The following is a 134731-nucleotide window of genomic DNA, read 5'->3' as shown; positions in this document are numbered from 1 at the left end:
CCGATCAACCCAAATATTATACCGGAATTTTTAATTAATACACAAACTTTTAACATTTCGTAAACACAAATATTTTACCACCTGATTCTTAAAGCTTGAAAATGGCCAAAGGCTGCTGGTAATGTGAACCACGTTGGTTCCTTGGCCCAACCACTGAGCATATAAATCGTTGGTCCTTCATTTTCTGGAGGAGAGAAACGTCAGTTGACGTGGAAACACAATGCTAGCTAGGGTAGCCATGATGATTTGAAAAAGAAAACGGAAACGATGATCCGTCCACCTCGCTCTCGGTCGGTCTAGTGCTCAGCTCAGCTCAGCTCAGCTGTTGATTGTTACTTGCCATCTCATGCATGCCTGCCCGGCCGGCCCCAAGCTAAGTATACTGCTTTTCTTCGGTTTAACGCCAAAATTATTGCATGCGCACAGATTAGCTAAGATTGCAATTGATCGACCTTTTATTTGCCTCAGCAAATGGCCAAATGGGTCGCCACCTACTGATAGATTAAGAAATGGCTTCAGCGAGAATGTTTCAAGCAAAACTGTCCTTGAGACCAGGATAAAATCTTAAGAGAAAAGATATTAATTAGACAAGAACAATCTGCACCAGGTCACTGCCAAAAAAAGCCCCTCAAATCAAGTTTTAAAACACTACGTGTGATTTAAAAAAAAAAGGAAATTGTATGAACTAGCAGGCTGAAACAAGAATAGTTGCGAAGTGAACTGGTTAGATGCTTTGTGATGTAATATTCTATCTAAGTTTAAGTCCCAAACTTAATGTGGATACCCGTATTTACGACTAATTATTATTTTTAGCAACATACAAATTGACAATAAGGTGTTCGTGATAACTTCATCAATCTCAATATACGTCCGCATAATCATACTTGTTTGGATAGGCGTATGTGCGCGTGTATATATAGGCTGTGTTTGCATGTAGGGGATGGGAACCTATTCCCTCCGCACGAAAAACGGAGCGGTCCATTAATGCATGATTAATTAAGTATTAGCTAATTTTTTTCAAAAATAGATTAATTTGAATTTTTTAAGCAACTTCCGAATAGAAACTTTTTGCAAAAAACACATCGTTTAGTAGTTTGAAAAATGTGCGCGTGGAAAACGAGGGAGATGTGTAGGGAAAATAGGGTTCCAAACACAGCCATAGGGTTGAATGTGTGTGCCTTGTGAGTGAATGCGTTTGCATTGTTTTAAAAAAAAAAGAACAGTCACTATGGCTATATATATATTCTTAAAACAAACCTCCGAAAACTACATTGAACTCCTACATTTTCGTTGATGCATTTTACAAGAAAAAAACAGCCCCAAAATGTACTAAACACGATTAATTAAGGAGAATAAACGAAAATCCTGACGCAACCACTGTGGACAAAATGTAGCCTTTATATGTGGATCGATGAAATAACGACTCAATAATGATAACAAATATTTGTACATCATCTTTCACAACACCTGCCATGTGTAACGGAAGTGTTATAGCGCTATCACATTGGTCCTAGCCGCCCAAACTTCCAGTCAATTTCTTTTCTTTCGATTTATGCCAGTGTTTGATCCTTTTTTACGACACTCCTGCGCTTCATATATGGCCTTCATCCACAAGCAGTCTTGCACAACTTTCAACAGCATCAGCCTAGCTAGATGACAAAGTTCCGAAAGACAATTTGTCAAGGTTTCTTAATTTATCTCTGTTTTTTTCAGCACTTTATAGTTACATATGTTGAGTTGTGATCCAAATTCATTTGCATATAATAAAGACCAGCTTCTGCCGGAGCGAAGCGGAGATTGTAGATGCCGGAGGCTGGGCTGGAGCGAAGAGGATCATTATTCTTTAGGGTTTCATCTTCATATATACCTCTTGTAAACCGCCGTTCGGCGTTATAACCTCAATATAGTGAAGATATTTTGCTGGCTGGCGCCCATAGTTTTCTCTCCTGCTTTGGGAGGGTTTTCCACGTTAAATCTCGTGTCTTATGTGACTGATCTATTATTGTTTATCGTTTATTTGCCTATTATTTCCTAACAACATATACTCCATTCCTTTTTACCAATATATATAGATCATCTGTCCTTTTAACAGCAGACAGAAAATTTACACATTGAATTGTTTTTCACCAAGATGTCTACCGGTTCAGATCTTATGTGTTACACACAAATATTAAAATTGCTTGCTAGCTGCTAGCGACGGGAATCATAATTATTTTAACTTGCTAATTAACATGTCCTTGTCGAAAGCCAATTATCTCTATGCCTTTCTTTTCCCAGTTGCGCGATAGCTTAGAACGAAATTAAACTTTCCTAACACTTTTAAGTGCATGCATTCGTTGTTGATTAGTTTACTTTGCACAAATGACCTAATTATATATATGCCTTGAGTGTCGACAAACATGGCTCGCTCACCAAACGTGTTACGTTGTGTTTGATATGACATAGACATATAGGTAGGAGTAAGCAACTTTTTATGTTTGGATTTGCAATTTTCTAATTAATTCAGCTGTTTAGGAACAGGCTAGTTCAACTAACGTCTCCAGTTGAGATAAAGGATACGCAAGGTTGTAATACCGGTTTCTGGAAAAAAAAATTGACACCGGTCTTTTGGGAAAAAAAATACCGGCCTCTCAGAAAACTGATTTACTACTCACTCTGGTTGTAATATTAATTATACGTTTTGAGCATGATTGGGTTGAACTTTTAAGATTTAAAAGTTAACTTTATATTAGAATACACTAGAAAGATAGCCCGCGCATTCGCGCAGGCATGTATTATAGATTGCGTTTGAAAAACTTATATAGACAGAATATCAACTAGTTGACACCTGTAATATCTCAAGAGTACTATTTCTCCGTAAATTTTCTTCACCGGCATTACTTAGATAATTTTTTCAAACTGTTTGTTAGCTTTTAAAATATATAATATTTAATACATATCCTATAAACAATTATTTATGATCTCTTCATTATGGAGTTAGATTTAGCTTGTTTGGAAACCGTGTATAACAAATTAAGTATGAATTGAAAGTAAAGTGTTTTGTCTTGTTTAATTAAATGTTTGACTTTTTTTTACAAATCCTAAAGAATTATTATTACAAATAAATATATTTTATTTGTCCCATCAAGTTAGTCATCCTTGTAGTTGGTTCGAATTGATGCGAGTTGTTACATACTTACATATACATTAACAAAGTCATCAGAAACATCACTTCTTTCCTTGTGATATGCATGATCCATAGTATCTTTTTTTGAAAGAAAATACCTTATCAACATGGGTCCAAAATTTAAAATTAATAGTAACAAATAGAGCTTTTAAACCAACTATATACTGCTACCATAGTTTTGGTTTATATATATCCAATAATATCCCCAAAAACTTATAATGCAATAGTGTAGGATACATGTAAGGTCAATAATATCTAAGCATTTAAAAGTTATTACGAAAAAGGAATATGCAATGGTTGGTCCAATTTTAGCGAACAGAAGAACCAATTTTTTTATGAACTTATTAGATTTTCTCCAAATAGTTCAATTTAGTCCATATTCACATTTTATATTTCCTATTTTATTTTAAATTTAGCTCCTAAACTTTGACTATCAAAATATAGTGAAAGTTTAGGAGCTGACTTATGCATACCAGGGCCAAAACTGTTATGGGCTGGGCTGGGGCTTGCCAAAAGTCTATGTCCGCCCCTGCATACCAGTGGGGTAAGAATTAGGAATAAGTCCACTTTGACTCCCTTAAAAGTGACCCGAATCTAATCCGTGACCCTCGACCGCAAAACCGGATAGAACGACTCCCTAAACTATTGAAACCGATGCAATTTGACTCCCTTGGCGGTTTTGGAGGGTGGTTTTGCTGATGTGGCGCTGACGTGGCGATGTTGACCTAGTTTTCGTCCCACGTGGTGCTTACGTGGTATTAGAATTAAAAAAAAATCTATAGGACCCACCTGTGATTCACACATAAAAAATATTGTGGGTCCCACTGACATGTGGGGCCTACATGTCATTCACTCTCTCCTTCTTCCCCCTCCCTCTCTCTCCCCCTTCTCTCTCTTTATCTCCCCCTTTCTCTTCACCTTCTCTCTCATAGCACAATCTGCGGGCAAGGGCGGCAACGGTAAGCGGGAGCCGGAGTGGCAGCGGCGGCGGCGGCGGCGATGGCCGACGCGGCAGCAGCGGGCAAGCGCCGGCTTCCCTATCGCCATCGACCTCGACCTCGCCGTATCCGCATGCGTGATGGCGACGGTCCCCGAGGATGCAGTCCACTAACCCAACCAACCCCCACAATGCTCCACAGGTCAACCCCGGCGGAGTCGAGCAGCAGTACAACATACACACCAATGTAGCAGCACAGGAGAAGGCGAACAAGCAAGATGATGTGCATAGTTGTATATCTCGATTACTTCCTGCTCATCAATAATCATGCCGAGAAGGTGATGATATGCCTCGCCTATGTCCCATGGCAGGCGTTGCTACATGCATACCTTCATGGGCGGCCAAAGGCAAGGATGGAGCTCGGCCTCCTCCTGGAGCCTGGCCCGGGGGCTTCGAACGCGGATCTCGCCGCGGCCGACATGTCCAAGGTGCTCCAGGTGAAGATCACGGCGGAGCAGGCGGAGATGGCCTCGCTGGTCGACAAGCCCTTCACCAACAAGCCCTTCGGCCTCTTCTCCGGCGAGTTCGCGCGGCGCCACGGGTTCCACCTCCTGGGCACGACGTCGACGTGGCTCCTGGACGCGGTCCTGCTCCTCTCACGGCATCTCCTCGCAGCCTTCCTTTCTTCCTCCTTAACAACGGCGGCAGTAGAGGCGGTCCAGGTACGACGACCCTCCCCGCCCATTCGCACGGACGGTGGCGCGGCCAAGGAGGAGGGGGACGCCAGGGGCGGGAGCCTCGCCGGCCCTCGAGCGCCCCCGCCGCCGGCGCTCCAGCTCCTGACCCTGCTGTGCGAAGGGGAGAGAAGAGAGAGAAGGGAGAGAGAGGGAGGATAAATTTGCTTTCAATGACAAATAGGTCCCGCACATATTTTTTAATTATAATGATACCAAAGTGCCACGTCAACGCCACGTGGACAGAAGACCGAGTCAATACTGCCACATAGGCGCCACGTCGGCGAAACCGTCCTCCAAAACCGCCGAGGGAGTCAAATTACACCGGTTTTAAGAGTTGAGGGGTCAAGATATCCGGTTTTATGGTTTTGGGTCACGGATTAGATTTCGATCACTTTTGAGGGTCATAGAGTGAACTTATTCCTAAGAATTATGGTCTGCACCAGTGGCAAGAACGATCCAGATGGTTAGCCCAAAACAAAGACCAAAAAAGAAAATCCAGTCGTGGCGAGAGTGGAGGCGGCGGCCATGGTTGAGAAAGAGACATACTCAGTGAGCTGGTTTTGCTGATGCGAAGCCCGTTTGGCCAGCGCGGTCTGGTCTCTCGGCTTTGTCCGATAGAGATAAATGAACCAGCGAAGCTCTACGTCCCTCAGACCTAAATTTAGCTAAGTCAGATAATCCTGTTCCGGGAAAAAGAAGGGAGAAAGAATAAAGAAAAAGAGAGGAGAAGAAAATGTGACTGACATGTGGGTTACACATACTGAGTCATCCAGTTAGACCAGTCAGTCAAAACACCGCATCAGCAAAACTGTCGAGGGAGTTAAATTGCACCGGTTTCAATAGTTAAACCGTTAAGGGAGTTGAATTAAACCGGTTTCAATACTTAGGGGATCAAGATATCCGGTTTTTATGTTCAAGAATATGAATTAGATTGGAGCTGTTGTTGAGAGACAAAGTGGACTTATTGCTAAAGAAATAGACATCATTGAGCTGGGCTAGGAAGGTTGCAGGTAGCATGGGCCTACGTATTCAACTAGCCCACACAAACACAAATGGGCCGAGTGTCTGCAGTTGCAGCGCCACAGCGGTCAGCCGGTCGCAACTTGAAACATCGATGCCTCGACGGTGGATGGTAGCCTGGGACTGTGGCTGGGCGCTCGGTGCCTCGTCACTAGAGAGTGCAGCAGTAGTCGCCACCACCAGGAGCGGATCTAACGTGGATGCGAGGATGCTAAGGAGAAATGAAGGTGGAAGAAGAGGAAGGAAAAAGAATAAGGGTCTGGAGTAGGAAGAAGAAGATGAACCCCTTTTGATCATTCTTAGGTCTGTCTAGGGCCATCTCCAAGAGTGTGGAGACTCTGGAACAAAATGCGAATTGTAGCTCTAAATTTCAAAAAAAAATAATCATATTTCCATATAAATAACATATACTTTCACTCGATTCAAATTACTTTCTAGGTCGAGCCTTCCAGGAATCAAGGAGTCAAGGATAGGAAGTCGAGATGAGCACAACGGACAGACTTATGGGGTTAGGCAACAACCACTAGGGCTAAGAGCAAGTACAATAGCAGGCTATAAGCCAGCTGCAAATATATTTTAAGGAGATAAATAAGGAGAGAGAAGATCAGCGGGCTACAGATTTGTAGCCAACTGTAGCACGGACTTCAAGACACACTGTGTATAATAAGTGGGACCAGATATTAATAGTGTAGTATGTAACAATTGTATGAATGAGCTATTAGGTTGGTTATAGATGAATTGGAGCTAATAGTTGACTATACTATTAAACTTGCTCTAATCGGCTCATGGAGTCGGGCGCATGACCCTCCGCCCTCGGTGACTGTGGATTGCCGCTTGCCACTGCAGGCTACAACCAATGTGGTGCTGCTTGGCCTCGCCACCTGTTCCCGTCGTCACCTAGCCCGGCGCGTTGGTTTGCAGTCGCAGCGACGCCGTACGGCACGAATTGGGATCGACGATGCTCGACGCAGTCACATAGATGCATGATTGAAATTAACTGAAAAAGGACACATTGAGTTGCGAGATTTTGGCCTTCACATTTCGGCCTTGTGTGCTGCGGAGCTTCCCTTCACGACTTAGCTCCTCTCTTGTCCAGCACAGAAGCGCCCTAGGTAGTGGACCACTCTGACTTGGGGGGCCCTGAGCAGCTGCTAAGGTCGATCACCCTCATCGACGGTCCTGGATCCATCCCTTCTTGCTGCCGCTACCGCCTCGGCTAACGCCAACGGTGGCAGGAGGCCGGCCAATGCGTGCATGAAGACGAGGAGCATCATTACCGGAGTAAATGGAGGATGCTTTGTTGCTTTATAGTTTCTTCCTCAAGAAGAAAATCGAGCTATATATATATATATGTATATATGTATATATATGTATATATATATATATATATGTATATATATATATGTATGTATATATATGTATATATATATATAGTAGCTTTATTATACACTCCTCCCTTAGAATAACTATTTTACACCCCCCTACTATCCTATCCGGCCCACCCCCATCCCGCTACTCCCTCCCCCACCCGCGCGCTACGCCCTCCCCCACCCACGCGCGCTACTCCCTCCCTCCCCCCCCCCCCCCGCGCTACTCCCTCTTCCCTCCTCCCTTCGGCCCCCTCTCTCTCTTCTCTAGCGCCGCCCCCCTCTCTCCCCGACCCCCTCTCTCTCCCTCTGATTTTTTCTCTCTCTCTTCTCTAGCGCCGCCCCCCTCTCTCTCTCCCTCTGATTTTTTTCATCGAGCCCTCTCCCTCTAATCTTTTTTTTTTCATCTCAGAGAGTTGAACTCATGATCTCATGATTTAAAGAAATGCTCTATTAACCAATTCACCCTATGACATCTTGTGATTAGAGTTTATTGTTTCAGTTTTATATATATTGATTCAAACTTCGTTTGAGAAAATCACTTATATTGTCGTGACACTTATAGTCTGTTATTACGTTCCAGTAGTAACATTATTGTAAAAGTGCAGTAACACGTCATGTTACTGCAGAAATATATAGGTTGTTACTGCATAAATATATAGGCTGTTACTGCAGTTTTGACGGTAACATCCTGTGGAAATTGTAGTAACACAGAATATTTATGTAGTAATGGTACTTCTACAGACTACCGAATATTGTTACTACGAGAAAGTAATTCTATTAGTACAATATGGTCGTCTTGTTACTATGTAATTTCTACGAGATGAGGACACCAAAGAGGTGGGAGTGGAGGGAAGTGAGCAACACAAAAGATACATAGTAGCAAACTAAACACAAGTAGATTATTTGAAATTCTAATCATTAAACAACCGTATCTCTCGCATCACATATTATATTTCTGAACCGTTTCCATTATAATTCTTTTTAAAAAGAGCGTTACAAAACTAGATCCGTCATCACTATATTTTGACAACATTACAATGTTGTTACTGCGAGAAAGTAACCCTGTTACTGCACGATGGTCATCTTGTTACTGCGCAATTCCTACTTGACGAGGACAACAAAGAGGTGGACGTGGGGGAAGTGAGTGGGCGGGTTTGACCGGCGGGAGGACGCTTTGACCGACCTTTGACCGGGGTGGGAGGGGGGTTTTGGGCCCTAGGGAGGGTGGGGGAGGTGGGGTTGGCCTAAGGGAGGGGGAGGGGCTGTAGAATAGTTATTTTAGAGGAGGGGTATAGAATAGATTCACTATGTATATATATATATACTTATATATATACTTATATATATACTTTTATATATATATATATATACATATATATATATATACATACATATATATATACATACATATATATATATATACATACATATATATATATATATACATATATATATATATACATACATATATATATATATACATATATATATATATATACATATATATATATATATATATATATATATATAACACATTAGTGTTTTAAATAGCGGACTAAGTTATTTAGTGGTTGGTTTTCTCAAATGGTTATAGCGGGCTAAATGGATCTATAGTGGCTAAATTATACATGAGAGCAAATAGCTAGACTCTTCTCAAACAGCCATAGTCGGAGATAGCAGCTACTATAGCCAGAGATTTAAAACCCTACATATGATCGAGCTATAGTGTTTCTATATACATATAAGTTGGAGTTGGTTGTTTGGCATTAATTACAAAAAATACATTACAATTTAGTATGAGCATATGTTTTATGCTGGGTTATGTGGATTATTAAAAAAAATATGGTTTTTGATAAAACTCCATCTATGCCAATCTTTTTAGGGAAACATACTAGCTTTAGTTTTGGGCCCAAGTACAAAGTTGTGATTAGGACAAAAAAAATATATTTTTACATGTCAGAATTCAGAGACAGTGGTTATGCAATTTTTATTAACTTTGGATAGAGATTTATAAATTTTTGAACAAGTTGATGGTTTTAAACAAGTTCATAATGTTTCTGGAACAAGTTGTGTCTCTACTTTTGAGTTGATGTGTTTCACAATTGTCTTCTCATCATCTTTTGTTATTTAGGTTTTCATTTGTCTATGTTTGAGCCAAGAACTTTGTACTAAGTGGTTGTAGCTTCTATTGAAATAAAGGTTGGATTATACATTATCAAAAAATACAACGGTGGACTTCATATTTGTTCTTGATGAAAGAGTTAAGGTGCAAAATTTTGAAACTGATCAACAAGAACAATTGCACACTAGTACAGATCCTCTCTTCTGTGACGGGTGAACACATGCCTGGACTACTTGGGCCGTCAGAACGAAGTCATCTCAATCGGGCCTAAAAACACACTGTTGTAGATGTACTCGTACAGACATAATCGAGGCCCAAGTACATATAGCCCGTCACCGATGACACTCATCTGTGATGGGCTCAGAGTTAGGCCCGATTGAGATGACCTCCACTATCTCACTCGGGCCCAAATACTGAGCCCGTCGCAAACGAGTGTCATCGGTGACGGGCTTCAAAAAAGGCTCGATTGAGATGGCCTTAATGCCCATCATCGATGATCTTATCGGTGTCGGGCTTCTATTTATGCCCGTTAGAGATTAGTGTGCGCCCGTTAGAGATAACATTTGTTTGGCCCAATTGAGATATATTTTGCACACTATATATACTCCAGTAGTCTGTTGTCTGTAGTTATCCCACTGTTCACTATTTTGGTGGGAGGTTGAAGAGGGTGAATTTTTGTAATTTTTTTCCAAACAAAAACAGGAAAATCATAAAAGTAAGTAAAAGGGTACTAATCATTTTCTATTAATTTAGTAGTACTTATGTTATGAGATGTTAACTAATATTTTGTTCATTTTTCAGCGATGGATCGAAGTTGGATGTACACGACTGGCTTGAGGCGTTAGTACAAGGAGTATAGAGATGGCGTATTAAGTTTTATGAAAGCCGCAGAGGAGGATAGGATAAGAAGAAACGACAAGTACATGTGTTGTCCATGTAGCGATTGCAGGAATGAGATTTTGTGGGAAGATGAAAAGGAAGTACACGCTCACTTGATACGCTGGGGATTCATGGAGAGTTACACATGTTGGGTGAAGCATGGAGAGCATGATCCGGGTATTGATGGTGCAGCTGCAGACGGAAGTGGTGCAGACAATCATGATGAAGGAGATGAAGAAGAGCATGACATGTTTGTCCCATCTCCATTGGGCGATGAAATGGTTGATGTGGATCCTGATCTGTTGCAAGACATGTCATGTGACATTGATGACCCAGCTATGAACGAGAGAGATTCCATGAAGTTCAGTAGGTTGGTCAGTGACTCGGAGACTCCTCTATACGCAGGATGCAAGCCAAAGCACACCAAATTGTCAGCAACATTAGACCTAATGAAGCTGAAGGCTAGTAGTGGATGGACAGACAAGAGTTTTACAGAACTTTTGGGAGTACTGAAGGACATGCTTCCTCAGGAGAACACATTGCCCGAGACGACATATGAAGCAAAACAAGTTCTGTGTCTCCTGGGGTTAGAGGTCCGAAGAATTCACGCATGTCCAAACGACTGCATATTGTACCACAAGCAATACGCAGACTTAGATGCTTGTCCTGTTTGCAAGGCTTCTCGATACAAGCGAAAGAAGAGCGTGAGGGAGGGAAAGAAGTCAAAGCAGGGTGGTCTGGCGAAGGTTGTATGGTATCTACCAATCATTGATTATTTCAAGAGAATATTTGCCAACCCTAATGAAGCAAAGTTAGTACGTTGGCATGCCACAGAGAAAAGGAATGACGGTTTGCTAAGACACCCTGCGGATTCGATTCAATGGAGGAATATCGATCAAAAGCACAAAGACTTTGCTGCCGACCCCAGAAACATGAGGATATGTTTGTGTACAGATGGCATGAATCCTTTCGGAGACATGAGTAGTTCTCACAGCACTTGGTCAGTTCTTATTGCGAACTATAACCTCCCGCCATGGTTGTGCTTCAAAATGAAATATATTATGTTGTGCTTGTTAATCCAAGGTCCGAGACAACCCGGCAATGATATCGATGTGTTCTTGGAGCCTGTTATCGATGACCTTGAGATTCTGTGGAAAGAGGGTGTGGAAACTTGGGATGCATATGGTCAGGAGAACTTCACGCTACGAATTCTATTGTTCTGCACCATTAATGATTATCCCGCGCTGGGTAATCTTTCTGGACAAACCGTGAAAGGAAAGAAGGCATGCTCTGACTGTATGGAACATACACGCGGTAGGTGGCTGAAGAAATCAAGAAAGATGGTTTACATGGGTCATAGGAGATGGCTCCCCCTACGGCACACCTTTAGAAGAAAGAAGAAAATTTTCAATGGTAAGAAAGAACTTGGGTATGCCCCTGCTGATTTGTCCGGAGATCAAGTACACAACATGGTGAAGGACATTACTAATGAGTTTGGGAAGAAAAGAAAACATAGCAAGGAGGACAAGAAGAGGATGTGGAAGAAAAAATCCATATTTTGGCGGCTACCTTACTGGAAAGATCTTGAGGTCTGTCATTGCATTGATCTGATGCACGTAGAGAAGAATGTGTGCGATAGCTTGCTGGGGCTATTGCTGAATATGCCTGGCAAGACAAATGACGGGTTGAATGCGCGTCTTGATCTACAGGAGATGAACATTCGCAGTGAACTTCAGCCTATTACGGATGAGAAGACAGGAAGAGTGTACCTCCCACTAGCTTTCCAGACATTGTCGAATGATGAAAAGATCGCAATGCTATCATGTCTGGCAGATATTAAAATTCCTTCGGGCTATTGCGCGAGAATAAGTAAGTACGTTAAATTGGAGGATCTAAAGCTGGTTGGAATGAAGTCTCATGATTGCCACGTGCTAATCACACAGATCTTGCCAGTTGCTATTAGAGACATTCTACCACCACAAGTCCGTCACATGATCCAACGGCTTTGTGCCTTCTTCAATGCAATCGGTCAGAAGATTATAGATCCAGAAGACATAGATGGGTTGCAGGCCGATATTGTCAGTACCCTATGTCACATGGAGATGTAATTTTCCACTGGCTTTCTTCGATATCATGGTTCATCTCACTGTTCACCTAGTGAAGCAAACAAAAATATGTGGGCCAGCTTTTATGAGAGAAATGTGGCCGTTCGAGAGGTATATGGGAATTTTGAAGTCCTACGTTCGGAACAGAGCAAAACCAGAGGGGAGCATCATCGAAGGTTACACGACCGAGGAAGCCATTGAGTTCTGTATCGATTACATGGCCGAGACTGATCCTATCAGAGTTCCTGCGTCTCGCCCCGAAGGAAGGTTGGCAGGTGTTAGCACAACTGCCAGAAAAAGAATTGTTCCCAATCAAGCTTCCTACGCGCAGGCTCATTTCGCAGTGCTGCAACATATGGTTGAAGTAACCCCATACTTTGAGGAGCATTTAGCGAAGGTCCGACGGGACAATATTGGTCGATCAGATATTTGGATCAACAGAGAACATGGTGCTCGCTTCAACGAATGGTTTAAGGATCGTGTAGCACGGTCGACCGATGGCCCAAGTGAGATATTATAAAGGTTGGCAAGGGGTCCATCTTGGGATGTTGACACATGGCAAGGGTACGATATCAATAGATACACATTTTACACCATCACACAAGATGAGAAAAGCACAGTGCAAAACAGTGGAGTCCGTATAAATGCATATTAGGATCAGGCTGGATCGAGCACATATGGGAGCTGAACTATCTGAACTTCAAAGTCCCTTTATTTCATTGCAGTTGGGTGAATATCCGCACTAGTGTCAAAGTCGACAAGGAAGGATTCACATTAGTGGACCTGGCCAAGGTTGGATACGCAGACGAACCATTCGTACTAGCGAAGCAGGTCGAACAAAATTTCTACATAAAAGACCCCGCTAACAAGAAGATGCACGTCGTTAGGGATGGCAAGCGAAGAATTGTGGGTGTGGACAACGTCGTCGATGAAGAAGAATACAACAAGTGGCTTGCGTTCGTTCAGACCATTCGGAAGGCATATCACTGTAAATGAAGTCTTTGTAGTAATGTAATTTCCAAATTAGTATCAGTAATGATGTATTTAATTTGTATTGGAGTCTTAATGAATGAATTGCATATGTTTCATGCCATTCCAGTTAATTACAAATTAAAACTCTTTGAAGAAATGGATTTGTTAATTATGTGGTTTTAAAAAATTGTTAGGAATTTTAAACTATATGTGAGAAAGCCAATTGTCAATTATATGATTTTAAAAAATTAAAAGGAATTTTAAACTATATGTGAGAAAGCCAATTGTCAATTATATGATTTTAAACATTTAAAAGGAATTTTAAACTATATGTGAGAAAGCCAATTGTCAATTATATGATTTTAAAAAATTAATAGGAATTTTAAACTTTATAAATAAGACATTTGTTAAATATATGTGATTATAAATGATTATTATAACTGAAATATCATTTTAAAACTATTATAAAAAGTCATGTGTGACGGGCTTTAGTACTAGGCCCGATAGAGATTATTACATCTCTATCGGGCTTAGTACTAAAGCCCATCACGGATGAGGGTCATCCGCATCGGGCTTATTACTCCGCCCGATAGAGATGAGGATTGACTAGGGTTTACTCAGTCAATCCTCATCCACGGGTCCTTATCCATTCTCTCCGCTGCCGTTGCCTCTCACTCTCTCAGATCCACCGCCGACGCCGCCTCTCACTCTCCCACATCCACCGCCGCCACCTTCTCCTTGACGCCGCTCCCGACGACTCCCTCCAAGATCCAGCCTCCCCGAGCCCGGCGGCCGTCCACCTCGTCCTAGCCACCGTCACCCTCCTTCAAGCCGTCGCCTCCACACCTCCCGGTTCAAGATCCGGCTGCTCCCTGCCTCCCCCTCCAACGCCGGTTGTCGTCGACCTCCTACACGCCGTCACCTCCCGACCGCCACCGCCTCCCTCAACACCTCCCGGTTCAAGATCTGGGTGCTGCCTGCCTCCCCTTCCTCGACGCCGCCGCCTTATCCTCGCCGCCGCCGCCACCTCCTCCCTCCAAGATCCAGCCTCCCCGAGCCCGGCGCCGCCCAAGACCGGCGTCCCCGAGCCCGCGTCGACCTCCTCACCGAGCCCACCACCGTCCGAGGTAGGTACTCCTCACCGATGATGATGCATAATGTGATGATTTGTTGTGTAGATGTTATATGTGATGATTTGATGATTCAATGATAATGTTTGGATTCGATAATGTGATAGTGCGATTATTTGTTGATTCAATGTTTAGATGGTAATGTCTATATATGATGACTTGTGCATTTTTATATGTGTTAGCTAGTGATGATGAATTTATATGGCTATGATGACTTGTGCATTTCAATATGTGTTAGCTAGTGATGAATTTTTATATGGCTGTGATGACTTGTGCATTTTTATATGTGTTAGCTAGTGATGAATTTTTATATGGCTCTGATGGATGAATTATATGATTTTTGGGGGAGAATGGTATGTTGGGATTAATGTTTAGATATGGGCTGCGATGGATGAATTATTGTGGGCTATGATGGATGAATGGCCAGTGATGATTGCTCAAGAACATACCATTTTTGGGATGAATTGATGTGGGCTGTGACTTGTTTTTTTATGGCTGTTTTTTTTTCCATAAGGACAGACCCTCTACACTTGTTCTTATATGGTTGTTTACAAAATTTTTGGGATTTTTTGGGTCCAATGGGATGGATGAATTGATGTGGGCTGTGATGGTTGAATTATTTTGGGGGAAATGTGAGTTTTGGTATGTGCCTTGTGTTTTTTATGGCTGTTTCTTTTTTGCATAAGGACAGACCCTCTACACTTGTTCTTATATGGTTGTCTACTTGTGTTTTTTATGGCTGTTTCTTTTTTGCATAAGGACAGACCCTCTACACTTGTTCTTATATGGTTGTGTACTTGTGTTTTTTATGGCTGTTTTTATATGGTTGTTTCTTTTTTGCATAAGGACAGACCCTCTACACTTGTTCTTATATGGTTGTTTGCAAAGAATGTGGGATATTTTGGGTCCAATGGGATGGTAAGAACGGGCCCTCTACACTTGTTCTTTATTTCTTTTGGGGGTGAGGGCAGTTGCAAATGATGGTAATTGATGCATAATTTCTGAGCAAAACTGAGGCCAAACTTATTATATGTCATGACTTGTGTTTTTTTAGGTACAAAAATAATATATATGTGACTTGTGTACTATGGGCTGTTTTGGGTGATTTTGAGGGAAATGGGATGGATATGCATAGGGCTGTTATTAAATGAAGTTAGTGAAATTATGGCATTTAGGAGAATACGAAGTATTCCGATTGCCAAATATGGTTTGGTCGGGTTACTGTCTACACGGTACCGACCAAGACAAATTGGTAAACAGAACATTTCGTTCAAATAAGACATGTCTAGAAATCTGTTATCGTTACCAATATCCTAGATTGCTTTCAAGGTCATTTCTTTAGGGAACCCCATTCCCATAAATTCAGTATCCAAAGCTGGTTGCTGTATCTATGGGAATAAGGGTTCCCTTACGAAATGATCTTGGACGTAATCTAGGAGTTTGCTGACGATAATGTTAGGGATCTTGGATGCAATCTAAGGATAGGAAGGGTTTTGGTTGCCTGTGTGTTCTATCTACGTCCGCCTCATCAGCAGATATGTAGCATCCATGTTCCTCAAGGCCGGAGCAGACGGGATCTCGACCTCCACATCCATATCCCACTGGAACTTGCTACCGTTGCCACTATCTTATGGTAGTGACATTGATAGGAAGTTCGAGTGGGATACTGATGTCGAGGTCGAGTTCCCGGCTACTCCGGCCTTGTTGAGCATGGATGCTCGTGTTCCGTCGACGAGGCGAACGCAGGTAGGAGATAGAGGTATATCAAACCATCAGAGAATGTGTGTAGATGCAATTTTCTGTTTAAAAAGTACTTTCTTCCTGTACAACAATCACATAGGACATGTCATAGCAAGGCGAACCAATGTCGACGACCACTACTGGGACTACTTCGAGCCGGAATCCTAGGACCCAGAATAAGATTCCTAAGTAAGTCTACACCATAACAGAGGTGGACGATGTTGGATATCCGACGGCTTCGATGAAAGCTGTCAAAAAGTTCCCTACGATATGCGGAGTCCTAGGGAGGCGGAACTTCACTATTCTGAAGGACCACATCGATCTGGTCCCTCAAGAAGTAAAAGAAGAGGCCTGGAGGCAGTTCAAGGAAAGCTTCCAATACCCTACAGGTAGGACTCAAGCGGCAGGCTATCCGCAAGATGGGGAATTGTTGGAAAAATTTCAAGACAACGCTGGTCACGGAGTACGTCCTCAACCCCGCCTAGCCAAAACCATTTGGGAAATACCCATTCATCACTCGAACCGTGTGGGATGAATTCCATGCCGCCAAATCAACGAAAGTGTCTCAGGCAAAAAGCCAGGCTTACCAGGATCTGCAGGCAAGGAACCTTCACCCGCACCGGCATGGCACCGGAGGCTACGCGGGGAAACAGGAAGAATGGGACAAGGAGGATAAAGTTGCAGCAAAATCTAACACCCCGCAAGTGCTTGCTGATATCCCGATCCAGCGGGCAAGGAACTGTGCAAGGGCAAGGGTGAAGAAGAATAGTGATGGAACTCTTTTGTTCCCAAATCCCGAAGATCAAGCGGTGTACCAGAAAATCGTAAGTTGAACACATAGAATAAGTTTCATTATGTTGTATCGTATTCTTCGTCTAACACGTCCTAACTGTACCCTAGGTCGAACTGAATACTGAGAAACAGGCCTCCCAAGAGGTCTGCTCACAAAGATGCGAGGATGACATCCTCACGAAAGCGTTGGGAAACGAAGAACACCATGGACGAACAAGGGGCATTGGCTCCAATGTTCCATGGAAGTTTAGGTTTCCCCAATACGTGTGGCAGTACAAGAAGCACAAGCTTTCAAACGCACAGAAAATTGCACGCCTTAAGGACCAACTTCGGGTGGAGCACAATCCCATGCAGAGGCGTAGCAGCTGCACATCAACTGAGGCTCCGGCAGAACAGCCTGAAGGCCCCGCCGCGGTGGACCATATAATGGTAAAAACAACTTAATAACGCAAATATTGTATGAGCACCACAATACATTGCAACATATTCTAAGGACACTAATGAATCTATCGCAGGAACCCACATCGTGTACCCTAGTCATTAGGGTGACACCAGGATTTGCAATTCCTGCTGCAAAGGGTCAAGCGTTCAAGCCTACCTCGGAGACCCGAGTGCATGGGGCGCAGCTGATAGCCGGCAATGCCAAAGTTCAGGTGGACTTAGTGAAGCCCGATTGGGTTGGCTACACTATCCCGCACCCTCCTAATGACGAAATTCTGAACCTTGGGGCTGCACGTGGGACCTTTATTCAATGGCCCAAGCACAGTATTGAGATCAATATAACTCCAAGGCCAGCGCCAACTTCTCGTCCGCCGCTGTCGCATCCCCATCCAACTGTTGTATCTCTCCCTCCTGCCGTTGAAGAAAGAGATGAAGATCTCCAATTACAGTATGATACAAATTTTGGGGTTGATGGTACGGAGGTCGACAGCAGGCCGCACCTCCCCCCTACTACCAAAAGGAGCAAGAGGGCGAAATCTTCTCCACCCAAGCTTGACACACGCAGAAAAGCTGCTGGAACGGGGAGAGGAAAAGGAAAGGTGCCATTAGCCCCAAAGAAGCTTGATCTTGGCAAGGCGCCAGTAGCTGCTCAAAAGCCTCCGACCGAATTCACATTGGGCATGCCATTGGTCGGAGACGATGCCTTATTCAAGATGGACCCTGTATGCAAGGAGTTGCACGGTACTACATGGGGAAGTCCAACGCAAGGAGGAAGAATAGAGACCTCCATGTTGGGCTAGCATGATAGTCAGCCGTTCCTCGGGCCTACTGCCTTCATCACCGTAAACTTCAAAGATCTATGGGACCTCTACAGGGTGCGAGCGATCGATACCAACCTCCTTGAGTGCTACTCCTTGTAAGTATTTCTGGCTACGCGATATGGTAGTAACTGTCCATAAATTACGCTTACCCTGACTCTTGTCTTTCTTGTAGGTTAACCTAGAAGCATGTCCATCGTAAAGCACCCCATGTTGCCTTACTCGATCCAGCTGTCATCAATGAGACAACGCTGAAAAACGATCGAGCCAACATGGTGGACTATATCAAGGACTGCTTATTTGCCCGTCAAAGACAAGGACTTCATTATGTATGCCTACAATCAACAGTAAGCGTGTACCCCCTACTTATACTCAAATGCGCGACGCGTACAGCTGTAGTATGTAACTAGCAATTTATTAATTTCGTAGGCGTCATTGGATTCTTTTGGTAATAACGCCGAAGTGGAGTTTGGTACACTACCTTAACTCCAATATCAATCCAAAAATATACGATTGGTCAGCCATCGAATCTACCTTGAACGAGGCATGGGACCAATACGTGGCAAGAGGCGGGAGGCATAAGGATGGGCATCCCAAACTCGGTCACAAGAAAGACTTCCCAATACGTTAACAAGTTGGCAACCAGCGCAGGTTCCATGTCTGCCATAACATGAGGAGCTTCGTAGACAAGGTGACATTGCTCGACCCTGAGGTGTGTTCTTCAATTGTTTATACACACATAGGACGACAATTTACAAGTATGTAGACTAACTTGGCGCCGAACATGCAGGAAAAAATTTCAACTATTCCGGAAACCAACTTCGATATCATTAGAGAGGAGATAACACAATTCATACTAGATGATCTCTTGTCACCGAAAGGGATGTTTAAAGTGAAGTCCTAGGTAGCTCGTCTCGGAATGGCAGAACATTTGCAATGCATATGCGACAAACATTTGATTTTTGTAAATATTCTTTGTAATACAATTAAATTCTTTAGAGTAAAGTCCTAGGTAGCTCGTCTCTGTATATACTTGTATTTCTAATTACATATAAAATTGTTCCAATTTATAACTTAGTTTTACAAGTTTTGATGCATGTTGGCGGTTTGGAGAAAAAATGGTTGTGAATGACATATACTTCCTCCGTTTCACAATGTAAGACTTTCTAGCATTGCCACATTCATTTAGATGTTAATGAATCTAGACATATGTATGTGTCTAGATTCATTAACATCTATATGTATGTGACCAATGCTAGAAAGCCTTACATTGTGAAACGGAGGGAGTATATGTGATGTGAATGCATGTGTTGTGATGGAATATAAATGTGAATGAGTTGTGATTTGGCTGTGAATGCATGTGTTGTGATGGAATGTAAATGTTGTGATGCTGAGAATATAAATGCTATGAATTGGCTATGAATGCTGTGATGCTAGCAATGGGGTTGCTGGGAATGGGACTATATATATATATGTGCTTCTGTCAATTTTTGCAGCGAGCATGGCTAGCAAAGGCCTGAGGCTAGCCAAATTATAAAATTTTATTTTTTTTGTTCCAAACTCATCCCTGACGGGCATTTTAGTAATGCCCGAAAGAGATATGTCATCCTGTTAACGACCAAATTTGGCGAGTTTTGGACCTGCACTGGAGTTAAACAGATCTCCCAGGCCTCGTGTTTTCTGTCAACACATCCGTGACGGGCTTTTAGAGTAAACCCGATAGAGATAAGTCATCCGAACCGGGACTCGTTTGACTCAACACGTGGGGTTAAACCAATCGGTGATGGGCTCTATCTAAATGCCCGATTGAGATGACTACTCATCCGTGACGGGCTTAGTGGTGTGCCCGATTGAGATTAGTCATCCATGACGGGCTCCTAACTACGCTGGTTTGACTGGTCATACTCATCTGTGACGGGCTTTGTTTTCGGCCCGATTAAGATAACATCCATCCGTGACGGGCTTTTGCTCGATTGAGATTTTTTTTCTCATATCAGTGACCTTTGCCTAGTGACGGAGGCCTTACCCGATAGTGATGAGGCTTTCAGCCCATCACAGATATGCAATCCCGTTCTAGTTGCATGCATTCCATTGGAGATGTGTGGAACTTTAATTTTGCATTTATATAGGTGTAAACACGAAAATACGGTGACAAAAAAAACACATTTTAGCAATTCGATCATTTTGTACATCTTTACATATCATCAAAAAGTCAGAAATGCTAGAAAACAAATGATGTGTTGTACTCAAAAGGATGTATCTCATTGTGTTGTATTCATACATTGTCCCTCCCTGTTGATGGCATGTACTATTTTTGTGCATTTTTTCCCATAAGAATTTTTTATGGTTACTTCCTTACAATCAGACAATTTTTTTAACCATTATGATATGATGATGCTTACATAAAAAAAAAAGAGAGAAATCATACTTCATAATTCATTGTGCATGTCAACTTGCATATATATATAAGACTTACCAGCAATGTGGAGCATTGAGCCCTGAGCAACTTCAACATAAAAAAATTGGACAATTACGGTTTTATGTTTCTACATCTTTTTACTTAGCTCCATATTTAATTTCTTTTACAACGTATACTTTGTGAATCTCTACTCTCTAACAATATGAAAACATGGACATAGCTAAGGGGGTGTCTTGGTAAAAAAAGATGTTACAGCTGAAATAAACACGATAGATATAATTCTTTCTAATTGATATCAAGAAAAACAGGCTGGGGACATACTATCACTGTTATCGTTGGCTGAGATCATCAGGATTGTTGTAAATACTGAGTCCCTAGAGCTGAGAGACACAGTGGCGGATCCAGGATTTCAACACGTGGGGAGCAACTTACCGAGTAATAATATAAATGATATTGCCCATATAGTTATTTTCAGATAGAGGTAGTATATAATATTTACAGTTTTGTACTTCCCTCCCTAAATTATAGTAATTTCACATTAATATACACATGTTTTTGAGAATTTAACAATATAGTAGACTCGTGTTCAGCCGCGCATATCATTTGGCAACATAAAGTTTTATCATGGTGAACTAGGTAAAGCAAGGATAACTTAGTAGTAATCGAAATGTTTTGATGCGACTGTTGAATGCACATCCATAGGGACTAGACAGCTAGCACAAACTCCACGGTACCAATGGCCTAAATCTCAGAGGACTAACCTTAATGCTTATTTAATCCTATGATTAGTTAGACGTAATTAGGAACATATGTACCGCAGACTAGTAATTAACTTACTTATACTCCACACCAAGTGTTCATTGGTTCCCTTGTAGTATATTTGAAGATCAAGGATCTTTTTAGCCTTTTTAATTTACTTAATCATAGTTCAGAGATTAGGTCAGTTATGGAGAAACCAGAGATCTAGTGTGACTGAAGAAATAATTAAAACCGTATGGTGTGCTCAGGCAGAATGCATGGAACGTTGCACGTACGTACGATCGACGTGCGCTTATTTTAATTTAACTCACGAAGACAACTAACCCATGAGCAAAAACATGGGCTTAGTCTCACTATTATGTTCTTCATCACCTCACCTAATAAAAATGCTCGATGCCTGAGAGAAAGGAAGACCAGCACTCCAACAGCCACGTGGATATATACATTTCATAAAACTCATTGGTAATTTGGTACACATGCACCGTCATGCAGCTCTGGAGTGCACAAGCAGCATAGAGCAAGACCAGTGCAAACCAACAGCAAAACATACACAAACAACTCCATGGGTATTAATCTGCCCATTGAACCCAGCAGTCTGTGGAAGGTGACCTAACACTTGCGACAAATTTCCAAGGGAGAGGAAAAAAAATGATTTCTTGGACGGCTTGCTTATGTATACTTTTAATTTGGAATGTATGGAAGGAGCGCAATATGAGAACTTTTTTAATAATATGTATCGAACTGTTAGACATATGTGCAGATATAAAGTACATAATAGAGAGAGTGCTTTGAGAGCATAGCCTTTCATAGGTTGGGGCCTAGGGCCAAGTCCCACCTAAGATGACATGAGTTAAACTTATATAGTTTAGCATTTGAAGATTTATGTTCATAGATTTACTATGAGAAATGCTTTCATAATACATATAAAATTCGCATGTTTTAAAACTATATAAATATTAAGAAATTGATGGTTAAAGTTAGAAAATTTTGATGTAAAACTTAAAACAAAGGAAGTAAAACTAGTCCCTACTCGATCTATGCATAACTTGAAGTAAAAAAAAATCACGATAATTTATGTCTTTGCTTATTGCATGATTTGGTTATATATGTTCTCCAATACATATATATCTTCAATCCTACTTCCTCCGTTTCATATTATAAGACTTTCTAGCATTGCCCACATTCATATATATATATATATATATATGTGTGTGTGTGTGTGTGTGTTTAAATTCATTAACATCTATATGAATATGAGCAATGCTAGAAAGTCTTATAATAGGAAACGAAGCGAGTGTCTTATAATTTCTTAGATCAATTTTAGTCATCAACAAGTCTATAATTTTGATGATCAAGTTTACCGGTGAAAATTAGAAAACCCCATATGCCAATCTGTTTGTGGTATGATAGAGAATTAACATAGACGATATCAGTTCATCCCAATGACTGATTGACTGCATACAAGTTTTATGTCAAAACATCCAACTGGAGCTTCAAAATAGGATATATCAAAAACTGCATCAGGCCCAGCTTCCTCATCTTTTATGCATTACCAACATCAAAATGCAGCCAACATAAGTCAGCATTAGGTCTACACATGGCTGCATTTTGAGACATTGGCGTGTGTCATGGCTGCGTAGGTGGTGGACACAACAGCTCTGATGTGGATTGTCAATTTGTAGGATTGGCAATATAATTTATGGGATGCGCTAGATTAAGGAGAGATTGTGATATAGATTTATGCTGGTTCAGTCCCTCAAGAAGAGGTAATACTCTAGTCCAGTTAGAGTAGATTGGAACTGCATCGGGGTTCACAGATCAGTAATAGAATGGCTGATGGCGCGTAAGTGTGGAAAAGCGCGTAACCCTTAGGGTTCCTGCAAACGCCCCTTATATAGTACTAGGCCATCCGGTGGTATACATGTTGCGGTATCCCTTATAATCCAAATACCTACCATCTATTTACATGGGATTGAATAGACTTTCTTAGGTCTTATCCATTTCTATACAACTGAAGTGCCACATGGGTCTAGGGCACTCGGCCCACCCTATGCAATATAGCCCAAAGGCCTCCTGTGGGACATCCGGGTATCATATCCCCACATGAATAAAGGTCGGTTGATATAGTAACGTACTGGCAAAATTATTCTGAACTCTTCGAGATATCTTCTCATTATTTACATGATATCTAAATGGTTATGAATTTTTTTTAACAAAATAGATTAATATGTAATAAATTACTCTATAAATATGCAAGGTTAAATTTAATTTCTACAGGTTGCAATGAAAAAAATAAATTTTAAATATGAATATACACTAACTAGTCATTGTTTAATTTATTTTTTCTGCAATTTGTAAAAGTTAAATTTTAACTTCTCTGTGAGTAAAGTGTTGTATCACATATTAATTAATCTATCTAGTTTAATTTTTCATAATCATTTAGATGACATACAAATAAACAAAGGGCTATTGCGAATGTAAGGTAGAGTGGAAGCAGCTTGCAAGGGTGTGCGCTGGATGGCTTGATCGAGTGGCCTAGCCAAGCCTAAATTTTCTTGAGAAAATAGCGTTGCCTCCGTAGACAGTCAACACTCAATAGAAAATCCGTAATTTTCATATGAATATTTAGGGGGATGAGTCTATGGGTCGGGCGCCTGATCAGTTTGGAGAAAAATCGAGCGCTGACGTCAGCATGACGTTAGCGCCCGATTTACGTGCAAAACTACTTTAAACTAATTTTTCTCTTAAATTACTTATAAAAAATCATAATCCGATTGCACCATTAAATTCGTTGCAATTAAATCTTCAAAACAAGACCACACATGGATATATTCCGATGAAAAAAAATTAGCTTATTATTGAATTATTTTTAAATATTGCACGATATTCCACTAGATATATCGGAATTGTTTCACTAAGTAGATCGAAAATGTTTCACTCGTTTAAATCGGGTGTTGTTTCACCTTATATAAAAAACAATGTTTCAGTAAATAGCGAAAGAATGTTTCAGTTCACTGCAACATTTCATCCATACATAGTGAAACATTATAAGTACACTAGGTAAAACATTTTTCGGTGGAACAAAAAATAAAATGAATTCCCTTAATAGGGGGTTTCCAAAATATGTGGGTTTTTTGTTGCAATGGAATATTTCAGTTCACTGCAACATTAGATCTATATATAGTGAAACATTGTGAGTACACTAGGTGAAATATTTTTCGGTAGAACAAAAAAATAAAGAACCGCTATATGGCTGTCAACAGAAAAAAGATGGCTAAATCATTCGTTTTCTAGGCCGTTGATATTTCTTTGAGATTAGTGCAATGCTGGATCAGGCTTAGCTAGTTTTCGTTTGGGTTTCTTGGTTGGATTGGACTTTTGCTTGGGCTTACGTGGGACCCACTTACACTGTTCATTTTGAAAGCCAACCCTGCTTTGGTTTTCTCATTGCTTCGAGAGAGTGAGGGAGAGAAGAGAGAGATACAGAAAGGAGAGAGGAAGCTTACCTTTTCTCCTCGCCAAGGTGGAGGCAACGAGGTGGGGATTTTGGCTGTCGACGCCGTCTCGCCGGCGAAATGCCGTTGTCCTTGCTCCGGTGACTGTTCCTACTTTGATGCCTACGTGCTCCTGGTGCTCTTGTTGATTTTTGTTTGGTTGTATTTTCTCCTCCTTTTTAGAGTTTTGATTTGTATTGTGTTTGCTCTGTAGGTATTTTCTGGATCATTGATTTCGATTTGGTGTTTGTAGCGGAGATCTGATGGTGGTATCTATGGTGAGTTGTTTTGTGTTATTTGTATTCGATTAGGTGGAGCTAATGTTGATCATTCGTGGATTTATGTTTTTTTTTTGTGGGGATTTGATTTGTGAGCATCGAGTTCGATATGGTCTCAGTTTATTGTTCGATTTTGACTCGGTGAACATTTGTGATTTGTCCTACATTCGAGATAGATAATTGTTCAGACCGAGATAGATAAACATTTGTGATTTGTGTATTGTGTTTGATTCGTATGAACTGTTCATCAGAACCTTACATTCATCATATATAGCTTTTTTGGTTTACGTGTTGTTGAAATATTTTAGGGTTTGGATGTAGATCTGAATGTATTTGTACCTGCTATAATGTTTTTGTCCGTGGCCGAGGCAGCACTATATTGTAAGAATCTGTTGATATGATGGAATTTTTTGTTTGCTTGGTGTGTGTGGTAAAGAAGGTTTCATCCCCCCTACAGGTCTCAGTGCTTGTATCTAGCCTGCCTCTGTTCTCCTGCTTGTGCAAACAAATACTCTGCCTATGTGTCACTCTCCATCCATCTACCATTTCTCTCTCTGGTTGAAAAGCAGCAGACTTGCAGGCAATGCCACTCTATTCTTCTGCCTTTTTGCATCATTAATATGCTAGCAGTGCCTTTTTTTTATCCATAATCGAGTGTTATTCCTTCAGCTTTCTGATTTAGTGTAATGATACATTAGTTTATCTGATCATCCATCTATGGTCTATTTTAGATTAGTGGTGGTGAGTGCGGATGTATACATCGATCATCCCCGGAGATGGCGATGCATGTATAGATGTACATGGATGCAAATGGCTGGTTCTTGGTAAAATACATGTCTACTACTGTAGCATCTGTCTCAATTTGACAAAGAGTATAATTAATTACTACTATACTACCAATACTACCTAGCTACTATAGATGTCATGATTGATTATTCACTTGCTTATTTATTTTAATTTTCTCCTGATCATCAACTTGTTATTTTTGTTTTGATCGATTGATTCATGGAACTCAACATCAGATGTTCATTAGAGCTAAGCTTGCGTATGTATGGTAGGATTGAATTAAGGAGAGAATTGACAGTCACCTGAGTCCATACATGCATAGGCACATGTGAGTGTGAGTGCTCATCTTTTTTTTATCAGCTTAATTCTTCTTGCATTGTTGAAACACACAAAAAAAATCAATCAGTGGGGGTGGGGGTGGCGGTGGGGGTGGGTTTGATGATTCACTCAGTGGCTGTGGCTGAATTGGAGGTGTCATTGTTGTGGTTTGAGCTCAAGATTTAGGAAGGTCTTACAGTGTTGTAGCCTATATTTTTTGTGCAAATGTCGATGAATCACCCTCTTTTTGGTTTGTATGAAACATAGCATTTGATTTAGCTCTCATGTTGTGCCTATGTGCATTTGCAACTGTTGATGTTGATTAAATTGCCAAGGTTTTGCTTGTTTGATGTGTGTATTGGCCCTTAGCTTTTGCATGATATTCTGGCAATCCCTTAGTATTCACTATGAATGTCAGGTGTTCTGAAACTTGAATTATCACTGCAGTATTCTATTTGTCAGACTTGAAGTTGTCTAATTGTAAAATTCAACTTATTTTTCTGCATTCTTGAATCTGAATTTAAGTTTTGCCTTCAGTTACATGATTTTAACATTGTAACTACAATATTTTTCTATGTAAATATAGTACAAATGAACTGTAATTTTTTTGTGTGTACTTGGATGAAAGTAGGAATTAACTGTGCTAACTTTGTGCTATTTGGTCATATGTTAAGACTCCTTTTTTTACCTGTTCTATATAATTTTTAACTCCTTTGAACAATGAATCATTCACTTTTAACTTTGAAGTTATTATTTTGCATTTGATTTAATTTATATATAATGAAGCATAATAAAATACATGGTAATTTCTTGATTGTTTTCAATTCCTATCCTTTTTTGGCTGCATCTCTATGGAACCCAAAATTGAAATTGTAGAACATTAGTGCAAAAATCATAACTAAATCAGAATATTTTTGTACACTTAAAATAATTTGAAGATCCAAATTTCTGTTTATGCAGGTAGATTTTAAATTGAAAATTATGATCTAGATTAAGATAAATCTATACATAATAACCTTTTTTTTAACTTTTTACCTAAATTTGATTGTTTCAGAATGAAAAGCTTTTGAACATTGTAGTTGAAGAATATCTTACCTCTTGATGTCTTTCCTGATTGGAATTGCTTTTCATCACCCATGTTTAGAACATTTGATGTTTTCAAATTCTTCTCTTTTAATCCTAAACATAAAAGCATTTCAATTAAATATGTACAGATTTTGCACTAGTAATCATGATCATAATTAAAATCTTGGATTCATTTACATGATTTTAATATTGAAATTACAGTATTTTTTCTATGTAAATATAGTAGAAATGCACTATAATTTGTGTGTGTGTGCGCTAGGAAGGGATTAGGAACTAATTGTGCCAACTTTGTGCTATTTGGTGACAAGTTAACAATATTTGTGGACTATTCTATATGATTAGTTTGAATTTTGTAACTTTAGGAATTTGTATGCTTTCAAATTTGAAAATTGTATAGTATTAGTGCAAGAATCAAAAAATATTATTCCAACAATGAATATTTAGTTTATTTATGTTCACACAAATCATCTAGTTTATTTTTGTAGATAAACTGGAGTACATTTGTGCTATTAATCTCACACGTCAAATTTGCATATTTGCTCCAACAAACTGACATGGCACAAACTTTGAATTGAAGTTATTTATTTTTCTTGTTGATGTAACTATTCCATAGGATTAGTTTCAAATATTATTTTCTACTTGCATTATTCTACTTGTTGTGTGGATTCCTGACTATGAAAAGCATTGCCTAGGTATATAATTGCATATCTCTTCAGTTTTATGAATTTGATTTAAAATTGAAGTGTACTAGATTGGTGGACTATTTTAAGAATAATCTTCCAGATGGCTGAGGACACATTTTATAATAGAAATCTTGATTTAAAATAGACATATGGCATCCTTTACATGAGCTTTATATTGAAGTTACAGTGTTTTTTCAATGTAATTCCTATACAATTTCACTGTAATTTGATTCAAAAGTTATAAAATATTTTTTCCAAATAACTGAGATGCATATAGTTTTGAATACAAATGAATTCCAACATATCTAAATACATAAAATTTGTCACATTCAGCTATTTTGAAACAGAAGGGTAGAGTTGAAATTGAATAATTACATACCTTTGGATTTTTTTTCCAGAATGGAATTGCTTTTCTTCCACCATCCTTAGAATATTTGACATTCCTGAATCTAAATGCATTTACAAATTGAAAAATACAAGTAAGCATGGAAGGTGTGCAAATCATCCTTCTCGTGCTCAGAATTAACATTGTATAATTCTTAAATGAACAGAGTACACTCTTTTCATATTATATACTTGCAGAAAACAAATGTTTCAAACTCTACACAATAAATTTGACATATGTACTTTGCAAAGAAAAGCAAATTGAAAATTGTGCAAATATCTGGAAGAATTGTGTACCTGATGATTTTTTGATACCATCACAACTAATTTCATCTTGTTCACCATGCAAAACTTCTATGACATTGAATTCTGAAGATGGTTAGTGCATTAATCAAAGAATAATAATCCAACATTGAACACTTACTCAAAATTAAAAATTAAAACATACAGGGACAATGTTCAATCAGAATTTATTGTACTAATCGTTTTTAATTGAATATTCTGATTGAAATAATCTGAAAACAAATGTTTCAAACTCTATAAAATAAATTTGACATATGTACTTTGCAAAGAAATGTAAAGTGCAAACTCTTTATGTCAATTTTTTAGAATTCAAAAGTTAAATTCATGGTTTAACTTTAGTTACATAGTTTTACTATTGAAATTACAGTTTTTCTTCTATGTAAATGTAACACAAATGTACTGTAAGGGCCTCTTCAGATTAGAGTATTTTCAAAGGATTTTTGGAGCAATACTGTTCACTGGGATTTTTTTTCCTTTCCTATCATTCAGAAGGCATAAACAGGTCATAGGAAAATCTAAGGAAAGATTCCTTTGCTGCTGATTACAAAGAAAAAACACAGGAAAAAGAACATCCACTCCGACCTCATTTTTGTTTTCCTTCGCGTAAGACCGAGGTAATCAAGCAGTAAACAAGAACTTTTACGAATACAAGCAAAGCAACTGAGCAAGAACTCTGAAGGATAGGAATAAGAAGCTATTCAATTAGAAAACAACAAGGGGAAGAAGCAACTCGAGGTTGCCAGCTACTCGAGCTTGTGATGGCCATGGCGGCAGCTCGTTCCTGCCTCTAGAAGATTGGGGAAAAGGATGATGCGGTGAAGAGGATAAGGCTTTCCTGTCTAGAGAGTACTCGAGAATAGTGACTAGATAGAAAATAGTATTCTATTGCTTAATTAGATTATAATCTACGTGGTTACTCTTGATCGTAAAATTCCTGTGTTGTATATATTCCTGTATTCCGAATGCTTTCTATCATCAAATTCCTTAGTTTTTCAATCCTCCGTTTTCCATATGAAATCCTATGCTATTCCTATTCCTGCATTTTTCCTATCCTGTGTTCCGAATAAGCCCTAAATTTACTTTTCATGTACTGGAATGTGTTTGTGTAGTAAACTTCAATGAAAATATTCAATTAAAAACAAATAGTTAAAATCAAAATTGAATAATCATGTACCTTTCAATTTTTTCCAGATTGAAATTCCTTATCTTCAACCATCGGTAGAATGTTTAATATTCCTGTGTACAAAACATTATCAAATCATTCCTACTTTGAAAAAAGACTGTTGTTGATTCCAATTCAAATGTATTTGTTTATTAAAGACATTGTTGTTTGTGTCTTCTTTACAAACAGTTATTTTCTCATGAAAGGCATTTGTTCTTTATTTTTTCTTTTTGTGAATAGTTTGTTCTACTGTCCTCAATTTGTGTTTTTTATGTAATCGTACTGCTGAATTGCTTTATGATCGAAAAGATAGGTATAGAGTCAATTACTGCAAAGTTATATTGGAAATACAGAAAAAATTTTATGTAATTTGATTATAAAGTTATAAATAGAAGTCACAGAGAGAATTATCTAATCATTTCTACAACTATTGAATTGATAATCAATTTTGTGTACCTAATTGCTTGTAATGCTACTGTTCAAGATTAAGACTTAATTTTTGGTTTAAGTGTTCTTGTTCATAACTTTTTGATTAATCTGATTTGTAACAACTTATATACACAAATTATACTAGAAATGTAATCAGTTGTTGATATCACTGTTGTTACAAATAGAATTTGATTAATTTATTTTGATTGCATTTTTACTGAGTAATGTTGAGATCGCCGCAATCTGAATTTGTTTTCATTTTAACTGAATAATGTTGATCTCGCTGTGGTTATACGAATTATACTACATGTTCAGCAACTATACTGCCTTTGAGTTTGATCAGATGTTTTATTTCTTAACTTTGTGTTTGATTTTTGAAATGTTAACTGAACTGCAGCTGTAGCTGTAATCTCAATACTGAATGTGATTTGTTAAATAAGTAATCTGGACAATCTCAATACTGAATGTGATTTGTTAAATAAGTAATCTGGACTCTCTGACTCAACATATCTGATTTTGTAGTGACTACATGGATCTAAATTGCAAGATTCAGAAGAAGAAAACGATGAAGAAGAAGAATCAGAAGATCAAATCAGAAGAAAACGATTGCTACATGGATCTGAGTTTGCTTGTGTGACTTTGCTGTTTCCAGAATTGATATCTGATCACGTGCTTTTGTTAGCCATCTTCTTGGCAAACAAGTTTTCTGATGGGTCACGTGAAGAAATCACCAAATTGGGCTTTTCACTTTAAAATCATTTCGGTTTGGGCTTTGGTTTGGATTTGGGCCACGATAAATAGGCCCTGAAAAATTCTCCATACTTTATTTTGCTGTTTGTATGGCCCATTTTTTTTATATTTTTTTGCTAAAAAAAATGTGAGCTGTTAGATTGAAATCGTATGGTGACAAAATTTGACAGATTCTAGATGCTATTTTCTGTCGACAGGCTATAGACGGTCCCAAAAATAAAATGAATTGGGGGTTTCTAAAATATATGGGTTTTTTTGCAATGGAATATTTTAGTTTACTGCAACATTAAATCTACACATAGTGAAACATTATGAGTAACACTAGGTGAAACATTTTTAGTGGAAAAAAAAATAAACTAAATTCTTTTAATAGAGGGGTTTCAAAATATATGTGTGATTTGTTGCAATGACAGATAGAAGTAGAGACACGGTGGGACAGGGCCTGCATGCAGCGTGGGGGAGGGGCGGCGCGGTGCGGTCCCCGCGCTGGTCGTGCGGGTTAGAGCATTCGCGATATTTAGGGTCCTAGCACTGCGGATTTTCTATTTTGCCGACTTAAACAAACCACAACGGGGAAGACCAGTACTCTCATTGCCGTGGTCCACGCGTCGCACGACTGAGTACCGTGCCGTGACTTCCTTCTCCTATCGACCAGGGACGGACGCAGCAAGTTATAAACAGTAAGGCTCAACTATCTAATTCTATTCATTTTGGTCAGATCTCATCTGAAATTTAGTGTTTTTTCTTTGAATTTGTTTATGCCACGTGAGCTGCCTCACACGTGTCACACGGCGCCGACGGCAGCGAGCGAGAAAACAAGCTCGCGGACAGCCGCAACATAAAAAGGCAAAAAAAAAAAAACAAAATCTGTTACTACGCCGAAACCCTCTAATCACCAGTTCACAATCCCCCCATAAAAGGCGGCCCGCCTCATATTTCGGCACGCCCCCAAATACACCCGTCCAATGGCCGCCGCCGCCGTCCACGAGCCGCTTCTCGCGGCGGCGCCGCCAACGCCCGGCAAGGCCGCCGACGGCGACGGTCCGGAGGAGGGGCGCCGGCTCGCCTCCGCGGAGGCGAAGCGGCTGCTGCGGCTGGCCGGGCCGATCGTGGCCAGCTGCATCCTGCAGTGCGTGGTGAACATGGTGTCCGTCATGTTCGTCGGCCACCTCGGTGAGCTCCCCCTCGCCGGCGCCTCCCTCGCCACCTCCCTCGCCAACGTCACCGGCTACAGCCTCCTCGTACGCCCGCACGCACGCACGCCCGCTAGAAATTTGAATCGTGGATAGATTGTTTGGGATTCTCCATCGAATTGATCTTTCAAATTCTCCTCTCGCAGACGGGCATGGCGACGGCGATGGACACGCTGTGCGGGCAGGCGTACGGGGCGAGGCAGTACCACCTGCTGGGCGTGTACAAGCAGCGCGCCATGGTGGTGCTCGCGGCGGCGTGCGTCCCCATCGCGCTGGTCTGGGCGTCCGCGGGGCGGATCCTGCTGCTCCTCGGCCAGGACGCGGGCATCGCCGCCGAGGCCGGCGCGTACGCGCGGTGGATGCTCCCGTCGCTCGCCGCCTACGTGCCGCTCCAGTGCCACATCCGGTTCCTGCAGACGCAGACCGTCGTGCTCCCCGTCACGGCGAGCTCCGCCGCCACCGCGCTCCTCCACCCGCTCGTGTGCTGGCTGCTCGTGTTCAGGGCCGGCATGGGGAGCAAGGGAGCCGCGCTCGCCAACGCCATCTCCTACGCCGTCAACCTCACCATACTCGCCGTCTACGTCAGGGCGTCCAACACCTGCAAGGGCAGGTGGAGCGGCTTCTCCGGCGAGGCCTTCAAGGAGCTCCGCCAGTTCGCCGCGCTCGCCATGCCCTCCGCCATGATGATCTGGTGAGAGATGGGACCATCGATGTAGAGTTGACTCTCAAAATACATATCTTATTTCAAATATTCAGTTTGTGATCGAAAAGAGTGATCATATCTGCAGCTTAGAACATATCTTATTTCAAAAATTCAGTTTCTCATCGACAAAGGTGTAGGAGTAATTTTTTAAGCTATGCTTCAACCAAACCGTTTAATTTTCTAGACAATTTTCTTTTGCAGCTTGGAGTGGTGGTCATTTGAAATCCTTGTGCTGCTCTCTGGACTTCTGCCTAATCCTCAGCTTGAGACATCAGTGCTGTCAATATGGTAACCACACAGTTCTACTTTTAGTGGTTCAGATTTTGTTTTAAAGGCACATTTTGTTCTTAACTCCAGCTAACAGTTTTCAATATTCAGCTTGAACACTGGGGCTCTGCTGTACATGGTACCATTGGGTCTATGCTCTTCTATAAGGTGCAAGTTGTCAACATGAAACTCCACAGTTTATAGTGTTCATGTAATAATTTCCTTGTCGATTTCATGTTTTTTTCTTCTCTGTCTTCCTGCAGCACGCGTGTTTCGAACGAAATTGGAGCCGGGCAGCCTCAAGCAGCGAAGCGAGCAACGCGAGTGGTGATGTATATGGCTTTGTCCGAAGGATTGGTGATAAGCTTTACCATGTTCTTGCTTCGCAATGTCTGGGGGTACATGTACAGCAACGAGCAGGAAGTTGTGACATACATTGCTAGGATGCTGCCGATTCTCGGCATATCTTTCTTCATAGATGGGCTTCACAGTTCTCTGTCAGGTAGAATTAAAATGCATTGCACATGACAAAAATCTGAATCACAACTTCACAACCACCTAATAAGCAAGTTATCCTGTACATCATTTTTAAGAGTTAAAATGAGTTGTTCTTGCACTTTGCAGGCGTGCTCACGGGTTGTGGCAAGCAGAAAATTGGTGCAGCCGTGAACCTCGGGGCATTCTACCTTGTAGGCATTCCGGTGGCTGTTCTGCTTTCATTCTACCTCCATCTGAATGGAATGGTACTTACCTCTGCTGAATTTTTCCCCCATGTAAAAAATGACCTGTAGAACAACATGGATGCATCTGAATTCTTAAACTGATGTGCTTTCAACAGGGCCTGTGGCTTGGCATCGTCTGCGGCAGCATCATCAAACTACTGGTGCTTATAATTGTCTCGTGTTGCATAGACTGGGAAAAGGAGGTAAATATAGCACACTAAACGAATTCTTTCAGGATAATGATTAGGACCTTCTGCTGTTAAATCTGGACAACAATATGATGTCTTTTTTGATGTATCCAATTTCAGGCGATCTTGGCAAAGGACAGGGTCTTCAGCTCATCTCTTCCAGTAGCATGAAAATGTAGTGTGCCACATCTCACATGCAGTGCACCAGGCAATTAATAGGATGCAAAATTGGTCTATAGCACATCAGCATCAATCATCATTCTAAAAAGCATACGAATTGATCATCGTTCGGAAAAGCATACGAATTGATCTGCAAGAGGAGAATAGGAGCCGTCTTGTAACTTCTATTGGGATTTCGAAGAAGTCGAAGGAAAAACGTAGTTGAGGACTGCATCAATCACAATATGATCGAGGCCATGTCAGCAATTTTGGACTTCGCGTGTTGTGTATGACTATTGTTTTTGCCAACAGTGTACAACTGAGCTCTAGTTAGGATAGGTATAGGTACAGTGAGAGTATGTACCTAGTATGAATTTTGATGATTTTTGATGTCTCTGTCAGTGACATTGTAATGAGCAGCGCACAACATCTCGGAATGAACAAATGAAAACTTTGACCCTTTTTGTCTCTGAAATATTGGGCAGTGACAAGAAAGCACAATCCTCACCTGTTTTGATCAAAGGAGTTTACATGGTAAATCATAAATGACTTCAGATCAATCCATTAATCATTATTGGTATTATTATTATGTGCATTATAGTAGACTGTCTAGCAAAAGCCACATTATAAAATTGATGATGATACTCCCTTTGGGCTGATAATATTTATCTTTTGGACAGAACACGGTCTCAAACAACAACTTTGACCACTATTTTTCATTATAATATAAATAGAAATATCAATAAATATATGATTTTACTGGAATACTTTTTAAAACCAACCTATGCATATGTTCTCCATAATTTTAAGATAGATATTTTAGAAATTATTCATAGTCAAAGATTTTAAAATTTAACATCAACCTTATCCAAAACGATAAGTATTATCAACATGAAGAGAATAATGAGTTTCCAACACAAAGAATTATCATCACTGAATCCATAAAAGCATCACTTATGTTGCCATCCACGTGGATTGGGCAATATACTAGCTCAAAACATGCTTTCCAATGAAAATGCAACCACAAAATTTATAATTATGATCTATCAATTAATACCACAAAATCAAATCGACCCCATGTTTCATCCATAGAAAATCGAAATCGAAGTCTTATTAAAAATCCATTCACATTATTCACAATCGCCTATACCATCCATAAATCTATGCAATGGCGGACCTCAAGATGCTCCAAGTATGGTACTCCAGAATATTGACTTCTTCTTCCACATGCTCTTATCTTTAGTGCTACTAGCTTTCTTCTCTTTGCAAAATCGTTGGTGATTCCCCTCACTAAGGCCCTGTTTCTTTTAACTTGGGATTATTATAATCCAGATTATTGGGAGTAAGCTGAAAGAAACAGACAACTTATTGAAGTAGCTTATTATAATCTGGAGTCCAGCTTATTACAATCTGATAAGCTCATTTAGGTGAGCTTTTTCCAGATTATTGGGTGAAAAATTACCCACCATGCCACCCCACTCCCTCTTTAGACTTGCAAACCCAATAATCTAGGCTCTAATAATCAGGAAAGAAACAACTAACCGTTTATTCTACTATAGATTATAATAATCTAGCTTATAGTAATCTGACTCAATAATCTAGATTATAATAATCCCAAGCTGAAAAAAACAGGGCCTAAGTCATGCACTTGTAGCCCTGTTTGATCCTGCGGGGGACTAGCTACCTCTTTGTGTCCACTGAAATTCTTCCACATATTTCTGTAAGGGTGATACCTTAGGAGAAATCTCATGTGCCCCATGTAGACCATCTTGCATGAATGCTTCAACATTGACTTTTTGTTTCATCCATACACTCCGACACAAGCCCTCCATCCTATGACAGTTTACCCGGAAAGGATACCAAGGGTCGTATAATCGTTTATGGTGCAAAACAACAACACTTGGAGGCTGAAGCACTCCCACCTAGATGCATCCCAAGTTCGTGTGCCATAGCCTTTCTAAGTCATTGATTATTGGTTCTATGAACATATCGATATCATTACCAGGTTATGTCAGTCTTTGAACGAGCATTGCAGGCATAATGTACTTCCTCTTGAAGCACAACCAAGGAGGAAGATTGTAGTTCACAAGAACTGGCTATATACTATGACGACTGCTCAAATCACTGAATATATTAATGTCGTATGTACACATGGCGAGATGCATGTTCCTCGGGTCCTTTGCAAATTTGGGGTAAATTCTATCAATTGTTCTCCATTGTATTGAATATACTAGGTGCCTAAGCTTACCGTCGACCTTCCGTTCTTTAGCATGCCATCGCACTAACTTAGCTTGCTTCAGATTTGCAAACATTATGTTCATGCGCTCGGCAATTGGAAGATACCACACCACCTTTGCGGAGCCACCCCTATTTGACTTACGACCTTCACCTTCACTTAAGTCTCACTTATATCTAGAAGCCTCACAAATAGGGCAAGCATCCAAGTCGGCATACTGTTTGTAATACAATATGCAGTTGTTCCGACAAGCATGAAGTCTTCTGACCTCCAGACCCAATGGGCATAGGACTTGCTTTGCTTCATATGTCATCTACAGGATTTTGTTCCCCTCTGGCAATAAGTCCTTCAACAACTCAAGAAGTTATGTAGAACTTTTGTTGACCAACCATTACTTGTCTTAAGCTTCATGAGTTTCAAGACAGCGGATAACTTGGTGTGCTTTGGCTTACACCCAACATACAAAGACATCTCAGAATCTACCACCGATTTACTAAACTTTTCAAAATCTCTCTCGTTGTGATATGGGTCTTCAACATCACGCAACATATTAGACAGTTTCAGGGTCTAAATATATGGTATCTCCGCCTAATGGAGACGGGACAAACATGACATCTCTAGCTGTTGCATTGTTCACTATATCCGGCACTTCATCAGTTGCAACATCATGTGTCTCTTGGTCTCCATGCTTCCTCCAACATTTGTAGTGATCCATGAATCCTCTACTGATCAGGTGAGAATGTACCCATGAACTCTCTTCGAACATTTTCTCATTTTTACAATCTACATATGGACACAACATATATTTGCTCATCGTATTTTTCCTATCATTATCCGCAAAATTTACGAATTCAGTGACCCCCTCCCTAGGTTGAACGGTGAATATCGTACATCCAACTTCGGTCCATATGCAACTAATAAGATAACAATTGTAAGACACGATATGTAATATACGTAATTAAATAATAATTATCACAGTTTTTTTACCTTCGATTTCAACAAAAATTCGCCCCCTTGCTCTCCTACCCGAAAAATGAACAGTATACTGGGTTGGGATGGAAAGTGGTTGGTAGGTTGGGGGTATAAATAGGCCGCAACTCACCTCAAACGAGTTAGGGCTAGAGCCCGTTTGAGATGAGTGAAGGCCATCTCTGACGGGCTATATCTTTATGGCCCATCACAGGTACGTGTTTACCTTTGACGGGCTGGAACTAGCATCCGATAGAGGTATCACTTTAACGGGTGTCAGATTCAGCCCGTCATAGGTGACCACCTATGACAAGCCGTGACCGGATGCCTCATCTGTTACGGGCTGCCAATGGACCCATCAAAGGTGAGGCCATCCGTGACGAGCTCTTCAGCCCATCACTGGTGGGCCATAAGAGATAAGCGGTTCTGACGTAGTGGGTACATCAGAGCTAGTTGACTCTGGGGCCATGAGAATCTTTCATTATTCACACATACCTAGTGAATTCTTCGGATGTTAATACCGGTCACCAGAATATCATTTTTGAGGGATAAGGCAAGAGCTTTGCCGTTCACTATAGCAAGTAGTTTGAATGCACTTCGATGCTGGAACTATCTAAAGCAACTTCATTGTACATATGTAACTCCATAAATTATTTATTATATCAATATATACACACTCTCCTACATATTTACATAAAAAAATTATTGTCTAATTGTAATTGTCCGATGGTCAAAGTCAGGTGAAAGGATCATATGTAACACTTTAAACCACATCACCATCAACTCATTGTCACCGAGATATATAGTGGACCCCATCCGTGCATGCTTTATATATAGAGTAATTTTACGGTCCTTGAGGAGGTATCATTAGGTACCAAATTTTACACTATTTTTTTTACCTCATATAGTACCTAAGTACCAAGAGGTACCAATTTTACAATAGAAAAAGTGGTACCTCATAGTACCTCCTCAAGGACCATAAAATTGCTCTCATATATAATACTCTTTTTTCAACCAAAAGTTGGAATATTTCATTTTCTTGTTTTCTAAATGAGATTATCATATTTATAGTTTCCATACCTCCGAGACTTAAATAAGGAGATTGTATTTTTTATTTTGCAGCGAAGATTGCATGGGTTCAGTTTCGTGGTCTTCGTTACCTGCGGGATGGGTTAAGAAAAGTAATACGCTTGAGACCTTTTCGATGGTGATAGTATCATCAATCCATGTATTTGTCAGCAACACTCATATGTCTTCAATTATTACCGTGTATATAAGAGGACGTCAGGCATGACGATGGTCAAGGAAACAGACAACAGGTAGAGTTTTGGATAAACACGGTGCAGCAAGTTTAAGACAGTTTGGACTTCACTTTGTGTGAGTGAGGGATTCCTACACTTTGTGCAACACCGATGATTTTACAGTTGAGTTTTAACTGTGCCGAATAACTAGTGAGAATAGTTTTTTACTGGTGGTCATGGAAGGTTATTTTTATTTGCAGGGAAATGTTTGCAAGAAGAGGTATTCGACTATTATTTGTGCTTATGGATCATCACAGCTGCAGAAATAGTCAAGACAGATGTGTCCAAATGCTCATGTTAATTTCCCAACTCCCAAGAAGTATGACCTGTAAACAGCGCGTCTTTTGATGTGTGCATTGACTTGAGCACACAACAAGTTAAATCGATGCTACGTAATTGCACTTTAAAAAATGTTTTTTGTATGTATGCTGCTATGCTTGGTAGAATGTTTTGTGGAATTTGCATTTTGTAGAATCCTGTGGCATCCATGGAGGTGTGAGAAGCTCAGGTGGCCTTGCTCGGCACTTGTAGAGCGTCGTCCCAGACAGTATTCTTTTATATTGACCAATTAATATCGGTGTGTGTTTTAGTTATGCAGAGATCAGAAATATTCTCACCTTGATGTAATAGGCTAAGTTAAATAAAGATTCCATTATCTTAAAGAAAATGTTGACCAATTAATAGTGCATGCTAGTGTTCTGAAAAGGTCAACTTTATAAGATCATTTGACCATCAATTACTTAAACTACAAATATATTTAGTGTGTGTAAGTTACATCAACATATTCATATTTCAAATGGCTTTCATACAATGTTTGTTCTGCAGAAATTGATTGTTTGCTCAATACTTTTTCAAAATAACATTCACGCTATATTTTTCAGAGGGAGTTGTACAAAATCTGAACTGGAAAATGCACAGCTACATTGCAGATCTGTAATAGGTACAGAAGTAGTTTCATGCCTTCTGATACACCGTCTTATCATGGAAGTACTGTACATGATCCGGCACGCAATGTTTCAAAAGTCACTTTGCGTCCACTGTTTTTGTTTCAAATTTTCAAACAAATCTGACCACTTCTCAATCAGTCAGTGTAATACGATCAGAAGAGATGAAGCACCAGGTTGATAAATCTGACAAACAAGGACTTATCACAACCTTTGTGCTCTGATAATATTTTACACTCATGGCTCCTATGAAGGTTTCAGCATGATTCGAAATTTCATAGAATGTCCTATGGATTTTCAATATTTCTTCAGAAAAAGTTAGCGAAGGTTCCAAAATGCTTCGTCATTGTTTGCAAATTTCTGCAGAGTTAGTCCATGCAATGAAAATTTTCGTGTACACAGACATTGCAACCAAACGTTAGTACTCCATCCATCCCAAAATGTTTGACGCCGTTGACTTTTTTAAAAAGTTTGACCATTCATCTTATTTAAAAAATTTAAGTAATTATTAATTCTTTTCCTATCATTTGATTTATTGTTAAATATACTTTTATGTATACATATAGTTTTACATATTTCACAAAAGTTTTTGAATAAGACGAACGGTCAAACACGTTTCAAAAAGTCAACGGCATTAAACATTTAGAGAATGAGGGGGTATATCTTGGAGGCTAGTAGAGACCTACTAGTACCTTTGAACAGACGACTAAGATAAGATCAGAGTGATTATAGCTCACACACCGTTTTATGTAGAACTGGTAGAACCGTTTAATTTCCTATAATATGCTTCTTAGATTTTCAATTAATCGATGCATATAAGATATATCCTTAGTTTACAGAGTACAATCTGAACAAGAAAAAAAATATTAAATAGGTGTTATCACAAGAACAAAAATTCATGTTACAAATGTTAATAAACTGGGTGCTTAAAGATGAAAGGCGAGCTTCATAACATTTGGTTCTGTGTTGCTTTCACAATAACAATTGCACCATATCATGAAATTCTGATGCATTGTTTTTCTTCATGCTACAGGAAGAGATGAACTGAACACCAATTCTTTCGCCCTGGTTGACTGAAATGAAATTGCAAACATGAGCATATGACACATTTTACAATGAAAGGAAAATTGGTAGCTACCCTGATATAAAATGGTAGGCATCCTCAGATAACTTCCTTCTCCCAGTTTATACTCATTGTGATCCAAAAGAGCAAGATAAGCTTGCTGAGGCTCCCGCAAACGATGCCAAGCCAAAGGCCCTAATGAAAGCACAAAATTTTCAGTCTTTCAGAGATACATCCATGTTGTTTATACTGAAACATGTGCGAAGTGCTAGATGTGAATCTGCAGCTATTTTTTAAAAAACGAAAGGGAATATTCAGACAAATAGCAGTACCATTCCATTCAGATGTAGCACAAATGCAAGAAAGACGGCCATAGGAATGCCTGCCAAGTAAAATGCGCCAAGATTTACCCGTGCGCCGATCTTCTGCTTGCCACATCCAGTGAGCACTCCTGAAAAATATTCAGACAATGATCTTCTGATCATTCTGTTCCTGACTTATGCATCAGGTAACTTCATTTACATGCTTATAATGTGGCAGTGTCACTGACATCATCCATGCAGGAGGTTTTTACCTGAAAGAGCGCTGTGCATCCCATCAATGAAGAATGATATGGCTAGAACAGGTATCATACGAGCAATGTAGGTGACAACTTCAGCCTCATCACTGTACATGTGACCCCAGGAATTGCGCAACAGAATCATCGTAAACGCAACCACCGAGCCTTCGGTCATGGCCATACATATGACCACTCGAGTTGCCAGCTTCGCTGCCTGGGGATTGCCGGCACCTAGTTCGTTCCAAACACGCGTGCTAGGCAGTAGAAAAGAAAGAAATCAGCCAGACTCTAAGCAGAAAAAAGGATCAAAATAGCAGAGTATCATATCTGAACATTTTATTGCAGAATCTCAAGACCTTATAGCTGTGCTGAGACCAATTGGAACCATGACCAGCAGAGCACCAGTGTTGAGACTGCAGAATCCAGCAAACAATTTAGTAAACATACTTCGTTTCATTCATGTTAATTTATTAAATTTGTATCAGAGACATAATCTTGTGATTGATTACCATATCGACAACACTGAGGTTTCAAGTTTAGGATTGGGCAGAAGACCAGAGAGCATCACAAGAAATTCAAATGACCACCACTCCAAACTGCGTAATCAAGAAATTAATCCAACATTAGTCAAGCTATAAATATAATTTTAGACAATGTAAGCAGTTTTCGATCTCTGCAAATTTTACCATCCTTGAAAATGTGTCGTACCACATTTTCTAGTGTAAAATTTAGTACATCTAGATACTAAGCATCTTGAGGTACCAAAATTTCTAGCGTAAAATCATGGTACCTCCCGTTGCTTTCTCAAGGACTACAAAATTTCTAATGAAGTACATGATGTTGTCCTTACCAGACCATCATTGCCGCGGGGATGGCGAGCTCCGCATACTGGCGGAGCTCCCTGAAGGCCTCCATGGAGAAGCCAGTCCATGTCTTCTCGCAGGAGCGCGACAGCCTGACATAGAGAGACATTATGGTGAGGTTGACGCCATAGGAGACGGCGTTCGCCAGCGCGGCGCCCCTGCTGCCCATGCCGGCCTTGCGCACCAGCGCCCAGCACACGGCCACGTGGCTCGCCGCCGTGACGCCGCAGCTCGCCATCACCGGCAGCACGGCGCTCTGCGCCTGCAGGAACCGGATGTGGCACACCAGCGGCACGAACGGGACGAGCGACGGGATCAGCCACCGCGCGTACGCGCCGGCCTCGGCGGCGATGGCCGGGTCCTGGCCGAACAGGAGGAGGATCTCGCCGGCGCTGGCCCAGACGAGCGCGATGGGCACGGCGGCCACGGCGAGCACCAGCATGGCGCGCTGCTTGTAGACGCCGAGGAGGTGGTGCTGGCGCGCGCCGTACGCCTGCCCGCACAGCGTGTCCAGCGCGCTCGCCATGCCGAACTGACGATCGAAATCGACCAACCAAGAAAGCATTCACAAATCCGACCAATAAATCGACAGGGATCAAGCAGTTCTTTGCGTGCGCGCAAGGTGTTCGACCGATGCTTACGAGCAGGCTGAAGCCGGTGACGTTGGCGAGGGAGGTGGCGAGGGAGGCGCCGGCGAGGGGGAGCTCGCCGAGGTGGCCGACGAACATGACGGACACCATCTGCACCACGTTCCGCAGCACGCCGCTCGCCACCAGCGGCCCCGCCAGCCGGAGCAGCCGCTTCAGCTCCGCCGCGGCCGCGCTCTCGCCCTTCTTCTCGCCAGCGCCAACAAGCAGCGGCTCCTCCACGCTCGCCGCCGGCTTCTCCATGGCCAATCTTTCTTGGCGAGCGTGAGCAGACGACACGACTGACGAGTGACCACCGAATTGTGGGAGGCAGCCGCCATTGGAATGCGTGGAGATTACATACAAGTAGCCGTTGATTGATTGGCTTTTTCTGTGTTGTGTCCGCAGGTGAGGTCACACGGCTTGGCTGCCAAATCTTAGTAGTAATTGTTTTTTTTTTTTTGCGAAGTAACTCTTGGCATCCATAGCTAAGAGTCTTTTGTTTTATTTTGGATGGTGTAGTACTTACGGAGTGACGTGCTAGAATTTATTGATTTTGGAAAGTATTTTTAGGTTGAACTTATTTATAGAAAGTTGAAGGTCTGCCCCATCATCTTATGTGTCTTATGGTAGAGGTCCGAGATTAAAATCATTTCCATTATAGAAAAAAGTAGTAATTTTAATTAGTTGTCGTTTGTCAGACTATCAGAGATCTGAATCCAGCTACTACTAGTTCACTAAGCTTTGATACTTTTCCTATCTGTGACCAACATACCGGATTGAGGGAAATTAATTTATTGGCTGTCAGTAGAGAGTAGAAACTAGAGAATACTTATCCTAGTATTTTTTTTAAAAATTGCACAGTACAATACAAACACTCACAACGCACGCGCACTCACCCCTATGAACACACGCACGTAAACCCTACCTCTATGAGTATCTTCGAAGACTGGGCCGGCAAATCCTGGAGAGATTGACGAAGTCACCACAGGCGCCTCGCTGTCCATGGGTACGCCGCCTACCACTGAAAGCACAACGTTGTTAAATCCTAAAAAATTCGCTCCCATGGGGAGTCGAACCCAGGACCTCAAGTGCTACTGAGGCAGTGAGGCTGTTGTAACCACTGGGCTACAGGCCCTTTCGCCCTAGTATTTATTTATGTAGATATGATGCTAATATTTTTTTTGGACATTTATAGTGATATTCTTTAGATATATTGAATATAGAAATTTAGAAATTGTACTTAACCACAAATTTGGGCTTTTGGAGGGTATGAGTAGTTAATACCAGTGTATTTTGGATTATTGGAATTTCGTTGAAATTTCGGAGTAAATTTGACTTGCTTCAAACATGTGAACTTTTCCATTCTCTACGGGATTTGAACTGATTATACTAGTTCATTTTCCATTACAATCAAGTAAATTTGTCAGACTATAATGGAGTTCGATATGCAAGTTCTCGAGAATGGAGAGAGTAAGAAGTAGAACACATACAAACTGCTTCTATTATGCCTGCTCGACAAACTGATGCAGCAACGGGGGTTCCTGATCGTTCGATGAGAGGAGGATAAACTTTGATTTGGGGAAGGATACGACGTTGGCGGTCCGACTACAACTGCCACAGGGGTGCTGCGCCTTAGCAACCGGTACACCGACTCCACGTTGTTGCTGTTCTTGCCGTGCCAAGAACAACCTTGAACCTGCAAGCAATCGAAGAACAAGCAAGAACAAGTTGACAAGGAAACAGCTCACGGCACTTGTCAAATGATGAAACTTAAACAAACCAAAATGGGGTTCTGAATACAAGTATCCGGGTGGTCTAGCCGACACACGCGAGTACAAGGAAGTAGCTGCAGCTAAACTTACATCAAAACAAAACCCAAAGTGCAAAATGGTGGCCGCTAGGAGTTTATATAGGTGGAGGAATGACCAGGAGAGGAGGTGGGAGCAAACCCTAGGTTTTGTGGACCCCTAATGGGCTGTAATGATACAAGGCCCAAGCCCAAGTTTCTGATGTAAAGAACTATTTTCGTCATTCTGAGCAGCCTGGGTCAAACTTGATGGTGAGGCCACACATAGCTGAAAGTAGACGACGAGATCTTTCCAACAAGTACTCATTTGCCCCGTTTGCCCTCCGGAGTGAAGAGCATTGACTTCATCAAATCAGCGCTGCTAGTGCTGCTTGCGATTTGGTTCCTCTCCCATATTCCTAACAACAAGTAGATCACAACAACCATTTAGTAGCACCCAATTCTGAGAAGAACTTGTATGATTAGCTAGGAATGACTTTACCTGATAATTAAGTTCACGAGCTCGAGCTCTAGTCATTGGTCCTTGCTGTGCAATAGGCGTGGTTGTATCGTTGGAAGGGATGTCCTCATCATCCTCCCCTTCTTGCATTTGAGTCGTCCTCGACTCTAACTCATCTTCTTCTCCCAAATATGGCTTTAAATCTGCAATGTTAAACGTGGGGCTAACCCCAAAATCGGCAGGTAGCTCAAGCTTGTATGTATTGTCATTAATCTTTTGTAGCACTTTGAAAGGACCATCAGCTCTAGGTAGCAACTTAGATTTTCTCAAATTAGGGAACCTATCCTTTCTCAAATGCAACCAAACCAAATCACCAGGTTCAAAAGCAACATGTTTCTTTCCTTTGCTCCCAGCAAGTTTATACTTTATATTCATGCGCTCTATGTTCTCCTTAGTGGTCTCATGCAGTTTTAACATCAATTCAGCGTGATATTTTGCATCAAAGTTCACTCTCTCTGAAGTTGGGAGGGGCAAAAGATCAATTGGAGCACGGGGTAGAAGGCCATAAACAATCTCAAAATGGCACTTCTTAGTAGTAGAATGTTGTGAACGATTATAAGCAAACTCAACATGAGGCAAACATTCTTCCCACATTTTAATATTCTTTTTCAAAACAGCCCTAAGCATTGTAGATAATGTTCTATTCACCACCTCAGTTTGTCCATCAGTTTGGGGATGACATGTAGTAGAAAATAAAAGTTTAGTCCCCAACTTAGCCCACAAGGTTCTCCAAAAATGACTAAGGAATTTTGTATCGCGATCAGAAACTATGGTGTTTGGCACTCCATGCAAGCGAACAATCTCACGAAAGAACAAATCAGCAACATGTGTAGCATCATCACTCTTATGACAAGGTATGAAATGCGCCATCTTAGAAAATCTATCTACAACAACAAAGATACTGTCCCTCCCCTTCTTTGTTCTAGGCAGCCCTAAAACAAAGTCCATAGAAATATCCTCCCAAGGCACACTAGGAACAGGCAAAGGCATATACAAACCATGAGGGTTAAGGCGTAACTTAGCTTTTTGGCATGTTGTGCAGCGAGCAACGAACCTCTCCACGTCTCTCCTCATCTTAGGCCAAAAGAAATGATCAGCAAGGATATCCTCCGTCTTCTTCACACCAAAGTGTCCCATCAACCCTCCACCATGCGCTTCCTGCAATAATAGCATACGCACGGAGCTAGCTGGAATGCATAACTTATTAGCTCTAAACACAAACCCATTGGTGAGAACGAATTTGTTCCAAGTCCTTCCCTCCTTGCAATTCAACAACACATCTTTAAAATCATCATCGTGCGCATATTGCTCTTTTATTGTTTCTAAGCCAAAAATTTTGAAGTCAAGTTGGGATAGCATTGCGTAACGTCTAGACAAAGCATCAGCAATGACATTTTCTTTTCCCTTCTTATGTTTGATGACATATGGAAAAGATTCAATAAATTCAACCCATTTAGCATGCCTACGGTTAAGTTTTGCTTGACTTCGAATGTGTTTCAAAGATTCATGATCAGAGTGTATAACAAATTCTTTGGGCCATAAATAATGCTGCCATGTTTCCAATGTTCGCACTAGAGCAAACAATTCCTTATCATAAGTAGAATAATTCAAACTAGGCCCACTCAATTTCTCGCTGAAATATGCTACAGGTTTGCCTTCTTGTAACAACACACCACCCAATCCAATCCCACTAGCATCACATTCAAGCTCAAAAGTTTTGTTGAAATCAGGAAGTTGGAGTAAAGGAGCGTGTGTTAACTTATCTTTCAAAGTGTCGAATGCATTCCTTTGTGCTGCAGCCCAAGTGAATGTGACATTTCTCTTGGTAAGCTCATGTAATGGGGCTGCAATGGTGCTAAAATCCTTCACAAAGCGGCGGTAGAACCCAGCAAGTCCTAGAAAGCTTCTCACTTGGGTGATCGTTGTTGGAACCGGCCAGCTATGTATGGCTTCAACCTTGGCTTGATCTACTTCAATTCCCTGCGGAGTCACAACATAGCCAAGAAAAGAGACTCGATCTGTGCAAAATGTGCACTTCTCAAGGTTACCAAATAAACGTTCATCTCGTAGAGCATCAAAAACAGCACGCAAATGACCATGATGATCCTCTATTGATCTGCTATATATGAGAATGTCATCAAAATATACCACCACAAATCTGCCAATGAAAGCACGTAAAACTTCATTCATTAATCTTATGAAAGTACTGGGTGCATTAGTGAGACCAAAGGGCATGACTAACCACTCATATAGGCCGAATTTAGTTTTAAAAGCTGTTTTCCATTCATCTCCTAACTTCATGCGAATCTGGTGGTAACCACTACGCAAATCAATTTTAGAGAACACAAGTGAACCACTCAATTCATCAAGCATATCATCTAGCCTAGGGATAGGATGACGATATCTGATTGTGATGTTGTTAATTGCTCTACAATCCACACACATGCGCCATGAGCCATCTTTCTTAGGAACTAAAAGCACGGGGACAGAACAAGGACTAAGAGACTCACGTACATACCCCTTGTCGAGTAACTCTTGCACTTGACGCTGAATCTCCTTTGTTTCCTCTGGGTTGGTCCTATATGGCGCACGGTTTGGCAGAGAGGCCCCAGGAATGAGGTCAATTTGGTGCTCAATCCCTCGAATTGGTGGCAGCCCCGGTGGAACCTCCTTTGGGAAAATATCAGCATACTCCTGCAAAAGATTAGTGACCGGAGGAGGCAAAGAAATAGGAGTATCCTCAATTGGAAATAAGGTTTCTTTGCAAACCAAAGCATAGCAAACAACAGTGTCAGTGTCAACTTCATCCAAATCTGATTTTGTTGCAATGAAACAAGATCCCTTCAGCTTAATCTCATTTTTATTATTTTGAACAGAGTTGGTGGGTTTCTTATGCTTCTCAAGTTCATTAGCCGCAATAAGATGCTCACTCCTAGTATGCTCCTGATTTTTTTGTTTGCTAGCTCTAGCAAGTTCATCCTTTAAAATAACTTCAGGAGACATAGGATGTAACACAAGTTTTTTTCCATTATGCACAAAGGAGTATTGATTGGATTTGCCAAAGTGTAAAGAATCTTTATCAAACTGCCATGGCCTACCTAAGAAAATAGAACATGCTTGCATAGGCACAACATCACAGTTGATTGAATCATGATAAGAACCAATGGCAAAATGTACTCTTACCAATCGTGTTACCTTTACCTTGCCGCTGCTATTAAGCCATTGAATATAGTAGGGCTGCGGATGTGGCTGTGTGCTCAATGCAAGTTTCTCCACCATTTCAGCACTAGCCAAATTATTGCAGCTTCCTCTATCTATGATCACGCGGCAAGAGCATTCCTTGATCACACACTTGGTTTGAAACAAGGTGTGGCGCTGATTCTGTTCAGCCCTTTCCATTTGTGCGCTTAGCACTCGCTGCACCACGAGGCTCTCATAGTGCTCTGCAGCTTCAGCCCCAATGTGTTCCTCATCTTGGTGGGGCGCGTCACCTTTCCCTGCATTGTTAGTTGCAAGCAAAGCATAGGTTTCTTCATCTAAATCACTAGCGGAGGAGTACCCACCATCAGCTCTCACGATCATTACACGAGTGCTTGGGCAGTCCTTGCGCACGTGACCATAGCCCTTGCAGCGTAGGCACTGAATATCTCTTGTCCTTCCTGATGAAGCTACTGATGATGAGCTCTTGGAAGGTGTAGCAGCAACCCCTCTTGTTGGTTCACTCGGGCATGGTGTAGAGTTTGTTGTAGAGGGGCGCAGCTTGTTGTTTGAGGACGATGGTGCTGCTGCTCGAGTTGACGGTGCAGCAACGTTGGAAGATGTCCAAGAGCTAGCACGACCTGCAGAAATGTTAGTCCTAAAGCTAGCTCTTCGTCCCTGTACTTCCCTTTCAGCTTTACAAGCAAGATGAAATAAACGATTAATTGAATTATATTCTTTGTAGGCTAGAATGTCCTGAATTTCTCGGTTCAGCCCACCCATGAATCTAGCCATACCAGCATCATCATTTTCTACCAATCCACAACGAAGCATTCCTGTTTGCAAAGCTTGATAATACTCCTCTACAGATTTGTTTCCCTGTCTAAGTTGTTGCAATTTGTGCAGCAAATCACGTGCATGATATGAAGGAACAAATCTAGCTCGCATGACTCTTTTCATTGCATCCCAGGTTTGGGGAGTGTTATTTGGATTGGAACGAACAAATTCACTCCACCAAATGGATGCAAAATCAGTGAACTCACTAGTAGCAGCCCTAACACGTTTATTCTCAGGAAAATCATGGCAAGCAAATTTCTGATCAATGGCTAACTCCCAAGTAAGATATGCATCAGGGTCATATTTTTCATCAAAGCAAGGAATGGTAAACTTGATCTTGCCTAAAGAATCATCATTATCACGTACCTCCTGCCGTGGTGGAGCGCCCATGCCATGGCGCTGCCGGCGCTGTTGTCTTTGTGGACGACCAAGTACCTCCTCATCATGCTCAGTGTTAGCAGCGTACTCCAGTTCTTCCCTTGCTGCGATGCTGCTATTAGCATCATGGCCATTGTGGTTGCGCCTAGCCGATCCATCATGACCATCTTGGCCCATTCTCTCCAACGTATTCAAGATACCTGCAAGAGAAGTATTCACAGCCACAAGGGACCTCTCCAATGAGGAAAGCTTGGAGTTGGTGTCAATTTGAGCAGCCTCCAATTGACCAAGGCGATCATTGGCGACCCTAACATCCTCATCAAGGCCTTTAGCATGCTCCCTCACTTGGCGCTCAAAATGTTGTATGATGCCCCTCGTACGTGGTGAATGTTGAGGGTGCTCCCCCGATCCTCCTGTCATGGTTAATGGGAAGAAACAATTCACAAGAAATATGTCCTATCAACTATTGGAGCTAGGTGTTGTCCATCTCCACTTCTACCAAACTTGTGCAAACGAGTTCTTACATGTTCTTACTTTGTTATGTAAAAGGCGTTGGCAAACAGCAAGAACAGCAACAACGGTTAGTAGTACCGGAGCCGACAACAAGCACGATCCTGTGATATAGTAAATAAAAATTTGTGGAGCTATAGGTGGCTGCAAGTAATATCAAGGTACAGCTAGAACCACATTAATCAAAGCAAGTTGAATAATCATTCAACGATGGTATTGTGCTGGTCCTAGGCAAAACCCTTTAGAGACGCGAGCCTAGTCACAAGCGTAGCCACTCAAAATAGCACGAAAATAACACAAACAAAACAGCAACAACAACAACTTCCTCTCTTCCCTTCCTTTTTTTTCCTTCTCTTCACTTCTGATTTTTTTTCTTTCTTTTTTTTTGTTTTCTTTCTTTTTTTTTGTACAGCAAGCTCAAAGCTTCAGCCAACAAGTCAAAACAAGCCTTAGCAAAATAACCTTTTCTCAAACATTTTCGAAATTTCACAAGCTTCAGCCAACAAATCGAAACAAGAAGTAATGATGGGTTGGTTGGCTAGTTACATGATTCAGCCAACAAGTCAAAAGTGAGAGCACTTAAATGCTTTCTTGGGAAGGGCTGATTCACTTCAAAAAGTTGCAAAAGGGTTGGCTATTGGTGGAGGCAGCAATAAATGCATTTGGGGGTGGCTGATGTGGTGATGAGGGTGCTGCTGGTTGTGGTGGACGAAATTTGGTGGGGTTGGAGGTGGATTTCGTGGTGAATATGGTGGTGATGGTGGCAGCGGGATGAAGATAAATGAAGTGATGGTGGAAGTGTTTGCGGTGACGAAATCGCGAGCAGAACTCGAAACTCTAAAGGACTAAACTACTAGAACCAGCAACTCAACCAATCGATGCAATCGAAAACTCAGCAAGCAAAGACTAAGTAGAACAGCAAAGGCTCAACATGTTTTGGTGATTTCGGGTCTGACCTATTTTAGTGGTTTTTCTTTTGGGCTGTAGGTAAAAACAAAGAAGTGATAAAATCTCTCACCGAGCAACTTGAGCTCTGATACCACTTGATGCAGCAACGGGGGTTCCCGATCTTTCGATGAGAGGAGGATAAACTTCGATTTGGGGAAGGATACGACGTTGGCGGTCCGACTACAACTACCACAGGGGTGCTGCGCCTTAGCAACCGGTACACCGACTCCACGTTGTTGCTGTTCTTGCCGTGCCAAGAACAACCTTGAACCTGCAAGCAATCGAAGAACAAGCAAGAACAAGTTGACAAGGAAACAGCTCACGGCACTTGTCAAATGATGAAACTTAAACAAACCAAAATGGGGTTCTGAATACAAGTATCCGGGTGGTCTAGCCGACACACGCGAGTACAAGGAAGTAGCTGCAGCTAAACTTACATCAAAACAAAACCCAAAGTGCAAAATGGTGGCTGCTAGGAGTTTATATAGGTGGAGGAATGACCAGGAGAGGAGGTGGGAGCAAACCCTAGGTTCTGTGGACCCCTAATGGGCTGTAATGATACAAGGCCCAAGCCCAAGTTTCTGTTGTAAAGAACTATTTTCGTCATTCTGAGCAGCCTGGGTCAAACTTGATGGTGAGGCCACACATAGCTGAAAGTAGACGACGAGATCTTTCCAACAAGTACTCATTTGCCCCGTTTGCCCTCCGGAGTGAAGAGCATTGACTTCATCAAATCAGCGCTGCTAGTGCTGCTTGCAATTTGGTTCCTCTCCCATATTCCTAACAACAAGTAGATCACAACAACCATTTAGTAGCACCAATTCTGAGAAGAACTTGTATGATTAGCTAGGAATGACTTTACCTGATAATTAAGTTCATGAGCTCGAGCTCTAGTCATTGGTCCTTGCTGTGCAATAGGCGTGGTTGTATCGTTGGAAGGGATGTCCTCGTCACAAACTGATCCACCGTTTCACTTAAAAAAAAACAAACTGACCCACTGCGATTTTGGCTTGGATCCCTGTTTCTCGGACAAGATTGCTGACAGGTTAGGTATTGACAATTCTACACGTGCTTTTCACAGTCTCATTGTTTTTTCTATATGGAATCACTGTCAAATTGTAAATTTTAAATTTTAAAGTTGGTTTTAGGATAATTTTAAAGTATTTTATTTTTTAATATTGGCTTTTAAGTCACTTGATAACACATGTATAAAAGTTTTATCTATATGTTGCTTTTTTATCACTAATAATTAAGCTGTGGAGCTGTTAGAGTAAGGTTGCCTTCGTTTGTGGCCTTTCTATGATTCATAGTATTATGATGTGTTATTTTATACTCTTTCTGTATTTTAAATTTTAATGTATGACGCCATTGACTTTTTAACCAACGTTTGACCATTCGTTTTATTAAAAAAATTATATAATTATTATTTATTTTATTGTGACTTGATTTATCATCAAATGTTCCTTAAGCATGACATAAATATTTTTATATTTGCATAACATTTTTGAATAATACGAATGGTCAAATAAAAAGTCAACGACGTATACACTAAAATACGGAGGGAGTAGTAGGTTTGTTTATTCTAGAATAAAGATAATAGATGATGAGCACCCGGCAGTGAATGCCCGGATTTTTCCTCTCTTTCACGGTACCAACAACTGAATAAACCAACCAGATTATTTTCGGAATTGCTACATCTCTGTCAACAGATTATTGACTGCTCAATCTGTCGTTTTTTGGTCCATTCGTTTTGTTCTGTGATTCGTGCATAGTCTGGGTTTGCTCTGTGTGCTGGATTGGGTTATCTAGATTGGATTGGGCTTAGTGGGTCCTGCCTTTACTGTTCAATTTTGAAATCCGCGCCTGCTTTCTGATTCCTTTTGACACGGGGAGAGAGTGAGGCGAAATTTCTTTCTTTTTCCTCTTTTCTCTCGTCGTCTCCGTCGAGGCTATTAGCCTGGCGAATCTTCTCGTTGCTGGCTTCTCGCCGGCGTCTCGCCGGCTTGTCTCTTGTGGTTTGCTTGTTCCTCTTTTCATTAGCATTTGTGCTTGCATTCTGCTACGTTTTGCTCTTTTCCCCTACTTTATTTGTGGATTTGCTCTCTTCTTCACTGTTCGCCGCTAAGTTTTCATCAATGTTTGCGTATCACCGCCGTGCCGTGCTTGCGTGCCTCAGTGCCAAGTAAGGTGGTGATTGCATCGATTTGTTCAACTAATTTGTGTTTTTATTTTTTTTTATTATAGGGTTTTCTCTGTGTTTTGCAGCAATCTAGATCTCCTTCTACGAGTTAAATATGATGAGTCGTCTTATTTTGTTGATTTATATGGATCCATTTTTTTTGCTCTTTTCCTTAACTTTTTATGTGGATTTGTTCTCTTCTTCATTGTTCGCTGTCGAGAATTCATCAACGGTTGCGTATCACCGCTGTTGTGATTTTGAGTTTTAATCTCTATTTTTGCGAGGAGACGGCGGATCTGTTCGTCAACCTTTTTTCTTCAGTGATTTGCTTCTTCCCTGATTCGGCCGTGTGTGTGGTTGAAGCTTTTGAGTTTTTGTTGCTTTTGCCCCTATTTTCATTGTTTTTTGTTGTGATTTTGAGTTTTAATCTCAATTTTGTTTGGGTTGTAGGTTATTTCTTTGGCTGAAGCGTCGATTTGGAGCTGGCATCTCAGGTGAGTTATTTGAGTGTTTGTTTTTTCTTATTTGTATGCGAATCGGTGGATCTCCTATTTGGTGAATCCTGTAGTTTATGGGTACAATTGCTGTGGATTTGTAAAATGTGTTTGAAATGAATCGATCTGATGCAAACTTGTAAGGTGGCTCATCGTCTGGCAAGAGAAGCTAGGCCAATTGTTGTATAATCGTCTGATTTGAAGCGTGCTGCTGAGACTGCAGAAATCATAGAGAAAGCCTGTGATGTATCAAATGTGAGTTCTAGCCTACTTTTGTCCTGCCTGTTCCTCTATGAGTAACACCAATAATTTGTTTCAGTTAGTGTTGACTGAATCACTAAGAGAAAGGCACATGGGATATCTGCAAGGTTTGACGTGGGATGACACTGTGAATAAAAGCCCAGGCGTTTTCAAAGGCTTTGCTAATTTTGAAGTTAAAAATGGTTTGTACTTTGATGGCAGAAACCAAGAATTGCCGGTAAGTTCCAAACCGTATTTTTTCTTTGGAACAATTATAACCCAGAAATGTAACTTTGTCTAGGTCTGTTAAATAAAAAATGGAATAAGTGTATAACATTTTGTAGCTGTAGTACTATATAACTTTGAAAAGTTTATCACTGTTTCAGATGATGTTTAGGGTGGTGGAGAAAGTCTTAATCAGTTAAGTAAGCGCTGCATCTCCTACCTGAACAAAGTTGCTCAGAATCATATCGGCAAGTATCAAACTATCATAAAAAAAAATGAACTTTTACTCCATTTCATTTGTGTATACCATTTTGCACCTAATCCTGACTAGAATTAAGAACTCTGAACCTTGAAGATGTTTTGTTGATGCGGGTGATTGTTGTCGGCTATGGTGCAGCCATATTGAAACTAAAATATTTTGCTACACTGACAGGGGAGCTTTGTTATATCTGCAGGTTTGATTTTTGTGACCATAATATTTGATTTTGTATCATTTACATGAAATTGAATCTAAAATTACAGGTTTTTATAACTGTAAATTTGATATAAAAATACTGTAATTTTATAAAGATGGCTCATACATGTACTTTGTCTATGTTTCTTGACTATCTTGAAAATTCCCATCTTTAATACCTTCAAATGGAATATTCCAGAAATCACTTTTGATATATATATATATATATATATATATATATATGTGTGTGTGTGTGTGTGTGTGTGTGTGTGTGTGTGTGTGTGTGTGTGTGTGTGTGTGTGTGCTCAATTCACTTGTTTTCAAAATAATTAAGCAGAAAATATGTAATCTGCAAACCTGTGCAATTTTTTCCAGACTGTCGATTGTCCTCTTCCACCATTTTTGTAATATTTTGATAAGTTCCCTTTGTTTGATGAGATTCCTGCAAATAATTGTAGATAATGAACAACATATGAAATCATTCAAACTCGAACTCAACTATGAGATTGTATAATTTTTCAGTTATTAATTATCTATGATATTGTAAGATTTTTTCAGTTAAAATCTTACTTTTTTAACGTTTTACTGTATCTGTAAGTTTCAGATTCAGATTTAGTTTATTTTGTATGTTCCTCATTCAGATGGAGTTTGGTTTGGTCAGCTATGAAAATAATGTATCTTGATTGGTGTGCCAAATTCTGAAACTTAATCCTGTCAATTTGAAAATTGCAAGTATAGTATCTGATGATTTGATTTAGTCAGTAATCTTATGCTGCAAAGATTGAAACTAAAACAATTTAGTATGCAAGATTCATAGTATACTAATTTTTGATAAGTTATCTTGCATATTAGCCTGAAACAACACTGAAACAAAAAATCGAGCAAGACGCTTTCATTGTTGATTTCTGCACTGGTATTTTCATATGTTAATTTTCCGTCTACCAATTTGACTGAATGTTTCATTTTGTTTCCATTTGATAGCAGAGTCGAAGTACTTTGTACATCAACATCCAAATCAAAAAACCAAAAGAAGATTCTAAAAGTTTGAGGTGTGGTCCGAATTCTGGATTTTAGACGCAATTTGAAGATCAAGAAACAAATGAACATGCCACTGGATTCAGATTCAGAAGAAGATTCAAAACAAGATTCAAAAAGTGGTAAATGTAACTTCAGATTTATTAAGTGCTTGAATTTTGACTTCAACTCTTTCCCCCTATGCATTGTTCGTGATCCGCTTTTGCTCCTGAATTTGATCTTTTGACTTTTCTTGTACCTGCAACTTTACTTGCAAAGTATATGAAATCTGATATGCTTCATCTGAAATCTGATTTCCATGAACTTTGTGCAGTTGGTACATAAGTAATATAAATTCTCTGATATATAGATATACTTTGTGCAGTTTCTAGATACATGCCTAAATCTGATATACTCTGATTTTTTTGACATATTTGCTGTTGACTTTGGATGTAATATAAATTCTCTGAAATCCAAATTTTGATATAAGTTCGGTTCTGAATACAGTACATATGCAGTACATATTTGCATGAGTTCTAATATGACCAGAAAATATGCAATGCAAAAGTCATATGTCATTATGTTGTGCAACCTAAGAATACACATAACAATTGAATTCTAAGATAATATGATATGTGATGTTTATATAAAGTCTTTAGTCTACAAGATGTCAGTTACATCTTTATATTATTAAAATTACAATGTTTGTTTTATGTAATTCCTGTACAAAATAACTGTAATTTAAGAAAAAAATTAGAATGCTGCTGAATATTCTCAATTTATGAAGCATTGTGCATGATGTGAATGGTTTATGACAACTAGGAGCAATTTTTAATTTAGTTTTATATTATAATTTTTAGTTTTGAAGTTTGATTTGATTATCTAAATACTCTAACATCTGTTTATTTGCAGCTATATGTTTGTTTTGCCTAATAGAGGTATTGCATCTAATTTTCTTATTCTGAACTAATACATATGAGTACATAAATTCCTACCATTAATTTGTTTTGTAAAGTTCTGTGATGTTTCTGTAAAGTTTTAAGTCAAGAATTTTTTTTGTTATGAATTTAACTGGTGATTAATTTTGACAGATGAAGATTTATGTATAAAATGTAGACCCATAACTCAAGAAGATATTTTTTTGGAGTGATGAAGCTTTGTGAAGTTTTTTGATGGAGATTCATATGAAAATCCGAAGCTAAACACTCAAATATTTCGATCTGTGAACAGTCTGAAGTCAATCTACTTAATATATCACCAATTGAACATTTCTGATTTCTGATTTGAGGTGTGTCCTAAATTCTAAATTTTCTGACATTTTTGTTGCTGTGCAGTAATATGTCTGTATTCCGAATTACTGATTGACTTGTGGGCTTAATTCTAAATTTGTTGTTAATTAATTAGCTCTGCAATAATGTGTTTGACTCCTCTATTTCTGATTGACTTGTGGTCTGTTCTCTGAATTTCTACATTTCTACAGTAATGTGTCTGCAACTCTACATTTTGGTTATCTAATTTGAGTTGTGGTGTGCTGCATTAGAAGGGTCCTCAGAGTGACTTTAACTTGTTGTTTAATTTTTACAGTTCAATCTCATTCGACAGAAATGTAGATCAATATCAGAAGATTTGAGTTAAGTTTTGTGATTTATTCTGATGAAGATTCATATCAAGAAGGTTCAAAGAATTTTTTTTCTCCCTCTAAATCCTTTCTGAGCCGTTGTTCTTTGATTTGGGCCTTTAAATTGACTACAAAGTTAATTTGGGCTTTCATTTGATGTAAATTTTGTATTCGGGCTCAATCTAGGCTATTTGATTGGGTCGGGTTGTGTTGAGCCCTTTGAAAATGGGCTTCCAAACCTATTTGTGTTTGTTCATTTATGTATTTTTAATTTTTATTTGTCAAATAATATTAGCTGTTGGATATAGATCTGTTGGTTAAAAAAATTGACAAGATCGGAGGTCCAAAAATCTGTCGACAGTGCACTAGACAGTCCCGATTATTTTTCCAACTTAAACAAATGAGCAGATCAAAGCAGTAAGAACAATATTAACCGGCAGTATGTATATGAGCGTCGCAGTGAATTGATTTTGTCTCTCAAAACAAACAGCAATAACAGATAGTAGTTTTAAAGCACTGATACATATCAACGATCTGCAACTCCACCCGTGTGGCAATACACACGATTAGAGAAGATGGAACCAAACCTGACTCCAAGCAACACTCCCTGGAGAAGTATCCTGGACGTGTGCTCCCTCCACACCTCACGGCGGCAGCGGCAAATCAACAAGATGGGATCGCCATCCTCCAGTTCGACAGGAATAAACCCTAGACGACTTCACCAAAAGCAAAAACTAACTCTCATTACAGGCAGGGGCCAGGGGCGGATGTACTGTTGGGGCTGGAGCCCCAGCTCCACCCGACAGCACCCCCCCCCCCCCCCCTCCCCTCCCTCGCAAGCTGGGCCTGGCCCATTGGGTTGGCGACCGAGAAAGCAAGCCGTCACAGCGCCACGCAGAAGGAGGCGCGATACAGAAGGAGTCGAGGCGTCACTGCGTCAGGCGACAGCGCCGGCGGCAGCAACGATCGCGCCACCGCGGAGGTCCTGCAGGACGGATCACGGGACGACGAGTCGACGAGTTGCTTGCAGTTGCAGCCTACAACGATCTCATCATCTGCTGCCCGGCTGGCCAGCACAACGCCACAACCAGCCACAACCAGTACAGGTAAATCAATCTATTTGCTCTCTACTCTAACACTAGTCTCTTCAGTTTCAGTTTATTTTATCATCACTGCAGTAAATTTCAGTAAATCAATTATTTATTTTAAGCACACATAGGACAGTTAATTTGCAAGGATGGAGAATCAAACATTGCATAATTTTTACCCACGAAGGAATCTAACAAATGAGAACAACATGCCGAGGCATGTTTTAGATCCTAGTGAAATTGTTGCCGATCCAGCGTGTCGCAAACAAATTGAAGATTATCCTAAGGAGATTATAGATCAAGTGAGGAGGGCATATATGTTGAAGGGTCCAACTCAGCCATCAGGACAACATGCTGAGGCATGTTTTAGTATGTTTTCATTGCATTGTGGGTTGTACATAGGATATTAGAAGCACCCCCTCTATTTTCATCCTAGATTCGCCACTGAAGCGGTGTCGGCAAAACCTATAGCAAAACTGTTTATCCATATGTTATAACATTATGATCTAAACATAATTAACATACTATGACACCAATATACACGTTATGACACCAACGAATCGATTTTCTGGATCCGCCACTGATTACAGGCCACGTTGGGCTTTTATATTGCACGCAGGCAATACAGGATCAGAGTCCTACTCGAGCAGGCCCAAACAAACAAATAAAAAGTAATCTAATTATGTGATTAATGGTAACGATGCCGCTAATAGCACTTACCTTAATTAACCTATAAAAGTACTGCTCGCAGCTAGGCCTTCTCCTTTCTTTCGTTGTTGCACGGTACAAAAGAAAGATCCAACCTGAACAATACTCCTAGATGAGCTATTATGCAAACATGTAGAAGCATCGATAGAGATAGATGGAACTTTGATGGTCTCATCAGAACGCAATCTAAATAGTCTGAATCAGATAACTTGGATGTTCTCTACGATCCGATCTCCAACAACTTGGAAGCCGCACGCTTAAGCACGGCTTAATTAGACAAAAACACAAGAATCTTCACACTGCTTTCCATAACAGCTAACTTCCCACAGTTAAAATACACTGGTGGAGAAACATCTTTCGTCGGTCGGCCTAATTTCACAATAGTCCCTGTTACAACAAAAACCGGGACTAAAGATGATCTTTAGTTCCGGTTAAAAAGGGTAACGGGCATATTTGATCTTTAGACCTGGTTGGTAACACCAACCGTCTTTAGTCCCGGTTCAAATGCTGTCAGGGCTTGTCAGGCTCCCCCGGGATCTTTACCAACCGGGACTAAAGATCCCGGCGATCTTTAGCACCGGTTCATAACACCAACCGGGACTAAAGTCCCACCCCTATATATATATATGTCTTCTTCCTCCTCCAGCCCGAGCAAGCTTCAAAATTTCTTAAAAAAAGAGGGGAGGTCATGCCAAAATTTCTAGTGAATTTATTTTGGTGATTATATACAAATTGGAGGTGCCTAAAAGGTTAGCAACTTAATCCTCCAATGTTTTTTTTCATATTACATTCGGAGCTATGTTTTGCACACTTTTTTGTCTCCAAAATTTTGTTGTAAGTTGATGAGAGAGAAAATTTGTGTGGGGAAGAAAGAATATATAGAAATTTAATTTATTTGCTAAAGAAGGTTTTATAAAATAGTTGAGAAGGAAAATATAGTGAAAGTTAATCTTGAATAATAGAAAACAAACTAAAATGAAAATTAAAAGAAGTACAACACATTAATATTAGTTTAAAACTTTAGAAATAGTAAATAAGAATTATTTGGTGTAATATTTCATAATTTTTGTATGAATAATGATATATCATTATTGTATGACTGTTGAAAGAGTTTGTAATTATTTTATAATTATTGTATGACTGTCATTATTGTACGAATAATTATTTGTATACGATTTTTTTTCATGTCATGTAGATGGATCGGCAATGGATGTACGCTGACGGGCGGTCCAAAGAGTTTATTGACGGCGTGCATTATTTTTTTAGAGTGGCCGAAGCTAACAGGCAAAAGGGTTTTATTTGTTGTCTATGCAATAAGTGTAAGAATCAGAAGGAGTATTCTACATCCAGGACTATTCATTTCCACTTGTTTGAGTCGGGGTTCATGCCAAGCTATAATTGTTGGACATCCCATGGAGAGCAAGGTGTTGAAATGGAAGAAGATGAAGTGGAAGACGACAATATTCCGGACTTTGCTCAATACGCTGGATTTGAAGGAAATCAAACAGGCGAGGAGGAAAGGGATGCTGATGGTAACGACGGTGCGGATGATCTTGGTTAGATGTTGCAGGATGCCAAGGAGGACTGCGAAAGTGAAAAGGGGGCCCATAAATTGGACAAGATGTTAGAGGACCACAGAACGTCGTTGTACCCAGGTTGCGAGCAGGGGCACAAAAAGTTGGATACCACTCTGGAGTTTTTGCAATGGAAGGCAAAAAATGGTGTTAGTGACAAGGCATTTGGCGATTTATTGAAACTCGTCAAGAACATTCTTCTAGAGGGAAACAAATTGCCCGAGACAATGTACGAGGCTAAGAAGATAGTCTGCACCTCTAGGACTGGAAGTTCAGAAGATTCACGCATGTCCGAATGATTGTATCCTATATCGCGGTGAGGAGTACGAGAACCTAGAAGCATGCCCTGTTTGCAAAGCACTACGATACAAGATTAGACGAGATGATCCAGGAGAAGTTGACGGGCAACTAACAAAGAAGAGAATTCCTGCTAAGGTGATGTGGTATTTCCCTATAATACCACGGCTAAGGCGTTTGTTCAGGAACAAGGGGAATGCTAGAATGATGCGATGGCACGCTGAAGAGCGTCAACAGGACGGGATGCTGAGACACCCCGCCGATGGTTCGCAGTGGCAAAACATCGACAGAAAATTTAAAGACTTTGGAAAGGACGAACGAAACATACGGTTTGGTTTAAGTACGGATGGCATGAATCCTTTTGGAGAGATGAGCAGCGGCCATAGCACTTGGCCCGTTACGATGTGTATCTACAACCTCCCCCCTTGGCTATGCATGAAGAGGAAGTACATAATGATGCCGATTATTTTTCAAGGCCCCAAGCAACCTGGTAATGACATCGATGTGTACCTAAGACCACTGGTCGAAGATCTTAAACTATTGTGGAAGAAGGAAGGTGTCCCCGTGTGGGACGAGGACAAACAGGAGGAGTTTAACCTACGAGCGCTGTTGTTCGTAACCATCAACGATTGGCCTGCACTTAGCAACCTATCCGGGCAGTCCAACAAGGGGTACAAGGCTTGCACTCACTGTATGGATGAAACAAAAAGTACATATCTTAAGCATTGTAGGAAGGTTGTGTACATGGGTCATCGTCGATTCCTTGCAGCAAACCACCCGGTACGGAAGAAAGGCAAGCACTTTGAACAAAAGGCGGACCACCGTACGAAGCCTAAACATCGCAGCGGGAAAATAGTGTTTGCTATGGTTAAAGATCTTAAAGTAGTGTTTGGAAACGGGCCTGGCAGCCAGCCTATAGAGAGCGAAGATGGTCACGCGGCGATGTGGAAAAAGAACTCTATATTTTGGGAGTTACCCTATTGGGAATTCTTGGACGTCTGCCACGCAATCGACGTGATGCACCTCACTAAGAACCTTTGCGTAAACCTTCTTGGCTTCCTAGGTGTATATGGAAAGTCGAAAGATACACTGGAAGCATGTAATGGTCTGAAGCATATGGAACAACGCGGCGATCTTCACCCGGAACCAAAGGAGAAAGGAAGCCATTACTTGAGTCCAGCCAGCTACACTCTTATTAAGGCAGAGAAGGAAAGTATGTTTGAATGCTTGGAGAGCATCAAGGTACCGTCTGGATACTCCACGAATATAAAGCGAATAATAAGCACGAAGGAGAAAAAATTCACAAACCTAAAGTCTCATGACTGTCACGTGTTGATGACACAGCTGCTACCAGTTGTAATAAGGGGTATCCTCCCAGACAATGTCCGGGCAACAATAACAAAGCTATGTGCTTTCATGAACGCAATTTCGCAGAAGGTCATTGATCCGGATAGATTAGCAGCCCTGCAGAATGATGTGGTGCAATGTCTTGTCAGCTTTGAGTTGATATTTCCACCTTCATTTTTCAATATAATGACGCATCTGCTTTGTCACCTTGTCAAAGAGATCGGTGTTCTCGGTCCTGTGTACCTACACAACATGTTTCCTTTCGAGAGGTACATGGGCGTTCTGAAAAAGTATGTTCGTAACCGTGCTCGTCCAGAGGCAAGCATCGCCAAGGGGTATGGAACAGAGGAGGTCATTGAATTCTGCGTAGAATTTATCGAAGACCTTCGCCCAATCGGGGTACTTGAATCACGCCATGAAGGGAGACTACGGGGAAAGGGGACTCTCGGAACGAAAGCAATAATGACGGTAGACAACAATTTATTCCGTAAAGCCCATTTCATGGTTCTGCAACAATCTTCATTGGTGGCTCTCTACATCGAGGAGCACTTGGCTCTAGTTCACGCCAGAAACATCGGTAAGTCCGATGCATGGATTACACGGCATCACATCAATACTTTCTCCGCGTGGCTGCGACAACATCTCATGGGTAACGAGACGATTAACTAAAAACTAGCCTTCCTGGTGAGAGGACCATCTGGCTCGATCACGACATTCCAGGGATATGAAATCAATGGGTACACATTCTACACGAGGGCCCAAGACATGAAGAGCACGAACCAGAATAGTGCCATGGGACACGATGGTACAACTGGCATGTATTACGGTGCCATCGAGGACATATGGGAACTTCACTATGGACCTCTCAAGGTCCCTCTGTTCCGGTGCCAATGGGTTAGATTAACTGGTGGAGGCGTAACGATTGATGACAATGGGATGACAACGGTTGACCTTAACAAGGTTTGATACTCGGATAAACCTTTTGTCATTGCCAATGATGTAACGCAAGTTTTTTACGTCAAGGACATGTCTAGCAAAGGAAAAAAGGGCAAAGGGCCTGACGAGCCGAAGCGCCACGTGGTTCTCCCAGGAAAAAGAAAAATCGTCGGAGTAGAGGACAAGACTGACGAGGATTATAATCAGTTTGATGGGCAACCCCCTTTCACGGTGATGATTGACCCTAGCATCCTCCTATCAAATGAAGACACCCCTTACTCACGTAGCGATCACAAGGAAGGAACAATAGTGAGGAGAAAGTACGTGCTGTCAACCGTCACCGCCGATGTATTGCCGTAATTGTTGTGTACACGATGTAAACTATTTTGGATGTATTGAATATCCATACAAATCAATTGTTGTATGGCATATGTTAATTATGTATGATTATTAGAATTTTTATCAAATTGATATAATCCATATGCTAGTTATATATAATTATTAGAATTTTTAAAAGTTTTAAATCATGCACATGGTATTTACATATGTTAATTAGAATTTTTAACAATTTAATATCATGATATGCTAATTATATATGATTATTAGAATTTTTATAAATTTTAAATCATGCATGCTATTTACATATGTTAATTAGAATTTTTAACAATTTAATATCATGCATATGCTAAATATATATGATTATTAGAATTTTTAACAATTTTAAATCATTCATGTGCTTATTATATATTATCCACTTATTCTACGACATACAACAATAATTTTTCGAAGGTTTTGTCATTAATTGTTCGACTTTAAATAATTGTAATGTATTATTTACTATTTTAGAAACACATATGTAATGAAATTCAAAATTCAGTGCTATTATCTTTAGTCCCGGTTCTTAACCCTAACCGGGTTTAAAAAGAATTTGGAAATAGCAGGAAAAGATCTTTACTCCCGGTTGGTGAGAACATCCGGGAGTAAAGATATCTTTATCCCGGTTCGTAACAACAACCGGGAGTAAAGAAAAGATCTTTAGTCCATGTTGTTGTTACGAACCGGGAGTAAAGATATCTTTACTCCCGGATGTTCTCACCAACTGGGACTAAAGATCTGGGGGTATATATATTCCTGGTGCGCCCTCGTTGTCACGTCCTGATAAATTCATCCCGAAATAAAAATCATTCTCTAAAAGGAATAATAGAATTAATTAAAATTTGAAAAGAAATTGGCAAACATTAAAATGCGTACAAGAAAAATTCGAATGTGGCCCGAAGAATTTTCGTTAAATTCTCCTTGGTCTAAAAGGAGCCCTCAAATTTTATTTGAATTTTCAGAACACCGGAAATAATTACTAAGCAACAACAACAACTATCAAAGTTTACTAAAAAGAAAAACTAAAAATAATCCCCCTCCTCCCTTCCTCCCTTCCTCCCTCTTTTTCTCTCCCTTTCCTTCTCTCCCTCCTTCTCTTGGCCCGAGCCGCTCCCCTCCCGCGTTGCACGCGCGCTGACCGCGCGCCCGCGTGGGGCCCACGCGCCGGTCGTCGTCTCCTTCCTCCAGCCGCCCGGCCTCCTCACTCTCTCCCGTGAACCCTAGCTCGTTCCCTCCTCCAAATCCACCTCATTCAAACCGGAGATTCCAAAATTAAATAGGGGGAAGTAATACCCATTTATTCCTCTCTCTTTCCCCCATATTTCCCCCTTGATTCGTGCTTTTAATCACCCGGAACGCCCGCGCCAATCCCGGCCGCTTTCCATGGCCACCGGCCGACTTTTCCGCCGCCGTTCCCACCTCTCCCGTGCCCGGCTCCCTCCCCCATCCTATAAAATGGAACCCCCTCGGTCCGTTCTCCAGTTTTAGCCCCCTCCCGCGCTCTCCCGTGGCCGCCCCGCCTCTCCCCGCCTTCTCCTTCTCTTTCTCCGGCGCCGGCCAACCTCCAGCCGCACCTCCCACCACGACCGTGCGCCGTCGCCACCCTCGGCCTCGCAGGTGCATCCTCTTCCCCGGCATCGCCTCCGTTTCGCGGGGAAACCACCGGAGACGCGTCCTCGCCAATGACCAGTGGTGTCGCCACCACTCCACCGCCTCCAGCCGCCTGTGCCGCCTCACCGGTGCAGCGGCTGTCATCGTCGCCATCCTACCACAATGTCGCCGCGTCGTCCTCTACCCCGACCGCTGCCCGTCTTTGCCCGGAGGCCACCGCGCCGGTCGTCCTCGCCAACGTCTCCTCCGGTCGGCCGTTCCTCTCCGTCGGCTCGTCGTCCCGTGGCGCCGCCTCCATCGTCGACAACGCAGTGGCGCGTTCCACGCCGTCCTCGTCTCCGTGCAGCTGCTGCCGGCTGCCCTCGTCGTCTTCTCGTCGTTCCCGCTCGTCGTCGGCCCTCCCTTCGTCAAGCCGTGCTCATTCGTCGCCCGCGTTTCGTCAAGAGTGCGTCGCAGCCCCGTCGTTGTCTTCGTCCTCGGCTCCGCGTCGTCAAGCGTTGCGTCGGCCGCGTCTCGCCTTCATCCAAGGATCGCCGCCAAAGTGTCGTCCGTTCATCTCCGTCGTTTCCGTCCGTCTCTACCGAGCCATTCGTCGTCGTCGTTCCCACGCCTCATCACGTGGTGGTAAGGGTCCGTCCTCCCGCTGCCCCGTCCTCGTCTTTTCGGTGTTGCCCCTTGCCCGTTGTGCGGTTATCGACCCCGGTACCCGTGTACCAGTGTCGGTAGTCGTTCGTGTGTGCGTGTGGTGACCGTGTTAGTGTGCCCGCTCGGTAGCCGCATGGTTTCCACGTGTGCAGCCCGCGTGGTGTCTAGTGGAGTCCATTTGTCGGCCACTCGCCTCGGTTGACACACGGGGTCTGCTTCCGTCGACCCATGGACCGTCTCTGTGTACTCGGTCTACCGTGGTTCCTTAGGTTGACATGTGGGGTCCGCATGTCAACAGCGCAGCCTTCCTGTCTTTTTTAGGCTAGCGCTTACACATTTTTTATAGTTGCAAAACCTAATTATAATAATCCACAAATCTCCATATAACAGCATTAAGCTTCAGATGACCATGCCTTGGTCATACGAACTCCGAATCGACCAGTTCAAGTCTTTTTATGTATAACCTAAAGAACCCTGCGCTTTCTTTTTATGTATTGTTATTGCTTCTTTATAGGCTTGTAGCTTTGCTTGTGTTCTCCGCGTAGCTTCTGTCGTTCCGGCGGTTAGCGAGGTTCGCGGTCATCGCCGAAGGTTCGGAAGGCTGTTCTCTCTGAGCACGGCAAGTCGCATTATCCTTGAGCATATTGAATCCCAGTTTATAAAATTATTTTGATTTAAATTAATGAATTATCGCTTTATTTAAATTCCCGCGTTATCATTGTTTTATTTAGCCATGCCTATTTACCTTTGTTATGACCTTATTATTATTGCTATTGTTATTTATCACCTTGTTCACCCTAGGAAAATAAAACCCCAACTAGTGGGTAATCTATTCATGGTTCCACTAGTATGAATTTATGTAGATGCTTCGCTGATTAATTAGGCAACACTAGGTGGTTTCATAACTTTAGACTTTGGGAGTTCTCATATCATTTTGACATTGTGAAATGGTTGACTTGTGATGGAATTGACACACACCTCCCCCCTCTATTCAAAACTTCCAAAATGGTTTTAGGCTAGGCTCGAGGTGCATGGTTTTGCTAGGAGCACCTCGGCTATCATAAGGACCGGTCTTCGGGCCTCTGTTGCAAAGCACTACTATACTAACCACATGTCTAATGGGTAAGGCTTAACTCGGTGCTCAGTCTAGTCCTGAACAAAAGGACACGGATAGAGGTGGATGAAGTCGTTGCGATGATGGATATCTCTGAGGCAAATGAAGGCTACACGAGCTGCGGCTCGGTAATCGAGATGTCTAGGCAAATGAAGGCTACATGGGTTGGTGCCCGTTAGTCGAGATGCCATGGCACTGGACTAGTACGCGGGTGGTCTCACCCCAATGTGTGTGGCGCACCCGGTCTAGATCCTGTTGCTAGGGGCTCAATCCTGGCCTACTTGTCCGGGATACCGGCCGTAGGCAGGGTTGGGTCGGTACTTTTGTTCACGGCTAGGATGGGTGAAGGGTTATGTCACATGTTTACGACGGGTTCCAAGGCCATGGAATGCGAAGTAAAGATGTGTCTTGTGGGTAAAGATGTACACCTCTGATCAGAGTAAATCTATTCGAATAGCCTCGCGCTCGGTTATGGGCAAGCTTAGCAATGTACCCAAGTTAGTGGTTTAATTCTTAAAACTTGCTTAACAACTAAAATGTGGAATGGTTGGCCTGGGTTGGCTTGGGACGAGCTGGGACCCAGGTCGGGTTGCCAGTTCGGTCCGAATCATCGTAGGCCTTGGGTTAAGGTAGGTTCGTGAGGGTCCACGGCCTTGATTAATAATATTGTGTAGCTCTAGGATCGTGTTTATAAAATAGCTTTGGGCAACTAAGTGTCTTTTAAATGCTCTTTACTGCAAAACCTAACCCCTATATTATTACCCCTTGTACTCCTTTGCATTAATCATGCATCTCCCGATGAGACTTGCTGAGTACTGTGGTTGTAATCATTCTTGCTCTATCTTGCCGCCGTCGTCTCTCGTCGTCGCTTGGCGGTCCTCGCCGCCTCTGCCGCAGACACCGCCGCCACATCTCTTGGGTGAGAGCCGCCGCTGCCTCTCTCTCTCTCTCTCATTCTCGATCTCTCTCTCTCTATAAACCGCCTAGCTCGTTGGTGACGCCATTGCCACGCCGCGGTCAACCGCCACCGCCGACGACCGACTTCGACGCGGCCGTCACCGCCGACGACGCCGTCGCCACTGCCATGCCGCTGCCCCCGCCTCGAGCTCGCCACGCCGCCGGGCCGCTACGCCATGCCGCCGCGACTCCACGCCGCCGCCGCGCCCCCACGCCGCCGGACCCCCACGCCATCGCCGTGGCATGCCGCCGCCGCGCCCGCACGCCGCCGGGCCGGCCCACGGCTCCCCGACGCCGCCGCCGCGCCGCCACACCACTGCCGCGCGTGCCCAACATTGCTGAACATGAACGAACGTGATTGAAACGTGACCGAACGCGAACGAACGTGAACGAACGCGAACGAACGTGAACGATACGTGGACGACCGTGAACGAACGCTTAACGAACGTGAACGAACGCAAACGAACGCGAACGAAACGTTAACGAACGTGAACGAAATGCAAACGAACGTGAACGAAACGTTAACGAACTGGAACGAGCGTGAACGAACGTGAACGAAATGCTTACGATCGTGAATGCACTTGTACTAAAAGTGTGAGAACGAACGCGTTTAGACTAATACATTTTCCTGGTAATACATATATGATTATATATATGTAACTTGGCCCATTTAGACTAATACATTTTCCTGGTAATGTTGCAGAGAAGACGACGTCGTCGTTCCTCAAGCCGAAGTGGTAGCTAGCCATCGAAGGAATTCGCGCAGGCAAGTGATGTAAAGAAGTGATTATTAGAGATTTAATATAAGATTGTTAGACTTAGCATATATGATTATTACAATTTTAATATAAGATTTGTAGCGATTTAATATAAGTATGTTAGACTTAGCATATTTGATTATTACATTTTCAATATAAGATTAGTAGCAATTTAATATAAGATTGTTAGAATTAGCATATATATATATGATTATTACAATTTTAATATAAGAATAGTAGCGATTTAATATGAGATTAGTAGAGATTTAATATAAGATTAGTAGCGATTTAATATAAGATTGTTATACTTAGCATATATATATGATTATTACAATTTTAATATGAGATTAGTAGCAATTTAATATAAGATTATTAGACTTAGCATATATGATTATTACAATTTTAATATAAGATTGTTAGAGATTTATATAAGATTGTTAGACTTAGCATATATATATGATTATTACAATTTTAATATAAGATTAGTAGCGATTTAATATGAGATTAGTAGAGATTTAATATAAAATTAGTAGCGATTTAATATAAGATTGTTATACTTAGCATATATATATATGATTATTACAATTTTAATATGAGATTAGTACCGATTTAGTATAAGATTGTTAGACTTAGCATATATGATTATTACAATTTTAATATAAGATTATTAGAGATTTAATATAAGATTAGTAGAGTTTTAATATTACGGTTAGCAAATATGACCTATAGATCTAACAAATATTTTTTGTATGCACAGATGGCTGATAGCGATGAGGAACATATACTGTACGATATAATCGCAGAGGGAAGCAGCCAGTACTAGAACGAAGAAGAGGGGAACGAGGATCCAAACCAGTACTTGAACGAGGAGGGGAACGTGGAGAGGGATGCGGAGGGGAACGAGGAGGGGAACGATGAGGAGGCCAGTGGAAGTCATCCCTCCGCTGGACAGAAGAGGGCACGCGGACAACGAGGTGCTGCGAAGAAGATAGAGGGTCGGCACATCATAACTGAGGTGGACGAAGATGGCTGACCTAGTGGCCCAGCAGAAGCAGCCAAGAATTTTGTACGCCACAGCGGTTGGGTTGTGAGGGACAACGTGCCTGTCAGCACGGTGTACTGGCACAGAACAAGGGCACGCGGGGATAATGACAGCTTTGTCCCGGACTCAGAGAAAGAGATGCTGTGGACCACAATGCTCGAGACGTTCACGCTACCCACAGGTACGGAGAACATAGTGAAACAGTAGACTCTAAAGAAAAATGGCAGAACAGTTCCAGAGATTCAAGGGAGATCTCTACAAGAAATACATCCTGAAGAGACTAACACCAAACTTCGACGTATTCCCAAAGCTAAGGGATCATTGGGACGAGTTCGTTGCTTACAAGACAGGGCAACAAGGGCAAGCGATGATGGCCAGAAACAAAGAAAATGCCGCCAAGAAGAAGTACCATCACCACTTGGGGTCAGGCGGATATAGCGTCGCAATGCCGAAGTGGGAGGAGATGGAGGCAAGTTTGATTGAGAGGGGTAACGAACCGGCCACCGCTAAATGGCCGGATCGATCGAAGTTCTGGTACTATGCTCACGGTGGAACGCTTAACCCAGTTGATGGCTCCCTTGTCTTCAGCGATCAGATACGCGAGGCTGCCAGTCGACTAACGGACGCAGTGGAAGCCTCTTCTCAGGGCACATTCCGACCCGACAGAGAGAAGGACGAGCTGTTACTCGCCCTACAGACTCCCGAGCATCCAGGACGAACACGAGGGAAAGGCGTGATTCCCTGGAAGATTGGATTTAAGGAGGACATCCACACGTACAGGAGTCGGATGAGGAGCAAGAAAGATACCGAGGTGAAGATTGCAGATCTTGAGTACAGGGTATTGAGCTACGAGCTCAGCATGCAAGAGGAAGGTGGATGAACGTATGGCCGCACATCTGTCCCAGGATCCCCAACCGTACATTCCTCCTGCAATGGTCAGCCCATCAGGCAATCGTAGTAGCTGCGCCTCAACGGGGCAAGTAGGATCACAGAGCATAGACGCCATGCAAACCCAGGATGAAACCACCTGCCCCATTGATGAGATCACGCAGCGGACACCATGTGAGCTGCATATTCCCTTCAAGAACTTATCAATCAAGGTATGCTCGTAGTTTGATGATTTTTGACTTGTACATTCCGCAAGTTGCTGCTTAGGTTGATTACTAATAGATAACCTCTCATCACGTAAAGGTGGCGTCGGGAATGGCCATCCCAACAGACCCTTCTGGGACTTACCACTGCAGGCCGATTCCAGCAGGATACTCGAGGGTCGAAGTTGAGCTGGTGGAAGCCGCGTACGAGGACCTCGAGTTGGACTACCCAGGAGGAGACGTTGAGACGTATCTACGAGACACAAGCCACGCCATTATACTATGGCACAAGCGGTACATCATCCTCCCTGGGTGACAAGCGGCGTCTCGTGCACCATCTCCTCCGGCTCCGCCATCTCCTCCTGCACCATCTCCTCCAGTTCCTCCGCCACGTCCTCCTGCACCATCTCCTCCGGCTCCTCCGCCACCTCCTCTTGCACCATCTCCTCCGGCTCCTCCAGCTCCTCCGCCTCCTCCGCCTCCACCGTGTCCGCCTGCACCTCCCAAGACAAGGTCTCGCCAAGCTCCACCGCCTGCCCAAGAGGTCGAGCCGTTGGTGACCGGCGAAGATTTTGGCATAACAGAATTCATTTCAGACACCGGTCTAACTGTGGATCAGCTGATTCGAGGCGCACCTATCCCAAAGGCGGAAGTGGCATACAAGTTTGAACTCGGTAAACCGCTTGTCACGACTGAGCAGCTGCAGTCCCTACCGACACAGATATACAAATTCCATGAACGGTACATGGAAATGAGCGCCAAGGGTAGAGAGATGTTCGGAGCGAGGATCAGAAACCCTGACTTCTTGCAAGGAGAAGATGTTCTCTGGATCCATTTCAAGGATCTCTTCGATCTGTACCATCTGGACGCTCTCGACGTCTCTCTTCTGAGCGCATGGATTTTGTGAGTATCTTTGAGTTCAATTTGTTTCGTTCAATAATTAGCTCCTGGCATATATGTAAGCAATAATAATTTCCTTTCAACGTTGTAGAATGGAGATTCAAAGGGCCCGACGGCGGAGGGTCTACGATACTGGGTTCATCGATCCTTGGAAAATCAACACCGAAATGATCGACAAGTACAAGAAAGACACAGAGGACAATCTCGTCCATCTCCTAACGCAGCAGCATTTCAAGACGTACATACTACTGCCGTACAACATAGAGTGAGTTTTTATTGTCGTTCAAACAAATTTCGTTCCCATACATATAGCATGTATATTTTCATATATATCTCATCTCACGCATATTCCAGATTCCACCGGGTCCTGTTATTCTTCAACTTGGACGCATGCAGAGCCACTATGTACGACTCAATGAATAAAGAGGAGACGATTTTTGACAAGGTCTTCCAACTGATAGACATGTAATATAATGTCATCTATTCCAAAGTCGCGGGGAATCTATTGCTATTATGTTGATCTCGGGTAATAATTAATTAATCATAGCTTACAACTGCATATGTAGGGCTTGGGATCGGTTCCGTCAATTGGTCTGCGGGACTTAGAAAGAAAAACTTGGACGGAGGTTTCATTTTCCAGTGAGTACATGCATGATCCAAAATTATATTGAATTGAATCTCTAATTACAGTTAATATAAAGAGTATATTAAATCTCTCATCGTTTCTCATGTAGTGTGCAAAGCAGGACCAGGGAACTAACTTATGCGGCTACTGAGTATGCCCACTGCCTATCAAACCAAATATGCACAACACGAGAGCTCGATGTACGTATACATAAACCATTCAAAATTTCATTGCGTATCGATTTGTTAAGTTGTTTATTAATTTCATATATTGATATGTCATTATTTTTCGAATGATAGCGTATTCACATGAGGGATAATCTCCCACACAAGGATTTTATCACGGCTGTTCAAGAACAACTGATGGGATTCATCAACGAAGAAGTCCTTAATCCTGATGGTGAATTCTACTACGATGGATTGACAATTCATAACGCCGGTCCTTCCTCTTCTGACATAACGCCGGCGTCGAAGTCGTAGCTATAGCTACCGAGCAAATGAATTGTACTATATATGCATGTATATATATATTTATATATGTACACATTTACTTTAGTGTTAATATATATTTTGGTAACATATATGCACATAAAATGTTAAGTGCTTTAAATTATACATATGTGTGTAATATATGATTTATACATATACACATATGCATACACACACACACATATATATATATATATAAATATATATATATATATATATATATATATATATATATATATATATATATATATATATATATATATATATATATATATATATATAAAATCAACCATGCAGCAAACAGGGCCATGCAAATAAAAAAATGGTGCACCGATCTTTAGTCCCGGTTGGTAACACAAACCGGGACTAAAGATGGTTTGGCCGGCCACGTGGCTGACCGATCTTTAGTCCCGGTTGGTAATACGAACCGGGACTAAAGATCAATCTTTAGTCCCGGTTATTTTTATCTTTAGTCCCGGATTCGTAGTCCCGGTTGGACAACCGGGACTAAAGGGGGTTACCAACCGGGACTACAAACGGTTTCTCCTCCAGTGATACAATTACTTCATTGTCTTCTACATCATCTCACAGAGTTTCGGACTATAATCCATTACGAAAAGGGATTGTCTATAGATCATTTGACAGAAAACCCCCTTACAAATCTTGCAAATTTTGGAGCATCCGATTGCTTTAAGATTCGTGCAGGCAACCAAACCCTAAAAATCCTCTCTCCTCTCTCCATTCCCGATTCTTCACGCCGCCGCTCCTTAGTGCTTCCCCCCACCTCCGCCACCGCCGCCGTCACCCCAGCGTGCTGCCGCCCGGCCTCGCCGGCTGGCCGAAAGGTGTCAACAGTGCCGGCGAGGCCACCCCGGCCGGCCCCCTCCCCCTCCCCTTCCCCCTCCTTCTCCTCTCCTTTGCCTCAAGCCGGCAGCGGCGAGCTGTCCGTCGTCTTCCCCGTCGCCGGCGGCGGGGTGCCACCACCGGCCGCCTCCTCCTACCACTCTTTCCGCTTTGCTCCCGCCGCCTGCTCCTGACCCTGCGGCTTCGGCGGCGCCGCCGCCGCCTCGCCGCCCGCCCGATGCGCCGCCCACCGCCGGGCTGCCGCCTCCCACGGCCATTCCTCTAAAGCCGGCGAACTCCCCCGCCTTCCTCCTCCCCATTCCCCTTCCCAGCCCCACCCCACCCCAGAACCCTAATTCGTCGGCCCTCTACCGGAGTTTGGGTTCGCCGGTGCCGGAGAAGAAGAGGTGGTTGCCGGAGTTGGAGAAGAAGAGCACGAATCGTGAACCACATCCAGTGATCCAAAATTTGCAAGATTTGAGGTTGGATTTTCTGTTGATAGAGCTTTAGCAATTCCGTTACAAAAAAAAAAAACCTTGTCACAGATGCTCGATTTGACTATATTTGTGCCATTGGACATTTGGACTTGATTTATGTGTCGGTAATATAGTAACTTGGATTTCATCTGAAGGACTTGCCGTAACTAATTTGATTTGTATTGGAAGATATTATTCGTTTTAACTTTCTTAAAGAGATGCTGATAAAACTCAGACGAAGTGGTGTTCTCAATTAGAGTTACGCTCCGGTATTCTCTACTTACACAGTAGAAATCATGAAAAAGGATATCGTGAGAACGAGCAAAGTATTTGACAACTTCAGCCTCATTGCTGTACATATATCCCCACAAATTGCGTAGCAAAATCATCGTGCAGGTGATGATAAACCCTTCAGACAAGGCCATACAAATGACAACTCTTGTTCCCAGCGTTGCAGCTTAAGGCTTCCCTGCTCCAAGTTCGTTCGACACACGCGTGCTACCAATGAAAATTTAAAAAGGAAATCAATCAGACTATGTACAGAAAAATTTGGAACATATGTAAATGGATATTCAGAATTGATTGAGTGAAACATGGAACATATATTTAAATGAATATTCAGAACTGAGTGAGAATTTCATACCTTATGGCTGTGCAGAGACCAAATGGCACCATGAACATCAGAGAACCGGTGTTGAGACTACATAATTAACAAGTGAGAAAGTAGAAAAGAGGAAGATGTATTTCGATAATTAGTTCCTTTATGGTATATGCAATTAATAATCTTAGGGTTCATCGCATACCATATTGACAACGCTGAGGTTTCAAGCTTAGGATTGGGAAGAAGCCTAGAGAGCAGCACAACTAATTCAAATGACCACCACTCCATGCTGCACACACAAAAAAAAGACTTGTTCATAAATCAAGTAACCAAAGATTGCATTGTGAAAACTCAACTTATATTATTTTCTATTCTTTTTTTTAGAAGGGAATACACACTTACACACACCACAGTCATACACACGCTAGAAATGAGATTGGAGGCACTGGGCCTCAGTGCATGGGAAACGTGCAGTCCCACTAAACGCGCACACGTGTGTGTACCCTATTACATAGCCGGGTCCAACCGAAGTTAGACCCGGGGAAAGAGGGGAAAAATTCCCCCGGGCGAGCACGAGTGTCGAACCTGGTGTTCGAAGTTCGAACGCTCGCGGGCAGCGTGCCCACCGGCGACGCTTGCCACCCGAGCAAGCGCTCGGTCTCTATATCATTTTCTATTCAAGCCCATTGCCATCGACATATATGGGTTTGGAACTTAGTTCACATTCCCGGCCCACACATGTGAATGGATCGAGATTGAGGCCCATCGAAACAACACCTGGAATAATCCAAACCACTCCAAACCATCATGGCCGATGGTATGGCAAGCTCGGTGAATCGCCGGAGCTCCCTGAACGCATCCATGGAGAACCCCGTCCATGTCTCCCTGCAGCTGGGAGCCTGACATAGAGAGCAAGCATAGCGAGGTTGATGCAGACATGCAGTACAAGATGGCAATGCTCAGCGCCCGCGGCGCCCCTGCTCCCCATCCCGGCCTTGAACACCAGTGCCCAGCACACGGCGACGTGGCAGATCGCCGTGGCGGCGGAGCTGGCCATCACTGGCACGACGACGCTCTGCACCTGCAGGAACCGGATGTGGTAGGGGACGTACGAGCGATAGGATGGTCCAGCGCGCGTTGGCGCTGGCCTCGGCGGCGATGTCCGCGTCCTGGTCGACGCGCTGGCGGATCTCGCCGTCGTTGGCCCAGACGCGCTGGCGCATCCTTTCCACCAGCGCGTCCAGCTTGCATTCTTCCTCAGAACGAAAGAGTTTTCTCCACTGCAAAAGATTAGAAATAATTTGAAAAGGAATAGTTAGTGGAGAATAGACCAGTTTCTCTCTAAACACCATGTTATTTCTTGTAATCCAGAGATTCCAACAAACAGCAGCTAACAGACTAAAAATGATTCTAAGTTGAGTATGGTCTGAAACCCCATTGCAAAGAGAAAAGAAATCATCAAAGTTTCTAGGAATGGTATTCCAATTGAGGACATCTCGGCAAAAACACTAAACAAATCTAGCCATATCACAGTTAAAAAGAATGTGATTAGTTGTTTCCAAAACATCACAGAGCTGGCAGAACTCTGATCCATCCCAACCTCTCTTTTTCAGTTGCTCAGCAGCCTGAATTCTATCTTTGAGAGCTATCCAGAGGAAATGTTTAATCTTCATAGGGCAAGGGCATCTCCAAATCTCAGTGTTTACCTCTCTAATACCTCTAAAAGTCAGGGCTCTATTGAGGGATTTGGTGGTGTAGGTTTTATTAGCTGACAGGCCCCAACCTAAACAATCTCTGGAATCAGAAGTTTCAATATTTCCTATGACTTCTTTCATAGGTCCTTTCAATCTCTGAAATCTCCTCAGGACAAAAGGACCTCCTACAAGACAAGCAATCCAGACCCCCCTCTTTGACCTGAGACACTAAAATCTCCTGTTGATTGCAAACAGCAAAAATTGCAGGAAACAGGATCCTCAGAGGGTATTGCCCCACCAGACATCTCTCCAGAAGCTGATGTGTGAGCCGTCTCCCACTTGCCACACAGACCCCAGGCTCAGCCATCTTCTAATATTTAGCAAACCTTTCCAGAATTGGGAAGCATATCTCTCTTTACATTGGAAGAACCCCCCATCATGCAGGTATTTCCTTCTCAATAACTCTATACAGAGGCTATCATCTTCAAATTCAATTTTCATGATCCACTTGGCCAAGAGGGCAATGTTCATTCTCCTAGTCTCAGTGAAACCCAGGCCACCATAATCTTAGGGGAAAGCCAGATCCTCCCACTTTACCATATGGTATTTCCCCTTCAGTTTGTTTCCAGCCCAATAATATCTCCCTCTAATGCTATCAAATTTTTGGTGGACTCCCTCAGGAAGTTGGTAGAAACCCATGGCATAGGAAGGGATTGAAGAGAGACAGGCATTAATTTGAACAGCTCTTCCAGCATGGGACAGATTATTCCCCCAAGAATTCAATCTCTTCTCAAGTTTTTGGCCCAGGAAATCAAAACCAAGGTTTAGGATTTTGTCAGGGCCAATAGGTAAACCAAGGTACTTTATTGGGAACTGACCCACCGGACAATTAAACATCATGGCAACTCTGTTAGTATCATTGTCAGACAGACCCAAGGTAAAAATCTCACTCTTGTGGTAATTAACCTTTAGGCTAGCCATCTCTTCAAAGCAGTAGAGAATGAATTTTGTAGCCACTATTTGCTTATCATCATTAGCAACAAAGAGAACAGTATCATCGGTATATTGGAGGTGGGTGATACCCCTAGGAAAAATATCAGAAACTAAGCCACTGAGGACCCCTTCCCTTTTGGCACTATCCAACATTGCAGCTAGGGCATCACTAACCAAGTTAAAGAGAAGCGGGGAGAGGGGGTCACCTTGTCTAAGTCCCTCTAAAGGTCCTAAAGAAATCAGTCCTCTCTCCATTAATGTTAATACACATTCTACCACCCATGACACAGGTTTTAATCCAGTTAACCCACTTGCTAGGGAAGCCTTTTCTAACCATCACCTCTATCAAGAAGTCCCAACTCACCTTGTCGTATGCTTTTTCGAAATCAATTTTCAAAATAATTCCTTCCAGATTCTTTCTTTTCATCTCATGGAGCACCTCATGTATAATCACACAGCCTTCCAGGTATAAAAGCAGTATGGGTTGGGAAAATGACATCTCCAGCTATCTCAGTAAGTCTATTACAAACACACTTACTGATGAATTTAAACAGTCATTCAGAACACATATGGGCCTGAATTGTGGAGTGTGGACACCGAGAAGGCAATGCCGCCCGGCGCCGAACGCCTGCCCGCACAGCGCGTGTCCAGCGCGTTCGGCGCGTGTCCAGCGCGCTCGCCATACGCCGAACTGATGATCAAAATCGACCAAGAAAATTGCAGAGATTAGACACTTCTTGTACGCGAGCAAGGTGTTCGACCAATACTTACGAGAAGGCGGAAGCCGGTGAAGTTGGTGAGCGACGAGGCGAGGAGGCGGGCCGGCCGACGAACATGACGGGGGCACCATCTGGATGATGTTCTACAGCATGCAGCTCGCCACCAGCGGCGCCGCCAGGCTCACCAGTCTCTTGGCCTCCGCTGCCGCGGTGCTCTCGCGTTGCTTGTGATTGGCGAGCGCGCCGAGCAGCGGCGCCTCCGCCTCGGCGGCTGGCTTAGTGGCTTGTCCATGCGTATCAGCCTATCTGTATCAGGCTATATATCAACTAAGTTTCCTAGAGGCTAGACATGGGAACTGATCCCTCTAATACGTAAAACGGAGTGACTCAACGTATAACTAATTAAATATTAGCTATTTTTTTAAAAAAAAATATATTAATATAATTTTTTAAGCAACTTTCGTGTACAAAATTTTTATAAAATACACCGTTTAGCGGTCTAAAAAAGAGTGGGTGTGGAAAATGAGAGACGTGGGTTGGGAAAAGAAGGAAACAAACACAGCCTAAGTATTCCGCTAAGGGCTTGTTCAGTTGGAAAAAAATTTGCTCATACATGTTACATCGGATATACGGACACACATTTCAAGTATTGAACGTAGTCTAATAACAAAACAAATTATAAATTCCACCATGAAACTGCGAAACGAATTTTTTAAGCCTAATTAATCCGTCATTAGCAAATGTTTACTGTAGCACCATATTATCAAATTATGACGTAATTAGGCTTAAAAGATTTCTCACAATTTCCTGACGAACTATATAATTTGTTTTTTTTGTCTACATTTAATAATTCATGCATGTGTCAAAACATTCAATGTGACACTGTGAAAATTTTGTTTCGGAACTAAATAGGCCCTAATTCTCAAGTCTAAAGATTGTGATGAAACAGTGAAGTTGAGAAGATGACAGGACGTCCGGAAGTCTGTTTATAGGGTTCAGCTGCAGTGAAATGTTTTGGAAAGTTCCACGCAAGCAGGCAGCCGGTCGCGAGTTCTAAAGATATTTTATTCTCTTTAAAAAAAATCAATTTACTGTTTTGCACGTGGTGGAACTTGCTTGCCAAGTATAGAATTATAGGCCAACTATAATATCTGATGTGATGTGATGGTAATGTTTTTCTTAGAGAGATATGGTTGATTTTATTGAAAATTTCAGGATTTTTCATAAATACTCCGTTATGCCAGCAGACGAGCATAGCCACGAACCTAGCCAATTTTGGCTCGCGCAAAAGTAAATGAAAAGAAGGATCAGCCACCCATCTTCGTTCCATTTTTGAGAAATCATCAAAGCGGCATCACCAAACAAATCGGTGACTCGGACTATAATTAAATACGGCAACACACTGATCAATAAGATATACACAAACTACCTTCCTTTTTATTCTTTTTAACCCAAACAAGTCTTCTTAGATCATCATTGAGGACGAAATAGCCAGCGATGATAGACCGACAAACATGAAGAGCAAAATAAACTAAACGAATCAAACTTCGTGGAAAAATATGTTGTAAACCATATTTGTCAGTTAGATCCACTACTACAGGAACTGTCCTTGCAGTCGGCCAAAACCTGTTTTGTAAATGGCTGAGCAACTAGCCTATCTTTAGATATCTGTAGAAATAGTTGGTAATTTTTTGTGACAAGTTGACAACCACGATCGCAGCACTTAACGCCTTGCGGTAATCCTAGAGTCGCCAACCACCTTAATCTAGCAAAAACTAGACCAAGATGGGTTTTGATAACTAAACCGGCTAGCGGAGCCGATTTTTAGATAACTACCCGTCTCGTGGGCAAAATTGAAGATTTTCAGGACAAACCTACAAAGAGATGTCGCACTCTCGCAGCGCCGGCGAACGATTTACAGCGCAAATCGACAAAGATGGATGAACTAAAGCAAAAACTAAAAGCAATATGAAAAACGATTCGATTGATTGATTGTAGATTGATCTGTTATAATTGAACCGGCCATGTCCCTTATATAGGGGTTGGTCTTGCCCTCTATAGGCTCTCCTCCCCGTCCATCTCGGGATAGAATCCAAAGGAAACCTGAAACATGCCTTTTCAAGCAAGAAAACTTCGAGACCCGGCGAAACACACACTCGGACTCGGACCTGCCGGTCAGACCATCCACATGCCGCTGGTCTGACCGGCCCTCAACCGGCGGTCTGACCGGCCAACACACGGCGGTCAGACTGGCCTACTCGGAGGAAACCGGCAGATTTCTAAAATTTGGCAATTTTTCCTATCTTACTCCTAGGTGCCAAATTTGGGTGTAAACAAGATTATCACAGGCGTACTAACGGGATATCAAAGCCGCTTGTATTTGAAAACGAATGGAGAGTGATGAACCCTGAGTTCCTCTCGACACTCAAGGCTGTTGTTGGCCTGATCTTTCGGTGAGTTGTGATAACTACGATTTGGGAGAAACGTTGACGATCCGACTACAACCGTACGAGACGTTGTGTTGCGCCTTAGCGATCGATACACCTCTCCGTGGGTTGTTGATCTTGCCGGTGCAGATCAACCTTATTCCTGCAAGCAAATCAAAGAAACAAGCAAGAACAAGATAAAAACAATCTGAATTGCAAATAGGAATGAATACACACGATAAGTTGGGGTTTCGAATACAAGCAGACGGACGGTCTAGCCGACACACGCGCTGCAAGCGAAGTAGCAATGGCTAAACTTTCATCTAAACAAAACCCAAGAAACTCTAAAGGGGTACCTAACTATTTAAGGAGGTGGGAGGACGACCTAAGGGAACCCTAGGGTCATGCTCCACCTGGTTGGGGCGCACCCCACTTGGGCCGGGGTCCCAGACGAAGTTACAAGCCCATAGGCCCATTATAGGTGACGCAGCACCTTCTTTTTGTGATTTCGGCCGACTAGGATGGAATTTGGCGATGAAGCTGGATCCATTGGAAAGATGACTCCGAGAGCTTTTGTCGAAACATGATTTCGGCAATAATAAAAGGGGGTAGCGCACGAGACCTAAAAGTGGATGGATGCGGAGACAAAGGATTTAGACAGGTTCAGGCCCTCTCAATGAGAGGTAATACCCTACTCCTGTTTGGGGATTTGAATCCGCCGAGTGTAGTATAGATCTGACGATCTAGTTGTCTCATGCCCCCTAGAGGGCCTCCTGCCCACCTTATATAGGGTGGGGGGCAGGATTACAAGATAGAAACCTTAACCAATACGGTATCGGTTTCCTAAATCTACTTTACAATATTATCAAACCAGGACTTTAGGCTGTTCCGTAATATATAAGGAAACGTAATACCCGAGTCATGATCTATTACATATTCCATAGATATAAGTTATCCCCTATGACTAGTCGGATAACCATGCCGTATGGGTATGGGGTACCCATAATATCCACAGTAGCCCCTGAGACCTTCGCAGTCGAAAAAGATAATCTTCTCTCGAACCAGATTACTCCAAAGCCGAGTGCTTCAATCATCTTTATCATGGTCTTCCGAGTACTTTTACCAAATCTGAAGACTGTGGAGGGCTGGAAAATAAAGTCAGGTGCACCGACTAGATGCACCTAATAGGTGTAGCCCCCGACAATGTGGTTAATTGAACAAACCAAGCATATAGTCAAGGAATAAATAATCCAACCAACCGAGTGGTTTTGATAATCGTAATCAACCAAGTGACTTGATATCAATATATAGCATATGCGGTGTGAATCCTCCAAATAACATGATCCGAGTGATATACCAACTGCTTTGTAAAATATGATGAGTGATATAGCAAAATAGCTATAAAGAAGCTTGTATATTGTGAATAAAGAAATTTCCAAAGTATTGGGCATACGCCATGCGCACACTGCTTTAACAGATGTGCTTAAGTCCCTAGAAGACACATGGTTTCACCACACCTGGAAATATATGGCATATGTGGTGTAAAATCCGAGTAAATAAACTCATAAAGGATTTACCAATCGCCTAGAAAATGACCACAATATATAATCAGCCTAAGCCATAATATTGGTCAATAAAAATGCACACTTACGTGGCGAAAAGCAATGATATTGTATCCAATCAATTGCTTAAAAACCCAAACAGCACCTTGACTTATATATAAAAAAGTCAGCGGGACAGCTATATAAAGCTTTACTGTTTGACACCTTTTAAGATGCATTGTACCAACTCCTAAAAAGTTAAGTAACTGCGGTATAAAAGGATTTTAAGGTATTGGGCACTTGATCACGCGCACTTTGGCCTAAGCAAAAAGTGCCTAAGTCCCTAAAAGAACGTGACAGGCCACACCTGAAAATATGGGCTGCAGACATATTAGGCCTAGGCCAAAACATATGCCTTCGACACCCTTTAAAGGATGACGCACATAACATGCTCCCGAGTAATAAATCTTCCGGGTAATATAGACCAAGTGTAGCTCATATGAATAGCTTCTGATCTGAATGATTATCCCTTATGGGATACTCCAAAATAAATATAATAATTGAATCCCGACTGGCGCAAGTATTCGGTTGATAGCCTTTACGGGGAATAATAATTGTCCAGTCTTTGAGCATAGAAAATAGACCCATGATCATGAATTCATGTTGCATGTATCCGGAGCAAGTCCAAATTGAAGATATAATACTTGTATTTGAGCTAGTAAGCCCCTGAGCACGTAGTCACAATTGTTCATTGATGGTAGCTGACGCAGTTGGCATAGAGACAAGACAACCAATATAGAGAGAATATTGCCCACCAGAGGTGGCAAAAATATTGGTGGTAGTGAAGATAGTGATACCAATCAAAAGTACTGAAGTCGCATAGCCATGGAGGCGAAGAAACCAGTCGGCGGCAGTCAGGTCAGCCAGCAATGAATATGAAGGCGCTCAGCGATAAAGTTGTGTAGTTGACGACGACAAACGCAACCGACATGATGAAGATGACGATGTCGGTGATCCAGCCAATAGCAATGTAGCAACCAATGATAATGACAAAGACGCTCATCAGCATTTGCATAGTAGGTCAACCGTTGAAGTAGAATGTTTGCTCCGAAGCAAAGATGAAGATAATGACTCCTGGAGTTGACTCGTGGGTTGATGAATTGATTTCTTCAGCTTGACATAAAATTTGTCAAATTTTGAGCCTTGTATTTGTGTAGCCCCCGACTCTTTGATTAGTTGGGAAACAACTGAACATAGAGTCGAAAACTGTAGCCTCTTGTCGTCGAATAGTTATTGCTTGATTGAAGATATGTGTTGAAGATGTCCAAGTAGAAATCATGAATATTGGAGAGCCTCTTGTTGTAGTAAAATAACATGGCATCGCATGCCGAGATGTCGAGGCTCACAAATACGTCGTGGTTGGTGAAGTAGCAAAACTTGCGAAGTAGCAGCAATAGAGTTTGCCAGTGCCGAAGATAATAAAGATGAAGTCGCTCAGTCGGCGGCGGCATAATCAGTCGGCGACGGAAGATGATGATGTCCATCAGTAGTGGTAGCTGTATAAACCAGATGTAGAGGCGAGGGCACTAGTCAGCAGCAGACGAGACGACCGGCGATGAAGATGGTAAGGCCAATCAACACTGGCAGAATCATGCAGCCATGGAAGTGAAGAAACCAGTCGGCAGCCATGGCAAACGTAGGCAGCTTGTGTTGAAGATACTGATGCCTATTAGTAGTGACTGCGATGTAGCCAGCCGTGAAGAAGATAGCATCAGTCGGCGTTATAACAGGCCAGCCGTGCAGGCGGTGACACCAGTCAGCGGCGGATGCGGCGGCCGGTCGGTGAAGACGTAGACGCCCAACAACGGCAGCATAATAGGCCAGCCGTGCAGGCGGAAACACCAGTCGGCGGCGGTCGAGGCGGCCGGTCGGTGAAGACGTAGACGCCCAACAATGGCAGCATAATAGGCCAGCCGTGCAGGCGGAAACACCAGTCGGCGGCGGTCGAGGCGGCCGGTCGGTGAAGACGTAGACGCCCAACAACGGCGGCATAAAGGCCAGCCGTTCAGGCGGAAACACCAGTCGGCGGCGGTCGAGGCGGCCGGTCGGTGAAGACGTAGATGCCCAACAACGGCGGCATAAAGGCCAGCCGTTCAGGCGGAAACACCAGTCGGCGGCGGCGAAGGCAAGCCGGTCGGTGAAGACGTAGACGCCCAACAACGGCGGCATAAAAGCCAGCCGTGCAGGCGGAAACACCAGTCGGCGGCGGCGAAGGCATGCCGGTCGGTGAAGACGTAGACGCCCAACAACGGCGGCATAATAGGCCAGCCGTGCAGGCGGAAACACCAGTCGGCGGCGGACGAGGCGGCCGGTCGGTGAAGACGTAGACGCCCAACAACGGCGGCATAATAGGCCAGCCGTGCAGGCGGAAACACCAGTCGGCGGCGGCGAAGGCAAGCCGGTCGGTGAAGACGTAGACGCCCAACAACGGCGGCATAATAGGCCAGCCGTGCAGGCGGAAACACCAGTTGGCGGCGGCGAAGGCAAGCCGGTCGGTGAAGACGTGGACGCCCAACAACAGCGGCATAAAGGCCAGCCGTGCAGGCGGAAACACCAGTCGGCGGCGGCGAAGGCAAGCCGGTCGGTGAAGACGTAGACGCCCAACAACGGCGGCATAAAGGCCAGCCGTGCAGGCGGAAACACCAGTCGGCGGTGGCGAAGGCAAGCCGGTCGGTGAAGACGTAGATGCCCAACAACGGCGGCATAATAGGCCAGCCGTGCAGGCGGAAACACCAGTCGGCGGCGGTCGAGGCGAGCCGGTGGTGATGTTCTGACTGATCCATTCCTAGAGCGTAAGAGATAAGCTTAAAGCCATGAATCCCTTTTTTGCATATCTGGATCTGGATCCTGCAGAACAAACATATAGGATGAGTAGTATCTGATATAAATATAATACTCGAGAAAAAATCAAGTATTTTAAAATATTTATAAATATGTATTTCTCCTCTTGTCAAGTTTGATTTCCCCGAGCAGATGACTTATTACGTTTAAACGCTCTGCCCGACTAGTCATAGCCACCAAGCACTGGGAGTCGGCCTAAGCACTTCCCAAACATGCATATGAGTGACATGAGTTCGTCATTAATGGAACAAAGTTTCACGGATCGGAGTTTACTACTCGGGTACTTTTGCAATTATTAAGAGCAGAAAATAAATTATCTTATCTCTATGCTTTTGATTTATTCCGAATAATACTTAGCACCTTGCGTTACTCGGTCCATCCAACGAGCCCCCGGGTGCTAGGAATCGGCCTAAAGGCAACTATCCATTGGCAAACCAAACGGAAAGCATAGGAAGATGGAACTCCATAACTCGATAGGCACTTTTGTACTCAGAATATGTCGCAAGCAATCAAGATAAATATTATAAAAAATATGATATAATATCTGTAGCCCCCGACTCACTACTCAATGGAGGACCAATTGGTGTAGTGAGGCAGAGGAAAAGGAAAAATATCATATAAAGAATAAAATAAATGATGACTTAGCTTTGTAATATTCCCCTTGGTGATGGCAGAAGTGGCCAATGTGGGAACAAAGTCGTCCATCAATAACAATGAAGACACCAGTCGGCGGCGACGGAGGCAGGCCGGCGGTGAAGTAGTAGACGCCCAACAGCGGCGGCATAATAGACCAGCCGTGTAGGCGGAGGCACCACTCGGCGGCGACGGAGGCAGGCCGGCGGTGAAGTCGTAGACGCCCAACAGCGGCGGCATAATAGGCCAGCCGTGTAGGCGGAGGCACCACTCGGCGGCGACGGAGGCAGGCCGGCGGTGAAGTCGTAGACGCCCAACAGCGGCGGCATAATAGACCAGCCGTGTAGGCGGAGGCACCACTCGGCGGCGACGGAGGCAGGCCGGCGGTGAAGTCGTAGACGCCCAACAGCGGCGGCATAATAGACCAGCCGTGTAGGCGGAGGCACCACTCGGCGGCGACGGAGGCAGGCCGGCGGTGAAGTCGTGGACGCCCAACAGCGGCGGCATAATAGGCCAGCCGTGTAGGCGGAGGCACCACTCGGCGGCGACGGAGGCAGGCCGGCGGTGAAGTCGTGGACGCCCAACAGCGGCGGCATAATAGACCAGCCGTGTAGGCAGAGGCACCAATCGGCGGCGACGGAGGCAGGCCGGCGGTGAAGTCGTAGACGCCCAACAGCGGCGGCATAATAGACCAGCCGTGTAGGCGGAGGCACCACTCGGCGGCGACGGAGGCAGGCCGGCGGTGAAGAGGATGTCGCCATCAGCAACGGCGACGGTGCACACCAACCGTGGAGGCGTGTAATCCAATCGGCAGCGACGAGGGCGGCCGGCGGTACGTGCGTTAAAACAATAGATCAAATAATAATTAGTGATCTGTTAATTAATCTATTTCACATAAGAAAATTTAAAACGATAAACCTGATAGTAGTTTATCTTGATGCACGTATGTTGTCCCACGGCCGGTTTTGGAGTGCGCAGCGGTGGCCCAATTCATGCACGATCAGGAGCACACATGTGTAGATCATTACTTCCTGGTTGATTGCTATGCCACGTGTAGTTGCTAATGACGCTGTCTCTGTGTCCATGTCGATTCCGCTTTGAACTAGTAATTCAATCTTGCCAGATAATTTGATATCAGTCGGCAAGAGGCGTTGGCAGCTGGGAACCGATCTGCATCGCTGAGTAGATTGATACAGATGATGACTGCGGCAGTACGGCAACCTTTTTGACGAAACTGATGAATACAGCGGCGACCAAACGAGATCGACATGGTCTTGTATGTGGCAAGAACCAAAGCGATAAAGCAGGAAACATGTACGGTTAGATTGATATAAGACCGATCAAAACATGTGTGGCTCTCCGGTGTATGCTGTTCAATCATATTCATGCATGTATCTCCACGGCTGATCTTGAGAAAAGAAAAAACTCCATAGCTGTCCAGTCTTGTATCTCGCTGTTGATTGCTATGCCACGTATGATCTCTTAGCCGACTAATTGGGGCTGGTCGGATTTTCGGCGGCAGCGATGAAGTCCAGAAAGATCCTGGGGAAGACAGAAGTGAAGCTGGTGGCAGCCATAGTAGATTGAATCTCTCTGTAGATTGATTTGATCGGCGGGTGGTGTCGACGGCGGCGGATCTCACGATACAGAAGCGAAGATAATACCGGCGACTCGTGGAGTTGATTCCATCGCACTCGTCGATAGAAAACTCGACGCAACCCCTACCTGGCGCGCCAACTGTCGAAACATGATTTCGGCAATAATAAAAGGGGGTAGCGCACGAGACCTAAAAGTGGATGGATGCGGAGACAAAGGATTTAGACAGGTTCAGGCCCTCTCAATGAGAGGTAATACCCTACTCCTGTTTGGGGATTTGAATCCGCCGAGTGTAGTATAGATCTGACGATCTAGTTGTCTCATGCCCCCTAGAGGGCCTCCTGCCCACCTTATATAGGGTGGGGGGCAGGATTACAAGATAGAAACCTTAACCAATACGGTATCGGTTTCCTAAATCTACTTTACAATATTATCAAACCAGGACTTTAGGCTGTTCCGTAATATATAAGGAAACGTAATACCCGAGTCATGATCTATTACATATTCCATAGATATAAGTTATCCCCTATGACTAGTCGGATAACCATGCCGTATGGGTATGGGGTACCCATAATATCCACAGCTTTCCAGCAAGTACTCATGGACCCAAAACGGAGCTCGCATGCATTTTTGGCGGCCGTTTGAAGTAGACACTGTAGCAGGTGGCCGAACTGGATTGCAGAACTTAGACGGCTTGATTTTGATGTGAACGACGGTTATATCTATAGTAGCCATGGTCACATCAGAGAGGGGCATGATCACTTATATATTTAGGATGTGATGGAGGTGATAAAAAATCGCAGTCTAGTTTTATTCATTTCACCTTTGAGGTTTTGATTTTGCTATATATTATTCGAAACAATATATTTTTTAGCTACCACTTGATTTCTGGACCGTATAATTTGCGTTGAGATGTGTGCCTCTCAGTTGAGGTCATTGCGCATCTGCAAACCAGCGAGTGATCTTGTTTTAATTTGCATACAACTGGTTCAATTATAGTAAAATTACATTGTTATTACATTGTAATTATACTCGTGATTTCTTTTTTTTTAAAAAAAAATCTTTGGAGTGATATATAGACAGTTCCGTGAGGCTACGAGGCTATGAGCCAGTTCCCTGGGGGCTATGAGCTTCACATGTCTACTCACAACAACACTATCGGAATAATCGGTCATACGCAAAATATGTTATGCAGGTGCTTTCTGTTTTGTCCTGTTTCATTCCCAAGTCCTACTACAATTTTGCTGGAGATTCAGACTTGCACCCCAAGATAGAAAGTCAAACTTTCTTTTGAGTCAAAATTGCGGACTGATCTAAGACCAAACAACACACATGTCGTATTTATTAGAATGAGACCTACAAATGATTAATTAGCATGCAAACGACATCAGAGCGGTATTGTGCCTTGGCAACCACGATTTGAGCGGTACAAACAAAACAAGTCAACACGTCAACTGAGTGACTAAACGCAAGAATCTTCAGTAGTGCGTTTCTAGGTCCCTTCCACGGATCGAATCGAATCCGTCCAAACACATTCCGAGTTCCACTTTAATTAATTAATTAATTAATTAACTCCCTATAGGTTGGACAAATATCCACTCTCTTCAGTCTTCAGCCTCAGCTTGCAAACATCAGCCCAAGGAACATCCCCAGTATTTTCCCGCTCATTACTAATTAACACTCTGACCAGTTTTTCGGTTTTTAGATATCACACAATGATTAAGTTACATTCAAAACCATCTTGGTCACTTCTGAAGTGTTCTCACAAAGTAATCCCACTGCTCTGTTTCTCTCAAAATAAAATTTTTCCCCTTTGAATATTCTTTCCTGATTTTCAGTAATTTTCCATACACTGGATCGCGACTACCTTAATTTTCCACACCCAAACCCTGGCACCACTGTTCCATCATTGCCCATAAAATTTGATGATTTCACACTATATATTTGCTGCCATTTTGATTATATTAGCACTCCTGACCATGGTATAAGAAACCATATTAGTCAATGATAATGCATTATGATGTTAAATAAAATTTACTCTTCAAGAGTATAAATTTCAAAAAACCGAATCTATCATGGTCCAAGCTGCATAAAACCATAATAATTTTGATATGTGACACAATGTCAAGTATTATGTTTCTAAAGTTTCACAAAACCACACAGTTAGTCATTTTGATAATTAAGTCACATACAAAACCATCTTTGTCACTTTTGAAAAGCGCTCTCACAAAGTAATCCCACTATTCTATTTCTCTCAAACTAAAACTTTTCCCCTTTGAATATTCTTTCCTGATTTCTGGTCCACAAATACTGGACTACCTTTTCCACACACAAACCCTGGCAGCCACTGTTCCATTATTGCCCGTAAAATTTGATGATTTCACACTATATTTCTTGCCATTTTGATTACATTAACACTCGTGACCATGGTATATGAGACCATCTTAGTCAACGATAATGTATTATGATGTTAAATAAAATTTTCTCTTCGAGAGTAAATTTCATAAAACCGAATCTATTATGATCCAAGCTGTATAAAACCACAATGATTTTGATATGTAGCACATGATAATACGTATTATGTTTCTAAAGTTTCACATAAATACACAGTTAGTCATTTTTATTTTGATCAAACAAATGCTACATCTATTTTTAAAATTTTCATATAGGAATATGTCTAAAATAGTTAACGGTGTGGTTTACTAAAATTTTATAGTCACGTACCAAAATTCGTATAATTTATGTAACTTGGACTAAAAAAATCCTATAATTAATTTATGTAACTTGCACCATAAAATAAGTGTGATAAGATTTACTCTTAAACAATGATGGAATGCCTGCATGTGGAGGGTAAAAAGAATCACTCCTCTCCGATTTGACCGCCACAAACGAAACATATCAAACCCATGAACACACTAACTTATATGCTCATCCCTATAAGTTGGACAACGATTCAACGAATCCACCATTTTCAGCCCAATAAACGTCTCACAGTTGGTGATTCGATCGACATGGACGAGTCAACCGTGGAGGAGCCACTGCTCGCCGTCCGACGCGGCGGAGATGGCGAGGACGGAGCCATGGCGTCGACGGCGGCGGAGGTGAAGAGGCTGCTGCGTCTCGCTGGGCCTCTGATGGCCGGCTTCGTGCTGCGGAACTCGGTCCAGATGGTGTCCGTCATGTTCGTCGGCCACCTCGGCGAGCTCCAGCTCGCCGGTTCCTCCCTCGCCGCGTCGCTCGCCAGCGTCACCGGCTTCAGCCTCCTCGTACGCACCCGTTGAACACCTTGCTTGCACGCAATAACTGCATTGTCTCTCCGATTTCTTGGTCGAATTTGTAACTGATTTCTCGGTGGGATGATCTGATCAGTCCGGCATGTCGAGCGCGCTGGACACGCTGTGCGGGCAGGCGTACGGCGCGGGGCAGCACCGGCTGCTCGGCGTCTACGCGCAGCGCGCCATGCTGGTGCTCGCGGCGGCCGCCGTCCCCATCGCGCTCGTCTGGGCCAGCGCCGGCGAGATCCTCCTCCTCTTCGGGCAGGACCCGGCCATCGCGGCCGAGGCTGGCGCGTACGCGCGGTGGATGATCCCGTCGCTCGCGGCCTACGTGCCGCTCGCCTGCGCCCTCCGGTTCCTGCAGGCGCAGGGCATCGTCGTGCCGGTGATGGCGAGCTCCGGCGTGGCGGCGGTCGCCCACGTTGCCGTGTGCTGGGCGCTGGTGCACAAGGCCGGCATGGGGAGCAAGGGCGCTGCGCTGAGCGGTGCCGTGACGTACTGGACCAACTTCGCCGTCCTCGCCTTCTACGCGCGGCTGTCCGGCGCCTGCAAGACGACGTGGACCGGGTTCTCCATGAACGCCTTCAGGGAGCTCCGCCGGTTCACCGAGCTCGCCGTGCCGTCCGCCATGATGGTCTGGTCAGTGGCACGCCTGACACCATTTATTGAGTTGTATGCACTGACTAGTTCAACCTAAAAGCTTAAGCTGATGAAGAATGATGGGCAATTCACTTTATATTCCAACACTCCCCCTCACGTAAGGGCCCCCTCAAGCCTCTGGTGTGGACTAGAAGTAGGTTGTAATTTTTATTTAATTGCATGCCAGCCATTTAGAAGTAGTTGGACCACCGGCTTAGAGCGGCGACGGTGGCAACTTAGAGACACGGTGGCTATGCTCGAAGTAGACAAAAAAGAACCCGAGTAGCTGGCGATGACCAGTGCGAACACGAAATTGTTGATGCTCGAACGGCAATGAAGACGACGAAAGCGGTGAAGCTGTTGTCCAAGAGGACAACATATAGCTGCAGCTCCATATCGATGCAGCGGCGAGAAGTCCACTGGTGATAAAGCCATGCTAAAAAGGGCGTCTCTTAGCACTATAACAACCAGTACAGGTAGATCACGGGGCGGTGGCACTGTAGCCCGAGGGGGCAACGCAGTGGCAACCCGGAGTTTGATAGCGTAGTAGACTTGCTCGTAGATGATCGGCAGCAAGATCTCGTCGTAGCCAGGCGTTTGAACGGATGATCAAGCCAAAGTTGCGTGGGGCTAGATGATGAAGAGAAAGTTGGAGTCGATGCTGATGTCGGAGACGTGCAGATGTCGATAAGGCGGTGGGCGATGCAAACTCGTTCTTTGAACGGGAAGAAACAAAAATGATGCACAACATTAGCAACAGTAGCAATACGGCAGCACCACGTCCAGCACTCTCCGTGGTGGCTTTGACCTGGTCAAGGAGCCCTATGTACCCATCAAGTGTCTCTCTGCTTTCTTGGATGGAGTTTTTAGAAGAGATTGTGAGTTTAGAGGGATGAGGCTATTAAGTGTTTTGTTTAGTTGAGAGACATGGGAATTTTAGTGGGATGGGGATGGAGAATTGAGGAAGGAACTCTCTCCTTTTCAATACCCGCGTAGGGGCAGGTAATTGTGAGAGAATTCCTCCTTTACTTTCTCTAAGCAAATCTCAGCTATCCGTTTTTATTAATGACCTAATCTCTAACTAAACTCCCTACCAATTTTCATCACCTCTACCAAACAAGATATTGGGATTAAAAATCAAATTTCCATCTTAATCTAATCATCAATTCTCTCGTATAAACTCCCAATCCCCTTCCCTCGAATTACCAAACAAGCCGAGGAAATCTTGTTTGCTTGCTTGCAGATTGTTTGGAATCTTTCAACACCATCGCTGGTTTCTTGCTTGCTTGAGCAAATCTTGGAACATGTTTTGTGATCGAGAGAGCAAATTAATCTTGCTTGAACAAATTTTGGGAATATTTTTGTGAGGATTAGCTGGTTGATTTGGTTGTGTGCAGCTTGGAGTGGTCGTCGTTTGAGATACTTGTGCTGCTCTCTGGCATTCTGCCGAATCCTCAGCTTGAAACTGCTGTTCTGTCAATCAGGTAATTTGATCATAAGCAACACACATACAAATCAGCTCTCCTCCTTCCCATGGGTAATTTGTTAACTCCAATTTAATTTGCAGCTTGAGCACTGCTTCTCTCCTGATCATGGTGCCACGTGGCATTGGCTCATCTTTAAGGTCTGTATCGCCTCTAAACTCCATTACTTCATTATCATCTTTTAGAACAGTGCCCTACTGAGTTGTTCTCATACAGGGTTCGCAATTTTGTCTTGCACTTTTTGTATTTTTTTTGTGGGGTTGTGGGACTGAGATTTTTGAAATCTTCTAAATTCCCCAAAATTTCTGAACGACGATATTTGAAATCTATCAATCTACCTATCTATTATCTATTATATACTAAAGGTTCATTAAATTTCCTACAAACGCTCTCATGCCGTCACGTGGGATTCCTACAAACGTTCCTAAACCACCACATGTCATTTTAATAAATTACAAAAAAAAATACTAATTAAAAATTCTAAGAAGAAGAAAAAAATCTTACCATTAATTGTCACTTATATTGGTGGACCTGTTATTTTTAACCACTTGATGTTATCCCTAAAATATGAAAACAAATTCCGATCCCCTCTATCTTAGAGCTTGTTTAGATTCTTACCCAAAATTTTACACCCTGTCACATCGAATGTTTGAACACCTGTATGAAGTATCAAATATAGGCTAAAAAAATAACTAATTACACATATTGCGACTACTTTGCGAGACGAATCTATTAAGCTTTATTGCTCCATGATTTAAAAATGTGGTGCTACAGTAAACATGTGGTACCGACGGATTAATTAGGCTTAATAAATTCGTCTCGTGGTTTAATGACGGATACTGCAATTATTTTTTTATTAGGGTCCGAACACCCCATATGACACCCTATATAATATCTGATGTGACACACCAATACTTTATATCCCCTGGATCTAAGGGCCTTTCACAGTGCTCCACCTAGGACCGGTGCTATGGGGTGCCACGGAGGATTTTGTCCGATGTGAAACGAGTGCCCGCGACCAAGTTAGGCTCCTCGCGTCCATACTGAGCGACGCAGAACTTGTTTGCTCGAGTCCACGCGCGGCCAAAAAAACGAGAGGAGCCTGCGCTGTGGGCTTCGGTTCTTTGCCGCGTCGTGACCTCATGCCGCATCCAGTGAAGAAATTCCTGATTCGCCCACGAAAAACCCCATCCCGCCCCAGCGATTTCCCCTCCCGCCACAACCATTCTTCCTCCCGCCACCGAATCAAGAAAAAGCAAGAAAAACGAAGAACCGAAGATAAGAACATGACAAGCAAGTATAGATAGGAGTAGGATCACAGGAACAAACATCACAAGAACTGAAGATACACATGACAAGCAAAGATAAGAACAGGAGAGCAGTTCTTGATTTTTCTCATCAAGAACTGGAGAACAGAACATGCAAAAATATTAAGAACAGTGATTCGCTTCTTGATTTCTTGACGGAGCTGACAGCGGCGGCGCCGGCAGGGTCAGGATCGGCGGTGGGCAGCGGCGAGGCCGGTGGTGGTGGCCGACCGCCAGATCTACTGCCCCACCTCCTACTCCTCCTCCTCCTCGCCGCCGCCGCGTGCAGTGGGTGGCGACGCCTTCTTGCTCCCTCCTCCCCGCGGCGTGGGAGGCGAGGAGGCGCGGCGGACCGGGAGGAGGAGCGGCGGCGCGGGCTGTGGTGGCCGACGCCGCCACGGGCCCGCGGCAGCCGGGACGCCTCCCGCCGCCAAGAACCGGCGGCCGCTCGCGCGGCTGAACAAGAACCGTCGGCCCTCTTCCTCGCCGCTCGCTGGATCTACTCCCCCACCTCCTCATCCTCCTCCTCCCCCTTGCCCTTGCCGGTCGGCGAGGCGGCGCGGTCAACCGGGAGGCGAGGCGGCGTGGTCGACGGGAGACGAGGCGGCGCGGCTGACCGGGACGAGGCGGCGCCGTCGACGGGAGAAGAGGCGGCCGGAGCGGAGCGCCACAGTAGACGAGGAGGAGGAGCGGTGGGTGTGGCGGATTGGGAGGACGAGGAGCGGCGGGTGCGGCGGATTGGGGGGAGGGGAAGGGCTGGGAGAGGAGTCGCTGGAAGGGTAGGTTAGGAATTAATTCGTTCCGCTCCTCATGACCACTCGCCTCGGGTAACGCCCACTGTGGGCTGGGTTTCTTTCCATATATAGTACCTTCATCCCATTTAGCCACACATATATGGGTACTTGCACTGTGGGATGTGTGTCTTTGAGCTGTGACTTTGGGCTAGGGGTAAGGGCCCCATAGCTTATACTGCTATTGCCCTAAACACCCCCTTACTATGGGCACGGCCACCCTGCATCCTCTCCTCTTATTTCTCCGCTTTAAGTAAAATCGAAACCATCGTGTATAATGATGTGGGCCTGCACCGGTTGACCGGCATGGTGCTCCCATCTGTACACGAGGTATATCAGGCTATCAGCTAGTACTCACGTTAATTCAGTGCTGGCACCACAGCTTCTCCAAGTTTCCAAACAATCTGCAGTTATATAGTTCACGATGGGAGCAAAATTGCAGTCCTCTAGATGAATGTACGTATATATATAGTTCACGATTAACTGGGTTTTATTATCTCCGTAGCGTCACAGCTGTTCACTTTACCTTTTCTCGTTCATCAGAGAAATCAGAACTCATCGGTATCTTTCTACTCCTAACCTTTTGTTCTGTCCGATTAGTGTATTTCTGTTCGCTCCCTTTTGAAAGGAACAAGCGTCCTACAGAATGCAATTTGGCCATGTTCCAATGGTAATAAAAATATATTCTAACACGGATAAAAAAACCTTGTGCTACTGATCCCTAAAAGTCTATGAGAGACCCTTTAGTAGAGAGTCTAAAAAAGGAGAAAAATATAGAAAATTTGGAAAAAAAATAACAGTTTAAATTTATGGGAAGTATTTTTTTCCTATCAAAATCCATTTTTTAAGGATTATAAAAAATAGAATATTCTACTATACCATAAATATTTATCGAATATCCTCTACTCTTTATAATTAGTTATATTCTTCCGATAAAACCATTAATATGTAGGGCTCAGTCTACTATACCCCCAAATATTAGTGCCATGTATATATCCATATGTATGGAGCAACTGAGTCACAACTGCCCATTAGATGCTAATAGGTTAAGGCTGAAAAAAAGGCATGTTTAATATAGTTTTGGATTCATGATTTTTTTTAACTGGATATTCGTAGCTCCACAAATCTATCCATCTAGATTTTTTCAATGGGTTTGCTTATAAATCCAAAACCCATAGATTTTTTTAAAAAAAAACTGAGGTAAAAATATGAAAATTAATGTTGGAATTCTGATAAAGGGAAAAAAAAACCCTCCCATAATTTCATCTTTAATTTGGTCATCACTACGTCATGTGCCTAAATAACGATGTTCTAATTAATCGCAAAAGAACACCGATATTTCTTACTTTGCACAAATTTAACATCTTATGCATCTTGCATGTCATGTGTATAGATACTAAGAAAGTAGGAGTAAGCATAAGTACCAATTAGTTGATACCCTGCGCGTTGCTGCGGGATAGCTATATCGTGAATTTGTAAGATGTAATTCTATAACTTTTGATTATTGGTATAGTATCATTACATAGAAGGGAACATATAGTTGTAAATTTATCATAATTGCATGATCAACATGCTTGAACGTTCTATCTGTACATTGTATTGCTATATGAATAGAAATGACATGATTCCAATTAAGATACTCCTATTTTGAAGAACCATAAATAGTAAGCAAACATGACACTATTTTTATTATGTACTAAATTGGCTTAAGATCTCACTCAGATATATTAAACAACTAATGAAATATTTCTTTTTTCAGAAAACAAAGAGAAAATATGGATAATGTTGCATACATATGTTGGTATATGATCTTAAAAAAACATATTGGGTGCATGAATCTAGTAATTTCAAGAAACAGCATGTTCACCTATGAGTAAATGGGAGGAATTGTGGAGAAACAAATTCAGTGATCGCAAGTCTGAAAAACACAAAGATTTGGCACAGCCTTTTAATCAGCCTTTTAACACAAAGAGTGGACCAATCCCTCAATACTTTAAGTTACCATAGTTGTGATACATTGACATATGAAGCTTGGTGATAAACGAAGAAATCAGATATGAAAAGAAGCAAGATCATGATAGAATACCAAAAACCAATCACCATAGGAGATAGACATATATAGATATCCTTGCAATTTGTAAAGATCATCGAGTGTTGTAATATGTCCCAATAAATTTTCGATGTCATCTATGACAGTGGCAAACCAAAATTTCATTGGACCATTGACATTTCCTCCTTAGATGACTGAGGAAGCATGTTCAAGCATAAATATTCCAAGAAAATCCATTGCATCAGCCTAGATATGGCTAGTAGATGCAATAGAAAAATTAAAGGGAATAAGAAAGAGGTAGACACAAATGTAGTGGTGTAGGCTTCCTGTGGGAGATGTATTGTTTAGTGGTTAGTAATAAAGGGAGATATAATGATATGCATGAGGTAATTAAGAGGAAGACAAAAAGCATTGGTCCTCTCACATGCCATTGGCTGAGAAGAACTTGATTTAACGGTTGATTTGCATAGACGCGAGATGATATAATAATCAATATAATCTTGATGATGTGGCCTCACAGAATTTGAGCTTTATAGCATGAATAACTTGTAGTGGGTACCAACTATATAGGAAAAAGGATTAAAGAGTAGGCTGGTATAAATGAAAACATCCATCCACACAAATGTTTCTAGCATGACTAATATATATGATGTATGTTTGTACTTATATAATCTATCTTTTATCTAATAGACGATGAAAGTTTTTTGGTGTTTGTTGAGAAAGAGAATTACAGGCATTTATTTAAAAGAGAAATCATCCGACCTTCAATTTATCCTTAATTTACATGTCCAATTTTTAAAATAATTTTGCAATAACATTCAAAAGGATGGTCATCCAAGTAAGCGGCCAACTCCCTAGAATTTCGAGAAAATCTCCTCAATGTCCATTAAACACACTCTAATCCCTCCTAAGACATCTAGAACTTCTCTTGATACTTCCAACAAAATTGGAAATCCTATAAATTCTTAGTATAAGAGAAGAAAAACATCTGGCTTCCTTTTTTTTACATAAATCGGTATAGAACAATTATTATACATGGTTATATATCTAATGTCTTTTAAAAAAACTTAACAAAGTTCTCTCTTTTACCATGAAATTACACATAGTCAGTTGACTTCAATATTGAGATGCCTTATGCACGAATTGGTTGTGCCATTATTTTTATGAATCCGACCATGTTCCCTCATCCATCCTTTTAAATTCACTATAGTCTTTAGTCAAATAATGAATAAAGGATAGATGATGATCCGAGCATCATATCAGGGTCGTACAAAGCATGTCTTGCCTTTGGTATCATAGAAATAGCTTATGTGTAACACCTTACCACCGTTTGTAGCATATAGTATGGTGCATTGTTTAAGGACACTTTCATTTCAACAACTCAGGTGAGATTTTCCATGGCACAAAATCTACAAAGGTCATTAGCGAGTGATTACGTAACTACTAACCATTGTATATTTGTTTTATCTGTTTAAAGAAACTTCTATATAGAAAGATTTTTGCACGAAATGCATTGTTTAGCAGTTTATAAAGCGTGGCGATGGAGAATGAGGGACTTGCTCACCCAAGTGTCCTAGAAGTGGTTGTGGTAATGGTGACAGGATATGTGCTATGCGTACCCATAAGTTCGTAGCATGTAGTAGTGGTAAAAATTCCATAAAATAAAGATTTCACAGTTTCAAGTAATTTTAGTTTACAATCCACGTGTTCCTACAGTAATTGCAATGCAGTCATAACCAATGTTGAAAGCAATCCCAAATACCTTTTTGAGAGATCTCTGAAGTTTAAAATAAAATAAAATAAAATATCATCTCAACTAAAACCCATTCGAAATTGAATATTAACTTTACTCTAATATTTGTTTTACAGAACATTAAAATGGAAAGCCCGCACATATGCCCGGGCTGCCTTCTTAGTTTAAATAAGTTTTGACCAAATTCAGTTTACCCTTGTACTACATAAGTTTTATTTACATGGCAAACATGCTTTTCTTCCTTCAGCTTTCATGTCATTGGATTAGACAATGAACTGATTAGTTCCACCAATTTTGCACTTTCGCAGCACACGCGTCTCGAACGAACTAGGTGGCGGGCATCCTCGAGCAGCAAGGATGGCAGTGCGAGTGGCCACAGCCATGACAGTGCTTGTATGCCTCGTGCTAGTGATAGCCATGATTCTGCTGCGCAATGTCTGGGGATACGCCTACAGCAACGAGGAGGAAGTGGTGGCATACATTGCAAGTATGCTCCCCATCCTCGCGGTCTCCTTCTTCGTAGATGGCATCAATGGTGCTCTTTCAGGTGCAAATCCATACCATATTTCTACTTGCGATCAATTATCAAAACATTTTAGCTGTACTTTTTTTTCTCATTATCGATCGATGAGTTTTTCGGATAGTTCATATCGTTAAGTCGATCAGTAGTAATAAAATTGCGTGGACCTCGGAACATTTCAGGAGTTTTGACAGGATGTGGTAAGCAGAAGATTGGCGCTCATGTGAATCTTGGCGCGTTTTACTTGGTTGGTATTCCGACGGCTGTGCTTCTTGCATTTGTCCTCCATCTAAATGGAGAGGTAGCACTACTCCCTCAATCCCTTATGCAAAATATGCAGTGCAGATTGTTTTTTTGCTGATTCATAGAAAAGTTCCGGTGTAGCTTTGTATGATGATGATGCATTGTGAAACCAGATGATTGAACCTGCTAGCTGTTTCCATAAAACAGGGTCTTTGGCTTGGCATTGTGTGTGGCAGTATCAGTAAAGTAGGGATGCTCCTCTTCATCACACTGCATACAGATTGGGGAAAAGAAGTGCAAAAAGCTTCACCCTGCAAACACTTCGGTTTGTATCATGTATTCAGTGGAACTTCGGTTTAATTTTGTTTCGTTTGTCCAATTTTCAGGTTATCATGGCGAAAGAAAGGGTCTTCAGTTCAAGTATTCCAACTCGATGAAGAATTCGAGAAATGTAGGTGTAGTATTCTGCAATGAAGATGTACTCAACGCGGTTCTTTAATAAGAGTCAGTGTGTTGCAAGCGGTTATCTAGCATAAAAAAGAATTATTAGCTCTCTCGCTCGCAAACAAATTTCCTGCCTCAAAATAGCTGAATTGAGGTTCTTCATCTTAAAAATTTCGAAATCAATTCTCTATTAATCGACTATTATAGTTGAATTGTAAAGTCATAGATGTCACTATACTCTATACTATCAAACATAATTTCAGTCATTTGAATTGAATTTGAAAAAAAGAAAATGTATACAAAAGGACATCCACTCAATGGATCTTAATTAGGGAATCCCACTTCGGTTTGTATCATGTATTCAGTGGAACTTCGGTTTAATTTTGTTTCATTTGTCCAATTTTCAGGTTATCATGGCGAAAGAAAGGGTCTTCGGTTCAAGTATTCCAACTCGATGAAGAATTCGAGAAATGTAGGTGTAGATTTCTCCAATGAAGATGTACTCAACGTAGTTCTTTAATAAGAGTAAGTGTGTTGCAAGCGGTTATCTAGCATAAAAAAGAATTATTAGCTCTCTCGCTCGCGAACAAATTTCCTGCCTCAAAATAGCTGAATTGAGGTTCTTCATCTTCAAAATTTCGAAATCAATTCTCTATTAATCGACTATTATAGTTGAATTGTAAAGTCACAGATGTCACTATACTCTATACTATCAAACATAATTTCAGTCATTTGAATTGAATTTGAAAAAAGAGAAAATGTATACAAAAGGACATCCACTCAATGGATCTTAATCAGGGAATCCGTTTCCAGGGTTTTCAATTTCCTGTTGGATTGAAGTTTCTGGAATTTTCATACTTTTTTGCACAAAATTATTTTAAATTTTAACAAAATGTAACTGAATCTGAATAAACTTTAACCAAATTCAACAAAAAAAGGAAAAAAAAGGGGGGAAATTTTCCACCGAGATATGCTTGTGCGCAGGGGGGGAGGGGGGGTTGGAGGATGCGTTAGTGATGGACAATCATTGTGCCAGAGAAATGCATGGAGCAACCAAAGGAGGTAATTTCGTGTGGACAATCATTATTTTCCCAAACGATGTACATGAGAAGATGGAGGAGGTGAGAGACAGACAACCATAGCTAGCTAAAGATGGCGCCATGTTTGCGGCAGCATGGAAGAGTGAGAGGAGGAGCAGGCAAGGCCCAACTCCGCATGCACAGCGGCGACAAATCGGTGCTGAAATGACTCGTCCATGGGTTCTATGCTACGGATATCATATGCATCCCTATAGATGATACGCCAGCGCTGCTGCCCGCCATGCTCAATGGCGGCCTCTACTTTGGGCCCCTAGATCCCGTATCCAACATCATCACCAATGCCGTTGGCCACCTCCCGCCACCGGCCAACGTGATGGTGCAGTGGTCACTGAAAGCCCTTGTCGGGTTCTTGATATGCTACTTCTACTACATGCCTAGCCTGGAGGCGCTGTGCTACCTATGCTCCACCGAGGCGGATATCCTCACCATTGTCCACCTCATCGAGGTTGATTGTTGCACGCGAACATTTGGCGTTGGCTCTGGCACCACGAAGACCTCCCCCAGCTGTGCCACGGGGGGACCGGGCCATGCTAACATGGACAGCCTCACCACGGCCATGCTTACGCTCTCCTTGAGGTTACGCAAGATCGCCGGTCTTCTGTCCACAGAAACGGGTAGTCATTCCCTGAATACCTAGTGCTGCCACAAGTCTGGCACGTCATTGGGATGTCCAAGGTTTGGGTAGTACCATTCATTTCTGCCTTGTCACGAGCACATTCGTCCAAGCGTTTCATGAGGAGGTCCATCTTAGCGGCGAGCATGTCCATCTCCTTGACTGTATGCATGCCCCACTAATGAGGTTGGAGTCGTTCTTTGCTCCACCCTTGGTTAGAGACCATCTACTCAATTAGTTCTGATGTGCGAGCAACAATGAGTGACAAGAAGGCTCCTCCAGCAGCAGCATCAATATGATCTTAGGCCAACTGCGTCAGCTCGTTGTAGAGGTTCTGGATGATGAGCCATTTATCCATCCCATGGTGAGGACAAGCCAGTTTTGCGCGTTATTGACGGTCGTTATCGATCAGTTTCGACCATCAATATTACTAAAACAGGAGAGAACTAGTGATGCTTGCAATACATATATTTTTTAGAATAATAATATTCCACTAGTGTTAGGTTTACTAACCTTTTGCAGAGAATGATCATAAAAAGGAGGAGAATCGACATCAACACCAACGATAAATCAATTAGACGATGTTGAGAACCAGACTTATGCATGAATGGGCCAAGAACTCAGAATTGACACGACAAACTGGGCCAAAATTGACAAGTCTGTGAAGAGAAGCAACAGACGAGGCCGCCAGCCGAAATTGGGCTGGATCAAGCCGAACCCTCCTTAGCGCCATCCGATCCAGGGCTTCGCCTGGACGGTGTGGATTAGCCCCAAATGGCAGTTGGAGGGCATTTCCGACCATTCCAACCGCCACAACCGTCATTGGGAGGCTATAAAAGGAGTTGCCATTCTCACTTCACTCACACACCTCAAGCATGAGCTCTCTCATTCCTCTCAAGTTTAGTTTAGTAGTATCTAGCTGGTGGAATAGAATTAGAAGAGGAATCAGGAGTTCGGAAGCCTTCGGAAGAGTTCGGGTATGGCTCTAGCAGCTTTCCTTTCCTCTTTTGTAAGCTTTGTACTTTTATTAGAATACTCTTCTATATACATTTATGGTATTGAAATACTTTCCGAGTATATGAGTACCAACTTTACATTATGTCCTTGTTATACTAAATATACGGCTAGCTTATCTAGGAGATGCTTTGATGCAGGTATAGTGTTTGCTTATACAATTACTATATGTCATGACGATGATATTAGAGTAGTATCTGGTAGTTTAGACGTGGTGTCTAGATTACAAGATATCATTATTTGGGGTTATATATTGCGGATGAGAGTAGGGCCGCTGAAGATGACAGCTCAGTACAGGTATTCCTCCACGCCTATATATAATCCTAAGTTAATTTCCTGGGGAGGGTATTCCTCCATATTTAGCCCCGGTTGGATGGTCATGACGGGCTGTCGTAAAGAGCTCGGCAGTCAGAGTTGGCTTCTCGAAGTACCAGGAGAGCATCGGATAGAGGGTATTAGCTAGTATATCGGTTAGCTAGAATTATACTAGAAGTATAGGAATAGATTTCTTTTCTCTTATTTCCACCTAGCTTAGATAAATTATTATGAGGATGAGTAGTAATGCTTGTGTGTCACTCTACCCTTGGATTATCTTAACCCCTGCTTAGAATATGATTATCACAAGTAATATATAAATTATTAGTTGAGTTCTCTCTACATGATCTTCCCACGGGATAAAATAAATACGATACCCTTGGAATACTCTCGGTTGAAATGCTACAATGGTATATCCGTGCGCTTGCGGATGAAATGTGTAACCATAATATACCAGAATTATTTCTGCGCCATTGCTGAGAATTATGTTGCTAGTAATGTCATTAAGAAATACCAACACGCGTCTTGCTTTTGTGCCACATGGCCGGCTTCTTGCGCTTAGTCTTCAGACTTGGTATCGGCTCCCTCATAGCCTCTTGAAGTAAGCAAGATGTGGGAGGGGCACCTGCACCAAGTCTTGACGATACCGATAAGGGAACATAATTTATCGGCAGAGCACTAAAGCTGGTCATGGGAGTGTCATCATCTTCCTGCATATAAATGGACAGATGATCAGTGCTTGAAATAGAGGAAGAATTGAGTGCACAAAGATTTTACCTCAGCATCATCAGGAACGAATTTAGGATCAAGTAAAGCGAGGAAGTTGTAGACTGGAGGTTGAAAAGGTGACGCTTCCATTCACCCCACCATTTGATCCATGGTCTACTGCCGATAGTACGGCTGTCCCAGTCAATGAAGGGACCAAGATTTGGACCATTGAGGTTTGGGAGACAATCGCACTTAAGCGCACTTGTGATCGTTCCCCGAGTTTGTATCTTTTTGATGAAGTAAACTTTGATAGGGACTTGGCCGAAACCAAGTTGATGGGCCACCACTAATGGGTGATAGAATTCATACGAGATATGAGAGTGGTGTCCCATAGAAATGCCGGTCTGAAGAATGCAAGGGGTGATAGCCGTTATAAATATCTCTCGGCTTGCTTCATCAGAGTTAATGTTGTTCAGATTGAAGTCCGATGGAAGTTCATAGCCTTCGAATTCTTCATAAGGGAACCAGTTTCTGGTGCAGCCCTAGGGAAACCAGTGTAGAACCTATTGAACCAGAGCATGACATTTTCAAGCGTAAGGTTGCTGCTAAGATAGATGATTGCTGCTTCGCCAAGTGACGTGCATCTGGGAAGAGATTTTTCATCACCTTCTGCGAAATAAGCCAGAAATCTTGATTCAGTGACGTGCACTCCAGTGATTTTGACGGTGTAGAACTTAAGCCAGAGTTGTACAAGCCACCATGGACTGCCCAAGTGGCCGATGGGCTGACCCTCCAATAGTCGCACTGCAGAAGACAAATCTCTCCAAGCAGAAATTAAGAAAGGCCACATGCTCTCTGTCGGTTACTGCTCCAGTTCTGGCATGCTTGGTGATACAAGCTGACCAGCCGCTGACACATTTGGTCTCTAGCTTGTTAACACATTTTATTCTCAGACTACAAAGATTAGCCGATGAAGTGATGTTCAAACCAGTTAGCATGACGATATCGAGCAAGGTGGGACTGATCGGCCCATGGTTGAACAAGAAGGTGTGTTCAGAGTATCGGACCAAAAATGTGTAGCCGATGCAATCAGAGACTCAACCTTTTCCGGCTCGGCCAAAGATAGAGCGATGCACTGAGTTATGCCTATATTGGACCAGACTTTGTGCTTGGCTTCCAGCATACTCCGATACTAGTTTCTCTAGCTGGGAACCTTGGAGGGCCAAGATCTGAATCTTAAATTCCAATCGGAAATGCAGGGGCTAGATAGCTTGAAAGGAATTCGATTGGTCTCCGCGTTAATAAATTCAATGGGATCCTCATTGCCCCATCAGTCCGAGAAAATAATATAATGGTTGATCGACTAGAGGAATCACTATTTGATCTCTCATTTGCTACAGTGAAATGAGTAGTAAAAAAGAGATGACAACAAAGAACACGAGGCGAAAACCAGAGAATGAGGGATTTATGGATTTAGTGCGGTAAATAAAGAGGAAAAAGGAGAGTTTTACGGATATTACCTCTAGGATGTCGCTAGTCGTCGCCATTTGAATGAATGGTGGAGTTCGCCAGAGGGGGTTTGATAGTTTCGTTTTGGTTGCCGGAGTTGAGAAGAGAGGAAATTAGAGCTTGTTGGTGTAGGAAACGAAGAAATAAAGTGGCAGCACGATGATGGCAGAGGTGACCGTTGCTATTTATAAATTACGGTGTTAAAGGCTGAGATGGGCTATTTGGGCCATTATAAACCCTAATGGGCTGGTGTTAAATGTCCTGTGACGGATGAATTCCGAAGCATGTCTATCCATACTCCAGAATTAGGGGAATGTGTTAATGGTAAAATTTGGTATATTCCATTGAAAAAGGAATAAGGGATGGGAAAAATTAACGGCGTAATTTTGTTTGGCTAAACAGGGATTGGATCGCCTAACAAGTATCGACAGGACCATATCGGCTGAGTGTTGCCGATAGTAGCAAGTTGTGTTCCTGTCGGATTCGGAGGAAGGGGTTGGTAATATTGCCAAGCAAAGATCGAGTCCGCCAAGGAGATAATTGCATCTATTAATTAGGATAAAAGTCAGTTTTCCTTTAGGTGTTTTAGGAGTCTATGTTAGAGTCCGTAATGGGCTGGTGTGTTTTTTTTTTTCAAAGTTTGTGTCGTGCCCGATATGGATAGGTTTTGTACTACGTGCATAAATATATGCCTAGGGTCTTCTAAAAAAACAACAACCATTCATATACTCTCGGCGCATCGCCACCCTTTTACTTTTCTACTTTTTCGACGAGTTCTTGCTTCGAGTTAGGGCATCGGCTTCGATCTTCTGACGAGAGCAATGGCTTGTCACAGTGGCTTGCGTTGGTGGATTAGGGCGTTGTTTTAGATGTTCTAATCTATCCTATTCGATCGCTGGTTATTATATGTCTTAGTTAATCTAACCTGATGACTCGATTAGCTATATCGGCCATGTCTTATTTACGGTTTTGCCGGCATCGGCTAATTTGTTTTGTCGGTTTGGATTAGCTAACATATCCACCACCCTGAAAATCAGTCAAGGCATGATTGTTTAGACTTTATGCTTCTTTTCATACTTTGTGCTGCATCAGCCTTAGTCATGCTTAGAATTATAGAAACTAACCTGCTTCTTGATTGCTAATAGGGATAGAATCGGGGTTTCAACCGATCTTACATGATATAATTTTTTAGCTTTGTTTAAATCCTTTAATCATGTTTTTCATGTTGTATCTGTCCCTCATACAAGTGTATCACACTATTTAAATATATCAAGCTTGCTCTTGAAATATTTATTTAGATTGATATTCTTGCATAAGGCTATATTGGAGTATTAGCCGATACGGTACCTATCTTAACCAAAAGTATCATATCATCGGCTATGATATAAACTACATTTAATCTTTAATTTGTTTGATCTGATTTACGAGCAATCTACACTATCTCATTCAATCTATACTATTTGCTTACATCTCATAGAAAGGTTGAATCATGGAACATGTCTGATTGTATCTACAGCCGATGGAACATATTTTAGATTTGTCTTATTTTATTCATCCTACACCTTACAACCAATTCGGACAAATTGCATCGGCTAGGTTTACATGATACGTTATCAGCTCATAAGCCGACCGGCTATCGTAATTTAACTTGATTTTCTTGTTTATTCTTGTTTGTTGTAGGGTCAAACCAATTGGCACGTCCTGAACTCGAAAGCGAGATTTGGATCTGCACTGGAGCTAAGCATAACTCCCAGACCCCCATGTTTTTTTCATCAACAGGAAGCGAACGACCTCCTTGGAGGCATCGTTCACGAGGTTTTGTTTCCTTGCCTGATGAGCTTCGATCCTTTGGGTAATCGGCGTTCTCTCGAGTCATTATCATCAGGTTTGTGTGAGGGACGAGTAGATCTTCTCTCTCGCCCTCTCCCTCCTCAGGCCTTCTACCTGATGATGATCGGGAGCCCATCGATGATCTCCTGGTTTGGAGCCCTACTCGGAGGGGCGTTTGCAACCCTGTGTAGGATTAGCGGTGATCGGTCTCGCATAGCGGCGCCGGCGGTCAATTTGGTGCTAGTGCTTCTCTTGGGGTGTGTAAGGACTAAGGAGTCGCTAGCACGTGGTGATTTTTTTTTCTTTTTCCTGATTATAGCCTTCGAGGACGGTAATCTTCTATTCTTTTTCCTCCTATACCGTGTGGGTCGTAAAAAAGGGTTGCTTTCAGCTTTGTCCTGTTTCATTCCAAACCTTACAATTTTGTTGGAGATTTAGACTTGCATCCCAAGTTTTAGAAAGTCATCTTTCTTCCGAGTCAAAATTGCTGACTGATCTCGGACCGGACAACACCACGTCTTACTTTTTAAACTGACGCCTACAAATAATGAATTAGGATGCAAATCACATTAGGTATTTGTGCCTTGGCATCCAAGAATTGGGCGGTACAAACAAAACAAGTCAACACGTCAACTGAGTAACTAAACGAAAGAATTTTCAGTAGTGAGTTGCTAGAGGCCCCTTCCACTGATCGAATCGAATCCGTCCAAACACATTCCAAATTCCACTTTAATTAAATTAACATTAAATTAACTCCCTATAAGTTGAACAACTAATCCACTTTCTTCAGCCCTAGATTGCAAACATCAGCCCAAGAAACGTCCCCAGTATTTTCCCGCTCATTGCTAAATTAAGTTTTTGGTTTTCAGTATTATTACACAATGATTAAGTTACATTCAAAACCATCATTTTCACTTTTCAGAAGTGCCTTCACAAAGTAATCCTACTTTTTTTATTTCTTTCCAACTAAAGCTTGTTTCTCTTTTGAATATTCTTTCGTGATTTCCAGTGCACACACACTGGAATACATTTTCCCCACACAAACCTTCGCAGCTACTGTTCCATTATTGCCCATAAAATTTGATGATTTGACACTATATTTGTTGCCATTTTGATTATGTTGATACTCGTGACTACGGTATATGTACCATCTTAGTCAACAATAATGTATTAGGATGTTACAAAATTTACTATTTTATAAAACCCTGTCTATTATATATTGTGGCACGTAATCTCAAGTATTATGTTCACTAGAGTTTTAGAAAACCAAACAGTTAGCCATTTTGATTTTGATCAAGCAAATGTTACTTCCGTTTTTCAAAATTTTCATATAGGAGTAATGGAGTATGTCTAAAATAGTTAACGGCGTGGTTTTGTGAAACTTTATAACCATAATATTCGAGGTTATGTTTCACGTGCTAAAATTCCTATAATTTATATAACTTGGACCATATAATAAGTGTGATAGAATTTACTCTTAAATAATGGAAGCCCAGCATGTGGAGGGTAAAATGAATCACACCTCTCCGATTTGACCGTCACAAACTCGTCAACACACCAACTTATTATGCTCCGTATAAGTTGGACAACGAATCCACCATTTTCAGCCTAGCATCAGCCCAAGAAACGTCTCACAGTTGGTGATTCGATCGACATGGACGAGCCAACCGTGGAGGAGCCACTGCTCGCCATCCGACGCGGCGGAGATGGCGAGGACGAAGCCATGGCGTCGACGGCGGCGGCGGCCGCGGCGGAGGTGAAGAGGTTGCTGCGTCTCGCCGGGCCTCTGATGGCCAGCTTCGTGCTGCGGAACTCGGTCCAGATGGTGTCCGTCATGTTCGTCGGCCACCTCGGCGAGCTCCAGCTCGCCGGCTCCTCCCTCGCCGCGTCGCTCGCCAACGTCACCGGCTTCAGCTTTCTCGTACGCACCTGTCGTCGAACACCTTGCTCGCATGCAAGAACTGCTTCATCTCTCCGATTTCTTGGTCAAATTTGTGACTGATTTCTCGGTGGGATGATCTGATCAGTTCGGCATGTCGAGCGCGCTGGACACGCTGTGCGGGCAGGCGTACGGCGCGGGGCAGCACCGGCTGCTCGGCGTCTACGCGCAGCGCGCCATGCTGGTGCTCGCGGCGGCCGCCGTCCCCATCGCGCTCGTCTGGGCCAGCGCCGGCGAGATCCTCCTCCTCTTCGGGCAGGACCCGGCCATCGCCGCCGAGGCCGGCGCGTACGCGCGGTGGATGATCCCGTCGCTCGCGGCCTACGTGCCGCTCGCCTGCGCCCTCCGGTTCCTGCAGGCGCAGGGCATCGTCGTGCCGGTGATGGCGAGCTCCGGCGTGGCGGCGGTCGGCCACGTCGCCGTGTGCTGGGCGCTGGTGCACAAGGCCGGCATGGGGAGCAAGGGCGCCGCGCTGAGCGGCGCCGTCACGTACTGGACCAACCTCGCCGTCCTCGCTCTCTACGTGCGGCTGTCCGGCGCCTGCGAGACGACGTGGACCGGGTTCTCCATAGACGCCTTCCGCGAGCTCCGCCGGTTCACCGAGCTCGCCGTGCCGTCCGCCATGATGGTCTGGTCAGTGACACGTCTTAGTCCTGACACCATTGCTGGTTTCTTGCTTGCTTGAGCAAATCTTGGAACATGTTTTGTGATCGAGAGAGCAAATCGAGCTTGCTTGAACAAATTTTGGGAAATTTTTTATGTGAGGATTGATTAACTGGTTGATTTGGTTGTGTGCAGCTTGGAGTGGTGGTCGTTTGAGATACTTGTGCTGCTCTCGGGCATTCTGCCGAATCCTCAGCTTGAAACTTCTGTTCTGTCAATCTGGTAATTTGATCACAAGCAACACAGATACAAATCAGCTCTCCTCCTTCCCATGGGTATTTTGTTAACTCCAATTTGATTTGCAGCTTGAGCACTTCTTCTCTCCTGTTCATGGTGCCACGTGGCATTGGCTCATCTTTAAGGTTTGTTTCGACTCTAAAGTCTAAAATCCATTTCTTCATACAAGTGTCATCTTTTAGAACAGTGCCCTACTGTGTTGTTCTCTTACAGGGTTTGCAAATTCGTTTGGAACATTTTCTATTCTGCTTCTTCTTTTTTTTTGGGGGGAAATTCCCGAAAATTTCTGAACGACAATATATGAAATTTAAATAAGTTTTGACCAAATTCAGTTTACCCTTATTTTATTTACATGGCAAGCATGCTTTCTTCCTTCAGTTTACATGTCATTGGATTAGATATTTAGAACTGATTAGTTCCACCAATTTTGCACTTGCGCAGCACGCGCGTCTCGAACGAACTAGGTGGCGGGCATCCTCGAGCAGCAAGGATGGCAGCGCGAGTCGCCATAGCCATGACCGTGCTTGTATGCCTCGTGCTAGTGATAGCCATGATTTTTCTGCGCAATGTCTGGGGAAATGCCTATAGCAGCGAGGAGGAAGTGGTGGCATATATTGCAAGTATGCTCCCCGTCCTTGCGGTCTCCTTCTTCATAGATGGCATCAATGGTGCTCTTTCAGGTACAAATCCATACCATATTTCTACTTGTGATCAATCATCAAAATATTTCAGCTGTACATTTTTTTTCTCATTGTCGGCGAGCTTTTCGGGTGAACTGATTGATTCATACAATTAAGTCGATCAGTAGTAATAAAATTACTTGGACCTCCAAATGTTTCAGGAGTTTTGACAGGATGTGGTAAGCAGAACATTGGCGCTCATGTGAATCTTGCTGCGTTTTACTTGGTTGGTATTCCGACGGCTGTGCTGCTTGCATTTGTCCTCCATCTCAATGGAGAGGTAGCACTACTCTCTCAATCTCTTTTGAAAAAAATATGCAGTGCAGATTGTTTTTTTGTTGATTCATAGAAATGTTTTGGTGTACCTTTGTATGATGATGACTGAAACTGCTAGCTGTTTCCATAAAACAGGGTCTTTGGCTTGGCCTTGTGTGTGGCAGTATCAGTAAAGTAGGGATGCTCCTCTTCATCACACTGCGTACAGATTGGGGAAAAGAAGTGCGAAAACCTTCACCCTACAAACACTTCGGTTAGTATTATGTATTCAGTGGAACTTCAGTTAACTGTGTTTCGTTGTCCAATTTTCAGGCTATCATGGCAAAAGAAAGGGTCTTCAGTTCAAGTCTTCCAACTCGATGAAGAATTCGAGAAATGTTGGTGTAGTATTCTCCAATGAAGATGTATTCAACGTGGTTCTTTAATAAGGGTCAGCGTGTTGCAAGCGGTTATCTAGCATAAAACAGAACTATTAGCTCTCTCGCTCGCGAAAAAATTTCCTGCCTCAAAATAGCTTAATTGAGGTTCATCTCAAAAATTTCGAAATCACTTCCCTATTAATCGACAACTATAACTGAATTGTAAAGTCAGAGATGTCACTATACTCTATACCATCAATCAAAAATTCAGTCATTTGACTGAATTTGATAAAGAAAATATATACAAAGGGACATCCACTGAATGGATCTTAATCAGTGAATACATTTCCAGGGTTTTCTATTTCCTGTTGGACTGAAATTTTGGAATTTTGGTGTCACTTTTTGCACAAAGTTATTTGATTTTTTTAACAAAATGTAACTAAATATGAAAAAACTTTGACCGAATTCATAAAAAAAAGAACAAAAAGGAAAATTGCTGCCGACATATTTGCTTGCCGGGGAGGGTGGGGGGTGGTGAAGGGACAATAATTGTGCAGGGAAATGCATGAAGCAACCAGAGGAGGTGATTTTGCATGGACGATCATTAATTTTCGCAACCAGCGATGTACGTAAGAAGACGGAGGAGGTGAAAGATAGACAACCATAGCTAGCTAAAGATAGGCGCCATGTGTGCAGCAACATGGAAGAGTGAGAGGAGGACCAGGCAAGGCCCAACTCCGTATGCACACCGCGGTGACAAATCGATGCTGAAACGACTCATCCATGGGTTCTACGCTGCGGCTATCGTGCGCCTCCCCATCGATGAGATGCCAGTGCTGCTACCCGCCATCCTCGACAGCAACCTCTACTTTGGGCCCCTGGATCCCGTATCCAACATTGTCACCAACGTCGTCAGCCGCCTCCCGCCTGCGGCTAACGTGATGGCGTCGGCGGTTGCTGAAAGCCCTTGTGGGGTTCTTGATCTGCTACTTCTGCTACATGCCCACCCTAGAGGTGTTGCGCTACCTGCACACCACCGAGGAGGATCTTGCCACCGTCCACCTCATCGAGGCCGACTGCTGCACGCACACATTCGACGTCGGCTCGGGCACCACCAAGACCACCCTCCGCTGCACTACGGGGGGCCACGGGCCACACCGACATGGACAGCCTTACCATGGCCATGCTTACACCATTGTAGAAATTCTGGATGATGAACAAGTTATCCACCCTGTGGTGAGGTGTCGGCCCCCGGTTTTGTACACTGGAAACCTCATGTGATTACAATACCATTCCCTGGATCAGTAGATGGTATACACATGGCAACGTTGTATATCACAAAGCCGATATCGTTATACAGGCTTTATAATACATTAATAATACAAGGGTTGCTGGAGTGGCACCCAAATAGACCAAGCATTGTCATCTATAAGACCAAATATCCAATGAAGTAGATACGGTAGCGGAAGCGAAGCAGCGACGGTCCATCTTATTCCACAGGCAGCGACTGGTGAACCTAGGTCCCTACTCCACCGTATTCGACATCTCTTCATCAGCATGGCACACGTACAAATCGGCTCCAACTTCTCCTTCTAAAATATTTAATTAAGCAAGGGTGAATACCAACCGTACTCAGCAAGCCACCACTACATAATGCATATAGTGCTCACAGGGATATTTCAAGGATGCCTTGGTTCGTTTGCATAAAGCTAGATTTCACAAATCATTTCACAAACCTATGACTTAGCAGTTTTAACTGAAAACAACATTATTGTTGAAGTTGTCGTTAATCCATGAGGGTTCATCCACCTTCCCCAATCCTCGCTTGGTCCGGTTTACCCTCGCAACCAGTTTTTCCCACATTCTCCTTCACTACATCCTTCCCACTCATCGGGCAAGGTCACACATCTTTTCCTAATCTAAGCAAGATTAACAATCTATGAGGCTAGTCAAGAGTAGTGTAAGTCCCGATGCTCTTTAATCACGACAACGACTATTCGAATAGATTAGTTTTCCTCACACTACAGTGGATGTACGCTTTTAATCCCGCACTCCGTGACTTGCCCAACATATGAGCCTAATCCCAACACATGAAACTCGTCACGACCCGGTGTTTCAGTCACCCTCGTATTGTGGCACCTGCCCCAAGGACTATGGGTCCCCATTGCACTCCTAACAAAACATACCACCTCGAGCCGGCAGTGAGGGGAGTCCTGGCATTCCCGGGTTCAGGGAGATATATAATATATATACTTATAGGGTGCGTTTTAGGTTTTTGATGTCATTAACTGATCACAACACTTCCTCATCACAATCATCAAGCATCCAGAACCTACCATGACTGAGGTGCCGCCCCACAAGGATTTCTTAGTCCGCCGAGTCTATACCCATTTAAGAAATGTGGTTGTACTCGGTTCGTTTCCTACATAGCTTCTTGACTCGGTCCTTAATTAACCAGGGTCGGTGACTTGCCGTTTCCAGAACCACCCATATTCTATTCATGCCGCCCCAGTCAAAATCATTTTGTTTTATTAGGTTTTTGGTTTTCACAAAGGTTTTGTGTTACGGGTGGCGCTCATGTCTCCACCCGTCTTCCGACGATCACTTACACGGAGTGATCGCCACATCCACATCCATATTGTTGGTGATATAGACTCGGGGGTATCATGTTTAGAGGGAGGAGGCCGCCCTCATACCCACGTGGCACTCCCCCGAGGAGGGTTGGGCCCGGGGTGGAGTGGCGGCAGCCCCCTCCTCGCCCGAGGGTATTAAGACTTGAGGGAGGGGGCTGCCCCCGGTACCCACGTGGCACTCCCCAAAAGGGATCGAGCCGGGGTAGGGTGGCGGCTGCCCCTTCCATGGCTAGGGGTCGGGGTGCCCCGACCCCCTCCGCAGGACGCCACGTGTGTGGGGTTAGGTGTGCGCCCCAACGCCTACCTAACCGCATTTAAGGCGACCTAAGCGGCGCACCACGCCGCATTTAATGTGGCATGCAGTGCGCCTGACCGGTCTGTGACCGATCAGTGACAGGTCGAATGACTGATGGGACCAGGGTAATGTGCCTGCACACTACCACGTGTGTCAGGCGGCGTGCAGCCTGCCCTATCCCGTCAAATCGTGTCATGGCCGGAGTCGGTTCATCCGCTCTAGTCAATGCGAGGCTCCTGTTTCCCGGTGCCAACGGGATCCCAGAAGTCATCACCCATTAGATGGCGACTGGCAGGGGCGCCCCCCGTGTCAGGCGGCGTGGTTTGATGGGCCCCATGACCAAGACGACGTGCGTATGGCTTTCCAAGTGAAGAAACAAGACTTGCATTTTAATGCATAGTTTGTAATCCATCTCCCCTAAGTTAGGTTTTTGGGCCCATGTGGTAACCCCTTGAGGTATAAAAGGAGGTCCAGGCCTACTGCGAGGGGGGACAAGCCCTTTTTTTTTCCTAGAGCACCTTCTGCCCCTCATCATCAACACCTTCTATTCCAACAAGGAGATCTTATAATCTCTTGCAAGATCAGCTAAGCACAGGAGTAGGGTATTACGCTTCTCAGCGGCCTGAACCTGTATAAACCCCTTATATAGGCACGCGATCTTCGCAGGCGGGCAGCCCGCCGATGAAGATGATAAAACATAATCAGTTTTGTCATTGTTGCAAGCGGACACCCCGCCGGCAAAAATGATTTCAGAAGGAAAATAAGAAGTTGGAAAAGTACTAAAAATTTGTAAAAAAAAATGTAAATGATGTTTAAAAACATCTAAAAAAAGCATATAAAAAATGTAATTGATTTAAAAAAGTAAATGATTTTAAAAATCAGTAAAAAAAGTAAATGATTTTAAATAAATGTAAATGATTTTAAAAAATATAAAATCATTTCAAAAAATGTGATTAATTTTATAAAACATATATAAAATGTAAATGGTTTTAAAAAACATTTAAAAAATGTAAATGATTTTAAATAAATGTAAATTATTTTTAAAAAATGTAATTGATTTTAAAAAACATATATAAAATGTAAATGAATTCAAAAAATGTAAATTGGACTACATAATAAATTGTTTGTCAATTAAAACATATCATCATTACATACCAAACAATTACTTAAAGGCATAGTAATCATTGCAAACATGTACAAACGTTACTCTTTCACATTTTTCCCCACACCATCCTTGCGTATGTAAGGCTTCACGGTCTTCTCAGTAGATGCCGCCAAAAGCTTAATCTTTTGTACAAATTGAGTATACAGTGCCATACTATCGTACTGGTTGTAATCTTCGACATCAACGACTCCGTCCACTCCCAAGATCTTTTGTTTTCCTGATGGAACTATTTCTTTCTTCAAATTTGTAGGGTCTGTCACATAGAACACCTGGGCCATGCGATTGGCGAGTACCCAAGGGTCATCCTTGTGACCCACATTCTCAAGGTCAACAACAGTAAGACCAAACTTGTCACTAATGACACCGTTTGGGTATTTTACCCACTGGCACTTAAATATGGGGAATTGCACTATGAGTCCATAGTCAATTTCCCAGATTTCTTCAATAAACCCAAGTATGATAGTTTTTCTCCTAGGGAATCAATTTCCTCCACACGTACACCGCTGTTTTGAGTGACGGTCTTACTATCTCGAGCTCTTGTACTAAACGTGTATCCATTAATGTCATATCCCTCCCAATAATTGACTATACTTGATGGACCACATGCCAACCTTTTCATAGTTATTTCCTCGGTGGTTCTCCATTCTATGAAGAGACGCTTGTGTTCTTTCATGATCCACTTGGTTGTGCGTCCCGTATTGTTAGATCTTAGTAGTTTGATGTTTTGATCGATGTAAGGCTCAACAATAGCAAGCTGATGAAGAACGCTGAAGTGAGCTTCTCGAAGTGTTTTGTAATCATGGGCGACGAATCTCTTCTTTCCTTTGGTCCCCCTACCAGTCAATTCACCCTCGTGTCGAGGTACATGTATTCCAATTGTCTTTCCATTGTTGAGGTAATCGATAAAGCACTCGACAACCTCTTCTGTATTGTAACTCTCAACCATTGATCCCTTTGGATGGGTGCAATTCCGGACGTAGCCCTTCAAAATAGCCATGTAACGCTCATATGACCACATTTGATGGAGGTACAACGGGCCAAGCGCAATTATCTGGGGCACTATGTGAACGATGAGGTGCTCCATCGTATCAAAAAATGCTAGAGGGAAACATATCTCAAGTTGGCACTGTGTCTCATGTGCGAATGTACGAAGAAGTGATAACTCTTCCTAACTGATGACCTTCTATGAGACTGCATTGAAAAAGTAGCACAACCTTGCGATAGCAACCTTTAAATGTTCTGGTTTTATGTCCTGTATTGCAATGGCAAGAAACACGGTGAGCAAGACATGACAAACATGCGAATTATAACCAGATACCAACAAATCTTTCATGGAGACTAGTCGACTGATGTTTGATGAGAAACCTATGGGCACTTTCACATCGTGGAGTGATTTGCAAAATGCCTTTTTCTCCTCGGGTGTTAGTGTGAAACAAGTTGGTGGAAGATATACTTTGCCATTCTTCTCTCCTTCTTGAGGGTGTAACTCTTCCCTAATTCCCATCTCGACTAGGTCAAGCTACGCTTGCAGACCATCCTTAGTCTTCTTTGCTATGTCCAACAATGTTCCAATTACGTTGTCAAACACATTCTTTTCTAGATGCATCCACTGACGAGCATTCACCGGGTGTCAGAGCATCCCATCTTTCTTGTGCCCTTCTTGATGCCAGCGCATTAGTTCCGCATCTTGCGGATTTGAGAACAACCGTTTAATGCAGCCTTTGACAAGAAGATACCACATCACAAGCTGCAGGATTTTTCTCTTAGTTCCCTCAAATGTGTCAGACTCTTCTAGACAAGTATTGGTATTTGATGTGTACCGGCTAGCACCACATGTTGGGCATTTATCCAATGAAGCATACTCTTTCCTGTAGAGTATGTAGTGATTTACGCATGCATGAATCTTTTCCACACCAAGTGAAAGGGGACATATGTGTTTCTTCGCTTGATATGTGTTGGATGGTAATGAGTTAGACCTCGGAATCATTTTCTTCAATAGTTCAAGCAGACCGTCGAAACTACTATCAGACCATCCATATCTCACCTTTAACCTCATAAGTTCAAGAACTGACCGTAATGTTGAGAACTCACTGTCACAGCCCTTTATCTCATCGTACAAAACATCCTTCGCTGCCTTCTATAAAGCATCAAAATTATCTAAACCTCTAGCCGACCCAATGAGCACCTCAGGATCTGCATGACGTAACATTTCCTCCAAATCGATTTTGTCTTCACCACAACCATCGGCGTACTCCATGTCTTCAACTTCTGGCGGAACTTCTTTTTTCGGGCCGATCCACTTGATGTTCGCCATGATGTGTCCATATTTCGTACTTTTCTATAAATCCACAAGTTACTAAGTGCTCCGTTACTTTTGCAACATCTTCCCACGCTTTTTCATTCATACAATCAACACATGGACAAAGAATCCCCGTCATATTGTTCTGTTCAGCGTGTTCCTTGGCAATACCAATAAATTTAGACACTTAATCCATATATGGAGCCAAAAACCTCAACGAATGATATATCCATTGGTTCCTATCCATATATCTACAAAAATTTCATGTACAACTATATTACAAAAAATGAACAACAAATATTTGAAAACATAGTACATTTAATTTTTTACATAGCCATACCAAATTTCATTTCACTAAAAATGATAGAGAACTATTAATAATTATTATATATTTTTCATGGACAAATTATATTTATTTTTGGTATATAGAGACATACCAAATTAATATAATAGGAAAGTCCAACAAAAGTGGGAAAATGTACATGAAAGAAGAGGGAATAGATGGGAGCAAAATCCATTTTTAACATGGACCATATTAAGAGATGGACATTTTTGTTCTCTCTCCTATCTAAATCTAGAAGATGGATGTGAGGGCAAAATAAAAAATTTTGGGACTTTATATTAGCACATTAAATCACTAGAGGATGAGACATCAAGTAGTGTACACACATCAAGCACAAACATATCAAAGGAAAGTAACAAAAAATGAAAAGAAAAAAGCGTTGAGCTTTTCTTCACAATTTTGCATGCATAGATCCATCACAAAGAGAGGTCTGAAATTATTAAAAGAAAATGCATAACAAGAGTGGAAAGGTGTAGATCTAACTACCATAGAAAAATCCCCCGAAGATTTGAACTTCAAAACCTTCTCCCATATATTTTTGGTGTTAGAGGAGAAAGAAACCTCGAATGAAATGAACAAGGCTCAAGGAAGAAGAAGACTTTATAGGGCTATTTTTGCAGGCGGACCACATAAGGCGCCGCCTAAGGAGCCCGCCTGCATGTGAATATTGCCGGCGGGTCCATATGTGTGCCGCCTGCAAAGATGATTTTTGCATGCGGCTCCCTTATGTGGTCCGCTTGCAATAATCTATCTTCGTTGGCGAACGGCCAACTCCTCCCCGGTACTCATTTTCGCTGGTGGGGATTTTACTCTGATTGTCATACCCGTCTGCGAAAAAAATACCCAACATCAGCGAAAATGCTTTTTCCAGTGGTGTCTTTGTGTAGCAGACGGCGGCCCATAGCACCGGCGAGCTCCTCTTTTTTGGATATGAAACAGATGCAAATTAAAGCTTGGTGGCAGCCATCAACTGCAATCTAACAGGCGCACGGTGATGAATCGGCAAAGAGGTGAAGCTTGACAGGTGGCGATGGGGGGGGTCATCGGGCGCCAACAAGCGAGAGGACACGCGGCGGAGGATCGATGGGCGCTGCTGTGTAGCCCCAATGGGTGCAGTACCATACCGAAGGATTGATGGGCACCGGAGTGTGGCCGAGCAGCGGAGGATCGACAGGCGCGACAGCGGAGGGTGTCAATGATTAAATTCACTGTGGCCCTGTTTAGTTCACACCAAACTTTCCCCAAACTCCCAACTTTCCATCACATCACATCACATCTAAAACTTTTCTACTCACATAAACTCTCAACTTTTTTTCCAAACTACCAACTTTCCCCAAACTTCTCTCCGATTTCAGAAACTAAACACAACCTGTGTATACCACATGTAGGCTGCATGTGCCACTAGAAAACATCAGCGTACATTGGTCGTTCTAGCCGTACCCAGCATTCAACAGTTGACAGCTTGACCTAACTAGATATTAAGTATCAGCATATCAATGGAAATCCATCGAAGTATCTCTTAAATTATCAGAACACAGTGGATCGATTGACATAGCAAAGTGAGTTGGTAGATTTTCTTTTTTTTTTTTTTGAGAAAGAGAGCATTGCTCCCCCATTTCATTAACGAAATGCAAACTACCACAGGTTCACTACATAGTTCAGAAGGCTAATAAAGAAACTAAAAGCAGATAAGGAGTCCAAACTGCCCCAGGGAGGGAGCACATCCCAGCAAAATGCAAAACACAGCGCACAGATGTGGTGGCAATTCCATCACTTTTGCCAAACCATCAGTCGTCCTGCACTCCTGCGGTGGCGGCTCAAAAGTTCGGCCGTTCAGTTTATTGTCCATCTTGCCATTTATACGAGAAGATTAACAGGAGATCAACCAGAACCGCAGATCATCTACTCGCCAACCCTCCTAGCAATCCCACGGAAGCAGATCCTCTGACATGAACTTCCCCCGACGTGGTCACTAACAGGTGGTGTGGAGATTATGGGTACCCCATACCCACACGGCATGGTTATCCGACTAGTCATAGGGGATAACTTATATCTATGGAATATGTAACAGATCATGACTTGGGTATTACGTTTCCTTTTATATTATGGAGCGGCCTAAAGTCCTGATTTGATAATATTGTAAAATAGATTTAGGAAACCGATACCGTATTGGTTAAGGTTTCTATCTTATAATCCTGCTCCCCATCCTATATAAGGTGGGCAGGAGGCCCTCTAGGGGGCATGACACACCTGATCATCAGATCTATACTACACCCGGTGGATTCAAATCCCCAAACAGGAGTAGGATATTACCTCCCATTGAGAGGGCCTGAACCTGTCTAAATCCTTGTCTCCGCATCCATCCACTTTTAGGTCTCGTGCGCTACCCGCTTTTATTATTGCCGAATTCATGTTTCGACAGTTGGCACGCCAGGTAGGGGTGCGTCGAGTTTCCCGTCAACAAGTGCGATGGAACCAATTTTCGATATCACCAGGTTTGTTGTTTCAATCTATTATTATTTTTAGATTGATTTTTAATTCCAGAATAACTTTCTGGTATTTTCTTGTGTTCATGGGTTGGTCGGCTGAGAGGGAGGCGAAGTTTTCTGCCGTGTCCTCAAGCGACGAAACTTTTCTCGTGCTTGTGTGACCCTAAATGCCAACCGAGCCAATGGCATGTGGTGCCTATTGATGGACACTGCCGAGCCTACCAGAAGGAAACACATGCTGACTTGAAGCACATCAACCAACAGGGAGAAGCTTTATATACACTCATGGCAAAAGCAGAGATCAATCTTCTTCATATATGCACATACAGCTGTTATATATATTTATATATATGTATATGCTCTCGTCTAATCTGTTGGTCTTCTTTTAAATGCATGAACTTGTGGCGGCGAGTCGATGTCGCGCGATTTCACCCAAGTTTTGATCGTCATGCACATGGTCGCCCAAGTTCTACGGAGTTCCTGGTTGCTTGTGGGCATTAAACTCCGACATCACCAGGATTTTTCCCTTCCAACTTATTGTTGTTCATTAGATTGATCTCTAAATATCATATTAATCTTTTGATATTTTTTGTTTTTGTTACTTGCATATAATTGCGCGGCACTACTGGGGCGATTGATGCCGGTCATGGACTCGAGGCGTCTCGCTATGCGGTCAATCGGCCACGAGTCTACTCCGCCGGCTTGTCTTCGCCACCGCCGTTGCTGATGACAACAACGTCTTCACCGACCGGCTTGCCTTCGCCGCCGCCAACTGGTGTCTCCGCCTACACGGCTGGCCTATTATGCCTGCCGTTGTTGGGCATCTACTACTTCACTGCCGGCCTGCCTCCGTCGCCGCCGACTGGTGTCCTCGCCTATACGGTTGGTTGGTCACACCACCGTTTATGGGCATCCACGTCTTCACCAACCGGCTTGCCTTCACCGCCGCCGACTGGTGTCTCCGCCTACACGGCTGGCCTATTATGCCGCCGTTGTTGGGCGTCTACTACTTCACCGCCGGCCTGCCTCCGTCGCCGCCGACTGGTGTCCTCGCCTATACGGTTGGTTGGTCACACCACCGTCCATGGGCATCCACGTCTTCACCGCCGGCCTGCCTCCGTCGCCGCCGACTGGTGTCCTTGCTTATACGGTTATTTGGTCACACCACCATTGTTGGGCGTCTACATCTTCACCGCCGGCTCGCCTTCATTGCCGCCGACTGGTGTTTCTGCCTATACAGTTGGCGGACTTTGCCGCTGTTGATGGGCGTCTTCGTTTTCATCATCAGTCGCCTCAAGCTGCTTCTATGGCTGGTGTTTTCATTGCCATTGATGGATGACTTTGTTCCTACATTGGCCACCTCTGCCATCACCAAGGGGAATATTATAAAGCTAAGTCATCGTTAATTTTCTTTAGATGATATTTTCCTTTTCCTCTGCCTCACTACATCAATTGGTTCGCCGTTGACTAGTGAGTTGGGGGCTACAGATGTTATATTATATTTTCAACAATTTTCATAATATTTATCTTGATTGCTTGTGATATAATTTGAGTACAAAAGTGCCTATCGAGTTATGGAGTTCTATCTTCCTATGCTTTCCGTTTGGTTTGTCGATGGATAATTGTCTTTAGGCCGATTCCTAGCACCTGGAGGCTCGTTGGATAGACCGAGTAACGCAAGGTGCTAAGTATTACTTGGGAAAAGTCAAAAACATAGAGATAAGATAATTTATTTTCTGCTCTTAAGAATTGCAAAAGTACCCGAGTAGTCACTACCAGGACGGGAGACACTCCCGAGTGTGAGCAAAAAGTTACGTAGTGTTTCATTTAGCACTCTGTAAATTACCGGGTGGATTAGAGAAACACTACGCAACAAGTTCTATCACGTAGCGTTCAGTCCAAACACTGGGGAACACAGGGAAAATACAGAGTGCTATAATATTATTACACCAGGGAACGTGGGCCCCGCATCCTTCAGCACCGACATATTTCGTTGGCGCGCACGGCTGTTCCTTTTGGCGCACATGCATTTTCTGTTGCGGGAATGGCGCGGGAACGAAAACCTTGGGCGGGAACAGAACAATAGCAGAAAATATGACGGCACCTGATACTTACGGTGAACTATTGCATAACACACACGGTAACCGTAACGTAGTATAACGGAGCAGATAGTGGTGGGGGCCACATGTTTAGCTGGAGGGTTATAAAAAGGCAAAATTGGTTATATAGCATCGAAAGTTCACTTTTTAGTTTTATAGCACCGAAAGTTACCGGTTCACTTTAATAGCATCCAAAGTTCACCCTATTTCCATTTTTAGCACTTCCGTCAATTTTTCCGCCCGTCTTTATCGTTATTGATCCAGCCACACACATGATATGATATTTCTACCCCTCATTGACATGCATTATACTTGCACTTGTGAGGGGTAGAAACGTCATATCGTGTGTGTGGCTAGATCAAGACGGACGGAAAACGATAGAGAATTGACAGAAGTGTTAAAAATGGGAACATGGTGAACTTTGGGTGCTATTAAAGTGAACCGGTAACTTTCGGTGCTATAAAACCAAAAACGTGAACTTTCGATGCTATATAATCAATTTTGCCTTATAAAAACTAAAAAAAAAATCTTATTCGCAGATCATTTTTTTAACCCAGATAAAACGTGACTTCTCTTTTTTTTTTTAAGAGAAGAAACAAAACAACCGTCTTGTGTGGGCTACTTACTACATCGTTTTTCATCGTGATGTTTTCTATACTATTAAACGGTATATATTTTTTTTAAAAAAAATCTATATATAGTGCTTTTTGAAAGATCAAATAAATTGATTTTTCAAGATGATGGCATAGAAAAACGAAACGAAAACTTAGTTAATCCTGCTAATGACATAGAAAAACGTAACATCTAGGATACCAAAATAGTTTTATTAGATCCCGTGTTGAAAATATTTTTATTATATTTTTTTGTGTAGAAAATATTACACTACAAGAAAACATAATGTCTTTGACGGCCATGTAATTTTCTTGGAGGTTTGAAATCAGCCGCCAAGATTACACTTTAATTTGGCGGTTCAAACTAGCCGCAAAGAATAAACATATTTTATTAGCGGCTATTCCCTAGCCGATAAGAAAATATGTATTTTTCTTGGCGGTTACACCGCCAATATAAATTCCCAACTCCCAACTTTCAGGCCAAAAATTTAAAACTAGTTTATCTAGAAAAATATATAGTACAAACCATATATGTAGTGGAAACTTGGAAACTACCGTTGGATCGAGAAATAGACGTCCAAAATTCGTCCATGTCACCATAAGTTAAAATTTAACTCGCAGATTCACTCATGAGTTAAAATTTTACCGGGAGTTGAATTTTAACTCATGGTGATGTGGACGAATCTCGGACGTCCATTTCTCGATCCAACGGTAGTTTCCAAGTTTCCACTGTATATGTGGTTTGCACTACATATTTTCTCAATTTATCTCACTCATATAAACTCCAAATTGGATGATTCTTTTTTCTAAATGTTTCTAAAATCATGTTCTATCATGTTATTATATTCTTACTGCTATTATTTTTTTGGCTTTTTTTTTCTTGTGACTTTGTTTTATTAATTAAAAATTTGAATTTCTAAACTTCAAATAATATTTTGAAGCAGTAAATGATTTCAGCTGAAAAAGTCATCAACAACAAAATTATATAACTCATTAAGATCTATAACTTTTATTTTTGTTATTTCTTCATCCGACAAAGTGATAGTAACATTTTTCAAAAAATTTACATATCTCTCTGATAGTTTATAAAACTATATAAGAGATATGTACATTTTATGAACAATGTTACAAATCGCTTTATCGGATGAAGAAATGATCAAAATAAAAGTCACAGATCTTGATGAGTTATACCACTTTATTGTTGATGACCTTTTCAGTTGAAATCATTTACTATTTGAAAACGTTGTTTGAAGTTGTCATAATTTGAAATTCAAATTCAAACTATTGAAACAAAGTCATATAGAAAAATAACCAAAACAAAAGTTGTAGATATTGATGTGTTTTACAATTTTGATGTTGACAATTTTTTTCATTTAAAATCATTTACTACTCGAAAAATTATTTGAATTTCTTATATTTTAAAATTTAAATTTTATATAGTTTAATCAAAGTCGGATGGAAAAATGACCAAAAGAAAAATGGTAGATTTCAACGAGTTCTACAACTTTATTTTTGACAACTTTTACACATGAGTTCATTTAGTATAATAAAATTCGATTCGAAATTTTAATATTTTAAAATTAATATTTTTTTCCTTCCTCCTGGCTTCAAATGTTTTCATCTCATCTCCTCTTCTCTCTCCCCTCCTGATATTTTCACTTTCACTTTGACCAACCTAATCTTCCCCTTCTATCCTCTCCTCTCCTCTCCGTTGACAGCCGTCGACCCCTCCTCGCCATGGACCCCCGCTACCTCCAGGAGCTCGGCGCGCTCCTCCCCCGCGCGCGCGGTGTCACCCTCCCTCAGGTGTTCGTCGGCGGCCGCCACCTCGGCGGCGCCGAGGAGGTCCGCCGCCTCCACGAGTCCGGCGAGCTCCGACGCGTTGTAGCCGGCGCCGGCGCAACCGCCCTCGCCGCCTGCAGCCGGTGCGGTGGCGAGCGCTACGTGCTCTGCGGCAGCTGCAACGGCAGTCACAAGCGGTACAGCCTCAAGGAAGCAACAGTACGAGGTCGTCTTGCCCCTCCCCTCCTTCCTCTTCCCCTCTCCTAATGTTTCCTCTTCTTCTTTTGCATCTTGCTGATAGGGGCTAAGGGGATGGGGAGAGGGGTTGGGATGGGCTCCTGGCTGTTCTTTGCTGATGGGGCAAAGGGGATGTAGTCTTGTGGGGTGGAGGTAGAGGCCAAATCTTGTGTTTGTTCAGATCTGATGACAGTGAATGGATGTGATGTGAGATTTAGTGGCTGATTAGTTCGTGATGCAGTGCATATTCTGAAAATAGAGAATAATAAAATTGTAGAATGTAGATGCACAAGATTTTTGCTTAGTGATGTTTGTAGCGGGATTTAGTATTTTAAAATTCGCTTCTTCAGTGGTGATTCTAATGACAGATTTTGTCTGCATTGGTTCCACAAGAATCTTTTTTTCCTAGAGGATGCTTGCTTATGCTTCAGCTCATGTCTTTCTGTAATCAAATACCATATTTTTGCCCTAGGCCTTTGTGTATGTATCTCAGTAATTGAAGTCTTGCATCTTTGGCCTGTAGGGCTGGGTGTATGTATATCAGTATTAAAGTTATGCTTCTAAGCTTTACTACTGACTGAGCAGCTACATCAAGATATGCAAGGATCCTTACAGATATTTTAGACAACCTGGAACAACATCGATCCAATTCTAAAGTCGATTTGGTATATTATATTTTTCTTCTTTGTGTAGACATCAACCATTGGTCGTGAAGACATCCGAGTCTCAGAGGACTGCAATATGATAGGTAGCATACATGGTGCAACCAATCCATAAATTATCTGCAGTTGCTGATCAGAATTATAAGTTCACAAGTGTACTAACCTTTTGTTTAAAATATATGCAGGTAAGGAAATTCTGATAGGATGTAATGGAGGTCATATCACAATTACTTCTGACAATGATGTTGCAGGAACGATTTAAGTGTAATCTCTTCGTCCCTTTACATTTTTTTCCAGGTTAGAAATCATAATTGGTGATGTGCTTACACTAATGTTTCCGATATTACAGTTCGTCAATACCATTACAAATAGTAGTTTGCATAGTACAATTCTTCATTGAACAATACCTAAGATTTTTGTAAAGGTAGTGTTTATGTTATTTGTTTACATATAGCTAGTTAGCACTAGATCATTAGCATTTCACTGGTTCAAGCCGAGGTTTTCTGAAATTTTTTGAAGTTACTCTCTGGTTGTCTTAGTAAATTCATCTATCTAGGCTATGTCTAATTGCTCTCTTTAGCATGAATACTATTGGGTGTCTTTGTAAGAACTAATTTGTACCTTTGGAACAATTAATGTGACCTACACTGCTTTAGTTCTAGGCTCCTGGCAAAGGTAAGCACTAGAAAGACATACCAGAACTAAGTAACAATGTATACTTCTTTCTTAATATCAGAACATAGTATTGATGTATGGGATTTTGATGTTGAATTTGTTTTGTGAATCATCAGATCCTTCACCTCCTGATGCTGCAGTCATATGGACTTCATTAGTTGAGCTAAGCAATTGGCAATTTCATGGAAAACTAGGAAGCACACTATAGCTAATGGTAAAAGCTGGGGTTACATCATGGCTGATGGCGATAGTGGCATCCATTTTAGAGTGATGAAGCTATCCCAGGATGAAAAACAGACAATGATTGATGGTTATTAAGTCCTTTTCTTTTTCCAGACTGCCGGCAATGCTGTTCGTCTAAGCTTTTTTTCTGGTTGCACGGCCTTTTGGTTGCCCATGCTTATACTGGTTGAAGATAGTGCTCAATTTCATCTCAGTTGTAGCTGTTTCTGAGATTTGTATTGTTATTATTTCATATCAGATTGTTGTCATATTGATTAATTGAATGAACATGCATGTCAAATGCATTTAAATCCATTATTGTGTTTTATGTGTAACTGCATGTGATGTGTATGGATGCTGGAATTCTGCTATAGATAATTAATAGAAATGAAGCTGTATATTCCTATTAATTTGCCCCTCAAATATCAAAATGCTGAGGCACCCGGTAACAACCTAAAATGTTACAGAGTGCCACTAATCTGCACCCGTAACCAGGGAAAACTTACGGTGTGTTTGCGCACACCCTGTAAAGTTAACGTGTGCTATCATGTGCAAACGCTCCGTCTCCCGTTCCTTGTTGCTGTTCAGTTCCGGTGGACGGTGTGCTGAAAAGGTTACCGAGTTTCTACGGCACTACGTAACTTTCGGATGGTTACGGAGTGTATGCATAAAAACACACCGCTACGATGCACGGGAAGACAACATCACTCCCTGGTGAAAATTGCGGAGTGTGGCACTGAGTAACCTGATTACGGAGTGTTTTTTGTGTGTTGCGGTGTGTTTTTGGCACTACGGAGTGTTTCCCTCTCCAGTAGTGAGTAAATTCTGATCCGTGAAACTTTGTTTCATTAATGACGAACTCATGTCACTCATTTGCATCTCTGGAAAGTGCCTTGGCCGACTCTCGATGCTTGGGGGCTATGACTAGTTAGGCAGAGTGTTTAAACGTACGGAGTCATCTGCTCGGGGAAATCAAAATTGACAAGAAGAGAAATACATATTATAAACATTTTAAAATACTTGAATTTTCCTCGAGTATTATATTTACATCAGATACTACTCATCTTATATGTTTGTTCTGTAAGATCCAGATCCAGATATGCATAAAAGGGATTCATAGCTTTAAACTTATCTCCTACGATTCAGGAATGGATCAGTCAGAATATCACCACTGGCTTGTCTTCGCCGCTGCTGACTGTCTTCGCCTGCACGGCTGGCCTATTATGCCGCCGTTGTTGGGCGTCTACGTCTTCACCAACCGGCTTACCTTCGTCGCCGCCGACTGGTGTTTTCGCCTATACGGTTGGTTGGTCACACCACCGTTGTTGAGCGTCTGGCCAGCGTGCTTTCGCCGCCGCCGACTGCTATCACCGCCTGCACGGCTGGCCTATTATGCCGCCGTTGTTGGGCGTCTACGTCTTCACCGATCGGTCGCCTCGTCCGCCGCCGACTGGTGTTTCCGCCTGCACGGCTGGCCTATTATGCCGCCGTTGTTGGGCGTCTACACCTTCACAAACCAGCCGCCTTCGCCGCCGCCGACTGGTGTCTCCGCCTACACGGCTGGCCTATTATGCTGCCGTCGTTGACACCTACATCTTCACCGACCGGCCGCTTCGTATGACGCTAATTGATGCTATCGTCTTCATGGCTGGCCACGTCGCCGCCACCACAAATATGCGTCATCACCTTCAACTCAAGTTGTCTATGTCTACGACTGGTTTCTTCACTTTCATGGCTGCATGATTCTAATACTGTTGATTGGCCTTATCATCTTCGCCGCCGGTCGTTTCGTCTGCTGCTGACTAGTGCCCTCGCCTCTACGGCTGGTATATACCGCTACCACTATTGATGGACGTCATCGTCTTCATTGCTGGCCGCCTTGTCTGACGCCGACTGGCTTGTTCGCCTCTATGGCTACGTGTTTTCGTCAACATTGACTGGCATCATCATCATCATCGGATTGCCTTTGCCGCCGCCCATGGTGTCTTCACTTTCATGGCTGGCCTATTTTGCTGCCGTTCAAGGACGTCTTCGTTTTCGTCATCATTCTACTTATTCCATCGCCGACTGGTTATGTTGCCGCCGACTCATGTTCACTTCATCACGACTATGCAACTTTGTCATCATGGTGGAGTGACTTCATCTTTATTATCTTCGGCACCGGCAAACTCTATTGCTGCTACTTCGCGAGTTTTGCTACTTCACCAACCACGACGTCTACATGAGCCTCGACATTTTGGCATGCGTCACTAAATATGATGCCATGTTATTATAACAAGTGGTGTTCAAATCTTCAATATTTTTACTCGGACATCTTCAACATGCATCTTCACTTTTGATTGCAATGACTACTCGACGACAAGAAGCTACAGTTCTCGACTCTATGTTCAGTTGTTTTCCAACTAACCAAAGAGTCGGGGGCTACACAAATACAAGACTCTGAAATCAGCCAACGAGTTCTATGGAATCTACTTCGGGAGTTATAAGTTTTGTCTTCGCTTCAGAGCAAGTGTTCTACTTCAGCAGCTCCAATGATTTCACCGGCAATTTTGGCTTCTCCACGCTGCCACAATCTACTCCAAAATTTTCAAGTATCAAGTTTGAGATTCTATCTACATGTCTGGGAGTTTAGAGTTATCAACCAATCAGCTCAGTTTCGATGAGTTGGACAACAGCATTTACTTTCCTTTAAGTGAAGCATCTGCAACAGCTACAACTCCAAGTTCTACTGCCATCTTTACAAATCAAGGGGTGTTGCATCAATCTTCATTATACACACATCAAGAAAATTACTTAAGCTTCGATATCTTCTCAACAGTTTGATGGATTATTGTCAGTGACTTCATCACCAGCACCTCTACTTCATCGGCCGTGACATCTCTGCCGTTGCTAATGGATGACTACGTCCTCGCCTCCGGTTACTTCCGTCATTGTCGGCTTGTTATTTCGCCTTCACGGTTGATCTACTATGCAAACGCTGATGAGCGTCTTCGTCATTACCATTGGTTGCTACATTGCTATTGACTGGATCACCGACATCGTCATCTTCATCAATATCCTGTCAAGCTTCTTCAACATAGCCTATGCTACTGCTGTTTGATGGGCAACTTCGTCATCATAGTCGATCATCTCTGTTGCTGCTTATCATCATTATTGTCGGTTGCGTTTGTCGTCACCGACTATTTTCTTCATCTTCATGATTGGTGGATTTCGTCATCGTCTTTGATCTGCCTCGTCTGTCACCGACTGATTATTTCGCTGCCATGGCTACACAACTTTATCTCTGGGCGCCTTCATCTTCATTATTGGCTGACCTGATTGTTGCCGACTGGTTTCTTCGTCTCCACGGCTGTGCAACTTCATCACTTTTGATTGGTATCACTATCTTCACTACCACCAATATTTTTGCCACCTCTGGTGGGCAATATTATCTCTATATTGGTCGTCTTGTCTCTATGCCAACTGTGTCAGCTACCATCAATGGACAATTATGATTACGACAAAAGGACAAGCTATATACTCAGGGGCTTATTAGCTCAAACACAAGTATCATACCTTCAATTTGGACTTGTTCCGGATACATGCAACATGAATTCATGATCATGGGTCTATTTTCTATGCTCAAAGACTGGACTATTTATTATTTCCCGTAAGGGTTATCAACCGAATACTTGCGCCAGTCGGGATTCAATTGTTATATCTATTTTGGAGTATCCTATAAGGGATAATCACTCAGATCAGAAGCTATTCATACGAGCTACACTTGGTCTATATAACCCGGAAGATTTATTACTCGGGAGCATGTTACATGCGTCATCCTTTAAAGGGTTTCGAAGGCATATTTTTTGTCCTAGGCTTAATATGTCTGCAGCCCATATTTTCAGGTGTGGCCTGTCACGTTCTTTTAGGGACTTAGGCACTTTTTGCTTAGGCCAAAGTGCGCGTGATCAAGTGCCCAATGCTTTAAAATCCTTTTATACCGTAGTTACTCAAATTTTTAGGAGTTGTTATTATGCATCTTAAAAGGTGTCAAACAGTAAAGCTTTATACAGCTGCCCCGCTGACTTTTTTATATAAGTCAAGGTGCTGTTTGGGTTTTTAAGCAATTGATTGGATACAATATCATTGCTTTTTGCCACGTAAGTGTGCATTTTTATTGACCAATATTATGGCTTAGGCTGATTATATATCTTGGTCATTTTCCAGGCGGTTGGTAAATCCTTTATGAGTTTATTTACTCGGATTTTACACCATATATGCCGTATATTTCCGAGTGTGGTGAAACCATGTGTCTTTTAGGGACTTAAGCATATCTGTTAAAGCAGTGTGCGCATGGCGTATGCCTGATACTTTGGAAATTTCTTTATTCATAGCATTCAAGCTTTTTTATAGCTATTTTGCTATGTGAATTTTCAATGATGTAGTCAACTTTAGGTTGCTCGTATCAATTTTTACAAAGAAGTCGGTATATCACTTGGATTATATTATTTGGGGATTCACACCGCATATGCTACATATTAATATCAAGTCGCTTGGTTGACTACAATTATCGAAACCACTCGGTTGGTTGGATTATTTATTCCTTGACTATATGCTTGGTTTGTTTAATTAACCACATAGTCGGGGGCTACACCTATTAGGTGCATCTAGTCGATGCACCTGACTTTAGTTTTCAACCCTCCACAGTCTTTAGATTTGGTAAAAGTACTCGGGAGACCATGGCAAAGATGATTGAAGCACTCGGCTTTGGAGTAATTAGTTTGAGAGAATATTATCTTTTCGACTGTGAAGGTCTCAGGGGCTACTGTGGAGATTATGGGTACCCTATACCCACACGGCATGGTTATCCGACTAGTCATAGGGGATAACTTATATCTATGGAATATGTAACAGATCATGACTTGGGTATTACGTTTCCTTTTATATTATGGAGCGGCCTAAAGTCTTGATTTGATAATATTGTAAAATAGATTTAGGAAACCGATACCGTATTGGTTAAGGTTTCTATCTTGTAATCTTACCCCCCATCCTATATAAGGTGGGCAGGAGGCCCTCTAGGGGGCATGACACACCTGATCATCAGATCTATACTACACCCGGTGGATTCAAATCCCCAAACAGGAGTAGCGTATTACCTCTCATTGAGAGGGCCTGAACCTGTCTAAATCCTTGTCTCCGCATCCATCCACTTTTAGGTCTCGTGCGCTACCCGCTTTTATTATTGCCGAATTCATGTTTCGACCGGTGGGCCCATAAACTAAGGCCCACATGTCAGTCACCACGTTCCTCTGACTTCACATCAGAGGATCCCAATTCCAATCCCACTGGCAGCGACCTTCACCATGCTAGTTGGCCTTAGCCAGTTGTGTGTTCCTCTCCTGCCGCCATAGGTCACCAGTGGTAGCATTTCGTGCATATGCTCCTGCTTGGCTGCTTCCCAATTAATATGAGCAAACAAGACACAAGGCCTCTTGCGTCGTCCTCCCCTCGGGCGGCACGGGAGGCGGAAACCCAGCCGCCCCTTTCCTCCCCCTCCTCCCCCTCCGCCTCGCCGCCGCCCAAGCGGCCGGACGGTAGCGGCGAGGCCTCTCACCGACAACGCTTCGGGCGGGCGGGGGAGCCGTCCTCGGCGGGCGATGGTGGCCGCTAGATCCAGGCCGCTCCAGCCGGATCTGGCGGGGTGGCGACTGGCAGCGGGGAGGGCGACGGCGAAGGCAGGGGCACGTGGTGCTGGGCGGCGGTGGTGGAAGGCGGTGGAGATGGCGATGGCGATGGGGATGGCGTTAGCTGAGGGCGCGCAGGCGGCGGCGGTGGCTAAGGACGTGAAGGCGGCGGCGGGGATGGCGATGGCGGCGGTGGTGGCGATGGCGGCGATGGCGGCGATGTCCCCCAGATCCGCGCCTCTCGGTCGGTCTGGAGGGTGGCCGGCTGGCGACGGCGGTCCTACTCGCGGTGGGGCTCGCGGCAGTTGGCGACGGCGACGGCGATCGTGCTTGTGGTGGTCCTCGCAGCAGTGGTGCTCGCGGCGGCATTTGGAGACGGCGGCGGCGGTCGTGCTGCTGACGGTCGGTATCGATCAGTTTCTACCGTCAATATTACTAAAATAGGAGAGAACTAGTGATGCTTGCAATGCAAAAATATGAGAGCAATAATATTCCACTAGTATTAGGTATACTAACCTTTTGCAGAGAATAACAATAAAATGGAGGAGAATCAACATCAAATCAAATGATAAATCAATCGGACGATGTCGAGAATCAGACTTGTGTATGAATGGGCCAAGAACTCAGAATTGACACGACAAACTGGGCCAAAATTCACAAGTCTGTGGAGAAGAGAAGTCCAGGAGGCCACCAGCCAAATTGTGGGCTCGTTGAGCCAGCCCCAGGTTCGGCCGAACCTGATGGTTCGGCCGCACCTGGTGGTTCGTCCGAACCCATTTCTCCACCGTTGGCTGTGGGGTTTGGCAGGGACGCTCCAGATCTTCTCCTGATGGCGGTTGCGGGGTACTTCGGACAATTCCCCTTCCACAACCGTCATAACCACCTTTATATAAGGAGCTCACTCTCTTCACCTCAACACACACCTCAAGCAAGAGCTCTCTCATTCCTCTCAAGTTTAGTTTAGTAGTATCTAACTGGTGGAATAGAAATAGAATAGGAGTCAGGAGTCTGGAAGCCTTCAGAAGAGTTCGTGTATAGCTCTAGCAGCTTTCCTTTCCTCTTTTGTAAGCTTTGTACTTTTATTAGAATACTCTTCTATATACATTTATGGTATTGAAATACTTTCCGAGTATATGAGTACCTATTTACATTATGTTCATGTTATATTGAATGTACGATTAGCTTATCTGGGAGATGCTTTGGTGCGGGTATAGTGTTTGCTTATGCAATTACTCTATGTCATGACGATGATATTAGAGTAGTATCTGGTAGTTTAGACGTGGTGTCTAGATTACGGGATATCATTATTTGGGGTTATATATTGCGGATGAGAGGTGGGCTGCTGATGGTGACAGCTCAGTACGGGTATTCCTCCACGCCTATATGTAATCCTAAGTTAATTTCCTGGGGAGGGTATTCCTCCGTATTTAGCCCTGGTTGGATAGTCATGACGGGCTGTCGTAAGGAACTCGGCAATCAGGGGTGGCTTCTCAAAGTACCAGGAGGGCATCGGATAGAGGGTATTAGCTAGTAAATCAGTTAACTAGAATGTATGTATAGCATGTATACTAGAAGTATAGGAGTAGATTTCTTTTCTCTTTTCTTTCCACTTAGCTTAGATAAATTATTATGAGGATGAGTAGTAATGCTTGTGTGTCACTCTACCCTTGGATTATCTTAACCCCTGTTTAGAATATGATTATCACAAGTAATATATAAATTATTAGTTGAGTTCTCTCTACATGATCTTTCCACGGGATAAAATAAATACGATACCCTTGGAATACTCTCGGGTGAAATGCTACAATGGTATATTCGTGCGCTTGCGGATGAACTCTGTAACCATAATATACCAAAATTATATTTCTAGTGATGTCGTTAAAAAATACCAACACGTGCTCAAGGTGGTGCTAGCGGCAGTGGTGCTCGCGGCATTTGGTGCTTGCAGCGGCAGTTGGCGACAGCGGCGGCGGCCGTGCTCGCGGCATTTGCTGCTCGCGGTGAGGACGGCGGCAGCGTCGGCTGGCGACGGCGGCGGAGGGCATGGCGGCGACGTCGAGCTGGCTGCTTGGTGGCGGAGGGTGGCGGCGCAGCGGTTTGCAGAGCCGATGGCTGGCGTCGGTGGCAGCGGCGACAGCGGCCGTGGCCGTGGAGGCGGTGGTGACGTTGGCGGATGCGGATCGCTGACGATAGCAATGGAGGCGGGAAAGGAGTAGGGAGCGAGGTAAGGATGGTGACGGCGAGGTGGCTGGGCGTTCGGCAACAGTGGCTGCGGTGGTGATGACCGCGTCTGCGGTCACCGGAGGCATGGCGGACTCGGACGGCTAGCCGAGGGCATGGCAGACGGCTGCATCTGGCCGGCGCGACATCGTTTGGTGGAGGGGTTGGATTCCGGCTTGGCGCAGAGAGGCGCAGTCAATGGCAGCGGAGGCCGACTCCGCGCGAGAGGCGCGGGCGGTGGAGATGGAGGCCGGCTTGGCACGAGAGGCATGGCCGATGGAGGGAGGCCGGATTGGCGCGAGAGGCGCGTCCAGTGGAGGAGGCCGGCTTG

The 134731-nt window shown here is 42.8% G+C and overlaps 5 protein-coding genes, 3 long non-coding RNA genes and 1 pseudogene across 20 annotated transcripts; 6 read left to right on the top strand and 3 right to left on the bottom strand.

Moving 5' to 3' along the window:
• Window positions 1–17980: 17980 nt before the first annotated feature.
• Window positions 17981–19306, top strand: LOC9272159 (uncharacterized). The gene is made up of 4 exons (XR_010736971.1): window positions 17981–18327; window positions 18405–18576; window positions 18659–18941; window positions 19020–19306. It is a non-coding gene; the product is annotated as an uncharacterized lncRNA (long non-coding RNA).
• A 5565-nt stretch (window positions 19307–24871) lies between these two features.
• On the top strand, window positions 24872–31185 carry LOC136353632 (uncharacterized). Its single transcript, XR_010736972.1, has 3 exons — window positions 24872–25002; window positions 25116–25179; window positions 30853–31185. It is a non-coding gene; the product is annotated as an uncharacterized lncRNA (long non-coding RNA).
• Window positions 31186–32022: 837 nt separating this feature from the next.
• LOC4348369 (protein DETOXIFICATION 16) lies at window positions 32023–34771 on the top strand. Of its 2 annotated transcripts, none has more exons than XM_015757277.3 (8): window positions 32023–32253; window positions 32420–32964; window positions 33178–33264; window positions 33355–33411; window positions 33507–33745; window positions 33868–33986; window positions 34082–34168; window positions 34274–34771. In XM_015757277.3, exons 2-8 carry the CDS (start codon window positions 32426–32428, stop codon window positions 34322–34324), a joined length of 1179 nt encoding a protein of 392 aa, XP_015612763.2. In that variant the 5' UTR covers window positions 32023–32253; window positions 32420–32425; the 3' UTR covers window positions 34325–34771. The 2 variants fall into 2 exon arrangements, with proteins under 2 accessions (XP_015612763.2, XP_015612762.2); XM_015757276.3 differs by having other exon boundaries at window positions 32023–32321.
• A 5763-nt stretch (window positions 34772–40534) lies between these two features.
• Window positions 40535–43209, bottom strand: LOC4348368 (protein DETOXIFICATION 16). Of its 2 annotated transcripts, none has more exons than XM_015757830.3 (8): window positions 42889–43209; window positions 42235–42779; window positions 41894–41980; window positions 41741–41797; window positions 41400–41638; window positions 41158–41276; window positions 40901–41020; window positions 40535–40835 (listed from the first exon to the last, which is right to left on the bottom strand). In XM_015757830.3, the coding sequence occupies exons 1-7, from the start codon at window positions 43135–43137 to the stop codon at window positions 40925–40927; spliced, it is 1392 nt and encodes a 463-aa protein (XP_015613316.2). In that variant the 5' UTR covers window positions 43138–43209; the 3' UTR covers window positions 40535–40835; window positions 40901–40924. The 2 variants fall into 2 exon arrangements, with proteins under 2 accessions (XP_015613316.2, XP_066160782.1); XM_066304685.1 differs by having other exon boundaries at window positions 40934–41020.
• Window positions 43210–44629: 1420 nt separating this feature from the next.
• Window positions 44630–51063, bottom strand: LOC136353808 (uncharacterized). Its single transcript, XR_010737253.1, has 2 exons — window positions 45165–51063; window positions 44630–45081 (listed from the first exon to the last, which is right to left on the bottom strand). It is a non-coding gene; the product is annotated as an uncharacterized lncRNA (long non-coding RNA).
• A 20361-nt stretch (window positions 51064–71424) lies between these two features.
• On the bottom strand, window positions 71425–76814 carry LOC107278472 (protein DETOXIFICATION 16-like; annotated as a pseudogene).
• A 13344-nt stretch (window positions 76815–90158) lies between these two features.
• On the top strand, window positions 90159–100564 carry LOC107276046 (protein DETOXIFICATION 16). Of its 2 annotated transcripts, XM_015757286.3 has the most exons (9): window positions 90159–90522; window positions 90626–91170; window positions 92568–92654; window positions 92738–92794; window positions 98864–99102; window positions 99258–99376; window positions 99526–99612; window positions 99705–99769; window positions 100170–100564. In XM_015757286.3, exons 1-8 carry the CDS (start codon window positions 90163–90165, stop codon window positions 99753–99755), a joined length of 1545 nt encoding a protein of 514 aa, XP_015612772.2. In that variant the 5' UTR covers window positions 90159–90162; the 3' UTR covers window positions 99756–99769; window positions 100170–100564. The 2 variants fall into 2 exon arrangements, with proteins under 2 accessions (XP_015612772.2, XP_015612775.2); XM_015757289.3 differs by lacking the exon at window positions 99526–99612 and having other exon boundaries at window positions 90170–90522.
• Window positions 100565–108434: 7870 nt separating this feature from the next.
• On the top strand, window positions 108435–111364 carry LOC9271191 (protein DETOXIFICATION 16). The gene is made up of 8 exons (XM_015757291.3): window positions 108435–108772; window positions 108879–109423; window positions 109589–109675; window positions 109759–109815; window positions 110132–110370; window positions 110532–110650; window positions 110782–110868; window positions 110959–111364. Exons 1-8 carry the CDS (start codon window positions 108506–108508, stop codon window positions 111007–111009), a joined length of 1452 nt encoding a protein of 483 aa, XP_015612777.1. The 5' UTR covers window positions 108435–108505; the 3' UTR covers window positions 111010–111364.
• Window positions 111365–124587: 13223 nt separating this feature from the next.
• On the top strand, window positions 124588–126832 carry LOC112936685 (uncharacterized protein At3g28850-like). Of its 10 annotated transcripts, none has more exons than XR_010737064.1 (4): window positions 124588–124947; window positions 125652–125706; window positions 125872–125917; window positions 126412–126832. XR_010737064.1 is itself a non-coding variant. In XM_066304842.1 (4 exons), exons 1-2 carry the CDS (start codon window positions 124677–124679, stop codon window positions 125669–125671), a joined length of 291 nt encoding a protein of 96 aa, XP_066160939.1. In that variant the 5' UTR covers window positions 124588–124676; the 3' UTR covers window positions 125672–125706; window positions 125872–125884; window positions 126412–126634. The 10 variants fall into 10 exon arrangements, 3 of the variants coding, with proteins under 3 accessions (XP_066160939.1, XP_066160938.1, XP_066160937.1); XR_010737063.1 differs by having other exon boundaries at window positions 125806–125884; XR_010737062.1 differs by having other exon boundaries at window positions 125806–125917.
• Window positions 126833–134731: the final 7899 nt, after the last annotated feature.

The sequence above is a fragment of the Oryza sativa genome, chromosome 10, assembly GCF_034140825.1.
Source record: "Oryza sativa Japonica Group chromosome 10, ASM3414082v1".
NCBI lineage: Eukaryota > Viridiplantae > Streptophyta > Magnoliopsida > Poales > Poaceae > Oryza > Oryza sativa.
Note: the sequence above shows the minus strand (reverse complement) of the source record. Positions and strands in the feature narration are given on the sequence as shown.

Bases quoted from the DNA above. Each gene is read 5' to 3' on its own strand.
- LOC4348368 (XM_066304685.1), bottom strand. From the start codon at position 43,137: ATGGAGAAGCCGGCGGCGAGCGTGGAGGAGCCGCTGCTTGTTGGCGCT. The intron at 41,981-42,234 runs GTAAGGACAACA...TTGATTACGCAG, and splicing joins CCCGCGGCAATGATGGTCTG to TTTGGAGTGGTGGTCATTTG. The intron at 41,277-41,399 runs GTAAAAACCTCC...AATATTTTTCAG, and splicing joins GATGCACAGCGCTCTTTCAG to GAGTGCTCACTGGATGTGGC.
- LOC107276046 (XM_015757286.3), top strand. From the start codon at position 90,163: ATGAACACACTAACTTATATGCTCATCCCTATAAGTTGGACAACGATT. The intron at 90,523-90,625 runs GTACGCACCCGT...TGATCTGATCAG, and splicing joins TCACCGGCTTCAGCCTCCTC to TCCGGCATGTCGAGCGCGCT. The intron at 99,377-99,525 runs GTAGCACTACTC...TCCATAAAACAG, and splicing joins TCCTCCATCTAAATGGAGAG to GGTCTTTGGCTTGGCATTGT.
- LOC112936685 (XM_066304840.1), top strand. From the start codon at position 124,677: ATGGACCCCCGCTACCTCCAGGAGCTCGGCGCGCTCCTCCCCCGCGCG.
- LOC4348369 (XM_015757276.3), top strand. From the start codon at position 32,046: ATGGCCGCCGCCGCCGTCCACGAGCCGCTTCTCGCGGCGGCGCCGCCA. The intron at 32,965-33,177 runs GTGAGAGATGGG...TTTCTTTTGCAG, and splicing joins CCCTCCGCCATGATGATCTG to CTTGGAGTGGTGGTCATTTG. The intron at 33,412-33,506 runs GTGCAAGTTGTC...GTCTTCCTGCAG, and splicing joins GGTCTATGCTCTTCTATAAG to CACGCGTGTTTCGAACGAAA.
- LOC9271191 (XM_015757291.3), top strand. From the start codon at position 108,506: ATGGACGAGCCAACCGTGGAGGAGCCACTGCTCGCCATCCGACGCGGC. The intron at 110,371-110,531 runs GTACAAATCCAT...CAAATGTTTCAG, and splicing joins CATCAATGGTGCTCTTTCAG to GAGTTTTGACAGGATGTGGT. The intron at 110,869-110,958 runs GTGCGAAAACCT...TCCAATTTTCAG, and splicing joins GTACAGATTGGGGAAAAGAA to GCTATCATGGCAAAAGAAAG.